The 144,179-nt window shown below is 38.3% G+C and overlaps 1 protein-coding gene across 3 annotated transcripts; it reads left to right on the top strand.

Annotated features, from left to right (window-relative positions):
- The first annotated feature begins 43,332 nt into the window (after positions 1-43,332).
- AHR (aryl hydrocarbon receptor) lies at positions 43,333-107,719 on the top strand. 3 transcript variants are annotated; one of them, NM_001302361.1, is given in 11 exon segments: positions 43,805-43,860; positions 51,617-51,804; positions 83,107-83,222; positions 87,021-87,110; positions 88,887-89,010; positions 93,925-94,055; positions 94,961-95,163; positions 96,863-96,972; positions 98,450-98,591; positions 99,396-100,665; positions 104,631-104,847. In NM_001302361.1, coding segments are annotated over 11 exon segments (2,586 nt in total). In that variant the 3' UTR covers positions 104,787-104,847.
- The last annotated feature ends 36,460 nt before the right edge of the window (positions 107,720-144,179 follow it).

Genomic DNA, 144,179 nt, shown 5'->3' with positions numbered 1-144,179 from the left:
AATATATTCCACAGACACTTCTGTAGCAAAAGTTCATATGCTGTGTCAGAAATTTTGTTGTAGATAGTGCTGACAGGGTCTATAAGAGAAAAGGAGAATGTGTATGGAGGCTAAATGGAATTAATAAAATGGACTAAGCTATTTCTTTCACATTAAAAATTAAATCTAACTCATCTCAAAATGCCTTTTGGGCTATTGGATATAGATCTCCTGACAGCTGCAGGTGTAGTCACAGCAGTATTAGAAAAATAGAGATTTTTTCTTCCAAAGTTCAAGACCTGAGCACTGCCTAAAAAGGGAGACATGCCTTCGAGCATTGAACTTTTGATATTTTTCTGACTTTAATGCATACCAACACTTGGAGTTCAAAGCATGGATTTAGTAACCCAAGGAAGAAAAAAAAATTGATTGCAACTGTGATTACATAACAATGCACAGTACAACATAACTTTTACCTGGGAAACCTTGAAAATGCCTGCCTGTTCTGTTTTTCTTTTCCTTTTGGGGTGAAAATGAAGCAGGGAGAGAAAAAGAAATGACTCACAGTTGTCTGAAGCATTTCAAAGATAGCAAACATTTCTGATACATGTAAAAGTGGAGATCTGTAGCACGTACCAACATGAATGCCTTCAACAACATTATGTGCTTCCAAGCTGAGATAGATGGGTACCCACCTCCAGCCAGCAATCCAGACAAACAGCTGTCCATTTCATATGGGCCCCTATAGTGGTGATCCGTGCAAGGCTAAAGCCAGAGGTATTTTCTGACTGGGTGGCAGGTTGGAACTCTGACTATTTTAGGAAACTTTCAAGGCTGCCCTAAGTTTTAGTCAACACCAACTCTGCTAAGATTGCAGCTGTACAGCTACTTTCACCCAGCCACAGTGCAAGCTGCTGGATTTGTTTTGTCTTTGCTTTCACCAGATCACTGTTCAGGCAGATGGAATCCCTGATCTAGCTCCTGGAGCAGCCACCTGGAAACTAGAGCTGGCACAGGGAAGGGCATCAGCCCTTCTCTTTTTAGTGGTGGTGCAGACTGTTGTTGAATTGACAAGGTTGCATAAGTAGAAACTAAAAGTAACTGTTCCTGCAAACAAAGACTTGAGAAGATGCTGAGGACCAGTGATAGACCCCTTCTTTCAAGAAAAAAGTCAGATGAAGGGCTGCTATGTCTGACTGCAGGCGTCAGGTATTTCTATAGAAAATAAAAGAATATATACTAAAATTTTAATATTCTGTAGCCAGCCTGACCACCAAAAAAATTAGGCATAGAGAAGGCTATTACAAGATATTGATGGCACCTTAATATCAATCACATGCTTAACATCTCTTAAACATATGAGCAGCTTACAGCTCTGAGACAAATATCATGTCATTAACGTTGTATCTATAAATTGTCCTTAACTCAGAAAATTTTCCTTAGCTCAGACTGCAAGAAATATATTCCTTTGTATTTTTAAATTGAGCTTACAATACCTGATGCTTAGAAAGTGGAATAAAACATAAGGTATTCTTTCTAGCCGTAACTGAAGGAAAGTTTCACAACAGAGGTGTGCTATTTGGCCTCCCTTCTGGGCATAAAAATAATATTGAGAAGACTCTGAAGAGTGCAGTCTATTCTCCCAGAAGTACTAGACCCAGTATTATCCTTTTTCCTATGTGTGCAAATCTGTCCTTTGGAAGAAACAATGAGAAAAGTCTACAAGTAACCTGAGATCAAATTGAGTCCTTATCTATGTAAGAAATTTTCTCAGGTCCTGGATCACAGTCAAGTCCTGGTATCGCTGAAGTCAATAGAAGTTTTATTGAGGATTTCAGGTGAACTAGGTAAAACTTATAATTTTCTTAAGAAACAGTTACCATCTAAAATATGCTTAACATTTGACACAGGGGAGCTTCAAGGGAACTTGAACATGAAGGAAACAGGGCTTGGCTTCCAGCAGGACCACTGACTCTGCTGGCCACATTTGCAGTTATAATTAGGTTCTTTTTTGCTTGTTTGGCAATGTAACAGGTCTTTGAAGACTATATTTCCTCCCTGCATTTCTCTGCAAATCACTAAAGACACGGGGCTCTACTCCAACCTTGCCTCCAAGTCTCTCACATAAGGCCATTGCTGGTGTGCCACGCACTCTCCTTCTCTGGTTGTCAGCACCCACCTAGCAGAGCCCCTAAGGTCCCAGACATGGCAGGCAAAAGCTGGCTGAGAGCCACTGGCTCTCCATTCTTTATACGGGTTCTTTTAATCTACTGTGGGGCTGCACAAATAACCTCTCTTTGCCTTGGTTTCCTCACAAATTAAAGGGTTATGCTAATGTGTGCCATGGGAAGATGAGTTGTGGGGTGGAGTTGTTGATGTTGTGATGCTACGTATCAGCACCGTAGAAGAGGACTCAGGCTTCAGTCATTGGCCCTTACCTAGTCAACTATGCATTGTAGTGAAAAAGACAGTTAAAAAAATATTTTCTGGCCCCTGAAAGAGAGTATATTGCACCCTGAAGAATATAACCTGATCTTCTAACTAATTCTCACACTGTGGAGAGTCTAACAACAAAAGTTAAACTTAAAATAATTTTTTCTTGTTTATTATCTACATAGTCTTGCTTATTATCTTATTATCTATATACCTATTATTATTTATTATTCTTGTTTATTATGCTTTTTATCTCGAGTGGATTTAAACTCCAAAAAAAGATAGGAGATTCATATTTTCTCAGATGAAAAACACTAATGCAAAAGCAGGCATTTAAACATCTTGCTGAAATCTCTTCCTAGCTATTTATGTGTATACATAGGTATAAACATTGATATGATTTCAAGCACAGTTTATTCACACTTTATGGGAAGACAGAAATAAGTATTCCTGGTCTTCACATGGCCCTCATATTTGTATTTTCATATATTTAACAGTTACAAATGGGTACAGCTCTTTATTAAATACAATTAGCTTTTCTAAATACCTGTATGTTTAGGTATATTTACTTTTCATGTTGCAAAAATATATTGCACAATATGGTATGAAAAAGAAAATATATAAAATGGGATTATACTCCATCTCCATACTTCCTGTACTACAGAATTATTCTTTCTGCAGGTACTAGGCTTTGGTAGTAATTTAGGAAACTTCTAATATTTAAGTCTTGAGGAATGAGACAAACTATAAACAGAAAGTTAAAAAAATATTTTCCCAGTTATTTTCTAATTGTTTTTGACAAATTAAACTAAAACATTGTAATCTTAATGAATTCCTAGAACATGTTATTCATTATTGTTTTGAACCATAGCAGGGCGTTTGCCTCACTGTATGTTCTCATTAAGTTCCTAACTTATTACAGCCCTGATGTTAAATGAACAGTCTACATAATTTCAAATAGCTGGAACAACGAGAGCTAAGTCTTTGCTTAGAATTAAGAATATAAGTGCTTTGCTGGATCAAAGCCACCATGTTTAACACTGAATCTGGTTTGCCAAGACTTCTTTCTGCCAAAATGCAACTTAGTAAATACCAAAAAGATTTGGTTTGGCAAAGAGAAATTTAAAAAGGGTTTAGAGGCAGAAGACTTTCTTGTGAAAGTATGCTACAGAGGATAGGTTAGCTGGGGGTTTAGGCTTTACTCTGTTGGTAGAAGGCACAGGTTTAAATTACTTTTCTGATTAGCTTGAAGCAAAGATTTTGTCTCAGCTCACTCTGAATTGAAAAAAAGCATGGACTTTCAGTGTGGAATTTCTAAACTCCAGGTTTGGAACAAGTGCCCTTTCCAGTAGGGTGAGGAACTTTCTCTCCCTCCCACGCTTTCCTTAAATTCATTCTGTGCTGATACAAAATGAGACTTCAAGACCCATTCTTTGTGTGTGTGACAAGGAAATGCTCCCAGCACAGATCTGTCCAGTAATTTGCAAAGGCCAGCCCTCATTGAGAACAGGATCTCTAATCAGCAAACCACATGAGAAACCTTACAATAATATGATACAGTAAATACTTATAATACTATGGTAAGTAAAATAAACTTATTTTATGGTTTATTAAGAAACTGTTTTTCTTCAACCTTTCTTTTTCTTCTAAAGTGATAGACAGAGACCTGTCTGAAGAAGGTGAAGGAGATCACTGAGTGATTCCACAGGTCAGTCTAAAGTGTACGTGGGTCTTTCTAAAGATTTTTAAAATCATTTCAGCCAAACTGATATTAAAGTCAACATGTATAGGACCAGTCTGAAATATCTTTATCATAGCAGGCCATAAAATCTTCAGCAAAATATTTTGTTTGGAGATCATTTGTTTGAGCCTAAAAACTTTCAGTTAAAGTACTTTGGATACTACTTCAGGTCTCTACCATCAAAGCAGACACATCTGGTGACAAGACAGACAGTTTCACTATTAGAGAATAAGATAAGGGAAATTTGCAGTTCATTGCTAATGCTGAAAATGATTGATTTAATCTATTTTGGATGTAAAATACATTAGAAATACAAAACAAGAACAGGCAGAACTTTTTTTACAAACCAGAAAACCATTTTCAAGTGCCTCCACTCTTGACCCATTTCTTTTTGAAATGATTTTGACAGTCAAGAAAATATTTCAGTAAAAAATCAAACATCCCCCTTTACACAATTCAAGATTCAGGGTGTACTATATTTCGAATCACTTAGCAGAACAAATTTAACAGTTTTGCAGGAGACATCGGAAGTTGCAGATCATATCATTCTTTTCAGATGGGATTTCTGGCTGGCCACTGATAGCTCTAAAACACAGAACTTAAGATGATATTAAGAAAACCTATTTTACACAGTTAATTTTTTACAAGAAGTTGGCATTTAACAGTCATAAACAGCAGCAAAGCAATACTGTGGCTTGACACTGTTTTGGTTGTAACGATGATGTGGTAGGAAGTGGGTGTCAAGTTCCCTTGGCAACAAATGGAGGATAAATGACACACTCTGAATCACCAATGAATCATTAACAGAGTTCTGCTTCTGATTTTTGGCTTTTATTTCCAGATTCTAAAATTGTGATAGTTTTAAGACAATGGATGAAGGTGAACACTTCACAGCGTTCACAGTTGTGTGGTAATGGTCAAATTATTATTAGACCTCCTAACACCATGAAAACAGGAAGCTTTAGCAACCAGCAATTGTTGTTTTTTTAAGCTAATGTCATTTAGAATTAAAGAGTGTCCAAGTTCCTTGCAGAACAACAGAGAGGATGAGGGTGGAATTATGAACTCTCAGTGGCCAACAGCAGAACCGCTAAGTTCACTCACAAAGTTTACAAGAACTCACCCCCTGTAAGCACATGCTGCACTACATACTGTGCTGGAAATGAACTACAGTATGATTTACTGTGAATAAATATATGGAAATTGATTACCAATCAAAATAAAGTGGTAACATATGCTAATTTGAGCAACTGGGAGCTCCTTCAAACTTAAGGCATGATGCCACAAGTGAAAGTAAGAAATAGCAAGCTGTTAAAGGGAACAAGGTTATCTACTACGTGTGTATGTGCATGTGTACAAAAGTTAATTATCTGCATGTATAGACATTATCATCAGTATTAGTGTTGAAATTGTTTTAAACAGAAGTTGCAAAAGAGCAATACCAGAGTTCAGACTGTCACTTTTGAATAGGTTTAATTACATAAATTAAAACTTTTACTATAAAGATACACATATTGTTTATTCTGCATTGATTCTTAATTCCTATGGGAGTTCATTCATTAGGACCTGGACCGGCTGAAGGTCTAGGCTCTGGTGCTTTGACACACCAGTTGGAATTGGACAGCGACCAGATCCACCCTGTAAGAAGCTTCACCCTCTGCTGGTTTTGTCCACTCAGTACTATATGACAAACTGCACTCATTGATTAGGCAGGACCAGAAAGAAAGTTTTAGTACAGCAAATGAAGACATTTGTCTTGCAGGTTTTCTATCTGAACATGTGAATATTTACAGCAACATTTAGATATCTATTGCCAAAAACTGTATTGACTGTAGTTCATTTTCTGTTATTATGTGATTGCATTGAATTATTAATAGTCTAGTAATATAATCTATGCAGGCCTCTGTGATGGTTGTCATGTACATTACAACACTCCTGAGTTTATAGAGTAGTTGAGTTACAACAAACAAATGATGCTGGTAGGAAAATGTTTTAGGATTATCTAAGGCTATGACAAAGTGACAGTGTAATGCCTATGATAAAAGTGTGCTTTATAGACTAACAACATTGTATGGTCTGTATTAACATTTGCATTTCTACTGAGAGACATTTCCGCAGATGAGAAGCACCATGCTGCATGTCGGACTGATTTATCTTTTTTATCATCTAAGCTCTAATAACACCTTTGTGAAATGTTTAACTCTGGTTAAAAGAAAATTAAGAAATTCAAATCTGGTTCTGGCTGCCATCCCAGGGCATGGTAAAGAGTAAGTTTAAATTAGTGCATAGGCTATTATCTTGGGAACACTACCACCACTACTTTTCTTGACTGAATTTTCTGGTGCCTGTTTTAAATTAAAGCAGCACGTTCAGCTGTGAAAGATCTTGTTGGGTCATTGCATATCCTTTTCTTTCTAAGTTGAATTGAATCATAAAAGTTTGCTTCTGGCAAAAGCTTTCAAAGCAAGGACACAATGTTCTTAACTATTACTCTCCTTCTGTCTTATGAAATCGTACATACCTTCTGCCAACTTGGAAATCAATGTTTTTAAGAAATGAGAGGTTAGTGATGTCTTTACTGGAGCTAAGTAGCTTCTTCTTCCATACCTATTAGATTGAATGGTGGTGAATTAATCTCTTTGCAGTTCCAGAAGTGAAAATTGAAGCTAAAAGCTTCCAAAAATTTCTCCCATTTGTAAATGTGTACTTGAATGTTGAGGTTGTGCAGTCAAAAGCACAATGGAATCCACATCATGCCAATTTGTGCTGTTGTCAGTAGTAATTAATAAATCTTAACATAAGAACATGGTAAAATAGCCGCCCAATTAGACCAAGATTGACTCTGACCTTGACTTCAAGCAAGGTTTTTGTCTACTCTGATTTTTGTAGTATCAGACTTCAGAATAAAGCCTCCATAATCAGGAGGAAAGCTGAAGCCCATAATTCTCTATTGATAAAACCCCAGGCATCTCTGTGCTTGAAATTACTGGACATAACTGCAGTTGTGTTGACTCAAAGGTTGAGCGACGAAGGCTCACTATAGTCAGCTATGTTTTCGCTGATTCCTGACATACACCACCAGCTACTCAGCATAGCTTCATGTACATCATGGGCTTCAGCCATCCTGGAGGTTACACCAATACAGCTTTTTGTGGACTGCTGAGCTTAGTTCTCCCAAATGCAGGTAATTCCTCCATGTTCTACAGTTACCTACTAAATCTGCACAGAGTGGGACCCTGATAAAAAAGTGAATGCCTCTTTATGCTTCAGCCTCCATCTCTATTTCTGTCAGTAGCAGTATCCTAGGTGCTAATTTTGCCAAAGTATTTAAGGTCTAAGAACTGTTACACATTGGCTGAGTCACATTAGAAAAGTTAGACTTTTCAAAAGAAAACTAGGCCAGTTGGCCCATGAAGAGGTTGATGAGTCTAACATTTTTATATTTCCTTATACCCTCAGTAAAAGAGCTAGATATCTATCTAAAATTAACTGGAGAAAATTTCATAAATTGCCTGTGCATCCAAAAAGATGGAAATATCTATGATAGATGGACTGGATTTTCCTCTCCTGGTCTCCAGATATGTCTCCCTCTGACTATTGATTGTACAGGAAATGAAGGGCCTGTTCTGGTGGACTCCCCTTTCCTGAGGCAAGTTAAATAAAACTGGCAAGGCAGCACTAAAATGAGACTCTTGACTTAGGAGACTGATTCACCCTAAAAATTTTTGCTGAAGCTGCACGCAATTGGTGGGAGTGATTGGCACCACCTATCTCACCATGTTGGTAGCCCATCTGGACAAAGTCAGGGAGCACATGGTTGCCCCACTCTCTACCAAAGTAAAGTTTCACTGACTCTGGATCAATGGTGAGAAAAATTCTGTAAGTTTTGATGAACAAACCCAAACATACGTATTCAGCATTTACATGTTTTCAAATATAGTAAGTGCTTATACTGACATTTAAATTTCACACGTACAAAGTTTCTGCTTTTACAGACTACTCTGATCCATCTCTAAAACAGACATAGTCTTTCCTTTGTGATATTATGCAATATTTTTTTCTCTTTTTTTTGGCTTCTACTTCCTTAGTTAAGGAGCAAAATAAAAAGTATACCTTGGGAGTTTAGGAAGTTATTAAGAAGAGAAACTTATTCAGAAAAGGAACTTCTTGTTTCTCATAGATGCTAGACTCAGACAGAAAATGTCTCTTTTCTGTCTCTTCGGGTTTTTTTTCAGTTATACCATACGCTTTGGTTATTTGACTCGTTATATTCCACTACAGAAATCATAACTGAACATTGTCCTTTTGTTTATCTTTTTCAAAGTCCTATGTTGGAAATATGCAGCGTTTTCCAGACAGATGCTTTTATTTTACAGTTGCAACCTCTACAGTTTCACCTAGCCAGCTTCATCTTAGTATTTTAACAGTGTCACAGGTGGAGATAATTTGCTATGACTTCAAGGTTATTATTCTTTCTCTTTGCAGATGAGAGATAACAGATAATCTATTATTGTCCCTGAGGGAAAATTATTTTCTCTTGTACTAGCAATGAGTCAGCAACATGTTATGATGTATGCGATCATCTCACTGCATGAATTTTCAGGCAACTATACCCAGGGTGTTACCTTGTTTGCTATGCATTATGTGTTATTGAAATGTTGCATTCAGGGAATCCTTCTGGGTTGGAACAACAACATAAATAAAATAGTATGAGAAAACAAAAAAGAACAGCTTCTATGCACAACAGGAAAATTGTAATTCATTTTACCCAGGCTCTGTCATATCTTTACCTTCTGAATTTGTTTTTTTGTAGGTACATCTGCTGTGTGTTTGACTTCCATCACTTATTTTATATTCCTGATACCTGGAACCACCTCCGTTCAGAAGGGTCTCATGGAGGCAAGCACAGCCCTGTACCCAGCATCGCCAGTGAGCGATCCAGTGCAGAGGACGCTCCAGCCCTGGGCCATTGAGATCTATGAGGTCCCCTTCCTCTCCATACTTGAAACCTTAGGGAAAATCACAAAGGAGTGTGTAACAGATTGCCCAACTTTCAGATGTATCCATTAAAACCAAATCAGGTGCTTTGCCATTCAGATAATGCTCCTGGATTTGGCCACAATTACCCTGTCCTGTAATGACAGGATCTTGACTGTTTTTGTGTCAGATTCATTTTACACTTTGATTCTTACCCTCTGCCATTCAACATCTTTCCATACTCTATTTTTCCATTTACTTCAGTCCTTTCTAGCCAATAAGGAAACTAATGTGAAAGTGCTGCCTTCACACAGCTTAAATATATAATTATCTTACCACTTCATCTACCATGGGTCTTCCCTTTCTATTTGCTTAATAAGCTTTACAGGAAACCTATGTCTCTATTTGTATAGATGCTAGACAGAATGATGCAGGGCTTTGTTCTTTATTGGCCCTCAGGCACTGCCAAATAGTGTCACAATATAAGTTCTTAAATTAAGAAGTACACTTTGACGACAGAGAAACTCACCTGCAGAAGAGTGACTTTCTTCTTTCTGCTTTCTAATTTCCTCCCAGATCAACAAACACACTTTTAAACTAAGGTTCTTCATTTCTTCAGATTCAGTTCTTCATCTGAAACCCTGGAGTTACATGTTTCACAGGCTGATCCTTAAACCCTCATTTTGAAGCTGTTTTACTTTGCCCAGTTCATGACCAGATGAGAGTCAGGCACACAGTGTAATTAAACCAGCATGTCAAAGTACTGCACAGCAGCAAAGCCAAAGCATGTCTTTGTAGGAGAGCCTTTAGCCTGTGACATGCATAAAGGAAAGCAACCTGGTATAATTCTGTCAATGTTATACCGTACTTGCGAGTATTTACTCTCATCTTTTAAATGCTTGATGATAGTAGATTCTGATCTTTTTTTGGGGTGAAGGCTGTTTTAGATTACTCATGTAATAAACCAAAGCAGGGGTCATCTGCCTTGTCTTCATTTTTTAACGTTATTCACTGAAGAAAGAAGACAAATATGTTTAGCCAATACTTTCCGAAGTATGCTTATGTTTTGAAAAGTTGTGAATGTAATAAATCAATCCAGATGTCTGACACAACTGTATCTCACATACCTGCCATAGGATTTATCAGGGAAATAGCTAATAAGGGTTAGTTTTGTATAGTAAATGTAGCCTTTGAATGACACTTACCGCAACAGTACACTGAGCCTTTGAAAAACTGTAGGGCATGCTGGCAGCTGTGGAAGATTAGGGTGTAAGAAGAGTCTGGGGAAGAAGACATGGCTAGAAGAAGAGCCGTGGGAAGGGGTGGAGGTGCTCTCTGAGCAGTCACCTGTTGGTTATACCATGCAGATGTTATGTTGCCTGCCATGCTAGAATGAAAAGAAATGCCAGAGAGAAAAAAGAAAAGAGGTGGAATGGCATTTCCTTCAATCCTGTGAAACAGAATAATCACAGTTATTTAGGCCATGCTTTACTCTGAGTTATTTCAATGTGAACAGAATTACCTGCATTGACTGGTTGTCTCTGGAGTGAAAGAGCACAAAAGCAAAAAAAAGGCGGGCAGCGGCAGGGCCCTGCTGGTGCCTGCACTGAGCTGCCAGTGGGAACATCCTGGCCTTCACCAGGAGCTTCCCTGAAAGTCTCAGGCTGGTTTGCATAGTGAAACAGTAAATTTTAGTTTCTTCTAATTTTCCCTTTACCTACCGGTTGAGTTATACCTCAGGTTCCCTTCTGAGACATGAAAGAAAGCAGAGGAACTGGAAAGATTTTTCTTAAGTCAGAGGGGTTTGGGGTTTTTTTTGGGGGGAGATTAAGTTAAAACAATGTCACCTCTTACTGAGAGACTGTCATTGACAACAATTTATTCTTTTTTTCTTTTTCCCCCTGAGGCACTGTGCACTTGTGTCCCTTGGATACATTTGTAAAGCTTGTTGTCTTTTGTTATCAGTTCCCATTCTTTATATTTCCCCTTCAGGGAAGAAACTTCTCTTCAAGTGAATAGTCAGTCTTAAAACAACAGAAACGAAAGCAGGTGGACTACTTATTTTAGATAAAAGGATATATTCCTGAAAGTAATTTGGTTTGTCTGTTTCTGTTGCTCCTGTCAGGACCTATTTACTTAACCTGCAGGAGTAATCTGACTTTAGTTATTTACACACTTTGGGCTGAAATTCTATGAAAAAAACCAAAAGTACAGATGTGCATACTACAACTTGCACCTCAAACTTTGTCATAGGCTCAGTAAAGCAGTCTGTGGATGTGTTCAGCTCTCAAGAAGTAAATGTTTATCTCTTTGAAGACAAATGTTTCAAATTTTCTTCCTAAATTAGGAAGAACATATTTACAAAATAGCTAGTTAAAACTAAATATACTCATAAAGCTTCCTTTTAAGGAGGAAGATTGATTACTTTTATTCTGGAAGATTGTAAAGATATGATTGTTATTTTGGGGTTCTTATTCCTGAGCAAAATAAACAATTTTGCAATTTTTTTACCTTCAGTGGAAACATTCTCCTTTAATGTAAAATACAGACTCTTACTTTTTCATGGCATTACCTTAAATATATGACCTGATGAATAACTTCTTCCAAATAGTATTTGTGTCACCGAGAAACACATTTCTGTGATGTTTTCTTTAGTCGTGTGTGCACAGGACTTCCTCTGTGCGCAGAATCTCCTGCTTCTCATCATTCTGGAGTCTCTGCAGACAAATTACCTGTGTTTCAACTTTCTGCTAGAGGGGGAGAAAAAGATTACTAGAGGAAAAAAAGGCTTAGTAAGAGTGCTTGTGTAATAGAGTTGGAATGTGAGACAAAGATAACAATTTCAGGAAGAAAGACTTTTAAAAGGGCAGAATGGAAAAGGAAGATGAGAAGATAAGTTATGCTTTCTTTTACATTTACCTTTCAACTTTCTCCCCTACTTTATAAAATTCTTTAGGCTTTATTTAGTAAAATGTACCATTTATTAAAAGTGCATTTATTAAATGTATTATTGTTTCTGTTAACCTTCTGATGGATGAGCAAGTCTTATGGAAGAATTTTAATTTGGCTGGAGAAGAAGGAAGAGAACATATTAATCTGGTTTTCCTTTCTTTGGCAGTGTTAGGAAGTAATGCTCAAATAAATTAGAGAAGCATGAAAATATGGCATAGGATCTAGTTTGTCTTCCTTGATACAAATAGGACTAGCCTATCAGACACGATTATATAAGGAATTTCATAATAAAGTAGACCAGAATCTGCCCAAAAGATCTGGAAACTTTAATTTTATTTCATCCATTTCAGGGACTGGCAGATCTTGAATATGATAGGCTAAAAGTTGCATAACATTTCAGAATTTTCAGATATCCCCCCCACCCCAACATTTTCAGCATTTCAAAACATTTGCTTACGGTGGCTCTCCTGGAGAGAGACAGACACCAATCTCCTTGGCGTACCTGGGGGTGGAAAGCTGCTTCATCAAAGTCTTGGAGGAAAATCTGAGAAGTTTGATATGCTCAAGTGCATGGTTAGGTTTGATGGAGGTTTATACTGCCATAGGAAGTGGGTAGTATCACATGCTTCAAACTGGAGAGAATTGAACCTGAGGTCCAGTATCTGTGTCCCAACCACAAGGCTGAGTAGTAGCCTGAGTGAGATGCTGCTCTGGCAGCTGAAGTTGATTCATCTGTGCTGCTAAGAATGGAGGTGTCATGGGGTAAAAGGAAAGCAGGTAAAAGAGAGCCTAGTCTAGCGGTTGGAGTACCCTGCTAAGGGACACAACTAAAATGTTATGCCCAGATTATGTATGCATTTATATTAGATAATCACTGAATAAAATCAAAACCAGTCCTGCAAGTAGGGACTACAACCCCAGCCTTTTGCTGAAGCTACATCTGAAATAAACATATGAATTAGACAGAATGATTTCCATCACTGTTGGTTTCTTTACACCGTGTTATTTGAAATGTTAAACAAATGCTAGAAACATATGTAAATATACATATAAATATGCATGTACATAAAAGTATTAATCTTCTAACCAGCATCACCTGCTAAACCATTAAGTCTTCACTGGATACAATCTAATCACTCTGTACTTTACATTGCTGTGACTACTCCAATTTTTCTTGATAAAACACTTGCCAGAAACCTGTGGTTTGCTTATATCTCAGAGCAATATTGCTAGTTGCTTGTATTATTTGGTGATGTTTCATTTTGACTGTCAGATTCCAGGATCCCCTACTTTTGTGATTCATTTTTACTAAAAGAAATCATCACATCCCCTTCAAAGTTGCTTAAAATCACTTGCCTGAATTATTAAGAAATGCAGTTCCACAAGATCACACAACCTCCCAAATTCTCTTTCTTCAAATATTATCTCCTGAAGTTCCTTTAATGCCGTTTCCAGAAAATGACTCATGATTCTTTATTAATTGTGAAAGATGTTAACTTAATGACTCCACTAAAAATGTGTTTTTCTCTTCTCACCATAGCTTGAAGGAAATATCATTGCCAAGGCACTATCTCTAACACTGATCTCGTACTAGTAGTGTACATGTAACTTTTTCATGATTGATTCTTTAAAGCCCGGCCAAATGGTTTTTTATTTAACATTTTAATGCAGACCTGATTTCCTTTTCAATAGACTAAATCTTTAATTGCATGAATAATTGTAGACATTTAGGGTTAAATATTCATTTCATTAAAAATGAGGACAAAAACTCTCTGACTGTAGGGTGGCCAGCATTTTGCTCTGTTCGTGCATAAGTTTATTGGTGATATGGCACAGTGGGCTTTTCATTATTAGTCTTTTTTGCACTGTAATAATCTGAATAACACTAAATTGGAAGTAACCCACTTTTGATGGATAGGTTATCCCAGTGTCAGGAAGTAACTGGGAATATTCCAGTGTTAGCTTCAGAAACATTCTCCTGGTATTATCAGGGGCATGTCTGGAGAAAAATCTTATGTTTGTATAGAGATGGTAAGTGGAACAGTTCATATTCTTAGTTATGTTGTGCCCTCTGGCAAGCCTGCCAGGACAGTGCTGTGCTTGTTTTATGAAGAGAAACCTCCTCCACATTCCAGCTTGAGCGTATCTATTGTTTTCAGACATAAACAGATGTGTTCCTTACCTAAGGGAAACTCTTAAAAACATGGAAGTAAAACAGAAGAAATTGATGTGAAACCACAACAGTATTTGACCTGTCTGCATGCATTAATAATACCAACTTTAGCTGAAGGCAGAGGTCTGTTGCATTCAGTTTTATTTATTTGCTTAGTTTCTGCCCTGCAGTATGTAAGAACAATAAAGGATGTAAGTATTAACTTCATGTTTTTAATTTTAATTAGGATTTTGTTAAATACATACATGCTTATTATGTCATTCCTAATCATTAAATGGAGGTTAATTCAGATTTGCTTAACAAGAGCTGGGGAAAGGAGGGTAAACACATTCTTTGTTCTGCCAAACCACCCTGTATTCCACAGGCCAAAATCTCAAAACTTGTGATGTGATCAAACTATAGATCTAGAACAGAGCTTTTCCTAATAATTCTTGGAGTGTGAATGGATTTTATGTGCATGCATCTCTGCTGATTGCTAACAAAAAATGTGTATTTGTCAATGCTGGGATTTTTTTACTTCTATACATTTATTTTCTGCAGCATGCCGATCTGTCTTTTCTAACCTTAAACCAATGTCTGTAGGATGTTCAGACATGTGTTAGACTTTAGATGTCTGTGGGAGGCAAAATGACAACCCACAAGTGGGTCAGGGTTAGAACTCCTTCACGAAGACAAGGCACAGTGAACTTGTGTGGCTACTGGGTGTGCACCTTCTCCCTTGAGTGCTGTGTCTCTTCTCCTCTCCCTTATCACTCATCTATGCCACAGTTACAACACAGACTGTATGATGAAATAAAAAAATGCTATATTGAGCAACTACTAGTAGTACTGAGAAAAAGTACTTTGTTTTGGAGAAGGACAGTAGGATGAGCATATCAGCAAAGGGGAAGAAAGGGAAATGTTGAACACAATGCAAGTGCAAAAGAAGGGGAGAAATGTTGGAGTGAGATGCAGTAACCCCAGCATAACACTGTCCTGGAGCCAGCTCTAGGCACGCTGGGAAAACAACACGTCACAGCACAGCGCTGGCCGATCCAGCACACCATGCTGTGCTGATGCTGGTGCTGCCTTCACTGTCTCTGTTGTATTGCAGAGCAGAGACAGCTGGCCTGGGTTAGATAGCTCCCTGCAAGGTTACATCCATTTGCAGAATTAGCAGCTTGGGTGTAACAAGCCTATTGAAAAGCAAAGATGCCCAGAAACTCAGACTTTTTATTTATTATTTTTTAATTCTCAGATACCAGCTGGTCAGAATAGCAGCTGGTTGTGACTTCCCGGTCCTTGAATGATGACACTGTAGTGCTACAAGAAGACTAAGAATCTAGAAATCGGTATAGCAAAAGTGATGGAAGGATTCAAGAAATGAAAATTTATTTTTAAATCTTGTAAATTCCAAAGTATTCAATTTTAAAATTTAAGTGCAAGTAACATGTCAGTTCCATAAAACTCAGTGAAACATAAATGAAAATGTGAGACTAAATATAAACTAGAACTACCTGCAAAAAAAGGAAAATTAATGGTTCAAAACCCTTTTACTCAGAGACAGAAGAATTTAATCAGTCTCATTCATAGGTAAAATGTAAAGTTTAATTTGTTCATAGAACAAACTAGATTTCCTGTAGAAATTCTTAAGAATTATTGTTATCATGATAGACTGCTATCTTTGTTCCTTATTTGTTATTTCTGAATATGCATCATATTAAAACTTTGGTTTCCATGCTACTGCAGTGTGATTCATATCTTGTGGTTAAAAGGACTGGCTTTTGTTTCCAAAATTTCTGCTGTGAGAAAACATCTGCTGAAATGTAGATAGTTTGTGGTGAATGGATGAAGTATGTGTTCTTTATAACCTCCTCCAGTAAGAATAGACATCACGAGACATGTGACAACTGTTCACACACTTGCAATCGAGCTGGCACACCACCCACTCATTCTATGATCAAACATTTTTTCTGTTTAGAAAGAAAGGTTTCATGTGACATTTGCACGTGTATGATTTACATAATTTCCAGGTTGTAGACATATACATTACTCTTGTTGCAGGATAGACTATTTCTATCACTTAAAAGTATATAATCAAAATCATTATTCCATAAAATATAATCATTTGTATTACAAAGAGTAAAGTTTCCTTACAATACCAAGAAACTTGTTCAACTGGAAATCCAGCTTTAAGTCCTAAGAGCACAGGGTTTTTCTCATTCACTTGTAGTTTATTGGGCTGTAATGGGAACTATCTAACATGCTACAACATGAGTACTCCTTGACAGGAGCTACCTATTGCTGGTGGCATCTCCCAAGCTTCCAAACAGAGTTCATATGTCTAGACCAGAAATCCACACTTTTGCGTCCCTACACTTCTCTACCCCCTTTCTCAACTGAGGGCAACTCCCAGGAATAGAAGATCCCCAACCTTTCTGCTCCATGCTCCATGATGTCTACCAAATAGCCACCTTACCCTCCTCAATACTTGATGGCTTGGGCAATTCTCTTAGATAAGAAATGTAGCCTCTTTCTCACCGAATTGGAGCCCCACCTCATATTTCCAATCTCAAAGCAGCCCAGGCCTGCACCAGCATCCTGAGTGAGAAGTACAGGACCACCTGCAGATTGCCTAGAAGTGCACCCATACTAGCTGCAGAGAGGCAGAAACAGCTGTTCCTCGCTCTGCACATACATAGAAATGAATCATTTCCTTTGCAACCAGTAACATTAGTACCGCAGGTCAACACTGCTCCTGGAGAAACGGTGTTACTATTTGCACTACAGAGTGGTGGGTACTGATGAGCTTCCTGGAATTCCTCTGTGGCCGAGACAATGATGTCATTGTTTATTGTAACATGGAAGGGAATTGGAGTTCCACAAAGTTTTGGTGTGAGAATTTTCACATAAAAAACCCCTAACATTTTATGATGGACAGGCAAACTTATGAGCATTTTGAAATTCAGGCTGTCTTAATTGGATCACTGTATACTTGTATATCTACAAGAACTGCAAAATGTTTGTATTTAATGCAGACATGGGAAATGAAGTTACTAATAAACTGTTGTCTAGCATTTTTTATGATGAAGAATTTTAAAAAAGATGAAATGTAGTGCCTTTTTTTTTGTCACAGTATTGGGTATCATCAGCTGCTCAAATAGCTTCTATTACTTTCTCAGTTAAGGGCTTTGCCAGACTTTTGGATGAATTAGAAATATCTTCAAATTTTTTTATTCTCTACTTCAGTCCTAATTTTGAGTTACCAGAAAAATTTTGCCTGACAATTGCTATCACATAAGACTCGGCTACGTTTCATTCCTGTTTTCAGTGCATGAACAGTGCAGTACACCGCTGACAGGCCTAGAGATAGAACGACCTCTCCAATGCTCTTTTTAGCTGTCATGTCAGCAGGCAAATGTGGACAAACATGATAGAATGAGCTATCCTTTCACCTACAAAAAGTACAAGCACCGTGTATGAACTTGCACTGCTCCTTGTGCTGGTTTGGGGGTTAAATCACAACTCACCTGTTTTACAGAGGAAGATGAGCCTCCAGCTTTCACCGTGGTCAAGAGGTACTGCTGGTGTGCTCTCACCCTGCTAGAAATCCTGATTGCAGTGGTGCTGAAAAGGGTTGTTACTCTGACAAAGAGAAAACTAGAAACTCATTACAGGATGCCAGTGTGACTATAATACTTCTTACGAATAGATTTCTTCTTCTACATACACATACACTCTTTGGGGGTGTACATTGCTTCCTTTAAATTATTGATACTTTATTTTAACGGCATAGATATAAACAGATTGCCTGGCTATCACATGGGAGGGTAGAAAGCACAATGAATTGCTTTAAGATTACAATTTATTCCAATGAAACCTGAGTGCTGTGGTTTTGCTGATCTGTTTAACTGCATTAGGGAAAGCACCACATAGCAGGCTGGTAATGAAGGGAGGGAGAGGTTTGCTTCTCTTAAGTGGTTACAGTATACAAAAATCAGTCAGAGTTTTCTGGTATTATATACCTTCATTGACGGTAGCTATTTAAGCTGTTAAATAGCTATTAAGCTATTTAGTTTACTTATTTAATCAAAAGGCATACAATGAAGAAAGAATGTGCTTCTTGCACAGTAAAAGTGAAAAGACAGATGGGAGGGGAAAGTGAAAATTTATATTTAAAGACCATTATTTCACCACCACAAATTCTTCATTAGAAAACCATCTGGCAGATGATTAGACATTTCCTAACCATCTTTAAGGGTAAAATACCTCTCTGCAACCTTGAACAAAGACGATAACAAGCTCAGCTATTTACAGGAGATTGTGGTAGTCCCAGTCAGCAACAGCCAGCACTGTATAAATCCACCCTTCTGCTGTGTCTACACATTTTCTAAGTTTAAACAATACAAAGGCAGATCTTTGTGAAATCCATCCTTGTATTTAAGTGGCTCCCTTCAAATTCTTCACGTGATCTAGCCTGAGTGAGTTCCTAGAAGAAAATAGTGTGTAGCTCCTAGCACAGTTCCAAATTTCCCTGTGTATAAGTATTCCTCAGTAGTCACTAAGGCTAGCATTTCATCTGCTTTGTTAGGTATCCCAAGCAACTCCACCACAATTGTCAAGAACAGAGGGATAATGCTGCAACGCCTGCAACCGACTTCATTCTAGATAACTAAGTAGTCACCCAGTCAATGTACATACATAATTTCATACTTAGCCTTCCCTCTTTCCTGTTTCTTCAGCCTCACTCATTTAACAGAAATTTCACAGCTCTTCTTCACAACACCCCCTCAAACCTCAGAGGCACATGCCGTATAAAATACAATTGAAAAGAAATTCTTCCCCAGTATCAGGAAAAAGTTACAATTTTTTCACAAGGAAAGAGAGGCAAATAGTGGCTGAAAATAGCCCTTTACTCATATTTAACTAAGTTTTAAAAATAATGTTACACATAGGGTTAACACATAGTCTGCTTACTTGTCCACAGGAAAGCTCAACATCATTTCTTGATTATTAAAATTAAACTGCAAGCTGCATTCTAGATTTTAGAAAGTACAGGAAATAAAATACGTACTCATATATCCTGGCTGGTTCTTTAAAACATGTAAAAATGTAATCCCACAGCTAAGTAGTTAATGTAACAGATGTCTTATCTCCTCCTAGACTGATTTTTTTTTTTCTTTGGCTGCTTCTTACCACTGAAAAGCAGAAATATATATTATGTTTGGTAAGCAACGTGGTATTCAAAGACTGATGTATTCAGCTATGATCCTGAGATAGATTATTTCATCAGTGATTACAGCTTTCCCAGTGGTGGTGTGCCATGATTTTTGCTGACTATTTTTCTTTGGATTTCTTTCTTTTCTACAGTTTGAAATGGAGCTCACTTTCACACCATTTGAAAGAGTATCATATATGTTTTCTTGATAACAGCCAGCACTGAAAGAACGCTTTTGGTCTGAGATGTTTGAAGAAAGCAGTCATGGAGTGAAGTGGGTGTTTCCCTGTTCTCTGACATTTTAATAGGCTGAGGTAAACTTTACAGTCATATATGCCTGTTACCTCAGTGGGATTGCTCTTGTATGGAAGTGATCAGATGCTGTTAAGAGGGAGGCTCCCTTGGATAGGGAACTGGCAGTCTGATCAGCATAACGTATGCTGTCTCTATATGCAACTGTGACCTCATGCAAAGCCCTTTACGGAACTTATGGCATTGGTGACATTTTGAGAAGTCATGTTTCCTTGATTGTCTCTCATTTTCATACATTTGACTGCTAACAGTCTAGCTGTTCGTTTTCAAAAGGGTTGGGGTTTTTTTTTTTGGTTGTTTTTTTTTTTTTGGTAGACGTGGGGGAAGTCGTGAAGGAAAATGATTCATTTATTTGCTCTGTGTGGGTGTGTGAGCCTATGGATTTAAAAAGCCACAGGAGTACAGAAAGATATAGTGGGAGGAGAAATTGCACTGAAGATTTTGTCAGCTTCAGAAGCAACGGGTGTAGTTTCAGATCTATATTTCTCTACTTGGCTGTATCAGTGAGAACTCAGTATTAGAATGAAAACATGATTTTTCAGTCGCGGTTGGATTTCCGTCATTTTATCTGATTAACAAATATAGTAACGTCTTGTCTATCAAGTGGTTTAACATCTCTGTGGTATAAATGTCAAGAAATGGCACAAATTTTCTCTTCTGGGCTGTTATATCTGAGTGTTTAATTCTGCCAAAATGGGTAAGGGTACAAGCCCTGTCTAAACTAGATGGACAAACGTATCAGGAGAGTAAGCCTTAAAGTGTTGCTAGGCTGCTTTCGTCTGAAATATACTCAGGCAAATGCATGCTGTGCAATGGCAGGGGCTGTATAAAAGCAAAAGGTGGGGGGGTGTAGGGTGTCAGTCACCCTTTTAAAGACTTTTTAGAGCCTAGCAAGAATGCCCAATTGAAATGCCAACACCAAAACAAAAATGCTTTGCTGCAGTATAGCAGACATTGGTGTCAACATGGCAGCACTGAATGCAAATCTACCTTGAAAGACTAATGTTTTCTGCTCACTATACATCCCCTCAAGTATAAATTTTAAGTTAACAATAATAACTACCCTCCCCCCCTCCCCCCTCCCCTGGCAGCACATTTTTTTTAAACATAGCTTTAAAGAAGGAAATTTTAGAGACAAATACTGCTCTTTCTTGCCAAGTCTGACTAGACTAGGAGTAATAGGAGCAATTCCTGACCCCTGGCTCTGTCAAGGGAAGAATTACCTCAGTACTGAGAGGCATCTGTAATGAACTTCTCTCTCATGAAACCAATGAAGTCCCCAGCAGAGGGAGCTTGCCTGGGTGCTAGGGGAGATAAACCAGGTTTCCGGGCTATGAAGGATTCTGGCTGCAGGAAACATCTCAAACATCAGCTAATGGTAGTTTCTCCTCTTTGTGAGGTGTAAACAGCCTCTTAACTTTCACTGGGGACCATGTAGCTTTTTGTGCAAGCTAAATCTGACATCTTGAAATTAGCAAAAAGCTCTACCCTCTGAATCCTTTGAGCTGGCTCTTACACTGTAATGTCCCAAGGCAAAATTCATTATTTCCTTGCCACTAGTAAATGTTTACATTTCAAAGATGGCTTGGAGCCCTTCTACTTGTAGAGAAGCTGTAGATTTGTAGAATGGCCGAAGAAGACTGTCTCCCCACACTTGCCTTCCGTTTTGATTTTTATATTTCTTGTATATGTGAAGCCACCAACTTCTAGTCTGACAAAAGAGAAATACCACCTTCTCTTTTTGTCAAATAGGTGGACTTCTGCGAAGGCCATTAATGCCTATTCAGAACAAACATGCAGGAGAATGTTAACGTGCTAATGTTCAGTGCCTGCTGATGAATGTAGTAGATCTTTCCATGAGAAGCTGACCAGACAAAGAAAACATGAGTGATCATTTGGTTAAAAGGCTAACACTAAAATCAGAGGCTAAGCTGAACTAAAAACTGTAAGGCAAGAGGGTAGAGAACTTCCTTTTGCTAAAGGAAGCTAAAGGATCTTTAGCTCCTTTTGCTAAAGGAGCCTTGCAGACTCATTTGGTAGGCCATACTTACATGTGCATCACCGTGTACAGTGTGGCAGGGGAAGAAATCCAAAACCAGTGTGACCCCAGGATTTAGAAAAGGGAATTGTGGGCCTAGACTGGTGCCCCAGGTCAAAGGTTCTATAACAGAGATACAGGAGCTCACAGTTAATAGTAGGTCAGGCTCTGTAAATTTTCAGTGCCTGCAATTAAGGAAAGTATAAGGTCATGTTTTCAATTTATTATTTCTTCCTTGCATTCTGGCATTGTTGATGATACTTAAGTAATGGTTCTTAGAATAATTTACTCATCATGCTCAGATTTGGCTCAAGACTTCTTTTGTATTTGTATACATTTAGAGTCATCCATGTCTAGAGTTTGTCAATTACAGCTTTTGAATCTGTTCTCAGCATTGCAGAGATCCTTTTATTTAAAATAACAGTAAGAACATAATAAACGAAGAGAGGAAAATAATAAAACACAACTGCCTTTAAGCTGATCCACATAATATTATATTGGGTACCCTATCAAAATAAAAAAACACTTAGAAAAGAGTGATTCTTTTATGGCAGTGAAAACCAAATGCATTCAACTTCTTATTGGAAAGATTAATCAAATTGCATTATGTTGCTGCCTTAACCCCATTAGGGCTAAAGAACATCAGTTTATTCACAGCCTTCCTTCACCTAACGCTAGACAAAGCCCTGTATTAAATCATTATTCAGATTTCCTTTAATACTGTAGATCCCAGTTCCATGTTTCTCACTTGCGCTGAAAATATCTCATTTTAAGAACTGCAAGGTTAACATTCGCATTTCTAGCAAATTAGAAATATTTTTTTTTCTACTTGTCATGTAATTAATAATGTATCAATAATCTCAGCTGTTGTCTTTACTAAGAGGGATGAGGTTTTAGGTTATCTGCACATGAAGGCTTTGGAAAATGATATTTAGTTCTGTTCAGTCATATTCCTAGCAATGCCTCTTTTGTGGTTCACCCTTTTCCCAGGACCCTCATATTTTAGATTCTCCATATCATTATCAACACAGAATCTTTCTCAGTCCCCAGAGGCTTGGTTTTAAGCTACTTGTTTCCACTTTGTTTCAAATCTTTGCCCACAATATCTTTCCGTGCCATACAGAGCAGGTATTTATCATATGCCAGATGCATAAAGTGCTGTTCAGTTGGCGCCTTTCCTCAGAATTACTAATTTCTATGCCAAACTAATATCTAATTTTGGACTTCATAACTGCTGATTGTGCTGTTTCCTCAGGGCAGTTGTTACTGGAAACAGTCCCAGACATCAGTGACTACTGTCACAAAACTTTTGAAAAAGTCTCGATGTATTCTTTCTCATGTATTTTTCCTGGAAATTTTAAGGGTGAGCAACCAAACCTCAGCAGCAGTAGGTAATTGTGGAACCCAGAACTTGCTGCAGAGCAGAAGTGTCACTTTCATAATCTATGAGAGCTACATTTCAACAGTTGCTTTTACATCCTAAGTAACGTTCTTTTAGCACTTTTTTCCCAGACATTATTTAAACATATATGACGATGTAGGTATATTCTATGGGAATTAATTTTGCATGCCTACCCTATTAGAGCTCTTGGCATTTTTTCTCAGAGGATGAAGACATGCATAAAACTACATCACAGTTGCAGAGTTGCTCCATAGTTGAGGTGTCTTACAGCTGATGGTTTGAAGGCTACCCCAAGTTTTGTGAGTTATAGAACTGAAATATATGAAGATAGGACTGTTTAGTGTAAAATGCCATACGGTATTGAGTCTAGAAGACAAGCTTTATAGTGCAGGAAGACATACCAGTAGTGTTACACTGTGGTTGTATACACCTATTACAATGCTGCCTTCAATTATATGAACACATGCTATCTTATTCCATAGCACTCTATGTTTATTTGACCTCCCAAGAATTACCTAAAAAGGAAGATTTAAGGTTTCTCAAACTACTGTAAATCCTAGAATTTTTACTTTTTTGCTTCACAGTAAGCTAAATTTTATTAGATTTTTGAATGTAATAACAGTAGATATGACAAGTGTCTTGGGTAGTTTACAAAACTCTTTCAAGCAGCATGTTAATAACGCTTATCCTTTTTCTAGGACTTGTCTTCACCCTTATTCTTCTTTAGGCCTAACAAAAGCCTCTTTTTCTAACTACTTTTTCTAACTACCTCATACCCTATAGCAGATGTTTTGCTGATCCTTTTCTCAGAGAAAGAAGAGAGCATAAAAGCAACTACTCCCCAGGAGCAAAATCTGATCCCTTTAAGGGCTTACTTTAAGCCTCCCGTCTGAAGGATTTTGTGGGAAAGCACCTGAGTGGAGTGAACACTTCTGATTTGCAGGGAGCTGCTTTCTCTGGGGAAGTGATGATTACAGCAAGATGCTGGGGAGCCAGTCATCCCTCCCACTGTTCCAGTCACAGGAACAACACAGAAGCACAAAGTAAAGGCCATAATGTTGTGTTCGACAATACTTACGTAGTGAAAAGCATACACAAAAGCCCCATAGGTGGCTTACATACACACCTGTGTTGGGTAAATCATTGAATAACCCTTAAAATAAGGATGAAGGTACAGGTTGTCAAAACAACCATTGTTCATTTTCCTTTCTGCATTTCAATTAATTTTACAGGAGATACTCTTCCTGTATTAGATATCTTTTAGAATATCTCAGATACCTTATTTTTTTATCTGCTACAACCTCTGTCTGGTGACTATACCATATATTAGCATAGGGTTGGGTTCTTTAATCTATAATCAGCCCTTCCTGTTTCTAACTACTACGATCAAATAAAGTTCCTTTAGTTTATACGCTGGACATTCTGCTTTAGGGCCTAGCTTCCTCGATGCTAATGAGTTGGTTACAGCTGTCTGGTCTTCTCACTGCCAGCCCAAGAGATTAACTACATTCAATCATTTTGAACACAGATGAGGAGAAAGACAATTGAGTTTCTCCTTTGTATTGTTTCTTGCCAAAACACATAATGCTTTGGGTGGTGGTTAAAGAAATAATGTTGTCTGACACATTCCCTTGCATGACAGACAAGTTAAATGACACACTAATCGAGACATTACATCTGCTGAAGAAACTCCTGAGAGTCTTCTGAAATCCATCCCCATTTAGGAAGTATAAATCCAAATGTGGGTGTTGGGGTTTTAAATTATTTTTCTTTTTTTCCCAAAGGTAAATGAACATATGATCATTTTTCCTGAGCGGAGGCGCTGCCCTCATTCAGAGCTTTGGAAGGGTCTCCTGCAAAGCAAAAAGGTTAACATTTTAGATTCTCAAAACTATAATGAAGATCCTTAAATACAGATAGGCCTTAGCCATCATTTTTTGGTTTGCATACCAGCTTCTTTGGAGCAAGTGTTTAGGTTAGGGTCAGTAGACATAAAGGGATTTTCATATCTGGATTTGAATGCATGCAGATCCTGAGAGTGTTTGAATAGCAGGTTTGGATCTCAGTCTTCAACCTACTTCCATCTTTCTAAATAGCTGTTTCATGTTGCTGCACTGAAAAAAAAGGCCTTCTTGAACCACTTAAGCTATAGGAGATATCTTCCCAAAGTTAGGAAAAGACTATGACTGTAATTTAAAAGTGTATTCCTCACTTTTTATTTTGTACACACAAGCCACAGATATTTGTTGAATTTCTAGTGGAACTAGTGGACTGGAACATCTTTGTTATTGTTGTTACCATTTTTATTATGTTTATTATTATGTTTATTTTATTTATTTATATTTATTTATTATTATATATTTTATATATATTATATATTATATATATTATTTATTTATTATTTTTATTATTATGTTTATTTATTTTTATTATGTTTATTATTTATGTTAAAGTGAAAAGGAAGTAAACCTGAACTGAGTGGATTTGTCAGCACTGCCAGTGTGTTTCTGTGTGGATTCTGTGTGAAAAGAGACAAAGAAATTCTGAGAATAAAGAAGTCTGACAAGGTCCGGGAAACACTTTACCTCACTATTCTTCCTCTTTTTATTTTATTTTTTTTTTAAGCTTTGCTTGGTTTTCCTTGCTTTGGTAAAAATAATAAAATGAGCAAATGTATCAAGTTGAATGAAGGAATGACTATAGTCACATTTTTTTTTCTTTTTTTCACTCTCCCTTGTAAAGCAGTTAAGAGAACTGAAGTCTTACAACAATTAGCAGCATTTGTTTGACATTACAGTATCTTTAGATGAAATACAGAAGAATTATGATGGATACTAACATGGGACAGGCAAAATTTTCCCTTTGAAGAAGAGGTAATTCCACAGCATGGTGGAAGCCTTTGCTTCTTTTGCTTTAATCCCCAAGAAAGCTGACACCCTTACTTATGGCATTACCCTTTCACCCTCCCATTGGCCTTGGGACTATATTCTGGTTCATGCCTTCATTCACTATCTTCCCAACTGTCTAATGCAAAGAGGGATCCATCTCCCTACTGCTCTGCCTGGAACAACCTGTATGCTCAATATTTTCCCTGTATGTTAGACTTAGTGTCCAGTTGCTGTAAAGGGGTTAAAAAGAGAGACAACTGCAATCTTCTTTGGAGGTAGGAAGTGGTTGAACTTGGTCACCCTGCCTAGTCAACTCAAAAGGCCTGCATAGGTTTCTTCTCTTGTGAACTGTGAAGCTCCAGAAGTTTTCCCCCAGATAGGAGGCAGTAGGATTCAAATGTATTTTTCACATGTATTTTTCAAATGTTAGTTCAACAAGTTTTATAACCATGAAAACTATACAAATGGGTTTTGCTTTTCTGCAGAATAATTAGCACACACATGCACAAAACTATACAATTACATCATGACACAAAATCCTGAAATGTTCTGGTCTGTTCACAAGTGTGGTATTTTCTGTTGCATAAGACAAAGAAAGCAGTTTAAAAAAAAAAAAGAAAAAGAAAGCAAATACTGAAGAAGGTGCACCAGAATACAAAATACACCTTCATTTCCAATAATCCAACATACTATGGCTACCTAGCATTGGCAGCAAATTTTGTTATTGATATTTGAAATAGTCCTGCTGGAACTGATCTTTTATAGTAGGAGAGAAGATGGGACTCTCAATTTAAGGAATTTTAAGAAAATCTTTTAGAAAAAGGAATCCAGAATCAAAGATATTGTGAATATATCTTAATAATAGTAGTTATACTCCGAAATAAATGGCCAATTTAACCATATGTTTTCATGTAAATATTGATGGTTAAACAAAATTTAAAAAATATATTTAAACTTATAAGATCTTTGTATCTTTTAAATAAAAGGCTGGCTGCTTTTTCACAGGATATTTGTCAATACACTCAGAAGTCACCTTGGGTTTAAAGAAAGATAAACCGACCTACTGGTATTTTGACTTTTTATACAGACACAGTCTTCAGCATTACAATAAAAGGTATCTATGAGGTGTCTTCCTTCCCCCACCTCCCTCTCAGAAAGCTGAGAAATTTTCACAGGTGGGAAAAGAGGACGGAACTGTTTGAGGGTTTTTATTTTCAAGTCATTGATAATATTTTAATTAAAATATTTCTGAAGCTGCATCTGAGCATTTAGTATGTGTAGGGTGCCGTACATACTCTGCTATACTGTGGAGTCTTGCAAAAGGGAAAAAATGCATCTATCCTTTGTAAATATATTTTTAGTGCCTGGAAAGTTCTCTTGCACAAACAGTTCTGTGTCATGCCATGTGCTGACACCTTTGAAATCTTGCTTGAAGTAATTTAAAGCTTTGTCTAAATTGGGGTATTTGTACATGATGGTTTGTACAATGACGAATTATTCTTCGCATGTACAGGGCTCCATACAGTTGTTAGATTTAGCACTGCTATATGAAGCATTAAGCTTATTATGCCCAAAAGAATTAAATTATGCTGAGGCAACTCAATTAGTTGTGTCCAAAGGAAGACACAATTGCAACAGGCTAAAAGCTTGACGTGAACATTGTTAACAGCAGTACATCATAATTAAAGAAAAATATTTGCTTAAGTATTTTCATTAAATCTATTATCCCATTTATTTCGTCTATTTGCTGTTCTTGTTAAAATGTTATTTGACTTCCAGATGATTCAAAGCATGAAAGTTGATTGAGCTTTCTAACCTTATTTCACTGTTTAGACATACTTCACACATCTTATGTTAATGATCTATATCAGAAATTCTGGATTTGTTGGATTTCTTTCAGAATGTTAAATTATAGGCATCTCTAATTTAAATTTTCTTGAAACATCCAGGTCTGTGTATGAATTGTGATACAAAAATTAAATAGCACAAACTCAGTTCAGTCTGGCAAGCTTAGACCAGCCATGAAGGGAATCTGGCTGATATTTCATTAGCATTATTTTTAGCTGAAGCAAATGGAAAACCTAGGTGCATTGTGGTGAAATGCCAAATGCCTAAGGAGAGAGAAGACTATTGAAGCAGTGAGGCAACACACCGGGCAGATCAATTGATTCCAGCAGAAGCAGGTTATTCAAAATGAGCCCCTTGCCCTCAGAAGCAGGTGGTGATGCAGTGACGGCAAGTGATCTCCTGGGCAGTCTTCACAGCACAGCTATTTTCAGCAAAATATAATTTGGTAAGCATTTCCATCTCAGCCCAATTTAGCATATTTATTCTTTCATAAGTTTTAATTCCTCTTAAGATGAAGAGGGGTCATAAGGATTGCTGCATGATCAGAATAACCTCTTTTCTACTTCATTGCCTCCAAGATTTAGATCAGTTCTGCTTGGTTTTGGAAACAGTTTGTGTGCTTCTTCCATCATACTCTTTCCATTTTATTGACATGATACTATATTTGTTTATTACAATCTATTACTTAATTTATTTATATTAATATTGAATGGCCCATTGCCACCATACAGACTGATTCTGTGAGGATTACATACCACCACTATGTTTTAAGACTTTTCTCTCTCTTTATTTTTGTAAATTTTTTTTGTAACTAGCTAGTTGTACCATAGATATAACATTGATTTACACTGATATTACTAATAATAATCTCTTTCCTTCTTCACAAACTGAGGTGAACAAAAACCTGTTAGTAGTAGGGCTTTTTGCAGTATTTATCCTGAAATCTCAGTGTCACCAGAACTTTACCTTAAGACTAAGGCTATGTGGATTTATGCATCTTAGCTCACTCCTATGGAAGTTTTTAAATGCTTGCTACGGTGGTTGGTAGGGTTGGTGTGGATTTCATACTGTGGTTGCCCTCTGAAGTTGCTTGCAACAACCCCTAAAATCCCATGCTTTCTCACTGCCTCTGTTGAGCTCGAAACACCTGATTCCTGGAGGCCCTGTGGGGAGAACTGAGAGAGGAGGCTGATGTTATTTCCTTCCAAAGTGAAAATATGGAATGAAAGCGAACAGGCATGACTTAAGAGTTTTGCTTAGTCAGGGTTTGTGCCATATATTTATGGTTCAGGAACTATTTATTAATTATTTAAATTAGTGTTGTTATTATCCATATGCTTGCTTGCGGCATAACCACTTAACAGCAACAATTCCTTAAAAAACATTTCCCTGGGAACTCTACTCCTGCTTTGCAATGTTTTTCACCCTGTAACAATAGCTCTTCAGGAGCAATTTGGCAACAGGGCATCAATATATTGCTACTGGGTTTTGGTTTTGGTTTTGTTATTACCTGTATTATGTGTTAATTGAGTTATTTGTATTTGTAATATGGTATGTTTAGGAATGTAAGGTATTCTGTATCTGTTAGATTTCAGGCAGGATGTTCAGTTTAATTCTGATTTTCCAAAACTCAACTTCTGAGGATAATTCAAATCTATGTATTGATTATTATGCAGAATATAAACTAATGTCTACTTATTTCAGCTTGATCACTTCAAATAGAATAGGTAACACATGGAAAGTGTGCCTGAGAGTCCATTCAAAATCTGAGCCTGAATTGTGTTGGATTCATTGTGCATAGAACTGTATAAACCCAGAGCAAAAACAAAATTTGCATCCATTTTGCATAGGGCTGGATCTAAGAAGTTTATTTATTATGTGTATGAGATTGACTTATTTCAACAAACTCACTGAGCACTAATCCTTTGTTTCAACTAATATTAAAAAAAAAAAAAAAAAAGGTTGCAGTGCTTTTTAAACTGTTCCCTCCAAAGGTTGGAAACCTTAACCCAGGCCTAAATGAAGGAATTTTCTTTTGGAGAAGAAACTTGGAGATGAGGAAGTGTTCATTTTTCTAGCAAGTCTGAATTATTGCTGTTTCAGTTCAACCCTCTAGAGATTGTTTTTTCTGATTCTCTCCCCCCTTTTTCCCCTCTAGAAAAAAAAATGAGTCTACATTATTAGAATAGGTCTCAGTTTACACACTATACCTGTAATTTTCCATTGTGTTTACAAGTCAGTATTACAGATATCTTCTAATTTCAGCCTCTGTATTTGTTTACTAACACAGTAAGAGTCACTGTAGGTAAAATTGCATGTAAGAATTGCCATGAGAACTATTAAAAAATAAAAGCATTTAGTTTAATTTCACCTAATATAATTTTCCATATATTTAATTTAGACACCTTAAGCGTAAGAAAGCAATTAAAGAGGATATTTCTACTCTCGGATTTTTTGCTTGTTTTGCTCTTGTTGCTTGTTTTCCCCATGCCTTCAAAATAACCATAGTTGTGTGTGGTTTCATGAATGTGTCTTTGTGCAGTGTACAGCTGCAGAAGAAACAACACACATTCTGGTGAAGGGTGGTGGAGGTACTGTTAATGACTAATGTGTTTAGCTTTGTATTGTTGCCTGCCTGCTCAAGAGCTAACAGTTAGATTAAAAAAAAAAAAGGCAAAAAAGGAAGAGTTAAAAAAGTGAGAAAGAAAGGTAATATAATGGTACTGGTATAACCTTCCTGTACCTCTTCAAAGTTATTAAAAAAAGGACTTGCACATTGGGTACATTGGGATAAGAGTGCTTGGGGGGAATACAACTTAGATAAATTGGTAATCCTCAGACTGGGGGAAACGAAACAGGAGGAAGTTTGAAAAGTAAGGAGAAGCTATCAAAAATGTGCCATTGATATCTGTTCAAAACAACTGGCGATTTTTTGTTTCTTTTCTTTTCAGTGGTGGGATTTGCCCACAAAGAGGATTTATTTATTTACGACTTTTCCTAAAGGCTTTTTACCTTGCAAAAAGTAATATAAATTACTCTGTTTCTAAAGCTCTCTGTTAGCACAAACATGCCATGACAAGTTCCCCCAAGGAAAGTCCTGTAGGGTCCAAATCCCAGCTGAAATTCCTGAGTGAGCCATGCTGAATGTTTGAGACTGTTACCCAATTGCTGGTCAGAGTGACTGGATTGCAGAATACCGACTTGAAAGGTACAAAAGCCTGAGGATCTGTACCTCTGGCAGTACAGGTGGCTGCTCATCAAACCAGAGCACCACTTGGGGGCGGGGTGGGGGGGGGCGGCGCACGTTCTGAATCCTATCACTCCTTAGAAAAGTATGAAATTGCAAAAGTACTCATCACTGGCTAGCTTCTGCTAACTTTGTATTTAGTAATATCTATTCCTAGATTGCTTTTATACTACCTAGCTGGAGTAGTTTGTAATTGATCCTGCAGTTCACCTACTCTGGTGCACAGCACACACTAACTTTCCTTCCTATTAGTGGTTCTTCTTCCAGTGTAAACTGCAGTATGGGAAATAAGGAAAGAGGATTAGAGAAAATGATACTCAATTGCAGCTCACCTCATCCTGCCATAGGATGCAACAAGAACCTGCACCCAGGCTCAGGAACTAACAGCACCTGCAGTTTGGATGAACCATTCATTTCAACAGAAGCCCTTGCAAAGCAGCATGCTGCTCAGAGTTGATTAGAAGAACCACTTCTTTTAAACTGGAGTCATTTCTGGGTATGGGATAGACAGGATATTAGATAACCCACATGGAAGCCATAGTTTTCTAGAAATTAATATGCTTTTTCTTCCTGTATCACCAGTGAAATAGTTTCAGTTATAGGAGAGAACAGGATAGTGTCACCAACTTGCTGTCCTAATTATTTTCTTGAACAACAAGCTTGAAAAGCACTGATTTGTTTCCATCTGTGTGCCTCTGTACATCTGTACATCTGTTAAGCTAAATAGATTGAAGGGATTGGGAAGTACTGCCAGACTAAACACTGTGATTTCCATGCTTTTTATAGATGGAAAAGACCTAGCTACTCAAGAATAATGTTTTATTTCATAAAGAAGACACAGGTGAGTTAGAATATGGAGCATTGTTCAAAGCTTATTCTGTAAGTTATGTCATTCTTATCAAGCATTTCTGAAAACACGTAGTATTTCTGCTGTTTGGATACATGCAAGTATATTATCAGTGTGAAAGAGGCTCAATTAAATGAGCACAAGATATCAAATATAACCAACATTGGCTGTTCTTATGCAGCATGAATGCCAATAATCTCCATTAAATGCCTAGTATTAATAAGAGTAATTCAACCATCAAAAAGTTATCATATTCTTTCCTTTCCTTCCCCCATGACACGCTGTAGATTAAACCAGAATTGTTTATTTGTAGAAAATTCTGCTTTAAGTCTGCATATAGCTTGATGTTAGAAATTACTGTTTTTCTGACTGTATGTTAGGCATATATAAATCCTTGTAGGATAGTTTGATGCAGAGATATATACCTATATATAGATATACATATAAAATGCAGCTTGCAGTGCTTATGGACTGCCGTTGTAATAAACTTGGAGAGGATCACAACAGGTTGTTCTAGCACCACAAACCTAAGCTGTCTACAACATCATAATCAAGTTTAATATCATTAATCATGTCTGCATGAAATTACATTATGGTAGCAACTATTCAGCTGCTTATGGGTAGACTGTATGTAGATGCTGAAGGAGCAAACTCAGCAAAGTCAGAGCATCAATAACTATAGCAGGAATAGAATGGCACAAACATACCTGAAATTCTTGTACTTAAGTTATTTTCATCTACTAAAAGCAGTTCAGGTGACCCACAGCCATGATTTTAAGGTAACCATATTCCTAACCATCAGGAACCAAACCGGCAGTTTTCTTTATTCTGCTCTGCTGACAATACAAAAATTTGAGATGAAGGGCAAAAAAACCACTGAGCTGTGTTTCTTCCATCTGTGTAGCTACAAAGGGAAGAAAAACAAGGGGAAAACATACACAAGGTAACTACCAGGTTCTGCCCTGATCAAGATAACTGCCTCATTGTGCCCATTATAAATGTTGTCATGACTTTAGGTCAAACTTTGGCCTTAAACAATGGAGACCATGAAATACATATTTGCTACATATTGAGAATGTTATGGGAATGACCTAAATATTTTATACAAGGGTAGCAATTCATCTTGAACAAACATTATCTAGCCATAACATTCTGGAACATGGACTGCTGAAACAATTCTGGCTGGGGAGAGGTTCCTACAGGAAGACTAATATCCCAAAGTAAATTTGTTTTCAGGTCTCCTTTTAGAAAGGCTTTCTTTTTTCAGCTTACTGCAGAAGGACTGTGTGGTGGGGGTTTCCCTGTGTATGCCCTTCCCTGAAGGCTTCACTGAGGAAGAATTATTGTAAATTCACAAGACACTCTGTGGACCCAAAAGGCTACCAGAAGACTCTATGGGAACAAGATTACGGTTATTCCCATAACTTTCCCTTTCTTCATCCATTTTTTGGACTGGCTGATTCTAGAACTCGGGTGTAAAAGACAACATCTACCTAGGAAATTAAGTAGAGCCTAGATGTTGGCAATGACGCAGATACTGCAGCTCAGACATACATACACTGTTAAATTTGTATAATTCCTTGTAGACTCTCTGCCACTGTAACTACTGCCATGAAAAACTCTAAGAAAGGTCTTTTTAATGTAACAACATATTAATCATTAGGTCCTACAGACACTTTCCTAAATGAACAATTAGGAAATAATAGATTTCTGGTTCTATGAGTGGAACTCTGTGATTTTCTCTTCTGTTTCTTTTTTCCAGTTTTTTTTTTTTTTAATGTCTTCTTCTTTTTGGTCATAAGTTTCTCCTTAGCCATTGCCAGTTTTCTTTTCAATAACCACCTCTTTTAACTATTGGCTTTAACTATTGGCTTATTGTTATTTCCAGATTTCCTTCTCTCCTGTGTTTATTCTCTTTCCTTTTCATCAGTTTTATCTTCCTGTTCAATTCTGGTTACATTTCTAGGAATGTACTGTATGAATCCCACTTTTAGAGAGTAACACTTTAAAAGGTCTGTGACTCTGATAAAATGCCACAAGATTTCTTTATTAGTAAACATCTTAAGATTGTATAGAGGTGCTTAATTACTTTTAACAGGTAATGAACGTAGAATTGCACCAAGAACAACGTGGTGTTCTCTTATTACTTAGCATGCACAAGACTATTTGCAGATTTTCTGATCTGATGGAATTAGGGAACTGGATGAAACACAGACTCAATTCACTGTCTATTGTTGTAGCTATTTATATGTTCAGTAGGGACTCCTGATTCTTTTACAGTCGAGGTAACAACAAGATCAGAAATTATATCTTCCATCTTTGACAACATGCTTAAAATGAATTATACCGGTCTTGGACCATTATGTAGACCACAGGCCACCTTAAGCCAAGCCTGAATGTCATCTGAAAGGTTCTGATAGACCAACTTGCAGCTGTTTGCTTCTTTCCTAACATGGATGAGACCACCTCACCCGATTTCTGTGCTTATAGTTTGGTTTCTTTTTAAGTCCCACTCTACTTCAAAATAATATCATGTGTTCCTTGAAAGGATTATCAGCTACTTTTGAAGGACTGTCTATCATATTGCCCATTACTAGAGAAACCTCCCCCATAATTTTGTAATCTGAAAGAGCCCAGATCCAAATTTACCAAGTGGAGAGTCAGGCAATTCTCATAAGAGAAATCCTGGATGAAAAATTCATTCTTGCTGGAGTCTTGCTGTCGCTAGGATATCTCTTTTAGTAAGCTTTCCTTATGAAAGAAGTTGCAAACTGGCTCCAGATATAGACCCTCAGAAAGAAACCAGCAATATTTTATATGTTTGAAATGAGGAACTTTTAATCTCTGGCAGATAGACTAGATAGCTCCATTGAATATTTAGGCGAAATTATAAGCTTCTAAAGCTTCCTGGTATCTTGGTGATGCAATCTATTGTAGCTATAGGCACGCAGTATGAATATTTTTGTGAGACACAGAAGAAACAGTTCTGAACACTATTGTGCTGAGATCACTGGAATTGCTAAGAGCACTGATGGTTGTAAAAACTGCCACTGTGCAGGTTTTGAAGCTGTTTTTATCTACTGTTTTCTGCAAGATTAAAGACATACATTAAAAATAAGCACTTCTTTTTAAAAGATCTTTTATTGCAAAAAAAGCCCATGATAGCTTTCTTTCCACTTCAATATTTTAGTTGCCAGGGACATTGCAAAGTTGCATGTATAATATAGGATACAAATTACAAACAAGGCAACCTCCTTTAAACAGAACAGCTCTTTTCACTGGACAGATTGTTTTCTAGTTAGTTTCTAGATAGTTTCAGCATCACAATTGATATTAGTGTAAACAGAAAAATATTTAAAGAGCGTTCTGAACTGCAAAAGAACACTCTAGACGTTCGTCTGGTTTTTTGTAAGTCTACAATATACAAACATTTAAGGGCAAGCTTCTGCATAGCTGAGATTGTTAAAACCTTACTTTTTAGGCAGTGCCTGAGACTCTACATTGAAGCTGATATTACATAGATAGTTGTGAAAATTAACAGGTAAGTCACTATCATTGAGGAGCTAAACATTTATCCTGCATGCAGGGCAGATTGTTTAGAAGGTTTTCAGAAGACTCATTGCTAGCAAGTGTTAAATACTACAAGCTACTCTGTGGCCCAGACTGAATTCAGAGAACTGGAGATAATGGGTCTATAAAGATGATATGTAGCCAGCAACAACTGTGGCTTGCTTAGGAACACATGTAAACACAGTCTGGTTACGACACTTAACAGGATAAATGCAGAAAAAAAAAAAAGAAAGGATAAACCAAACTATATATATCAAATGGTTTGTGGCAGTTTGCAGTACATGCATGTTCTCCCGTAATGCTGAGAAGAAATAACATACCATGTCTACTATTTGTAGTATAAAAGTTTTCCATAGCAAAGATACTTGCTTCTGTTACCCTTTCTCCAATATTATAGTTTGCTCTAGGTAATGTGGTAGCTCTCTGGATACAGGCTGGCTTTAATTCTCCAGGGATAGTTTTTTCCCTACTTTCCTGCCCTAACAGACTTACTGTCCTCTTTCCTTTCTTCGCTTGTGTGTCTCAGTCACAGCTGAAATCAAAGAAAATTTATTGTTGGAAAGATGGAAAGTTGTAATCACTCTGGATGGGAAAAGATGTTACAGGTCTAAATTACAAAACCTACAAAATTACCATTGCTCATTGAGAAACAGTGTCTAGGAGTAAGCCCTGGGCAGGGGGCTGTAGTCTTCTTGTGACAGAAGGCTGTAAGTGATGGGTAGGGCAATTAGCTGTCAGGCATGACACAGGTACAGCTCACTCTGCGTTTGAGAACTAAGGACTCAATACTGACTGTATTTTGTATCCAGCCAATGAAAACAGTTTGAATGGAACTAGCACGTACCACATTTTTGTTCTCAGGCAGGCCGTTTCCTGAGTAGGTATTAAAATCACTACATTTGGACTTTCTCATTTCTTTGTTCTTGTTTATTATTAATTACTCAGTAGGTTCATGGAAATCTCTCTGTGTGAATTACAGATTTTGTGTTGGTTTTGGCTTTGGCCTTTGGCATTCAGACATCTGTGTATCTGTTTGCTATTTTTTCATATTATTCTCTACGTATGCCTACTAGATTTGATAGGAAGAGAGATAATACAACTGCCATTAATAAAATAGCTGTATCTTGTCTCAGCCACAGAAAGGTTTTCTAAGGCTAAATTAAAATTCATTACAATTTGCTATATTTATTAAAATTAGCTCAGGTTTGTTGGTACAGAAATTAAACTCTGGCTTGGCAACTGCATTGTCACTTCTAATTTAGAGAATTTTCTTTTACTCACTAGTCTTACTTTGTGTATACCCTTTCCTCTTAATGAGAGCAGAAAGAGAATTTGCAGCTTACTGAGCTAGCCATGATAACTGTAAGCTTGTTTCAGGCCCTCTCAAACCACAGGTTTTGCTAATATTATAAGCCAATTTAGCAACAAAGCCTTGTTAACAAGTATAGTTCAATAGTATTTTTAAAGCAGAAGTAAAATGATCAGCTCTTTAGGTATTTGCTCTGCATATAACAGCACAGACAGTCTTGGTGCAGCAAGATCATATGTTGTTGCAGCTGGATCATATGCTGCCCACATTTGCTGACTGACATGGTGATTTACTGTTGTGACCAAAACTTTCCTGCTTCTGCATACTAATAATTGTAGGCTGTTTGTTTCATTTATGTCCAAAAGCATTGGAAATATATTCCAAGGTTATATCTGTACTAGTAAATTTAGCAAGTGCCATGGAACTTCCTGGACATTAAAACTCAATCATCGGTAGTTTTAAATGGTTAGAATCGTCCTTTATACACCGTTTTGGCATGTTCCCACATCGTTCCCAGGGGCAGTCCAGGGGTTAGCACAGGCCCGTGGCTATCTCCAGTTGGCATGCAGCCACCTTAGTTTGAAAACCAAGAAAATATAATAGTATGGGTCTGATACGTTGTATGCAGGTGAGCCTTGGTGGAAGGGAAGGATCCTGGGAACAGAAGGTATTTGTTGATCCTGAGAGACTGACTGTCAGAAACACTGTACAATGCCTGCAGAACCAGATGTCTAAAAAGCATAAATGGCTAAAAGCAGAAACCTTTAAATGCATTTGTAGTTACAGACATAATTCTTTGTATATTGACATAACACACATAAACTTCGACAAGGAAAGAAAGGAGAAAGAACGAGTTGCAGTCGGTCATACAGGTGTCTAACTGCTGCTGCCTTGGTTAAGAGGTTCTACCAGGGCCTCCTGACTTGCCCTTGGGAGGGGATGACTTGTTACCACTGATTACTTTATGGCTTTCAGTACTTGACTGGGAGTGGATTATGCAGGATTAAAATAATGAGTGGCTCTACTTTTCAAGACAAAAACGTGAAACTCATTGTGAATCATAATGTAAAGACTATATTAGCCATGCAACATAATTTACTTTCAATGTTTGTGGGGGAAGAGGGCTGCTGAATGTTTTAGGCAGGCAAGGTTAATTAAGTTGCTTGCTATATCTGTATAGCTCTTCAGAAGCTTTTTGGTTTAGACTAAAATAAGAGAGTTCTCTTTAAATGAGAGTAAGTTTCTGCATAAACTCTTATGCTCATTTCTGTATATGAGAGAAAACCTGGGAATAGTAAGCAATGTATTGATTTTTATACTTGCTCTATAACGATATTGTTCCTCTACTCCTACACTTGCAGGCAAAACATGTTTTTCATTTTACATATCATAGGATCTGAGCAGAATCATGATCCTGCCTCACAGATGAAGTTTATTAATTTCTCAGATTTTCTCAAAGTGGAAAAATCTTGAACACTCTCTCTAAATGCGGTTTTGTCTACTCAGGATTTTTTTTCTGACCCTTGTCAGAACAATTAAGACTATAGATTTCATTGGATGAGTGCAATTCAATGAATTTAAAATAGTTAAAATAGCTTTATTAACAAAGACCTTTCAGCACTAACCATTATGTGCGGATCATAGTCTACTTGCCCAAACATTAATTATGTTTCAAATTTTTCATCCTTTATGTGGCTCTTCAACTCCTGCAAATACTCAGTAGAAAACTGGGTGCAATTTTAAACACTGGCATGCCAGAAGCTCCTGCAATGGTAGTGGGAGTGGGGAGCCAGATGTGGGGACAGGAGAAGAGAAAAAGAATGTGATGGTTCTGTCGTATATTGACAAAAATATAAGTAGCAGGGGAAAAATGTTTCTTGTTAATCTAATTCTCGTTAAAACTTCACATAGTTCAACTGGTACCTGCAAATGAGGCTTCTGTAAGAAAAGCTATCCTAAATCAGTGTACTATTAGTCCCATTACTGAGCTTCTTTTTCCTATGTATAATTATTTCTCTTTAAGTTTTAAAAAGGTGGGGCAGAATTTCCCTTTATATTCCTGGTTCCTCACAGTAAAATGTTTGTGTGACCTTCCTAGCCACTAGAGAATCACTGTATAGGCTATTAACTGACTCTAGTTCAGCTTCCCTAGATTATTATTTCCCTGATTTGTGTACGAAGAGAATAATCTGAGTTACTATATTCTTTCTTAACAGAACAAAAACACCTAAATTGGCAGTAGTTCTGTATAACCCCAAAATCTGAAACGCATAAATCACAATTTGACATCACAATCCTCTTTCCTGATCTCCAGGGAGGCAGAAAAGAAATGACAGATAACCAAACCAGACCAGATTTCTTCTGTGTTATTTGCACTGGAGACAGCTAGAACAAGTAAGCACACAGAATTAAGTTGAGGGAAGTAAAATTTTGGCCATGGACAGAAAGAGTAGGATAAAGGCTAGAAATGAGTCAGAGATGACCCTAAGATAACAAGCAGTGTTTATAATTCTTATAAATTCCTGCCAAATGACAAGATTTTTGTTGGTCTCGTGATGATCCTGTGAAATTCCAGCCCACTCAGGGATTTCTGTCTGTTTAGTAGAAGTCCCCTCTTCTGAACAGCTCCCACCTCGTGAAATGAGTGAGGGGACAGGAGACAGAGCTGACGAGGGGACTGCGCAGGGCAGGAGAAGCAGAAATTGGGCAGAACGGATGTGTGGAGCAAAAGAATATCACTCATGTTGGAGTCAGGGCAGCAGATGTGACTGCTGACAAGCGAGAGCTCTGGAAGTTTCAGAGGATGATAATCACAAAGCGTACTGGATACAGAAGAATGTATTCATTAATATGGCACCTCATATGTGCAGGGGGTAGGGAAAGGCACGGTTCACTAGATGTACAAACACTTTTTTCTTAAGTTTTCATCATGGGATGGCATCACGATTCATGACTTCAAAGGCAGAAATGCTGGATTTGAGCAATGAGGAGAAAAGTGATCGCTAGTGGTTTGGGAGGATTTATTAAGGGAAGATGTGATCTTTAGTTTAGACCCAATAAGCCAGCTGGGTACTAGCCTATAGATAAAATGAGAAGAGACTAGTTAGGGCTGTACAATACACTTGAAAGTGATCAGCATAGGATTTAAATGCCTTCAATTGTCCACATGACATCAGCCACAGCCATCTTTTGCAAGGCCAAACATGTTGTTAAACCTGACAAAATACTACTTTGAAAAAGAATAATAATAAAAAGAAAGCCCAACAAAAAACTTATGCTGTAAAGAAGGCTCTAAGATTGCTGAAACACAGTTGTATAGTTTTTGTTTGTTTTACTCTGAATATGAAGCAAGATCTCTGCTGTACTGAAAATATCAAATAGAAAACACTGAGACAATGGATTAGGCAAAGAGATGGCAAGAACATCAGGAGAGGACAGATTTGCAAAAGCTGCAGATAATGTGGTATATAATTTTTTAGGTAACTGTGTCTAAAAGGCCCCAGTGGCACATAAGAAAATTCCCCATGTGTTCTGTGACTCTGGGTGCTGAACATCTGAAATCTCATATTTGTTGTCAGATAGATGGCTGACCCATAGGAGTGGATTTCCAATAGCGGGCAGTGGATGGCAAATGTACAAAAGATGTTGTTTCTGCCTAGCAGCATGAGCTTTCCTTACTCTCTATTTCCAGATTAGGGAGTTGAAGAGTAACCCCAGTACCTCACTGACACCATGCAAGTTCCTACGGCCCCAGAAGGGAACTGGGAGATGAAGTCCATCACGGGAAGCTAAAACCTACTTCCTTCTTCATGTAGCCCCCGGTAGATTTGGAACTGGCAGGTGAGCACCCAGTATAAGCCTGGGTGTCTCTGACAGTATCTAAGTAGCACAGAAGGTCAAGAAACAGTTGAGATCTTGAGGTCCAGTGAAGAATAAGAAGTTGCTAGAGAATTTGTTCAGTCTCAGTGAGGAAGTAAAAGATAGACTGGAAGCAATTAAATTAAAAATTAGAAGGAGACTTAAACAATGCCTGTAAGCTTTCAACACAAAGATAATGTAGCTGAAGAGAACAATGAAAGCAGAGCAGCAATTTGTGTTGTGTATGGAGTGGTCGCAGCACACTTGTGTTGACAGAGGAAGAAACCAGTGAGCAGGGAGAGCCTAGGGGTGAAAAGAGTAGTGAAAGGAACTGGGAAGTTTAGGTTGGAAGAAGCTGAGTGCTTGGATAGATGGGTGGGTAAGGAGTGAAGAAAACACATTCATTTCCAGTTAGAGTCCTAAAATCAAAAGACGAAAGGGGCTGGAGAAGAGAAGGAAGTAAGACATGGTGTACAGTATTGCTTACCTTTTTTCCAGGATGCCGGCAAGATCTTGTGAAGAGGGAAGAGAGAGTGAAGAGTAAAGGGACTGAGGAGAGACAGAAGGTAGTTAATAGTCAACGTCCTCTGCAAAGGTGTTTGGCCAGGAATGTGTCAGGAATGTGACTGCAAGGCACTGATCTCGTAAGGAGTATGGTTCTTTTACCCTATTTTTCTCAAAAAGTTTGATTGCTGAAGACATATTTTTCAAAACACCATTTGATCAACACCTGGCATACTAACAAGCCCACTAGCATCGTTAAAGCTTAGTCAAATTAATTTTATCTGCATATTGTGGCTTCAGTGTATTTCGCATGTGGGATAGCTTCCCAGGCAATTAAACCTTAGAAATTAAGCCGGTAAACAAGCGCGCGTTATACTGTCTAATTCCAGCTGCGAGGGCCCGAGGAGGAGGAGGCGGAGGAGGAGGAGGATGGAGGGGGGGAGCGGCGGAGGAGGCCTGGGCGGCGGGACGCAGCGGACGACAGAGAGCGGCCCCGGCCCCGGGGGAAGGCGCTGTGCTGCGGGGCAGGCGCCGCTCCCAACCGCTTGGCTGGGGCCGGGCTTTGCACAATCCCAGGGTTTTGCCGTGCGGGAATACCTGGGCCACGGCTAATCACCTCCGTCGGCAGAGCGGAGCAGAAACGCTGGCACAACCGGGGCTTCGGTAACCAGCGAGGGAAGGTGCGAGCTCGTAGCCGCTGGCGCAGTGCTCGCAGCGAGGCCAGCCCCGGCGGACGGGCAGACGGTCACCAGCACCACGGACACTGCCTCAGCCTCCCGGCTGCGTGGCGGGGGCGGCTGCGGGGGGCCGGGGCGGCGACGCCGGGGCTGAGCCCGCGGCTGCGGTCGCTGTGCGGCGGCCGGGCTCAGCCGTCCCCCGCGGGACGCGGGTGGGGTTGGGGGGGGGGAGCGAGGGGAGCGCTTCCCAGCTCCCGTCTCCGCCGTGACCGCGAACAAGTTGTGTTTACACAGGGAGACTCCCAGGCTCCCAAGTTTAGCTTCGAGATAAAATTTATTGCGGTTATTCTGGGGGAAGAGCTCTGCTGCTGCTCCTGCGAAAGGAAACAGAGGAAGAAAATGGGCGGGAGGAGCGGCGGCGGGTCAGAAAGGCACCGGGGCTCTTCTTGGATGGTTTTATTTGTCAGCAGTTTGGCAGCACCTCTTACTTTTCGCGATGCTGCTCCTTTCCTTCAAAATATGTGTTTATCTTAAAATGTCAGTGCAATAACTCAGGGGTTTTATCCCCGAATGAGACACGAACCGCCTCCTCGTCCCGTAAGCCCCGTCGGTCCTCGCCGCGCCGAGCGAGGGGCAACCTCGCCCCCGGTGCCTTTCCTTCCTCGGTATCCTGCTGTCCCTGTCCTCGGCGGAGCCCGGTGCATTTCCTCTCCCACCCGCCCCCGGCGAGGACTCCTACCCAGGGCTCCCCCACCCCTCGTTTGGGCTGTCGCTTGTCATTTCTGGTGTCTTTGCTGGGCGACCTGCGGCCGCGACGGTTTCAGCCCGAGGGAGGCGGGAAGCAGAGGAGGCGACAGGGACGGGGGTGGGTGACAGACACAGGGCTTGTCTTGCCACCGAGTTAGTGCCATTTTTATTTCAAAACTGAACGCTGGGATTTGTATATCCCCCCCCCCCCCGCCCCCCGGTTATGTTTTGTTACTGGGGCTACCTGGGCGCTTGGAGCTCACCTTCCTTCTCACTTGCCGCGGAAGCAGTCCGCGCACCCCTCCCCAGCCACCACAGGAGGTTTTCCCTCGGGGTTTCTCGGGGATTTTCCCTCTCCCATCCCATCTCCATCCCCGAGCCCCTCCGTCGCGGCCCCCCCCCCGGGGCCGCCGGCGCCCCCCGCGGTGCCGCGCCGGCCCTCCCTCTCCTCGCCTGACCTTCCCAACATGGCGGCACGGCCGCCCCCTCCTCCCTCCGCCCCGCCGCCGCCAGAGGCCTCCTCGGCGAGGGCGCGGCGGCGGCGGCTGTCAGCCGGGCGGGGCGGGACGGGGCCGGGGGACCGCGGCGGCGGCGGCGGCGGCGGCGGCGGCGGGAGGAGCGGGCGCGGGGCTGGGCCGGGCGGGGCGGGGCGGCGCGGCCCGGCCCGGCGCCGTGCACACTGACAGGCGCTCGGCCAGCAGACGGCGGCCGCGCCGGGGTGCAGAGGCCGCCGCAGAGGGAGCTCGGACGGGGGACGGCGTCGCGCCGGCGGGGCGAGCGGCGCTGGAAAGCCCCGGCCGCCCCCACACCTGTGCCCTCCGGGGGCGGTGAGTGGGTGTAGCCGCCGCCGCCGCCGATCACCTGGGATCCCCGCCCTGTAGCGCCTCCGCCTCCCCTCCGCGCCCGGCCGGGGAAGGCGCCACCGCCGCTGCGAGCGAGCGAGCGAGCGCGAGCGCTGCGGGCGGGCAGCAGGGCCGGGCCCGTGGGCGAGGCGAGGGGCTGCGGCGCCGGTGGGGCTCCCCCCGCTCCCGACAGCCGGGGCGAGGCGGGCAGGAGGGCGGCGGCCCCCGGAGCCCGCGGCGCGGGGCGCTGGAACCGCGGCAGGATGAACCCCAATGTCACCTACGCGAGTCGCAAGCGGCGGAAACCTGTGCAGAAAATGTGAGCGGCCCCGCGGGGCGGGAGGGAGGGAGGGAGGGAGAGGGACCGGCCGGCGTCCCGGCACCGCGCCGCGGAGGCCCGGCGGGGCGGCCGGTGGCGCGGCAGGGAGAGGTGGTGCCGGAGGGGGTTTCTTGGTTTTAGCTTTTTTTTTTTGTTGGAAAAAAGAAAAAAAAAAAAAAAAGGAGAGCCGGGGCGCGGAGGGCCGGCTCGGTGGAAGGAGGGAGCGGTGCCGGCAGCGCGGCGCGGCCGGCTGACCTAGATTGGGAGGCGGGTGAGGTGAGGGCGCGCTCCCCGCGCCGGAGCCGGTCCCGCCGCCGGTGGGCGGGTGGGTCCTGCCGCGGTGGCCCCGCACCGCCCCGCACGCTGCCGGGCGCCCAGGTGTCCCTGCCGGGTCGGAGCCGGGAAAGGCTCGGCCGCTTCCCATCGTTTATGGCTATTTTTAGCCTCCCTGGCAGGATCGAAGCAGCTTTAACCCTCCGGTATTACATTAGATGTTTTTATTTGCTCAGCTCCAAACAAACCGAAGTGCTGCAGACCGGTCGGAAGAGGCGGAAAAAAAAAAAAAAGTCTGGCTGTATAGTGTCTTTTTGTGTATTAATTTATCTTTTTGAAACTCTGGGAACAGCTTAATACCTGAGTAATTTCACATTATGCACCTGCTGTAGGTTTGACTCCCAGGCTTTGCATGTTCCGCTAAAAGACTGCTCTCATGAGGGTGATTTTTCAGGCTAGAGGAGATTGCTTAGCTTGCACTTTCAACTGGAAATCAAGAATCTATAGGTCATAAAAAGTAGCAAAGCTAAACCACTGAGTTGCAGGAAAAATAAGCTAACTGTGATGCAAAGCTCAAAAAATCCCCCGAGTATTTCTGCGGGGTACTGCTGTAGATGTAAAATAACTGCTGAAACTACAAAAGCATTAAAGGAGAGAATGACGAACGTTTAATGAAATTCTATTGTGAATGATATGGTTTTAGATTTATAGCAGACAATTGTCTTGGGGGCAGGGGAATTAGCTTGAGTGCTTGTTTCCTTACGGTTGGAGCTGTTAGAATGAATGCATGTACATGGCTGGGTTTTCACCCTACAAATTAACACAGGAAGTCTGAAAATGCATTTTTTTTTTAAAAATAAAATTCCCATGCTAGAAGATGCATTCAGTATGAAGATAGCAGTGTTTGCTTTTTTTGACCATTTGTTTCCAAACAAAAATGTAGAGGTTCTGAATTAAACTCAGATCTGCATTTTTAAGAAATAAATGAGTGGGGGGTTTTGTGAAGGAATAAAAGGATATTGGTGGTGTTTGTAGACTATTAGTTGCTAAAGGTAAATCTTAAGTTCTGATTGTGAAAGGGCGAGGTGTGCTGCCTTGCTAGTAAGATGGCTCAACGTCTGGCTTACTATTAAATTCTGGTTAGTCTCAGTTAAAGGATGTGAAACTTTCTCTTTTATGTTACTGTAGTATCTGTTTAAGTAACTCTTTTCCATGTATCTCCTTTTCATGTAAGTTGTCTGAGCTTCTCTGTTCAGTTGAACTTGGAGCCTTTTTATTACTAATGGAAATAATTTATCTATTGAGGGACTTTGTCCTTTAGGACCAAAGGGAAAAGTAAGGTGTTTTTTTTTTTTTATTAAAAGTACTCAAAATAGTTTGCTCACCCATAAATAGGAGCGGAGCCTGATTATTAACCCACCTTGCTTGGGTTACTAGAAATTATTTGAATGCAAGATGACTTTATCTTTCATGTATCACTTATTTGTTTGTTTTCTCCTCATAATGGCTATGCTCGTTGGTTGCTTATTCTGTTAGACCAACCTTACAGAACATTGCTTGTGGGTCCGAGGGCTCTGATTTATCACATAACTAATTACAGACTGTATCTTTAGGCCAAAAAAAAAGTGAGAGAAGCAATAGGCTTTTGTAACTGATTGGGAGACAGAGGGAAGGTGTACTTGCTGCTGGTTAATAAAGATTTTAAACTTTATGAACAGTTCCAGTGTTGTGCTTTCTTGTCCTGTGGTTTGACGGTACTCTGATTTTAATATCTTTGAAGTTGATATTTCCTCCCCCCAGTAGAATTCACAGCTCTTCAAAGACTGGGGGGAAGGTGATACATATAGACTGTTGGGACTACTTATAGAAGAGATTGTTTCTGTAGTTTTCTTCTGTTCTATTTGCCATATATGTAACTCTGAATGGAGCATGATAATGGTAACCTGTGGCAATAGGCAGCTAGTTTATGGACACAGAAGAAGCTGTGCATTTTCATCCACGGCAACTATGGCATTACATGAAGTAGAAGAAATACTTCTTGCTTCAGGTGCAAATAGCTCATTAAAGCCATGGTAGTAACTCAAAACCAGTTTAAGAAACTTCCCCATTCGCACCCCCGCCCCTTACCCCCAACTCCCTGTTTTTACTATGTGCCATGTAAAGAACTGAACTTGAGAGGAAATTTCAGGCTATTGCCTGACGGTGCCGAGTGTTGAAATGTGCTTGTTTGATTCAGGAGGGAATTACAGTATCACAGCTGAAAAAGAAAAGCAATCGTTGGGGAACTTAAAAGGCAACTGTTCCTGCAGTTCATCTTTTTTTTTCTTGTCATCTGAAAAAAAACACAACCTTCTAAACCATGTGCGCTCTAATTGCATGTAACATGCTACAGAAATCACTTTCTTAAAACAGAGGAGCCTTTAAATTTCCTCCTCATTTAATGTTTGAACACTGTGAGTCCCCCTGGTGGCAGCACGTATGTGGGGTGTTTCACTCCCCGCTGAAACTTGGGGAGCAATGCGTGGCCCCTGCTTTTTCTTGCTTTTTGAAGTCTTGAATTTATTTTCTCTAGTGGTTAACTGAACTGCTGAATTAATATACTGACATTACAGTAGGAAGGATAAAATGCAAATTTTATGGGAGTGGGGTTTACTATAGATTTATTCCAACATTAGGTGAGGGATATTATATAAATGCAGCTCCACCTTGTAGTTGTTATCTTTTTCTGCCTACTAGCTCTGGTTTTCCCAGTTTTTCTTTTTTTTTTCACAGTGTTTGTATAGGAATTGTTTAGCATAACTGCATAAATGTTACAGACAAAGAACAGAGTGAGGGTGTCTAAATGTTTCATACTATGGAGGCACGAAAAGCATAATGGCATGTTTCTTTAGCAGACTAAGTAGAAAATTATGATATGGTTTTGTTCTGTGTTAGCTTAAATGCATTTATGATATTGAATACTCCAGAGAAAAATGTTTGACTGGTTGATCCTTAGTTGTAGAGTAGACATAGTAATTTCAGAAAGCAGTGCAGAGATATTTTATTTTAATAAGTGAAACTATTTATGTATTCTTTCAAGAAAAACAAACAAGAAGTGCCAGAACAAGCTTTCAGAATGGAAGTTCATCAGAAGAGAAAAATAATCAGTAAAAGATTCCTTTGTGTAAAGCTGTATCTGCTACAACCAGCAATTTGCACCTCTTACTTGAAATGGAGGCAATAAAGCTTTTATCATATGTAGAATAAATTTAGTATATACACATGATAACCTTGCCAGTCTTGGGGTACCTGTATGTTACATGTAGGCTGCTACTTAAAATTCACTGGTTTTAAGGTTTGTGGGGTTTTTTTTTGTTGGTTGGTTTTTGGTCAGTGCTTCTTGCAAATGTAACTTTTTAGAAGGACAATCTGCAGCAAGTGGGGACAGACAAATGTAGATAACATGGTCAGTAGACAGGAATGTACTTTTAATTTTTTTTTCTTTCCAAATAGCCTTGTCTTGTCATTCTAACCGGTAATGAAATATTTTAAAACTGAGTGTGAAACTTTAATTCTTGGTTGGAGTTCTGGCTGTCTCTATTGCTTTGGTGTCCTTTGTACACCAAAACAACCTGAGCAAGCTAAAAATCTGTTTACTACTGGAGGACAAACAGTTGCCCAGCATCAGACAAGTAGCATGTTGCTATTGAGGTTTTTTTTTTAGTAAAAAACCACTTCATCCCTTTAGTGGCTTAAATCTTTGCTGGTTTCATTGTCTGCTGAAGGAGCCACTGGAAAGGGTCTCTTGCCCCTTCAAGATAGGTTGGCAACAAGTCTTGATCAAAGAGGTCGATAGTCTGTCATATCTGTGGCTTCCAAAGTAATTGTCAGCTGAATTTTCATTAATTGTAAATTTTGTGTGGGAAATAAGAGTAAATGCCTAGAAGTATTTTTCAGTTGCTAAAGTAATTAGAGACTCTTGGCAGATGTCCCCTATTGTAACACTTTCTTAGTGGTAACTGATACATTTCATATACCTGACCTACACTGAACTAAGTAATATACATAAGAATAGCGTGTTACTGTACTATTAAATATGAGATGAAAATGTATGTAGTTGAAAAGATTAAATCCATTAGCTAGTTGACATGTATATTCTTTCTTACGTACTTTTTTCCTAAGCAATAAGACAGTTTTGATGAACTTCTAATTAGTTTTTTATAACAGAATTAGTTTTTTAACATTAACAAAAACATAAGTTTTTTAACATGTGCTGCTCTTGCACATTCTTTTATTTCCTACCTTCATTTCACACTTCAGCCTTGTTAATAAGGTATCATGCTTTTCAGTGCTTGGTTGTTGTGTTTTTTTCCTCTTTTCAAAGTTTTTATTATATTATGAATAAAAATTGTGTTTTCATTTTCTCAAAGAACTGCTTCAATTTCCCTTTAAAAATACAAATTAGTGTGTAAGTATAAAAACTTATTTTGGCCTTTTGATAATAATTAAGACCCAGGTACTTATGCTTACCATGTATGCCTTCAGTCATTAACACTGTGATTATTAAAAAAAAAAAAAGCATGTGTAATGAAAACTTCTGATTAAGTAGTCTCTAGCAGACCTGTGAAAATAGTAGTCAGCTAGTGTTATGACGGCAAATCCTTTAGAATTGTTAAAACAAGAATTAAGACTGCTTGCTTGTCTTGCAGCTGTTGGATGATAAGGATTATAGCTCAATTCGGAGGCACTGAGTGTACAGAGACCTCTGGCCTTTAATTAGAGAATTCAAATTTCCTGTGAAAGGTAAAAGATCAAGAACTGAAAGATTAGTTTACAATCCATTCCTTCCTTTAGTCTTTTTTTCTTTTAAATGAAACACATGCATGGATTTAATCCTGACACAGCACGTAATTTTCCGCAAAGATAATTTTCTGCAACGCAACTAGGGCTGTCTTTAGTGTCAAGGGTTTACATAAGTGGATGGAAAATGGTTTAGCTTGCTACTTATGCCCCCAGCATTTCCGTCCTTATTTTCTTCGTCACTGAAGGATCCATTTTTATACAATGGATTTCAGTTGGGTGACAAAGGTGAATGTTAGGGAAAATCAGTGTTTGATTTGGAGTGAGAGAACATGGTAAGATTTATGCTGTAAATACCCAGTAACTTAATATTCAGAAATGTTGTATATTATATGCAGAAAAACCTTATGCTTTGAACTAGATAGAAGAAAGAGAAATCATTGATTTTGCTTTACTTTCTAATTAGGTCTAACTAACCACTTGACGAGATAACTGCGCAATTGCATATAATTCCAACTTGTCAAATTGCTTATAGAAGTTTTAAGCAAAGCACAGGACAGTTGTGAAAATAGAGAAGGCTGGTATTTAGTGCTGATATATTTGGAAAAAGATTGTTTTGAATGGTTTCCAAGGGGACCTTCATTTTTCGAAAGCAGTCCTGTTTGATTTGATAGTAGTGAGCTGTTCACTGATTCATATACAACTGTTATCTTGCTTAAAGTTTGGAATTTGTTATTCTGTCTCTACATTTATGGCAGTTTAATACATAAAAAATATTTATGAAGTAACAATGTTACTGGTAATGTTTGGTGATTTTTAACTTTATTTTGTTAGAGTTATATTTAAATTGTGTTAATCATATGGCTGTACGAGTGAATATTTTGCCAGAATAAGAGAATGTGAAGAAAGCTTTACTAAATTATTTTAAGTGTAATATCCATTTGGGGATATGATGAGCTGCAGATCTCAAAGTCAAGGTTTGTGACCAAAGCACACATCTAATGAAATATTTAGTTTGTCATCCATTGCAGTTGATGATGAATGTATGGGTTTTTTTTTCCAAGAGGCCATTTTTGTATTTTTTGATTCATCTGTTTTCCCCACTTTTCCAACATTTTTAGGATAAAGCTGCACTAGAACTGTGTCCTAGACACAAGACCCTGCAGCAAGCTTAACTTTATCTAGGGAGTAAGTAGTTGCTGCTGTGTGTGAACATTTTGTAGTGTGGCATCTTCAAGTCCCAGGCTGCACATAAGGAGCGTGCCGCCTTTAATGTGCAAAAGGGCAGCCATAGCACTAGAGAACAGGCAGCCCGACTTAAGTGCAAGTTTTTGATAAGCAACAATTGAATAAACAATGCCTGTAAAAAGGAGGGCTTGAGTTTAAACTAACGAGAAGTGTAATTGAAACATAAAGTAAAAACAAGCTAAAAATAGGAATGTCCACTCTATTGCTACTTATTTGACTGGAAATACAAGATTAAATTATTTTTCAGTACAGTTTACTTTTAGCAGTGGCAAAAATATCTATTGGAGCTTTTACAGTTTCTCATCGTAAAATTGATATAAGGATGAAGCTTGGAAGCAGACTAAATGAAATATTTAAGAAATTAACTGCTGAAAGTCTTTATGCTCAGTATTTTCATGAGTGATACATCTTGCCAAACCAACATTTGTATGAGAGCAGCACAAACTGGTAACTGCTGCAGATTTCAAGTAGAACTGCAATACTGGAAAAGTGAGAGTGAATCACTCTTTAATTAGAAAACTGTTTAATAAATATCATAACATCTACTATGGTTTGTGCAGATAGATTATTTGGTTTCATTATTGGCTTGTAATGACTAATTATAATCCAAATGAGTAGGGGCTTAAACCTCTTCCGACTTCTGCATATGTGGGAAGGTGTGAGTATCCAAGTATCTGGAATTGGAGCTCAGGATGAGTATGAATGGAAAATAGCAAGTTTACAAAAACTTTATTTCTTAACAGAAAGCTTTAAGGTACAAAGGTATGCCTTCATCATGCTGTACTCAAATGCACTGCCTTCACCTGAGAGGTGACTTAAAGGATGAGCTCGATAGTGTTTGCTACAAAGATTTTTACCTGCTGACAGAGCTGCATCTCTTGTTTTCTTGTGCAGTTTTGAATGCTTCATTGTCTAGCAAGTTAAGAAAACTTCTGTTGCATTCAGTTGGCAATAGCCTGTTCCAAACATTGACAAAAATTAAGGACACCTGTGAAAACTGTAATTGAAGTGAAAAAGTGTACTATCAAATGCATTTGTACACCGATAATACTAAAAGTTTTTTAATGATTTCTAATATGAACATTTGGAAGAATTCAAGTGACATTTGAGTGAAAGTGTAGGAAGCTTTTTATAAAAGAAAAAACAAACGCCAAATCTCATAGGCTTCAAATGTTCATGACATGTTCCAAATATCTATTGTAGCTCTATCTGCTTCATTTAACAGGGTCTGTGTGTTGGGGCTGGGGGTGGAGTGGGTGTTAAACCATCTTAGACTGATTTTTTTTTTTTTCCAATGGGAAACAGAAGTCACTTGGGAAAAACATTTTGCATGTTAAAGTTTAAAAGACAATTTGTAATGTTAGGTTTGACAAATATTTACCTTCATTTTGGGAAGGAACTGACATTTATGTTGTGCATTGTTTTGTTTTTTGTTTTTTTTTTTTTTTTGCCACAGAGTAAAGCCATCCCCAGCTGAAGGAGTCAAGTCCAATCCATCCAAGAGGCACAGGGACCGCTTGAATGCAGAGTTGGACCGCTTGGCTAGCCTTCTGCCTTTCCCTCAAGATGTTATCGCCAAATTGGATAAGCTGTCTGTTCTTAGGCTTAGCGTCAGTTACCTGAGAGCCAAAAGTTTTTTTGATGGTAAGGGTTGGGAATTTATTTGGTTTTAGACTTCTTGTAAAATTCTTTTCATACTCTATGTTGATTTCAGCTGTTTAAGTACTTAAAACCATTAATCTATCTGTGTTTTAATGGAGCATCTAGTGTGTGGGTATATACAATGTAACTGTATAAAGTAAGCTTTCCAGTTTCTTCAAAACCAAATGTAACTACTTACTTTTCACTTAAATCACCAATCTTTAAAAGCTTTGGATTTGGAAGTAATATTGCCCATAATGAGTCTTCCAGTCCTTTTCCTTAGACTTTCAAAGATACTGAAGAGATTTTTTTTCCCCCCTCTGAAAATCGCCTTCATAAAACCGTTACTGTTCAAAACATGTCATATGAGTTCCCATCAGCTGTATGTTTTGCTTAATGATGCATAAAGAAAGACTTTGTTTTGATATAGAATAATTGCTAGCACCGTTCCTATAGTTTATTGCAAAGGTGACTTGTAAAGAAATAGAGGCAAAGTCTTTCCTGTGTCAAAGCCCTGGTTAATGCAGGGCATGAGGCATTAAAATGACAGCTAAGGTTCTCCAGTTGTGTGGGCAGGTTTTCCCTGGTCCGAGTCCTGGCAAGGGTAATACAGCAGCACTCAGAGTAGTAATCAGGCCACAAGCACGTGTTCTCTTGCACCATCTCAGAGTTGGCCAAGGAGTCCTACCCCTCTCCTTCACTACCAGTTGTTCTGTAGGATGAGATGCAATGGCTGGCTTCATGCCAGTTTCTTCAAAGGGAGAAACAGTTTGGTCCTTTTCATTGCTGGAATAAAGCAGGGAGCTTGTATTTAAGAAAGTGTCCTCTTTTTATCGGTCAGTGAAGTTTTGCAATATTATACTGAAGATGGAATTGTGTTGATCAGCTGTAGCTAAGGAATCTTGCTTGCAATGAAATTGATATTAAATTGCAAGTGGTTTTTTTTACTAAGTTTTTTTTTGCCATTAAAATAACCTTGGTCATCATCAGTTTAAGATTTAGTGTTTCAGCCCCTTGATAGTGACTCCATACCATGGGTGGAAGGACTGAAGAAACCTAACTGCTTGAAGATAGTTCCACTTTTTCCTGCAGAATACAGAACATTTATTTTCATTTATTGTGTCTAGTGGCTTCAGCTGACTGATGCTCATAAATTTGTATCCTGTGTTTTATTCCTTGAAGAATATATGCAGGTGTGTTGATTTCTGTGCTTGTTCAGGACAATTCTAGTATGGAATCTACTCAAAGCTAGAGTTGGTCAAATATTTCTACAGTGCTTTTTCAAATGAAAAGATTTGCTCCCGTGTAGTGAGGGAGTACTCTTGGCACATCAGTTTCATCAAAGTCATTGTGAGACATCATCTCAGATTGAATTCTGTGAAAGAAATTGGCTTGTCTGTGCTCTCTTGGAGAACTGTACAGAAAGTTCTGGTCTCAATGAAACTTTTTTTTAATTATGTATTCTGAAGCAAATACAAGATTGCAAGTTTTTTGCCTTACTTGGTATGGAGTGATAATAGCAAATCTTAATTTCTCATGTAATGGAAGTCCTTGATTTTTGTTCCCCACACCACCCCCATCACCCCCAATATGCATTTGAAGGTCCTGGAATAAAGAGTTTTAAGGCTATGATTTGTGTATAGGAAAAAAAAAAAAATAATTAATGGCTTTAGGTGTAAAGACAGCCATAATCACTTCAACCCAAAATTTACATCAGTTGCTTGTTTTGAATTTCAACATGAAGGTAGCTTTCAGCTGTTTAGAGTGATGATGAATTAGATGTGCATTAGTGGCAGAGAAGTTATATTTGCATTTCAGGTTGCAGTTTAACTGCTGTGGATCCAGAACTGAAGCAAATGTAACCTGTGTTTTCAACTCAGTAGCATAACATTAGGACAGTATCCACATCAGACAAACATGCAGCTAATGCTACCTTACTGGACCATAGCTGTAGATTATAGGGTATTTAGTTGTGTTAGAATGAATTAAGTAGTAGAATTTTGATTTGCTTTGTAGGAAAGGACTTTTCAAGCAACAAATAAGTGCATATACTAGGTGCATTATAGCAGAATATTTTTCCTGTAGTCTCCAGAAAATTAAAAAGCCTGGTAGATGTGAAAAGGTAAGTAATTTGATGTTGCTTAACTTCTTGCAAGACATTTTGAACAGTGTAAGATGAAGCAAGTTTAATTTATCCCTTCAGATAGAATAGCTTCAGAGGAAGCAGTCCTAACCTTTTCTAGCAGAAAAAGGCTTTTTGCTACTTCTTTTCAGGCCGTTGAACTGTAGGACTGCAAATCAGGTTAATAATCAGTATTTATCTGAAGGTGTTCAAAGGCTGGCATCAATGACTAAAGTGAAGATAAACGAGACTAGCCAACCTATAACTGTGATAGATCCAGTATTGAAAATAAATAAAACCTTTTATAGTATTTTAATGTAGTTAAACATGTGCAGAAAATCCTATAGAATAAATCTGACAAATACAAGAGTGAGCACTGATTGTCACCTTGAGTGCCTAGACTGAGCCAACAGGTCCAATTTATTAACGCAGCATGCTGAAGTAAAGGGAAACGCTAAATGAATAACAGGATGCAAATGGGGGGTGTGTAAATTCCTGCGGAAAGTAAAATATAAACGTGTAATCATATGATCTTGCTTGAAAGGAAACCCAAGTTTTTGCTGTAACAATAGATATTTTTTCAAAGAAAACACTTGCATTTTTCCAAGTTTAAATAATCCAGAGTGAATGTCTGTTTTCTGAAGGCGGAAGTCTTGGGGGGGAGGGAAGAACTGTTTTGTGAAAGACATCTCAAGAAGTTACATCAATTTGAGTAAAGTACCTCACTTAGACGACTACAAGGTTTTTTGCTGATACTTCAAAAGCTAAGTGTGTGTGTGTATATATATACACAAAAAAATTTAAAAACGCAAACAAAACACATATTCCCCTGCCCCCAGTCATTAAGATGGTACAGAATTGTCTCCAGAGCTAGATAGATGAGGTTTTTCCATAGTGTCGACAAACGTGGTAGACTTCTCTATTCTTACCATATTTCAGGTTGTAGGAAACAGGTGTACATTTTTCCCCCCCCGCTTACACAACCTCAAAACACCTTTCTTCTGTTGGTGACTGTATTCTGTTAAGGACTTGCTTTTGCTTGTTGTAGTTTGTTAGTGTAGTAGTTGTGCTACTAAGTGATCCATCTGTATCACTACCCTTTAGACATACTAGTTCTGTGTGGTCATGTTAGTCTCAAGTCCACATGGTGTCAGAAAGCTTTCTGTACCCCCATGTCAAGCACTCTGGTATGCTTTTATATGTAGGAATTTGACCTTGTAGTCAAGAAGGAAATTTCAGTAGTGGCTTAAAATGTCTCAAGTCTGTTTCTTTATAAAGTCAAAGTTGCGTGGTAGGTCAAAGATAAGAAGTGATTTAAGGTGGTGTCTCTTCTCAGCTGTGTGGTGCTACCTGCCTGTACTGAAGTGGATTAGCAGTCCTCAAAGTCAAGCAGGATGGCTTAAATCACCACTGGAGTATTTATATTGTGCGTGTAAGATACTTTCAGAAAGTGGCTTAAGGCAAGCTTTTTATTTTTAAGAGACCAGAATAAATCAGGCAGGTGTCTGCTGACACTCAGTAAAGAAAGACTTTATCTGTTGTCCTGGTAACATTTCTCTCCGTTTTGATGCTAAGTGCCCATGCATATGGGCATTCAGCGGTGAAAAATATAAAGTGGAATATAGGACAACAGCTCTTTGTGTGGGTGCAGGTTAGTGTGAGTTCAGCATCTGGAGCACAACTGGACAATCATTTAGGCATAGGCTGTGTTCCCCATGCATACTATATGAAAAAGTCCTTTTGCCTCTAGCTTTGGTCCTTATATAATGAATTGATAATCATTTAAATACTTTACAGCAGTAAGGAACATTTACAATGAGTCTTCTCAGGGTTTTGGTGAAGCAGTTAGATTAAAGGGATAAAAGTAGAGTTCATATGATTGATCACTTTTTTTAATGTTAGGGGTATAATTTTTCTTTTTAAAGGTATACTGAGAATTAAGGAGAGAAGATTGCAGAATCTAAAATGAAGTAGCTGTGCTATGTGTGTGTATCGATACATTAGAAACAAAATTTAAGAAGTTGCTTATTAATTATCCTTTCATCCATTTCACTAAGAATTCTTGTGGTTTAAAGTATGTGGTTTTTTCCATCTTGCTTATTGGACAGTGTTCTGCAATTAGAGAAGAAAGTTTCTGCTCAAAATTAGTTTGGAATTGGTTTCTTATGTTGTATGCAAGTGATTCTGGCAAGCACAGCAATAACAAAATAACGAAGAATTCTTTCCAGTAAGTTTGCATTGCCTAATTTTACTTTGTAATATAGTTAACACACATTCCTTGGCATAACATAGCTTAAATTTGCAATACAGCCATTGTCATCACATAAAATATATTCTTTGATATAATGTATTTTTCCCTTGATGCCCGTTGTTCTATCATACTGTATATTGGAGAGAACAGGCTGCCTGTGGCTCTTCCTGTGGAGCCTACAGCTTAAGGTAAACTGTACAGATGGGAAAGACTGGCAGAGTGGGAGGCAATGTATTTTATTCTGTCACATTGAGAAGGGCTGCAACGTATCTGCAGTCTAGCAGGTACAGATAGCCTTTCTGCCAAGTGTTAGGTGGTGGTCTGAAAAAGAAACCTGAAAGTACAAAACAGCTGATTAAAACTCAACCTGTTAAGGCCAGGATAATACAGCAGACCTGGCCTGACTTGCTTTTATTTCAGACTGTTACTATATTTACCTGCCTTGTGTGTCTAATGTAGCTTTCCTCATGTATTTTTTGAAAGTGTGTGACTTCCCTTTCATGTTACCCTCTTTCCCTGCTCCTCCTGCTGCATACATAGACACTCCTGACTCCCACATCCGGAAAAGGTAGAGCCCTCCAAGGTAGAGGAGCAGCATCAGGCTGCACTTACTGCTTTCAAGTGTTTATGTTGATGGTATATAGGAATTTATTGTTGCCAGCAGTTTCTGGTGGGCTTGACTAGTCTTACTCGATTCATGACTCCGTCTTGAGCCATTTCTGTACTCCCAAGGTAGAAAACACCCCATAGTTTGAGAGAAATTGTTTCTGGCTTTTGTAGGATGCTATCTGATTTTGATGTGAAGTTAAATGGAGAATCCACCACATCTCTTGGTGATTCTTCTAGCAGATATATCATCCTGTTAAATATTGTTCAGATTTAAATTTGCTTGGTTGCCAGCCTTGGAAGTTATGTTGTTCTCTGTCTAATTAGCTTTTCTGTATTCAGTATTTCTACCATGCATGTGAATTCATTTTCACATTTTTGAATGAGCGACTTTGAATCTTATCTGAGTTGGGGGGGGAATTGGAAACAGAAAAACCCAAAACCCAAACAAACCAACTATGTTTCCTTTTGTACTGTCTTCCCCCCTGGCCCCAGTCCAAAATTATTACAAAATGTGAACCTTGGAATTGTATGGTTATTTCAGTATCAGACTATCATACCATTCAAGTGATTTCCTAATCCATGCTTGTTTTTCCACACTGTTTGTCTTCCCCCGCCTTAAATATTTCCGCCCCCCCCCCCCGCCCCAGTCCCCCAAGATTCATCCTGAGCATTTGTGGCTGTCTGTTACAGGCTACTTTAGCTTGTATTTTACATAACAGAACGTAAGTAAGGTTAAGCTTTGAAGTCCTAAATTCTGATCCTCAAAAACGATGATTAGAGCCGTGTAGCTGTGACGTCACCTTAAATATCAAAATGTTTGTTTTCATTGTTACATGCTCATTCTTAGCTTGGTCAGAAACACTTTGTTTTTAGGAATGCTGTGTCACTAGCTATGTCATGCAGCTAGGCAGCTCTATACCCCTATGGATTGCTCTAATCCACATTTAATATACACCAAACCAAACATCTAAAATTGAAAATTCTGATTATGTCACAACGTAAGAGCTTAATATGTCAATAAATTTGTAGGATAAAGAGGAGAAGCTGGTACAAATCCTGATAGTTAATGTATTCTTTGGATTTTCTTTTCCTGTTGCACTCTAGTATTTCAGTGATTAATCATTGTTAGAACTCCCTTTGCAAGGAAGAGAAATAAAAGGTTATCTCCCCTTCTATGGCCTATATGTATTATTTAATGAAAGGCATATGGAAAGTCAGTGTAGGAGCCTCTTATGTTCTGCAAAGCTGTGGTAAAATTTCTTGAAAACCCTGTCCCAGTATGCAGACCATTTGTCTTTTCTCAATAGCCCTTGTTAATAGGTAGATTAGTTTTAAGCATTACTGTTCTGGGCTTTGCTCTGGATACCCGTTGCAGTGAATGTTCTCTCGTTCATAAAATCGAAGCCTGAATACAATTTCTACGCTAACCATATAAGTGTTCTGGAGATTGATGCTGTTAGTGTTAGTATGACATTCAAACCCAGAAGGGATAGCAAGATAAAAAGACTGGCCTCAGGAAGTACTGCTGCTTCTCTGACACTGTGTATTCCAAATCTTGTAACCTTTGTTAACCTTTTTATTACTTTACTGTAGGACCTAAAGATAATGAGATTTGGAGCTTTTTGTTTTTCTTATGTAAACCGAAGTAACTGTTTCCCCCTCCTCCAAAGACAGTTTGAGGGGAAAAGTATAACTAGAGGAAGTACCAGGTTCTCAACATCTGTCTTCCATGGGCTTCATGATTCATCCATTTGAATTTGTACAAGTACAGTTCACTTGACTACGACCTTAAAAATATGTTCTGGTAACTTAAGTGTGAATATACTTCTAAAGTGTACAAAGGATCTATTAATACTGGAGTAGCTTTTCATGCTGTATGTGCCTTTATGACTCAGCAGTTTTCCTCCTGTGTGTGTTCGTTGATAGGAGAAATGCCCTAGCTTTTCCGGTTTGATTTTATCTGTATTCTGTTAAGGAAATAAGACTTGTATGATTGAGCTCTGTAGATGTTTATGGCTCTAGCCAGTTATAACACTGTTTAATTTTTCCTGAGTAAACAAAACCTAGCTCTTTTAAAACAGTTTCTGCTCCATAAATGCTTTGATAGAGCTCTAACTAGTTAAAGAATGATTGTTTTGTGAATTGTTTTGGAAATCTAGCTAGATAATTAGAAGCTAATTCTAGTTACCAGAGCTTGATTGTTGTAATGGATTAATTGATCATTTATTTTTAAGAGAACCTGAAAAAGGTAAAAGAGAGAACCAATTTCCAAAAGTGCTCTTCAGAGTTTCAGATGATGTATTGATAAATGTTTCCCGGGAAAAGCCTCCCAGGGGTTCCTGCACCTCAGTACAGTGATGGACTGTCTAAGCTGTATATTTTAACAAGGCATTATGTTAATGATAAAACTTACTGTAGTTATTATCGAAACTTAAGTGAAGTAAACTGTAAGAACTAGAATAATCTGAAACTGCCTTAAGAAAATGTAAGTTTGCTGTTTGCCAGCTGTGAACATTAAAGGGGACATACAAATAGGAATTAGTCGCCCTCAGTGGTGCATGCTAAACTCTGTTTTTAATTGAACAGAGATGCTCATTTTTTTCCACTGAATAATTGCCTCTTGAAATCCAACCCATGTGCCTTTTGAATTGCTCAGTACCACACACTTTATGCGTGGCATCGTATAACATCTAATAAGCTGAAAGACATACATACTTGGCCCTTCAAAACAAATTCGAACTTATTGCATAAAGTAGGAATTTACTGGAGCAAGTCCATGGACTGGCTGGTCAAATATTCTGACTCCACTGTCACATCTTCAGCAGTACAATTCTTGTGGGCCAGTATGAGACACTAGCTTTTTGTACTGAAGTGTTTAGTTTCAGTGAATTTATTTTTGCCTCTTGCTGTCTACATCAGCGATACAAACTGAAGGATGATGTCTGTCCTTTGATTTTTTTTTTTTTTTAAATGTACCACATCAATATTTTGCATGTTTGGAGGAAAAGGTGAGGGTAGCCCCCAGTCTCCTCTTTGCTTATACCATTTGTTGTTTGGTGTACTTTTATCAGACAATGATCAGAGAGGTGCCTGGAATAAACAATCGCAGTCTTCCCTTCTTTTCCTCACAACTGCTCTTAATTTTGCTCTGATACTGTCATGCTCTGTATGGTGCTACATGGAGTATCTTACCAGAGACCAGGCTGTTGATTTGATCACTTGAAAGGATATTGAAATACATCTGGTGTCATACAGCACACTGGTACTGAAGGCTTTTGTTAACATGCTTTCTTGACCTGTTTAATGGGAAACTTTGTAGACAGGTAGAGCCTAGCATATATAATTTTGTGTTTTGTAGCTGATCCTTCAGAAGGATAGCAATGCACATATGAATTCCTGGTCATTATGCTAATTGGGTGGCATAAATGCTAATGAGTTATACCTAGTGATGTGGAGGGGAAAAAAGTTGTCTCTTTTCATGCACCCCATCAGCATTTGAAGGTAGAATGCAAAGCTTATGCTCTCCTGCAGGAAGGGTTTGAGCCCTGTGGCTGTAAAAGTTTTCAGGAATTTATCAGCCTGTGTATTTCTGAAGTGTCACCCTTCCCTCTGCTTGACTCAAGCTGTATTAGCTGACTTCAGGCCCTGTGCTGGAACACTTGCAATTACTTATCTTCAGTGTTAGGAGCATCAGCTACCTTGAATCTTTCAGTCTTCCCTTCAGCATGGATGTACTACTCTGAAATGGCTTAGTTAAGTGACAGAGTTCTTCCTCAGCTTTTGCCCCATGAGAATACTAGTCTTATTCATCTGTAAGCTGTGGGCAAATCATGCCTGACAAACCTGACTGCCTTTTATGAGGGATGCCTGGTTTTGTGGACAATGGGAGAGCAGTGGATAATTTTTCCTGTGATTTTAACAAAGTCTTCAGTGTTGACTCTCGTTTTCATATCACCAAGCTAGTGAGTTAGGGTCTCTCCAGAGCATCCCTCGAGTTCTGTCCCAGGCGATCCATTCCTCTACCCCTCTGTGTAGAACAATTGAGGTCTAACTGTGTTGACTTCGATGGCAAACTGTGAAGCGCAGGGGGTGACTAGAGATTTCTGCAAGGGACAAGGAAGGGCTCATCTTTCAGACTGAGAACATGCATCTGGCTTTAACAGGACATGCCCATGGGCCTTGACAGTGAAATGAGCTAAGTCCCATATCCCAAGTAGGGAAAAGACAGTCTTGCGCTAGAAAGGAAATAACCCTCCAAAAGCCCACTTGACTCCCTTGCCGTGCTTCAATCATTGCAGAAAATCTTCTGTTACATTGATAAAAAGTTTTGAGTTGGCATAAAAAGACAACTTAATCTCTTTTGGTGGAATGTATGGTTCTTTCCTTGGTTTAAGTAAGAGATTTCTGTTAGGAAGTGCTTATTCATTAATACCCTTTAAATACCACGGTTGGACTTGGATGGTCGTGTGAAGAAACCTTCCAAACCCACCTCCGTACCCTTTTAATGTAATACTGGCAAAACTCAACATCACATTTTACTGTAAGTGATCAGTAGAATAATTAACTGTCCTGTTTCATAAATGGAATGTAATTGACTGTTTCCTTTTTTCAGTTAAAATCATAGAGAAATTTCCTAAGCAAAAATTCTATGAAGTTGCCATTGAGCCATCAGTTGGGTGAAGCCAAAGTTAAGGCATTGTTTCAGTAAGAAAAAAAAAACAACCAACAAACAGATTTGAGTTAAACATTGAGTACCAGGGCCAAGTTTGAGTCAGATGAGTTCCTATCAGTTTCAGTGGGGTAAGAAACTGACTCCTAGGCTTAGTAATAAAAAATGACTATTGATGCATAAAACTGAGAGAACAGTTATTTCCATAAGGTTTTCTTTTAGTGAAGAGTTTAACCATTTGTTTCAGAATTAGTGACTTAACAAAAAGAAGTATGGTATTAACTATCATTTTCTACTTGGTATTAACCTGTTTTTTCTACAAATCAGAAATATAACAAATGGATGATGATTTTTAAACAACATGTGATGTCTGATTAGCTCTATGCATATAGACTTTCTGCGTGGTTCTAACGTATGGAAAAATTAAGTTTATATGAAAAGAAGACTCTGGTTTAGGAACCAAAGGTCCAAAAAACCAAAAATATCATAGGCAGGTAACTCTGTGCATCTAGGTTCAACTCCCATTAGATCTCATTCCACAAGGAAGGAATTAAATTCACTTTCTTTTTGAGGTGAGGGATGGAAAGTCGAAAAAATGTAGCAAGATTTTTTTCTCCCCTTTTTGTGGCTAAAGCAGTATCATAGGTCTGGTAAGTTACAATTTACAGGCGTGCACCTCTCGCTGACCATTCTTGTAGAAGCAAGGAAGATGTACCCAGACAAACAATTGAGTGGGAAATACCTCAGAAGAAATGTGGGTGTGTCAGGATATGGTTTAGGTGATTCCGCAGGTGACTGTTGTGTCTGTGACAGTTATGGAACAAGAGTTCATTGCCTGTAAGTCTTGAAACCACAAGCAGTATATGGTTTGGTATGTGGTTATTAAGCTTCAAAGACCAAGTGAGAGTTGACAAATTTGAACAACTGCATGTTTCCTGAGATGTAAAGTAAATGATAAAAGCAAAAATAGTTATTCCCTATGTGTGCTTAAAAAAAAAAAAAAAAACAACAAAAAAACTCAAACCAAACACAAAAACAGCCTCCCCACCACCAAAAATACAAAACCCAAAAAACAAAACAAACAAAAAATCCTGAACTAAAATTCTGGCATCAGCTGACTAGTTACAACTGGCTGGCCATAAATACTCTCTACACTAATTGCTGTTCTGTTGCATTATAGCTATGTCATGTTGCTGGATTCAGGGTGGTTCTTTCTCAACCCCAGGTTCTGTGTTAAGTTGAGGAGGACTACTGCTGATGTTTTAGAAGCTTGGAAGTTCCCAGACAGCATATAGATACCATTGACCCTTGCTGACAAAGACATAATAGTTTATTCCTGATCCTAAACTTCATGGTCCTGTAACCTTCTGCCTCTTTCTTGCTTGCAAAAATGGCTGCTTGCCTTTCAACTCCCATATAAATCTCATTCTCCCTTTTACATTCTCCTAATCTGGGAGCCTGATGGGGGTATTCTGAGCAAGAAGCACACACATGCTTGTAGGCTTTAAGGGAATGAGCTTTTATTGCATAGTGGCTGCAACAGCTTCTGATTTCCCCCCCCGCCCTTCTTTTTTTCCTCCCCTTCTACTGCTCAGGAGCAGTGGCTCCTAATGCTTACCACACACGTAAAATAACTTTGAAGTGTCTTGCATAGCACAGTTTGGGAACATCTGCTTTAGGTAGTGAAAGTGTTTGCGTGAACAAAGACTTGAGTCTTCTAAATGCAATGACTGAACTCATTTGTGGAGGTAGGCACATGTTGACTTAATGTGGTGTTTCTGGAGTGATTAATTAGCATGCTGTGAACTAAGTTCAGCATCACGCAGTTACTCACTTAAGGAAAAAACAAATACACAACTTGGTTGTTGGTTTTTCCTTCTACTTAAGAAAACATAGCAGTGTGTTAAGTGCCACTTTGTGGCAAACTAAAGATATGTCCCCCATTTAAGGGAGACTACTGTATAAACATGTAACATTCCACACTTAATAATGCTGTTACTTTTTTTTAAAAAGCCACATTAAAAAGGTTAAGAACATGCAAAAAACCTGAGTTCAGCTGCCCTGTGTATCAGAGTGTGATTTGGTTTTTACTGTGAGCAGTTCGGTGGTATATAATGGTTTTTCAGATCTTTAACAGGGAATTTTTTATTTTATTTATTTTTATCTTTTAACAGCCTTAAGAGAAACACCAGTCTGCTTCAACAAACAATTCAGGGCTTGCTGAGCTGCATTTTTGGGAATGAGTCAAAAGAAAATATCCTCTGAAAGTTGAGGAAAATTTCATACACAATCTGATTAAACTTTAAGTTCCAGGGTTATCTATGTGTTGTTTTAGAACAGGTTTTTATACCTTTATGGTATATATGTTGGGCAAATCTAGTAAAATCTAGTGTCTTCATTCTGAAAAAGTGCTTTTAAAACCAGAAACTGTGTTTCTTCAATGTCATAGCTTCAGCTATGTCGAAGAATGCCATACCTACTTAAATGCTTGTAAAAGAAACTCTGACTCTACATGGGTATGATATTGTAGGGAAAAGAATTAAATTACTCTGGAACTTACCTTTTGCAAAGCATTTTGCTCTCAGCATGCAGTAGGCATTTTTGTATAAGCCAGTAGGGTTGTTAACACCATCTGCCATGTAACTAACTTGATAAACTATCCCTCTTCTTATGTCTCAGAGAGAACTAGAATATTGTGCAAGGTATTGAAAATGGAGCGAGTTCTACATGGAAAAAAACCCTACATGTGGAAAAGAAATCCAGTTTTGGTCATAACTGTTCTGTAGTTGCTAATACAACTTTACTGTCTGGTAGCAGTGAATTTTGTAGATGGTAGGAGCCGTGACTTGAGGAGTGGGATTTAGCCAACAGTCTGGAGATTTGTCAGGGCAAGAAGAGAAAGCACCATAAGAGCTCAGGCACTAAACTCCTGATGCTCATGCTAGTTTTCCATTTTAGTGGGTCTAGTACTAGAATGTTATTTTTCAGACTTGTGACGTTTCTGGTTCCTCAAAAGTCAAGAGATCTGTCAAGAAATTTCTGAGGTTAAATTGCTGATGTTATGAGATTTTTATATTTGAGCTGAATTAGGAAAAGTTTAGCAGAAGACTGTCCACAGGCTTTCCAATTGTGTTTAGTCTGATTTATATATTTTGAAAATGTTTTAAAACAAGTACTTAAATATTTAACTCTCTTCAGCATTCAAGAGCAAAATAGACATTTGCTTCTCTCAAACCATATCAGAAGAAGAGGTTACTAGGCAGTTTCAGTTCACTGTAAGTTATGGTGTTTCTGTTGATGTTTTAACATTTTTGCATTAGTGATACAGAAACACTGCTGGAGAAAATGTTAAAAAAAAAAAAAAGTGGCTAATTGCCTGGGCTTTTGAGTACTATGTTGTGCAAGGACGTTTCCTTCTCAGGCACAACTTCTGCTTGCTTAATTGAAAGTGCTTGCAGTAGTCACAATAAGATTAAAAACCCCAAACCCTGATCTTGTTTTGCTGTACAGGCCAAGTAAAGGTTAACTTCTGTAAACAATGGAAGGCCTTGATTGTAAAGAAAAAAAATTAGTTGTGAGAGTGGGCCTGTGTGTGCAAGCAGGTTACCCTTCACCAAATGGATCTGAGCTGCCTGCTCATAAAATATGATTTGGGGTATTTTCAGAATCAGAAGTTGGGGCAAAAGTTCGAAGTTATGAATACGTGAAATGGATGTTTTATTTTTGACCTCCAGCAAATGCTTTTCCAGTAAAATATAGAGGAAAAAAAAATGGGGGGGGTGGGGTGGAATTGGAGCCAAGACTGGATAAAAGCAGAGGGCACCTACAAAATCATTAGGATGCTTGGTCAGAGAATTAAATAAGACAGACACCTGGTAAAAGAGAGAGAAAGCTGTAAAATCTGTGTATACAAATGAGAAGTTTAAAAGCGTAGTTAGACTAAGAAAGAAGAACATTTTCCTTTAAGCATAAGGAAGCCTAGAAAAAGATGGAATGGTGGAATATTGTACTAATTGTTATAAACTATATAGGAAAAAGTAATTCAAGCAAAGAGCTGGATTACTAATAATGCAGAAGAAATGTAGTGAGTCTTACACTGCCACTTCTAACTTAGAAGGAGAAAGTATTAGAGATACTAATGACAGAAGAGGACGTGCCTGAGCTGGCAAACTTTTAGAAATAATGACATCAGGCTCTACCTGTTATGCGTGCAAGAACACTGAAGGAACCTTACAAGCTTTTTTTCTCGCAGGATTTGAATCTGTCTGAATTAGACCAAAACAGAAGAATGTGGCAAAAAACTTTCCCAAAAGTTGGGAAACATGGCTGTGTTTGAGAGGAACCTTAGCAAGCAGTTTTATTCCACACCTCCCAGCTTCAAATTACTTCGCTGCCGTTTTATGTCACCTGCAACGTCCATTCCAGTCTATATGTTTAGTGCAAAGGAGGTGTGTTTCTTGTGCTACTGTTTTGCTTGTGTTTCCATTCATCAGTTCAAGTAGCAGTGCTAAGGAGCAGCTCGTGTTCTGAAATGCTTCTCATCTCTGGAACAGTATGGCTCAAATGAGTCATTACATCTATATACAAAGACATGATTTTGGGAGGGCTATTTTGTAGTTAGTTTTAATTCTGTCTTTTAATGGAGAGGGAGACCGAAGTGCAAGAGTGGGAGCAGATTATCTGATGTCTTTCTGTGCCTTCCTCTAACTGAGGTCTCATACCTGACTGTTAGTGACTAACCTGGTGATAAACAGCTAAGACTCTCTCATTTTTAGCCCCTCACCTTATTTTCCCAGTTTAAGCTTGTAAGTGTCCTAGGAAGGAATATAGCCATGTTCATTTTTGCCTCTTCTCTCCCAGGAAGCCCATATGCAAATTTATTTATAGTCTCTTGGAGAGGACTTGTCTGATTAAGGGACATAAATGGCAATGAACAGGAAGGGAAGGTAGAAAGGGGCAGATTCAGATGATAAACTATCAGATGGTTAGAACTGTTCAGAAAACACTTCTGCTTTAAATCTGTCTCAGAGAAAATGGCCTTTGCAGAATCTTTCAATGATGTTCAAAATCATGTGCTGCTTGAAACTTTATGGGATCTTACGTGTGTGAAGTCGTATGGGAAAAGGTCTGTCTCCCTTCTGATTTGGTAATGGTTCCCAAGTCTACGGTTGCTCTCTTTCGTAAAGTGGGTCACATTCCTTTCAGGATGAAAAACATGGAAATTGACATTGTATATAAATATTTTCATACTTGAGGTATCTTTCAAGTATTGTGAAGATTTTTTGGCTGCATTAGCCAACCCTATACCCACAGCTGTAATAAAGTAAATGTCAGATTAGAGCCATATTAAATTAAATGGAAGGTTCAGGAGACTTTTGGAGGAATTGCCTTGATTTATCTTTTTTTTTCATTCCCCTTCTTTAGCAAGCTATAGCAGTGAGAATACAACTATTTCAGACATTTTCAAATTTTCTAACGTAATGTTTCATGATGGCACTCTGTGCACAGCTATGTGCTTCTTACAGGCATCATTCTAGGGCTCCATGATCTTTCCCTGCAGGTAATTCCTGTCTTCCTATAGGTGTTTACTGACTTTATATGTCACAGCTGGATTCTCTCCTTTCTGTTCACCTTCTCTGATGGAAGAACCCAGTAGGTGCTATTAGGACACTTCTTAAGCATCAAGAATTTGAACGCCACATTCAAGGGACTTTTAAAATACAAATCATACTATTAAATGTTCATAGGCATACTTCAGACATATATATATATGGAAGGTTCTCTGGGAAGATACGCAGTCAGGATTATCACTTTTAGTGTGACCACTGTGATATGACACAGGAGGATTTATTCTCCCTTAATTAGATACTTAATGCTTAACAGAGGGTGTAGTTCATTTGGCAGCATCTGTGAGATGTTAGGGAATCAGTTCCTTATTTTAATAGCTTTATATTTTTGTTTGTGATTTCATCATTACAATCAGTAGGAACCAAAGCACTAAAACATTTCACTAAATGCTACTTTTTGTCAAAAATCAACCTAGGAAATAAAAAAATCCATATTATGGGATATTCACTATATTGTAGTTGTATATTAAAGCCACAAACTGAATTATTTTCCTCTCAAGAAATCGATAATAGCCTTAACCAATTTACACTTGAATGATACTTGTGTCATTTCTGGTAACGCAAAAATTAATCTCAACCTGGTAAATTGTTAGCTGATGCAGTAAATTTGATTATAACATTGCTACAGCATTGTCTTTTCCACGTACTTCTCTGAAAATAAATGCTGCCGTCTCCTTTCTGAATGTGATAATGGACTGTGTGTTTCTTGAATTGAAAGATGAGTTGTCACCCACTTAAAGGCTCTGGATAAGGAAGTTACATGCGTAAGGTAAACGGGGCAGAGAGGTGCAAAAAATAAATAGTTGTATAAAAGCTGATTATTTTTTAATTTTTTGCCATACAACAATGAAAGCTGTAATCAGCTCTGATACTCATTTGATTCTTAGTTTTATGAGCAGGATGAATTTTTTATAGCAGATGCTTTTGCTGTTTTGCTTGCAGAATGAGTTGCTTTCACGGAACAGGTTGGATGTCTAGTATTTTGTCACTTGAATTTATTCTGCAAAGCTGGCAGCTGTATATTTATGTGTGCATAGTTGGTGTAATATTGCTAAATGTTTGGAACAAAATAGCAGACTTTTTTTTTTGGCGCTAGTATCTAAGGATGAAAATGGCATTTGGTACATAAAAGCAGAAAGTTGTAACTTACTACAGTACTAACTAGACTAAACACCCATAGTTACTTTCTGAAGAAATACATTACTGAGCTCCATCTAGTTTGTTTATAATTCACCCTTAAATTATGCCAGTTATGTCTGAGGAGAGAGGCAAGTATCAGTAGTTTTCACAACTTTTCATGCATGAAGAGTGGGAAAACAAATCTGATATCATAGACACTGCTTTTTTTTTAATGACTTCTTTTGTTGCTAAAGCTAGAAGTAGGCTAGGAAAGTTCATAGCAATATGATAACTTTTTGATTGCCCCAGAAAGCCAGGCTGTCCTGAAGGAGGAATGCCTGGAAATTTCTTGTCTGTCTTATGAGACCGCACAGGATCAGTTCCATCTCAGAGGTTCTGGATGTGCTGTGTGCAAAACAGGCCATGTCTATCCCACCTGTTGTTTTAGCTTTGTACAGGTCTGTACCTTCCTCTGCTCACATATTGTATTCATCACTAGTAATATGGCTTTTTAATTCCCTTTTGCACTTGAACTTTTGTTTTTAAACATGCCTGAGACACCAGTCAGAAGTTATGCTTTTAGCAGGGTGAATTTTTTGTTTCTCCCAAGTAGTTAATACATATAGGTACCACAAAACTGGAGACAGTACAGGCTCATTTCACTTTTCCTAATTGGTAAAATAACATAAATCACTAACGTTTCCATCAGCCTTGCACAGCCTAGTTGGTTTATTGGAATATGTTTGGGTCAGAGAGAATTAAGAGCTGTTTGTGGAATAATAACATTTGTAGGGAAAATATATTAGTGGTCATCTGCTCTCTTTGATGATAAATGTGATGTTGGATTCAGTGACACAATATTTGGCCATCACATTTGCAAATATTTTATATTTGCAAAGAGGCTTACAAAATTGGGAGGTTGCAGCTGATTTTATTAAATACATTCTATTAAACTTTATTTGGGCTTCTGGCTCACCGTAGCAGTTGAGCTCTGCAGCAGTGGCTGAAGCTGGGTGACTGTGAGCATTGAGTTGCTGCAGTCTGCTACTCACCATATTAAGGAAGCGCTATTGTTTTTGTTTTACATGAGCACCATGTGCTGTGAACTATCACAGTTTAAAGGCAAATATGTCTGCTGCTGAAGTTACCCAAGTTGTAAAGCTAGTAATGTCTACTTTCAGGTGGGAAGGCAAGCTGGGGGTAGTGTTTAATGGGTGGGTATCTTACCTTCATAGATGAAACCCTTCTGCTCTTTGAACTGTTGAATTTGTTTCCATCTTATTACTTGTGTTTTGCTATAGGAATGAGGATTATTCAACTTCACAGTCATTAGGAATGCAGATATCTGAAACTGAACTGCAGAATTAATAAATTATATCCAAAATTTGTTTGTAAGTGCTATCAAATGCTTCTAAGTAGTTTTCATCTCTGTTGGAGAAATAGAAACATTCTTCTGTTTCCTTTTATGAACTTACGTGATGTATTAAATGTAAAGGTAGAATTAATTCCTTAAACTATGATTGTCAGTTACAGAAATGGTGACGTGCAAGGCAGTAAGGGAGATGCATATAGCTTTTGCCAAAAATTCTCATGTTGCTGTTCCTTCTCTTGTACCATAAGCTCAGGGTGATGGTACGAAGCTGTGCCTTGAATCAGTCGGTACTCATTTCTACAAAATACTTCATAGCAGTTGTATATTTGAAAAAAAATTATCATCAGAATATGATGTAGTTTACAACCACTAATTAAAAGAGTCTTGATAAGTTCAGAATCCTCTTGCACAAAGGCCTGGGAGGCAGGACAGAAGTGGGGTTCCTAGCAGTAACGGTCACCTTCTGAATCCCGGGCAGAGCTCCCTGCCATCTTGTAATCTGTCCTCTATGTTTCCCTCACTAACATATTAATTATATTAATATGTTATTAATTAATATATTTGTTATTAATTAATATATTAACTAATAATAGTTTCTCATTCTGTGTTATCAAAGCTAATCTTTAATTAGATGGATTAATTTTAGAACTAAAGCAAATGCCTTAAATACAGGAGTGAAACTTAGTTTCTATTAAAAGATTAAACAGAGGTGGTGAATAGTTGCAACTGCACTAGGCTGTTTTATATAAAAATATATCTTATTAATGACAGCTGTCAAAGGAATATCTTTATAAATGTTGTTAATAATTCAAAAGGCCTAGTAAAATGAATGGAGTTGATTGAGTGAAATAGCCAAGAGTACTTAAAAGTATTTTTGCACAGTTTTCTCTCATATTTTAAACTGTTAAGTTAAATGCTTATATTTCCAGAATTACATGTTTTTTCTCTGGTGAACATAGTGAACAGAAATAGTTAATATAAATCTCTTTACCTAAGAATCAGTCGTGCAAAGATAACTTGACACATATTCTGGGGAGGAACTGCTCAACTACCAGAAGTGCTTTTGCTTTTCTTCCTGGCTAAATCCCAAATATTCTAAGCATATGGAACAATTTAGCAGAATATACATAATTACCAAACAGATCTGTCTTTGCCACCTTGAACATTATTTCTTGTGGCAGGGTAAGTGAAACCTCATGTTTAGATTTCATTTCATTTGATCTTCTGCTGTATTGGCAGCAGATTAAAAAAAAAATGTGACAGATGCCACCATTAAAATATGAGTTGATTTGTGCTTACTTTAGTATGAATCTGAATATACTTGATAAAGGCATGGCACAAACTTCAGTCTGAAATTTTGAAGCAAAGAAACCAAAGTACATTTATCTTGGGAAGAACCTGAAAAATTTATGTAACTGTAAAAACAAGTTTAATATCATGCAGGTGTTCACAAGCAAATGTGCGCACATTATTACATTCATTATAAATAAAGCTGCCATCAAATTTTGGCTCTAAGCTTGTTTCTGTGTCTTTTCTATGTGGAGGCCAAAATCAGTGAATGCTAATTCTCCATTGCAGTGTCCGCTTTGTGGGCAGATATCCCTACTGACGTTGTAGCCTGACAAATAAAACAAACGAAAAATAAACCCAACACCCCACAAACATTTTTACATCATAAGAAATGTGCTGACAAGATTAATTCAGTACACTCCCTACTAAATGACTTATGATTTCTCTTAATTATCTCACTTGATCTAAAGTCCTTTCAAAACTGAGTTTTTTTGACTAGGTGAAGCATCCATCCCATAAGAGAGCGTAATAGCCCTTTCAGCAGGGACTGGATCAGGGACTGATCCTGTACTTTGTGGTCAGTGCGTTTCATGTATCAGGTCCTTTTTATGGATCTGGCCTTTTGGAGTTGACTTGTACAGTACTCTGGCCTATAGCCATATCAATCTTTATTTCAATTGCCAATGTTAAAACAGTATTTCCTATTGTGTAACTGTTTTCGGAAGTCTGGGACCCAGACAATAACTGTTCAAATGACCTACTAAATTAAGAATGTTTTTCTCTTCAGTAGCTACAGCTAATAAATACCAATGAAAAGTATTTTTATAAACCTGTAGTTGTTCTTGTTTCAGCTTTTCTGGTGGGACTTAAATACAGTGATGGGGAGGACTGTTCATTAAGTTGGACTAGTTGTCTTTTGCTTCTTCCTTCTGAAGATTTTGGTGGAGTCTCCTGAAGAAGTCTTGGAGATGGTATTGGATGGTCAGTTCCCATAACGCATGGTTACTCCATTTGTCAAATTCAGTTTAAAACAACTGAGATTCTCTATAAGGTCTGAGATAAAGATGTCATTCAGTTTGTAAAATCAAGTTATGGTCTTGTGAATGTAATTGGAACAGCTGCAGAGGTGGCCTAGGGAGTGTATATTACAGGAGATGACTGGGTTTGTGGTGTTCAGCGTGGCACAGTGAAGACTAGGGGTTACGGTTTCTGTCAGTGAATATACCAGAAAAAAAGAGGAGGGACTAAGTATTCTTCAGATTTAGCTTGAATTTAATGTGGTGATGTGGTCCCTCTCAAGTCTTAAATTCTTACAGCAGTTACTGACTGAAAATGTTGCTTTGTCTCCTTTAAGATATTACACCTTCCAGCTTAGCCTCCTAACGGCATTTCAGCTGCAGTGAAGGCTGAGTATGCTTCAAAAAGCATTTCAAGAGGAAATGGTAATTACTTACGTACAGAGTTTCAAATGTCCAAGTTTCTTTAGAAATGAGAATATATGGAATTCCTGAACAAGAAAATATGTGTGTGAAATGAAGAGTCAGTGAAATGGGCAGTTCTTTCTGTGTGTCTAGCAAAGTCCCATATTTTCTGTAAAACTGGAACAGAGTTATGTGGAAACGGATGGAAATTCCTTTTAAATTGTGGCATAGAATTGTCAGCTCCAGAGATCAAGATACTGCAACAGCACGCCATGGGTACCTTATCAATTCCATGGCCAGGTAGTGTCACAACTCTAGAAAGGTTCCTTGCGATGTCAGATTCTCACAATAAGTTGTATGCCAAAATAGTTTGAAAACAAACAAAATACCCCTGCAATACAAACAAAAACAAACATAAAACCTCAAACCCCCTCAACCCCTCCCCTCCCCAACAAAATAAACTCTGCAATTAGTTCATCTAAAGAGTGAAATTGTGACGTGGAACTGAAATCTTGTATTAGAAGTCTGAGATACTATCACTCATCTTTTGTTTTTTGTGTGATTGCCCCCCTGGGCATTCTTCTCAAGGCAGGAGCTTTCTTTGTTTATCAGTGGGTCAGTTAATTGATGATGCTTAATAAATACTGTTTGAGTATCTATCTTGATTTATAGGTTCCCCTTCTTAAGTTCCAGTTCCCCTTTTTTGCACCCTTCCTTGCCTTTCTCCTTCCCTCCTCCTTAGGGTTGTAATGAATAAAATAGTTTTCCTTTGCATCACAGTCTAACCCTTAACAACATGATATAATGCATGCTGCTACTAATTCTGCTTTCTGATGCTTGACCAAAAATACAGGCTTCTGTCATGTGTGACTTCCTAAGCAGTCTTTAGTAAAAGTGTCTGCGATGAAATCCAGTCCAACCTTTTCTCCCCTTTTTCTGCTCCCTATATAGAAAGCCATTAAAATATTTACCTTTTTTGTTATATTTAGACTAAAACCATTCATAGGTCTTTAATTCATAAACTTTATAGTTCAGTATAACAAACTAAAGTTGTCAGGAAAGATGATACTGAAATCTTGTGCAGTCATAAGCTTTAATCTAATATGATTTTCATATGAGGCACTAAAATCTCTCCCATTTGGAGAACCTGAACTTCTAAGTCTACTGCGTTTATCCTTGCAGCGCTGCTGGAGTTAGAAATGCTCAATGCTCTTATTCCGGTTTCGTAGTTAAGGAAATGAAGTGTATGGTGCCCGTATGACTTCTACCACATTGCAAGGGAAGATGGTGTCAGAACCACAAAACCATCCATCCTCTCCACTTCTAGGCATATTTTTGGTAAATTCTTCCTTGTCTTCAGCCCCTCTGTCTCTTTTGCCTGCCCACTGTGCACCCTTCCCCAGGTGTACACTGTAGTGTAGCTTATAATCCTGCATTTACTTGAAAAGTATAACAGCGTCTGTTACCATGTGAAGCGTATACCTAAGCCACAGGTGCTGTACTGTTTCTTGCCTTTTTAATTTTTAGATAGTAGTTCTGCTGTCTTAGAACGCTGCCATGACTGAAGCTGTGAGGAAAGACAGGTGTCGGGTTTGGAGACTGTTGCAGTTAAACTGTCATTCTTTTAGGATATTTTGTTATGAAGGTTGTGATGCTTCTCCAAAATAACAGTGGAAACCCAGTGTCTTGTCCAAATTCTGGCTTAGGAAGTTGCTATACATTTATCCTATCAAAAATAAACTCATTAGGTAAGACCTAATTCCTGTCCTGGTTACCTGCTGTTACCTATTTAGCTTTCTGTAGGAGAGAGAGGTTAAGGTTCATTTCTTCTAAGAGGCTTTCTACTGGTATAAAAAGAATACCAGGGAAAGCTGGAGCTTTTTAGTAGAGGCTTTCCCATATTTCAGGTGCTAGAAAGAAAGGATTTATGGTTTTCTTCCTCCTGTTTACTATTTACCCATGCAGTTACGCACTTAGCAGAACAATGGATTGTTGGTACAACAAACTATTAAAATATATCTCCTGGTTTTATTATAAATTAGTTTTATGATTGAAATTGTGGTTCAGTAAACATAACTTTACATGCAGTAAAATGGCAAGTGAATTACTGACTTGTTCATTCACCTTTGTGTAACCTCAAGACACTTTTAAAAGTTGCTGATATGTATTTGTATTAAATTTTTTAGATATACCATTTAATAAAATTATTTAAATGGCAAAAATGACAAATCTGAATAAAATTTTCTTCTGTAGAAGATACATATTCAAATACATACTGTGTTAAAGTATAACATACCAAAACCAGGCTGAAGAAAGGGAATTATTCCAGGATAAAGTGGTTTATCAACAAAAGGTGTACAGAAGGGTTTTGAAACTTTTGAAAGTTTTTTCTCTTTTGTTTGTTGTTAGTGTTGGTAAATTTTACCAAGTCACAATATTAGATATTTTAAAAAACAATATTTTTTTGCAGTAGAACAGTAAACTCATTTACTGTCTCATAAATAATCTTGTGATCCAGAAATGTAATTCCTGGGAAACTCACAACTCCCTTTGAGTCTCGGCCGGTGATATTTGATTGAAGTTTAGATAGAAAAAAAGGTGATATCTCTGCCAAGTTTTAGTCCATCTTGTGATTTATAACTCTGAACATTGGAAACATATCCTTACCATAGACCTGGAAACCAAGTAGCACTGGTCTGAGCTCACAGACATGTCAATTTTGAAAGGGCAAGCAACAGACTTCCTTATGCCAAAAATAGCTTTGTGCTAAATTATTTAAGCATAGTATTTGATCACAGATAAATGGAAAATAGTGGTTTGCAGTTTGGACCTTTTTTGTATAGTGCGGGAAACCCAAGGTAATTTTAAAATTATTGGGTTTTATTGGGTGAACCTGAAATATCGTGCATTCAAAAACCATGGTACTTGGCATTGAGAAGAATGTTGTGTATTGGTTTTATTCCTTACGTATATTTGTTATATATTGATTGCAGTGAAAAGAATATTTTAGGCTCCTGCAGCAGTTCAATTAATGTGTACCACTTATGTGCTTTTCTGTTGTTGCATGTAAAATATGTATGAAGACATGTCTGAAGTGTGAGTACAGCAGGCCCTTGGGAAGTTCTGGAGCTGTACCTTGAGTAAATTCAGTCCAATGCTGACAAAATATTTACTGATTTATTTTTGGTTTGCAAGTCTGTTTTCATCAGTGGCCTGTGAAATGTTCAAGGAGGTTTCTTAATAGAAACTTAATATTGGAAGTTCTTTATCCTGATTATATCAAAAGCATAAACAGTTTTCTTTAATCTAGCAGACAAATACAGCTTTATTGTAGTAGTTGCTTTAGTGGCAAGCCCTAAAGATTCCTAATAGTTTCTACTGAAACTTTTTGTATTAAGGCACTTTTAACCCTCAGAATCATCAACTTATAGAGATGAAAATTTCCTCTTTCTGTTTTCTCTCTAGCCTAAGTATTTTGGGGAAAATTCTTCATTTTTTGCCTTCATTAAAGAAAATTTCTTGTATACTTGAACCTCCTCACAGCTGGGTAGGCTTGTGCTCTCTGCTGTGTCTGATTATATAGCTGATGAGTTCGCATTTTACTTGGGTTTGAATTTGGGTTAAACTAGAAAGTTCTGGATGACTGAAGATCGAGGAGTGCCCAAGCACAGCACTTGCACTGTGTTCCGTGCAGGTCTGTGGAGCCGAGGGACTCTGGTTTGAGTCACTGGAACAAAATCTGCATTGCAAATGAGACACATGCCTGGAAATTCTTGATTTCTAGATATTCGTACACATCAGTAGGTGATCTGTATCTGTACAGCAGTTAAATTATTGACTCTCAAAAGCCCAGGAAGTTTCCAGTACCTGACCACTTACTTTTTACACTTGTTCTCGACTCTTTTTTTTAATTAGTAGAAATAAACTTTTTCAGGCTTTCTTTCTTCTCATCTCACTTGTTAAAACTTGTTCTGGTAAAAGTGTTATTCCTCCTCAGTCTTTTTTTTTTTTCTTCCTTCACCAGCCATAACCTACTAATATTTCTTTGAAAGTGTTCATGGTGGTATGGTTATCCTCTTGTGATAGCTGCTTCATGGTGTTTTTTCTTTCTTGAATCATGAATAATTTATTTGAGGCCAAATCAAGAAATACCTTTCTCCCCCAGCTCATAAGTTATTTCAGCTGCTTTTCCTAAATATGTAATCACGTTAATATCGCTCAACATTAGCGGAAAATACGTTCATGAATCAAAGCACCATGTCCTCTGAGGTCGAAGGTTGGTTGTTACTAATTTTTTAACTTTTGTTTGGCTTTTGTTATGGAAATATCAAAATGTAGGCAGCTCCTGTATATGTTTTATTGGTATTTTTCTTCTTTAGAAGTAAAATATATCCTATAAAAACAACTCCAGTATTGTCATAATTTGGCACATTCAGTCATTCACATGCTTAAGAGGAAAAATGTGTCCTTTGTTACTAGTCACTCCCAAATGCACAATTTCACCCTCATTTTGCTTAAGTTTACAAAATCCAGTTATTCAACTTCCATGACTAGTTTTGTAAATTGTTTTCTGCATATAATGCTCCAGACTGTGGCAGAATAGTGACGTGTTCTTTACATTTTTATTAATGAATTTATATTTGGGTGTTTTGATAGTAATGGAAAATACATGTTGCTATACATCCATACATCCACAGTTTACCACAGTTTACAGTAATCTACAAGCTGTATTGTAAATGGTAATACAGTTTACAAGGAATAATACCCTTAAATTGTTTCCTCCTCAGACATTTAAGAAATAGAAATGCTGCTGCATATCACAGCATTGCGATTTAATTGTTAATAGACGACACAATAATTGGAGGCCAAGATATTGGAATTAGAAAAGGAAAAAATGGAACTCCTCAATATTAAAAACCTGTCAGCATTAAAAACAAGGGTGGGTCAAAAACCGGATCATGTGGAAACTGAGTGCGCAAGAATAAGAGCCCACTGACCAAATAAATGACCAAATTTTTCTAAATTGGTGGAATAATTATAAATTTAATTGGCTTATCAGAATTTCTGTGAACAAAGGCAAATTGTCTTTTTGGGGTGGTTTTTTTTTTTTTAGTACTTTGGTGCTAATACTTGTTCAGCTGTTAGTAGGATATAAATAAACAATATAAAGCTATCTTGAAAATTATTCAGAATTCATAAATGAAGGGATAGGAGATGTAAAACTTCAGTATGCAAAATAGAGTGAAAACTTTTTTCCCCATATGTAACATGTTTTACTTGTTAATGCAGCCTACACAGAAGTCTATCTTACGTTTTTGTGTAACATAACTAAAACTGTAGAGATACAGTTACAATAATTCTGAATTGTATTTTTCTCTTGCATCTCTAAATACAGAGCAATCCTTAGCATGTTTTATTAATGACCTGTGCAGTTTATGCTATCTAGAAGCGTAGCTATTTACAAAATACGCAGTCAATGCATGTTTTTTCTTAAAAAAAAAAAATTAATTGCATGGTTTTTCCTTTGTGATACTTGACTTTCATAAACACTTTTCCCTATACAGTTTCAGAGGTAGCAGGTGTAAAATGTTTCGTATAATCTTAAGTAATGGTGATGGCTAAGGCTGCATATAGGTACACGGATATATACAATATTTTCTCCCACTTAAAATGAATCCTTTGCCAGTATAAACAGTTTAGCATATGTTAATGATTTAGGCAGGAGTTTAATATTAAACTTGGTTTTCTCAGTAGTGCCCTCCTTGTCTTGTTTTAACTGGTGAACTTCGTGTTGGAGGTTAGCATTTGTTGAGTAAGACCACACCCCTCATGAGAACTGTTGTTTTTTAAAGTAATCTAGAACAGACTCTTTGAATTTATAATTGTACTGAAAAGGTTATGAAACAGTCTAAATTGGCTCTGACTACAAACTTTGACCTGTTTGGCTGAATTGTGGGAACTGTGCCAAAATTTGATACAACGCAGTTCTGGGAAGCTCTTTAAGATTAAATTCCAGGACTGCATGACTGATGTGCTAATGATATACTTGTGATATCAGGCAAGTGTTACTTCAATACAGTTTTAGGCCTGAACAGATCATTCACCTAAAAGTAAAACTTATCTCTGGCCTGATTTAAATAATTTGTTGCATCTCAATGTGACTTTAAAACTTGAAGGTTTTGTTTCCAACTGGATCCACTGAGTAATCACAGTTGATGTTAAATGTGTCTTAATTCAGGGACCTGGGCTGGAGAGAGGAAGAATGAGAATTCTGACCTATAAAAGGTTAAAGTGATAGGTCTAATACTGAGGGAAACGCATTTCAAAAGGCCAGTTAGGACCTGGATGTGTTTTTATTCCTACAGCTCCAGCAGCTGCAAAGCATACTGATTTTCTGCATCATAACTAAGAGAATAATTTCTGAGTGTGTCAACAAATAGTTAATGAAATTAATCTATCATGTACTATCAGTTGCTTCAGCATGCTGCCTGTAAATCATGCAGTTTAGGATATGTCCCAAAGCACTTTCTCGTACTGAATGTTATTGCCTGGAAAGAAGGAAAACTGCCTAATACCTGCTCTCCTTAGGTATTGAAAGTAATTTTTCAATAAATACTTACATGGGTATAAAACGAAAGGTGGCGTTTGGCAGTAGTTAGAACTCAGTTGCTTGAATTCTGTTCCAGACCTGAAGTAGTAGTTGTATGTCAGATTTTTTTCCCCAGATATATTGTTAATCTAATAAAGTATACTACATCTCTGTACAAATGTCTCATCACCTGAATCTAACAGTTAGAAGCAGAAATAAGGGTAACATCCGTGTTTACCAGCATCTTGTTATTTAATTTGTCTTTGTAGATGTAATATAAAATTGACTATCTTTTACATTTGCTGGTTTGGGTGCTAAAGCATTTCACAATTGTTAAACAAATATACCAGAAACTATAATGTTCTCTGTCTAGAAAACCTATTAAAGGTCACCATCTAGGTTTGCTGTCTTTTGGATTTAGCTTTTACTTCAAATCAGGAAAGTCCGGGCAATGGCAATGATGCTTGTTGCTGGACACAGGATTAAGTGACAATCATTAACCTACTTGGAAAGCATGTGCTTGCAGCCCAGCCCTCTTGCTGAAATTGTGTAACAGAAAATGTGTGGGGATTTTTTTGTGTGTGTGGTGGTGTTTTGGGGTTTTTTTGGTGTTTTGTTTTTTTTTTTTTACAGCTATAAAGAACTGTGCTTTATTTTTTTTAGCTTTAACATTATGCATGGGAAATTCTAAGAAGTAATTTGATGGTGTCTTTCATGTCTTTTAGTGCATGTATAGAGAATTTTTTTCTATTTACTCTATGGGAATACTCATGTTTTAATTTCCTGTGGCTGAAAATTAAGAGGGGTTAGGCTGATGTGTTGTATTTAATTCAGGGATTCAAAGATTATAAAGCAACGAACTATTGGGATTATTTTGTCTGACTACATGAGTAACAGCCTATGAGAAGAAGCAGAATACATAGTTGATTTTAAACAAGGTGGTGTTGACTGTAATACTACCTTTGGATGAGTTACCCTTTTTAGCTTTAGTTCTTCTTATCATCATCTGTTACTGTATCTCTGGCTGGTATTTCTGAGGCCACAGCGCGGCGCGCCCTGACTAAATCTTTCCAGAATTACTGCTTCACAAGATGGGCCTCCCATACTGTGAGGCCAGTTGTTGCTGGGATCTGGTAGCCTTCAGTTTCACTGTATTGAACCAGACATTGCAAGTTTGCATCCAGGTAGCCAGCGTTGCTCACTGTCAGGGACCTGTGTTGTTTCTGTGAGCCTAAAATCTTACTAGCATTTTTTTTTTTTAATGTTTGCTTGAAGAGTATTGATAAAGAAGTTTAATCGCACAGGGCTGGTAATTACCATACCTGAATTACATTAACATTGCAAAGTTTACAAGTTACATTTATAATTTCTTTAATAAAAGTTTATAATTAGTTTAAATACTGGGGTTTTTAAAATACTACCTTATTTTAAATATTTATTACTAAAAGTTCTGTATCATTCTATTGTCTTGTCTCCCCCACAGGTAATTGAACAAGCTGTTTTTAAAATCTTAACTAAAATTTGGCAAGACTTATTGATCTAAAATATCCATATTCAGTCACTTCTGTTTAGTTCTGTTGGACTAAAAGGACTTTCATCATGAAATGTGAAGATCTCACTTGTTATTCTCAGAAGTATTAAACAAAAATATTTGGTCATCTTTCCTATTTTTTTCTACATTATTACTTATATTTTTCTCACTTCCACCTAACAACAAACCAATTCTGTTGTGAGTTTTATGTGCTTCTAGCCTATTTGACTTCTGATTTTTGTGTAATTGGCCTTTTCTAGTACCAGCTAAACAAAATTTGGGTTTTATTTAATAAATGCAATTTAATTTTTATTAAATCAAGGGAAGACCACAGCTACCTAAGCAACATCTGCACTTCAATTTTGATGCCCCTTTATTAGTTGAGAAGAGGGATGATGAAAATTTTCCTTTCCATAGATGGAATAGTTAGCCTTTGTCCAATTTAGTCTTTAAAAGTGTGTGGGTGCTTTAGAGCTCTCACTTAGTGATGCATCTCCAAAGTCTCAGAACATGAAGTCCCCTGTAGTGCAGTCTCTTCACACTACCTATGGGTGTTGAGGGAGAAACTGCAGTGACTGGGTGGCTACTAGCAGGCCTGTAGTTTATCTGTCAGACCAAGGTAAACTTGGGTTTGTCTTCTTTTTTTTTTAGGAGTTGTTTACACCCAACAATGCATACAGCTGAAACTTCCACTGTATTTTCCATTTTTTTTTACCCCAGATTGATACCGATTTTCCATCTCAATTTATAACAGCTTGATTTCATCCATGTTCTAATTTCTGTAAAAGGTGTAGATTCTAATTCAGCAAAATATGTAACTTCACACGCTTTGAAATTTAGGAGGAATATAGCCATGCTGGTGTGTAGGCTGTGTTTGAGCTATAGAGCTCTGTTACTTGATAATGTAGGGCACAACATCATTCACTGGGCAACCACTGGTAATTCCTCCCCCTCATTTATTATTTGCACGTTATAAAGGAAAAAACCACCTGTATGTAATTGTATATGGTATTTTTCAGAATGGCAAGTATGATTAGGTATCTTGCAACTTCCAAAGCTGAATGTGGGCTTTCTCAATAATCATACAATATAAATTAAAAGGATAATAAGTTTTATTCTACTGCCAGTGGACCTCAGGGTTTTTTTGTGAATGTTCTAGATAACCTTTTAAAATAATGCTTAAGAAAAAAAAAACAACCCATTGCTACATCTTCCACTCCCTTGAATTTAAAATGAAACTGCAATTACAACTCTGTGTGGCCTATTACAGGACTTTTTGACTATCTGGTAGGAAGAGGAGCATTAAGGTTTTAATTTCAAAGCAAAACCTCAGATAAATTCCTGACTGATTAATCAGTTAATGTCTTTTGAGAACATGTTTTTCCTTTGCGGTGCCTTTGAGGGATATTTTAATGAAAACTGTCTGGCTTGAAAGTTGTTAGCTGCAGTGACAGCTTAAAAAAACCTGAAAGGCATAATTTATCTTTCAGTTAGTGTACTTAGTGTAAAATATCATTTTAACCTAGTTGAAAAGTGAGTGAACAGGAGTTCTTCAGGATTCTTGACTAAAGTTCTGAGCAGCTGAAAAATTAAGGTTTCCAGCAGGTTGAAAAACACTTTGGAATTTAGGGTGAATATCTCATTGTTATGAGATAAACTGTTGGTGTTTTAGAGAAGTGCAGTTGCTTCTATAAATTTCCCTTGCTTTGCAGTTTAGAAATTTTGGGGGAGGAGTGGGGAAGTGGTATTTAGCTTTATGGTAAAGGTTTAAGGTACAATTATTCAAGTAATTTTAAGCTGTTTAGGCACTGCAGACCCATTCAGATTAATTTCAGATTTGGAGACTTTTTTTGTCTGTCTTAGAACTACGTGGAAAGTAGACAAATTCTGAGTTAGGTACAATCTTTGAGGATCTAGTTTTACTTGACAGCATCCTGTTAATTAGAAGACACAGTGCTGAGATGGGAGGTAGTAGGTCTTTCAGCTACTTTGTAGCAATTCGGTCTCATTTTTCATCCCTTATTCATTGAGCTGTTTTTTCTTTCAAGTGGATATATTTGTGACCTGAATAATGATGATTCATGGTTATGGTATTTTATCTGAAATGGAAAAGTTTGCTTAATTGTTTAAATGGTTAAAATTTAACTGCGGCAGGAAAAAAAAAAAAAAAGCCTTTTTGTTTGAAATAGCTTTCTTTGTTTTCTTTAGTATGCAATATGCATTTAGGGTTCCTGTGTCTTCCCTTCCTTTCTCTGAAGGGAGCTGTAGGTCCAGATCAAGCTTATATCTGAGGTACCATATTGTGATGTCTGAAATTAGATGGGATAAGAATAAGTGTTGTCTCACCTTAAAGCAGAGTTGTTACCAGGTTATAGGAGGTTGTTGTATGAATACAAACATGTCCTTTATTAACAAGAGTGACAAACTAGCAGTGAACCTTAAAGAGGAGAAGAAAAAAAGGAATAAAATAATGAGAGATGAATCTGATTCCATGAGGAAAATAGTATAGTTTATAAAGGAGATGGACAGCAAATTTGGGGGTTATTTCTAAAGTTAAGAGTCTGACATTAGATTGATTAGATTTCATTAGATTGACTTTATAAACAGTTTTAAAATATAACTCTTACACAAAACAGCACATCATCTTATACACTTCTAGTAAGCCTTTCAAAGATCACTGAATTTCTTTCTTTCTTTTTTTCTAGTTGCATTGAAATCTTCTAACTCTACTAGACCAGAAAGAAATGGCATTCAGGAAAACTGTAGAGCAGGAAAACATGGAGAAGGGATGCAGATCCTGGAAGGAGAGCTCTTATTGCAGGTATGTTTGCAATGGGTGTATTATACAAAGATTTACATTAAAAAAAATTCTATTGTATTTAACATACCAGTTATTCACTGATGAGATTGAAAAAGGAGGTTTTCTTACTGTCTGTCTTTCTTACTCTCTTACTGTTTCTGTCCTCATTTTCTTTAAGTTAGTATTATACAGCTCTTGCACTTTTCTCTGGTGGTGGTAATGACTTTGAAGAGCAGATATTAGAGCACAGGGTCCTCTTAACCTTTTCTGAGTCATTTCTGAGAGTTGTTTTTTTCTCATATCTTTGCATCTATTGTTAATAAAGACATTAATACAAGGAAGCACACTTCATAAAGGTCATATGGGTTAGTAATCTACTGTAAATTTGGTGACTAATTGTCTAAAAAACCAATTGCTCTTTAAAAGACCTTGGGCTTGCTGGAAGATCTTGCTTTCTCACTAGTTTGAAAGAATCCAGGGTTCATAGTATAGATTCAGGGCAAATTTTAAAATACTTCCAACAACTTCTAGCAATGTGAACTACTGGAAAGTATTAATTAAAAATGGTGGGTTTTTAAATTATGCAGTCTGTTTTATAGTCTCTTTTAATGTCCTGGAGGGTTAAAGCATATGGTGTATATAATGATATAATACTAGATCCAGATTAAACTCAAGAAATTACTAATATAAGTATTCCAATGTTATAATTAGTTTCACAAAATCAATTTTACAGTGACCTGCAACTCCATTTGAAATATGTGGATAATCTATCTTGTACACAGGTGTATCTTGTACACTGAAGGATCAGAAGTGGTAAATCATTCGGTCAGTCAGAGCCAATGGTTTGCTTGGAACAAAATTAATTTAACTCTTCAAAGGGTAGAAATGAAAGCAGATCCTAAGAAACCCACAAAATGGTTACTGTAAACTAATGCTAGTAGAAAATTGTCTTCTAACTGACTAAAAAACTAGGACACATATGTAATTTTCTAACCTTAATCAAGTATGACAAAGAACTGTTACAGAGTTACTGGAGGTGAACAGCTTTCTTTTAAATGGAAACTATCTAAAAAGGTACAGTAAATGGTTTATATTGGAGGCATCTATTTGATGTTATTTTTTTACTTCTAAATGGAAGTTATATGATGAAACTGCTATAGCAAATGGCTTTCCAATATGAAAATGAAATGGATGTTATATTTGTTACTGTAAATTCTGACCCCTTGGGAAGGAAATAAACAAACTGAATGTCTTGGTCTGTAAATACTTTCTATTAAAAATAAAAATAATGAGAAAGAATATGCAGATAGAGTTTTCTTAGGGAATGTAAGAAATAAGTGATGAAAGTGGGAATTTTCTAGAAGATACTGAGCCATCAATAAGATACAAAGAGTGGTACCAACCTTTCCTTCTGTGTAAGCTCAGAAGTCTTTTGTGTCGCACAGGTTTCCATAAACCGTAACCATGCTGATGAATATTTCCTTTTTTTTCTCTCTCTGTTTTTTGCAAAGGTGGTATGAATATATACCGTATTGTTTATATTTGGTTTTATTTGTTCATCAGATGTTTTTTCTTGTTTCATAAGAAACAGAAAAGTGTGAGGTCTTAAATTTTCAATGGAGGAACTGTCTTACCAATTCAATATATTGTGGAAATAGAGATCTAATACATAGATATGCCTTCCTTAAAATTTTTTTAAAAATATTTCAATTACTTCAAAGGCTTATTTTAGATCCATAATATAGTATAGCCTAAGTGCATTTATTGTACAAAGTGCAAGCCAAATGTTAGCCTCTAAGAAATTTTTCAAACATCTTAATTATCATCAGTAATGAACAGTTTTGTAAGTGCATTGGTATTAGGAATATTGAGAGTATTTTTGTAGAAGCACAAATTACCTCTAATGCTCCAGAACAATAAACTTACTGAGAAATTTCATTATGCCGTTAAAGATAATAATTTTAGGATTGTAGTTTGCCAAAACCTCTATCAGAATGGATCTCCCATTTTTTGCTATATGCTGGATACCTGCATGTTTTAAGGAACTTCCAGTAACTTGTTTCAGCAGGCTTTTGGGCAAACAACTGGTATTTTACAGAATTTGTGGATTACAAGAGGCATCTGATTTCTGCAGTAAGAATGCTGTTTCAAAATGAACTACATACCAGAGCCACTGTAAAATGTGACTAAATTCCAGGTAGAGGAGCAGTTTGTCACAGACTGGACAAAAAAGAACCTTTCCATGGCTTTGTACAAAACAGCAGATTAACTGATTTTAACATGTGGACCTGAATTAGGCACTGTGCAGCTTGCACAAGTTTTATATCAACCACTTGAGGGGAAACGCCCTGCAGAATAGGTCAGCAGAGGATGCAAGCACCTGCCATTGTGGCATCCTGCTCCCTTGGAATTAGTACGAACTTTGTCAAAACCAGGGGTTTATGTAACTACTCAAGATTTCTTGGGTTGGCTACACTACTTAATTTCACATTATTACTTGGGTTGCTTTGTTTGGTTTTGAATTGTTGTTGTTGTGGTGGTTCTGGTTTTGTTTTTAAAGCTCGTACTGTTTTCAGGTAACGTTCACTAAACTTATATAAGGAGGTTTTACAGACCTCACAACTGTTTATGAGGAAAGATTAAGAAAAGACTACATGTCAAATAGGTGGCTTACAGCATTTTAAGACCAGTCATTTAATCAGATCTTTAACCTTGACTTAATTAGACTGTATTAGTAAAAGAACAAGACAGAGTAAAACCATATATTTGCAAAATATGGAAAAGCAACTACGGTGGTTACCATAGCGTGGGGCTATAGCAGTTAGTGTTTGTATAAGAATGATGCTCTTTCATAATAAAAATATATTATGATGCTGTAAAAGATTAGGATACCCTTCATTTACTTTACATTTTCTATTAGTTACGAAGATTTTGCATAATAAAGAGGTTTAAAAAAAATGTGTTTCGAGTATGCTGGCCAAATTTGACTTTGAATTCAGCTGAGGAAATTAAGTGGCACAATATACTTAATGCAGTCCCTCGAGACAGCCTTTTGTTAAATCTTGACTGAAATCCATAGAAGTACATCGGCACCTTTCAGATGAGCTGCCAAGTCACAAATGTACTGTTTGCTATCACAACAATTGCCATGAACCCTATTGATTGGGAGTTCAGATAAATGCCCTTTGCGTGACTTTGAGTAAGGAGCCGCTTAGTCTGCTGCTTCATGAAGGGGGAAATCTCTTCAAAAACATTGTTTACTTGCAGCAGTCTGCTTGTGCAGAGGTTTTCTATTTTAAGTAAGCTATAAAATGTTTTTTTGGACTATATAGGGGATCTTGATCGCTTGATTTCCTGTCCACTTAGGCCTGTCTGCACTATGAATAGAACAGATTTTGGGAATGGGTTTGTGACACGGCTCCCATTCATGCTGTGGGCAGCTGGGTGTTCTGAAGGCTTGAGCCATGCGATCGTTGTGAACTATGGTTGATATTAGCTAAACCTATAGTTGTTCTTACTGCTGTCCCTTATCTCCTACAATCAAGAGTAAATAAGTCATCAACAGCCTTTGGATTCTCCCCTGAATTTTCCAAAGGAACTTTTTTGTTGTTGTTGTTAGATGCAGTTCTCTTCATTGTGCCCTGGATACTGTAGAGAAATGCAATGAAGAATCCTCCTCCTTGTGCTCTTAGATAATGAAATGGTTTTGCATGCTTTGCATTTTATTGGAAGACTAGGGTATAGGTAGACTTACAGCGCCACGGTAATTATCTGGAGTTTTGTCTCTGAAGCTGACAGATTGGTGTGTTTCCTCCCCAGGCATTAAATGGTTTTGTATTAGTTGTTACAGCCGATGCTCTGGTTTTTTACGTCTCTTCTACTATCCAGGACTACTTGGGGTTCCAACAAGTAAGTTTATTTTTTCCTCTTTTTTTTGCAGAGGCTTAATTTCAGAGTGCATCAGTGTTCTTATTTAGGGTCTGATAGTTTGTGTAATAAAAGTCTCAGTTAGGTACTTTGGGTTGGATTACTTTGAAACTGTATTACTTTTCTATCGGCTTAAATAGCTGAAATGGGACCTCAGGCCAAGCACAACAGGAATATAATTTCCAAAGTTGAGTTAGGCAAGATAGGAAATTTTCACACTTAATTAGTCTTTACTGGAACAACTGTTTGAAATTTATACTGTGGTGTTACCCAGTTTATGATGCTGAGTGAGACGTAATTCAATGGGAAGGTAATTACTTTAATAGAAACCTTTCATACAAAATTAAGTCCATATGCCTTGAGGTTTTAAGTATCAACTGAGTGATTTTAGTATTTTTAGAATTTTAATGTTCTCTTGTTCATATTGACTTTATTTACTTATTTATTTCAAAATGAGCATTTGTTATTTACAGTTTATGTTGCAGATCATTCCTTGGGCTTGCAAGTTAGGTCCTAATGTAGAAAAGACCAAGACCCAGTGGGCACACGATGCCTTCCATAGAGAACTGCTGGGATTAATTTATATTAAGATGCTAGAAGTTTAGTTAGAGTTATCAATTTATATCTTTGGGTACTGGATGATGATAGATTCAGTTGCTGTCTAAAAGTCGGGAGAAACTCTTGCTTGGTCTGCAATTTTAGTGAGCCGATAAGAGATTGGGGAATATTTGTGTAAAAGAAAATATTCCAGACAAAACAGAATTACTATTCCTGGGTTACAGAGTCTTTTGGTGTTGGGGATAGAATGCTTGGAAGACAAATTGGGCATAAAATTTGTATAGCAATGCAGATAACTCAGGGGTATAAAGTGAGTCTTAAAGTTACAAAAAAATTAGCATTTCTGGGAATTTGTTCTGGAAAATACTGATTCTTTTAAGAAATTAATCAAAGCAAAATTTGGGCTAGGCTTCTGCTTTTGCCAGCTCCTCTTAATTTCTTTAGATCTATGTTTTATTTTAAATATTTTTGGTTTATATAATGATTGGTTTTTTGACCCATGTAGAAAATGGGCAATTTAACGCATCTCAGTTGACTGAGGCTTTTCATGAATATTTTTGTTGGTTTTTTTTCCCCTTGATTCCTTTGAACCACTGATCCTGGCTGTTGTAGCTGTGCTGTTTAGATCACATTCCTAACCAGGCAATTGGTGGTGATATGAGAGCTTAATAATTACAGATTTTAATGCATCTTTAAGGAGTGACAAAGCTTTCAGGCAAACAAAACCAATGTTCATAATCTACTTGGCTTAGTTTTGGAAGTTGTTTGGTTCAGGGTGTTTAGCTGCTTTTGTAATCCTGTAGCTCCTACAATGGGTCAGGTCCAAGAAACAGTTGGCAAGTACTTTATTTGCCAGTATGTAAAATTAAATTATTTAAACAAAACCTAAGCATAACAGTTCCAGGCTTGCTTAGATAAAAGCAGGTAAAGAAATACTTGACATAATGTTATTTTTTTCTAAGGTAATATATTTTTATTATTATTTCTCATGTTTGCAGTCATGGGTGTGACTGAATTCTTCTTTGTGCTGCTAAATGTTGTTTCGCAAAACTTTACTATGTGCATGCAGATGTATGTGTTTATCCCTGAGCAAAATGGACTTTGCATGATCCATAGCAGTCCTGTCAACCAGACAATTTATATCATTTTGTCATATAAGTTTCTTATTCTCTTTCCCTCCTTTTTCCTTTTTGTACGTAGTCTGATATTATACACCAGAGTGTATTTGAATTGATCCACACAGAAGACAGACCTGAGTTTCAACGACAGCTACACTGGGCATTAAATCCTGCCCAGTCTGCAGATTCTGGACCAAGTGTACAAGGTAAGAAAGCAGCTGACTTATGCATTTGCCTGTCTTATTAGTTGGGGGTTTTTAAATTTGTGTATGTAAAAAAGTTTAGATTCCTTTACATGAACAAAGGAGGAAATAGCATATTTTAAACTTAATTTAATTTTATGGCTATGTTTAGCCAACAGTGGGAATTACTTTTTTTTTCCAGTTCAGATAAGCACTGCTGTTCATAGCATAGCCCCACTAAATTACTGATTTTGCTTTAAATTGGAAGACTTTCATTTCGAGCATAAAAGACTGAATGTCTCGCTTGTCTGATCAGTAGTCCTGTGGTAAATAGCAGAGCAGGTAATCCTGCATGTTTGTGTTGCAAACTGGGCAGTTGGGAGTGGACAGTTGGGGGTTTTTTGTGACACAAGACACAAAGAAGTTTGGGTTGTCTCTGTTCACCCTCAATTATACGGCTTGTCTTTAATCGCTGAGTGAGGAAGAGATTTCTTTGAAGTAACTACCTCTCTTTTCACCTGCTACTCCTAGTTACAGATCACAACATCAAATTTATTGGCATTGTAAGGCCAGCAGGCAATTGCGTACAGCAGCTTCTTTAAGCTCTTCGGTCTGGTAGACCCGTTCTGTGACTAAGAATGTGTTTGTTACAGTGTTAATATAGGGAATAGTGCATTCCTGTCGTGGAAGAGTTTTACTCTTCCACATCTGCCAGTGTTATATGCAGGCTGCCACACAGAGCAGTACTTCTGTTGACGGTAAAAGGGGAAGAAGAGTAAAGGATTAAATAGATGAGCCTTTAAGACCGAATAGTATCCTTGTTAGACATCAGATTGTCATGTTATTGACTGGTGCTGAAGTGACCTGCTATATTGAGAAACACATTGTTTCCATATTGGAACTGGGATGTGTTGGTACAGATAGTTACGTGTAATTTGGGAAACATATGCCTGCCTGATAGTAATGACATATCTGTTAAGAAAACTGTAATGATCCGTTTTGCACAAGAGTTTAAATATGTAGCTCTGTGTTACTCTAAGTTACTTGGTTATAGTTTTTTTTAATCCAGAAAAGTCCATATTACATTTTAATAAATCTATCACTCATAAAGCAACTTGATTAAAAACCTCTAACAGTTTCCCATTTAATATTTTACAGTACAGAAATGCTATGACTTGATAGAGAAATAAAGAGCAGCAAATGTTATTTATTTGTTTGGCTCCCAGCTCAGTATGTTTCAATTTTTCATTTAGTGGTCAACATTGTTATATCATCTATGGATCAATCTACACAACCCAGTTGAAAACATGCTACAGAACTAGTTAATACTACAATTTGGTATAGCAACCAGCTGCCGGCAGTCAGAAACCAGGTTTTTATGTGGTAGCTTACTGTTTGCTTCAGAATTAAATGGCATCTGCAGCGCTTGAGCAAGTGCATATGAATTTACAAAAGGTTGCGTTTGAAAAGTACAATGCCAGGTTGACTTGGCATCAGGTTTCACTGAATGACAGAAGTGCTGAGCAGGATACAAACAATCATTTGTTTTGTACCTTGTGTTCCTAGCTTACTAGAACCTGCTAATTATTTTGGGGCCTCAAGTAGCATAAAATGTTTGGACATTGAGGCTTTTTAAACTGAATTCAGATTTATAACAAAGGAAAATGCTTCAGTTAGCCTGGATGGGTTGCTTCTCACTCAATACTCTGGTATGCCCCTAGACCACTGGTCTCCTCAGCTGTTTACTGTGCCTCCCAGACAATCCTCTTAGCCCTGTCATATTCCCAGAGAAGTTTGCAAAATTCTGATTTTTTTCAGTCCCAAATATCTGTTTTGCAGCCTCAAGTTTGGGTTAACTTTCAAATTTCGCTTGCTAAGCAACCATATATGGTCTTGAGCTGAAAGAGAAAGAAAAAGGACTTAGTGCACAGCATGCTCTGCACATTGCTCCGTGGTGTCAGTGAGCCTCAATGTGAACTTCATGAGGGATATGGGTTCTACCCTCTATAGTGTTAAGTGGTAATTTTGCTCCAAGGATTGCAGACACTCTGTAAGACTCTTTGCCTTCTGACAGTGAGTCACTTCTCCAAGGTCCTGGCACTAAAACCTCTCTGCCTCCTGTCTACCTGAGAAGTGCAGCAGTATTCCTTTCACAAATGTAGGAGGCTTGGCCTTGAAGCCCATTCCCTCCTGTTTTGAGTTCTGTTTTCCTCCTCTTGCAAGCTACAGACTGTGTTGCTTCTTCCACCAAAGCCTTGTTGACTCTTGGGAGCTGCCTGTTTTACTAGGAAGTTGACAGACACTTGAGGGAACCCAGAAGAGATGCCTGCATTCAAATTCCAGTGCTGTATTTACTAAAAGAATAACACTGAGTTGCTCCATTGGCAGAAATACTGAGGGGCGTGCCTGCCAGTGCCAAGGGTGCCAGCAGAAAGCCTTGCACGGCTTACTGGATACTAGAGCTACACTCCGTAGGCACTCCTCAGCCACAAGAGTTACCTGAGTTGGAGGACTTAATCAGAGCCCTTCGAGGAGCCTCCCACCGATGATTAAAATCTTTCCCTACATCGCCTCCAAGAAGGTGCCCATAGTCTCATTAATCTCCATGAAAGAATTGACTGAATAAACATGCACAAGACCTTTAAGGCACTGTAAACTACCCAGCGCTCTCAGTTCACTCCTGCCTGGCCAGCAGCTCTTCCAGTCAGCTGTTCTTCTGACAGTAACCAACTTCTGATGCCAATTTTCTTTCAGCCTCACTAGCTGGCACCTTTCTCAGTAGTAGTTGGTCTTGCAGGAAAAAAGTTGTGGGAATAGAAAAGGAACACAAATATTGGGATCACCTTGGAAGGGGGGGAAGTATTTTAGTGGCTTCCTTGGTGCTGATACTTGGAAAACATGAATGTTGATATATTCATTGTATATATGTACATATTATGTATATATGTATATATCATATATAACCATTTTGAGGGGGCCTAGAGTAATGTATATGCAGGGATTCTCAAGGATGTTGGAGACTGTTTTTGAAAGATGAGTTGGGATTTGCAAGCTGTTTCTTTGCCCTTCATAATAATTGCTTCTTCTGGGAGCATCTAATTTGTTTCAGCACCTCTTGGAAAAGTACTGCCTCAGAAGTGTTGAAAATTCTCACCGGCAATTTAAAAAAAATCTACAGCAATAGGAAGTAAGGAAGGAAGTTTGCGTTTGTCTGTTGAGAACCAGCCATACAACCAGTGTTGGAACTTGTTATTTTCTAATATCAAAGTTAGGTGGTAACTATCTTGGACTACGAGTATCTGAGTTTTTGTACCTGTGGGATAAGCTCATAATGGTGGCTTTGGCCAATACACAGTTCTGCAGATGGCTGTAATTTCAGATTATCCCTTTTCATACACATGATCAGATAGGGCCCTTTTTCTCCATACCTTAGCGTTTGTTCAGCAAAAATTGACCTTGTATAGCAGTTCTTTTAAGATAAAAAGGTCTCTCCTGATTTATCAAAAAAGCTGGATTACTTGGCATTCTTGTTGGATTTACACGGCCTCAGTTTGCAAGGCCTCTTGGTGAGCCATCAGCAATCTCATTTGACTCTAGTTCAGTCCCTTGAATTAATAGGAGATTAAACTGAACTGGCTTTTGGTCATGATTTGTTTTCCTTTAGCTTTGATTTGCCATTGTAAAAACCACCTAGCCTGTCTGTAAGTTTTTCCAGCTGTCCAAGAGACAGTTATGTTCCAGAGAACATAATGTGGTGTGTGATTAAGTGACATGCTCTCCCTGACTTGATCTCCAAGTCTGTAAGGTCAATATGGATTCTTTCTTAAAATCTGTATTCTTCTTTTGTCCGTACATGGTAATCAGAGTATATGGACTGTTTTTTAAAAAATTGAAGTATTTAGCACTCTAAAAAAGCATTTTACACTTTTTTTCTTAATTATCTGCATAGATGAATTCCTAGGCAATGACCAGTGTTTGGTTTTTTATATGTATTACAAACAAGATCGCTTTGCTAAATTTGCTGTGAGCAGACATGCTCTGGTATCTCTGTATATGTAGTCTCATGTGGAACATATGTATTCTATCAGAAGTTTATTGATTTACCTTCTGTTTTTACTTCATATACCAAATGTTTAAGTCTGTTTTCTAAATGCCACTTAGCATCAAAAGCTTGTTCTGAAGTGGCAGAAGAATATCATGTTGTTATCCTAGATTTTTTGAGTTGTTGGGGGTTTTTGTTTTTTCATTTTTTCCAAAAAACCAAACAAACCCCACAAAACACAAGTGCTCCAGGTTCCTGTGGAGAGGTAACTATCGTGATTTCTTGATCAGCACAGCCCAGAAATATTTTCACTATTTAGTAGGAGTTTGTTTTGCATCCATTAGAGAATTCATCACATTGATTCATTGTGGTAGTTCCCTAAAGATGCTTCTTTTTATTTATTGCTACAGCTTTCACGTGGCTGTCTTGGAAAGTAGCAGTTTCACAGTTTTATACCATCCGCTGAGCTTTTGAATACTCAGTTCCTATAGTTACTATGCCTCTTGCAGATCCTGCCATTGCAGAAATGTGGGTGTGCTCTCTGCTGAGAACTCTGCTCTCTGCAACTGATTCAGAATCTAGTTTGTTTACAAACATAATGAATAAATTAAAAAACCCAACAAATAAAAATGCAAAACACCAAAAAACACCACTTAAAAAAATATTGCGTGCTGCTTTCAAATACCATAGCCTGTAAAACATAATCCCATCAGAAGAACTGATATTTAATCTAGAGTTATAATCAGTATAGGTTCTGAGGATGTTTCCAGTTTACATTGTTCTTGGTCAGGTCATGACCTAATGCTTTGTTTATGAGACGGAAGGTGATTTGTTATAGATAGACTTTACTAGGTGTTCTTCTAAAAATAATTCTTTTAAATAATCCTTTCCTGTAGGAGATAATGGATTTTCACAGCCAGCAACCTATTATAACCCAGACCAACTTCCTCCAGAGAATTCTTCCTTTATGGAAAGGAATTTCATCTGCAGGTTACGATGCCTACTGGATAATTCATCTGGGTTCCTGGTGAGTATGTAGTTATGTAAAAGCCTCCACACATGCTTGCAGGTTGGAAATCTGCATTATGCTTACAATATGTAAAGCAACTTACTCTATGTGTTAAGTCTCCATTGACATCTGAGCTACTTGATTCAAGTACGTTTCAGTTAGTGGCACTGAATGTGTCCTGTTCGACATGTTGTTACAATCAGGTGCAGGTTCTCTCATTTCTCATGGCTCAATTTCCGTAGTGAAATACAAATAAGCATCTGCTTTTGTAAAGTACTGTGTGATCTGCAGATGAAAAAGCATTACAAAGATTATTTTCTGTTGGGTATCTTGAGATGCAATGAGCCATAATAACAGAACCATAGTTTTCCCTTACTTGGGAAAACCTGTGCTTGCTCTTTTTAATACATTTTTTTGTTTGTCAATGCTATGGATTTTAAAAGAATTATGGGTTTATCACCCACTAAGTGACTTCTTACAAATAAAATTGTTTAGATCGGCTTTTGCAATTGTACGTATTTGCATACTTTATACTAAATGACTGACAAAAGCGAGAGAAATATTATGTTAATTGTATGTATGTGTAATGCCATGTTCATTAGAATATTAGAAGATCCAGTTGGTATTTGCTATTACATATTTGTTTGTTTTGGTTTTTTTGTTTGGTTTTTTTTTTTCGTTTTGTTTTTACAAAGCAACCTTCCCATTAGTTCTTTTTCCAGTGAGTTTATTAGTAGATCTTGAAGTGACATGCTCAGGGGTGTAACAACAGTATCCTGTACTTGTTAGCTAACTTTTGTGTATGCCGTGCTACAAAGCTTGTATCTGATGGGTCTCAAATAAATGTGTTTTACATCATAACAGAAATACCTTACTCTTAAATATCTCCAACATATAACAATTACTTTTTTCCTCATCCTAAGGCTATGAATTTTCAAGGACGATTAAAGTTTCTCCATGGACAAAACAAGAAAGGGAAGGATGGTGCTACTTTGTCTCCTCAGCTTGCTCTGTTTGCAGTAGCTACTCCCCTGCAGCCACCATCTATCCTTGAGATACGAACCAAAAACTTCATATTCAGAACTAAACACAAACTGGATTTCACGCCTACTGGCTGTGATGCAAAGTAGGTGTAAATTATTCTGCATAATACTCTGATAATTTGCTGATGAGATAGGTTTCAATTATGTCTTTGAAATGTAAAGCTGGCTACTTTTTCAGTCAATACTGATGATTGTTTAGGAAGTGTCAGGATTTTTCTCTTCAACCTAGCCAGTAAGTAATGAGAAATGGGATTGTCATAGTGTACTTCCTTGAAAGAGCATATTGCTTTCTGTATCTCAATCATTAAAAAATAACCCCTACCCCACCCCACCCCCCAAAAAAACAAACCCCATAACAAGGCCCCCAAAAGACAGAATACTAATGAATTAGCGAAGAAGAAAGTTTAATGTTTAAATCTGGTTGAAATTTGGGGTTAGAACTGATAGAACAAGTGTTTCATTTTGGTCTACATGCATGTTTTCTCCTTCAGCTCAAATAGATGTAAAATAAAACAGAAATGTTATTTACTTCAAAATAAACAAATTAAGTCCTTTTTCATACTATGGTTTTTACCCATTTCCAAAACCATTCTTTTCCCTATATAAAAACTGGAAACACTATTACATTACAAGATCAACATAACGTAACTATGGATCAACATGGCAAGAAGCCCATTAAGATGCTTCTTTACCAAAAGAAAAGCGTCTGGTCTCCTTCCTCCCTTCTCCCCTCCCTTCTATTTTTGACTGATAATGCTTTCAGCCTTGTTTTCAGTGGAATCTCCCATATGGATTTCCATGCTTACTTATAGAATAATGTAGAGTGAAATTACCTGGTATTCTGTCTATTGATAAACCAAAATGGTTTTCTTTAGTTCTATAAACTGATAACGGTAAAAGTTAACAAAATGTTAACACAGACTTTTCTTTCCCCTACATGATTTTTTTTTTCATTATGCATCTCTTGAAGCCTTCGATTTTTGTCACGTTTCACACTTTTGCATACATCGTTCCCCATCCCTACTTTTTCCTTACCCCCCCATCTTTGGATCTCAATTTCTTTGTGCAAAACTCCCTTTCAGTCTCTTTTTGACTATTTCATTCTATCAAGTGTCTCATAGCGCTCACACAAATGCTGTTAAGTTCTTCATCTCCCTGACCTCTAGTAAAGTAACCTTAGCTGCAGGGTCAAACATGACTCTGTTTCCAGTACTCCTCTGCGGTGTATCTTGGAAAGCTTAAATGCAAACCTGGACATCCCAAACCACTCAATAGCAAAAGGGATGTCGTTCTGAGATGTGCCCTGTTCTGAATTTTAAGCTACCAAAAATACTAATTTAGGCAAGAAATTTTAGATAACGAAAGTAAAAGCTCTACTTAATTCTACATGTGAGCACCTATAGGTAAATGCTATGAAATAGGGTGAGGCAGTGTCTTTCATTGCAACAAATGGGAGCTGCCTGCTGTAAGTGAATATGATCAGAAGTATGGAATTAAGAGTTCAGGTGAACTGTAGACATATTCTTTTTTTAAAATGATCTAATAGTTTTGTGAAGCTGTTCCTAGACACTGAAGGCAACTTGGGTGACTAGTAAAAATATTATGATTTGTTAACTGTATTTTTTTGGTTAGAACTGTCATCCTTCCACATACAATTGATATCGCAACAAAACGTAGTTAGCATTTACGAATGAAATGTTCTAGCTATAATTAACTTGCTTGCTATTTGTTCTGTGAGTTTGTTCATCAGCAGTGTTGTAATTTTTTGTTTTTACCTTCCAGAGGAAAGATTGTCCTGGGGTACACTGAAGCAGAGCTCTGTATGAGAGGAACAGGATACCAGTTTGTTCATGCAGCTGATATGCTTTATTGTGCTGAAAATCATGTCCGAAGTAAGCTTCATTCCCTGAGAGAGGCTGAAAAATCAAAGCATGGATTATATTTGTACTGAAAAAATACTAAAGAAAAAAAAGTGTTCATTAACAAAATAAACACTATTTATTTCATTTGATCTTTCCCTCCCTATAAAAATTCATGCTGGACAAAGAAATATTTAGTATTTCTATCTAGACCCTTTTAGGTTATATATTCCAGTCTCTGTCACATCTTGCTCTTCTCACTTCCTTCTCTGTTCAACCCAACTTCTGCTATTTCAACAACTTCCTCTGGGCAAAGGGACTATTTCAAAGATAGCCTTCCTGTTAGGAAGTTAAAGCATTTTCTTTTGATATCAGTGTAAGAATTTTAACAGAAATTAATCTCTGATTTAGCACGGCGGTGTCCTGTACGTTTCTGGTTTTGATTCTTGGCAGCTAGATTTGGTTTAAGTAACAACTTAAGGAGAGAAGTATAATTTTTTGAGCTAAGGAAATAAGTGTCAGCTCTCTGGTATGTAACTATTTAGTGGACTTCTTTATTTACTTTTTTGTTAGCTGTAACATATTTGTCTATGGAAGTTACAGAAACATCTTCAGGATATTTTGGTGCTGCTTCTTTTCTGATGACTTCTCTTGAAAAACTGTTTGTTCATTTGTCCCCTTATATACAATTAAATACCCACCCTTAGTACGTTAGCTCTCAACCTATATTAAGCAGGTTTTCTGTTTCAGGTATGGCTTGGTCGCTGTTGCCTATCAAGGGTTTTATTTGTTTGGTAAGGATTAGAAAGAAAATTTTTCCAGTATAGAATGGGATGAAACTTTGGCTTGAAATTTTGGTTTAAAACTTTGTCTTATAACTGATTTTGCTCCATTTCTGATGCTAAGATAAAGAAAGAAGTCCTGTAGCAAAGATTATTTTTGGTTAGGATTCTTAAACTTTCCTAATGTTTTTGTATTTAATTTTTTCTGTCTAGAAGTGCAGTGTTTTCAGCAATATGCAGCAAAATGTAGTATGTTTATCAAGCATTGCTAGTGAAGTGATAGGAGTGCAAAATAATGGATTTTGAAGTACCTCTGCATTAACAGTCAAAATGTGAAAGAACTGGATTCAGAGCTCATGTGTTTTCTAATTTCTTAAGTAATAGTCACTTTTCAGATGTAAAAGAGACTTGGGCTTTTGTTATTTACATGTTCTAGTTATTGCAGACGTAATGGATGAAACTCCATATAGGATGTTGCCAGACTGTAGTGGGTATCTTACAATTGCTTGCAGTTCTGGCTTTTATTTTAGCAGTAAATTAAAGCAGACATCTTAAAGTGATTGATCATCCCGTTTCACAAGGAATACATCAGTGCCACACAGAAATGGGTAATTGAGGACGAGAGATTTGTAAAATTGCTCTACAAATGGCATTACTTTCATGTCATGCCAGATTTTCCTCTTTTTGTTCATTGGACAGTAAACAGTATGCTTACTCTTTAACTCTAGTGATGAAGACAGGTGAGAGTGGAATGACTGTATTTAGGCTTCTAACCAAAGAAAATCGATGGGCCTGGGTACAGGCAAATGCACGTCTTGTCTACAAAAATGGAAGACCAGATTACATCATTGCCACGCAAAGACCTCTCACGTAAGTCATCATTGCGTAAAGCAGTATACTTCAGAAACTGAAAACTTTTGAGCTTCTTTACATTCAGAAAGGAATTCTTTATTTTTAAATAAACTCCCTTTAAATCCTGAACTCCAGAAAGAAAACCTCTTTCTTGCACACAAACATTGAAAAGAATTATGGTATTTCAATATTTATGTGGCATAGTCCTTTATGTGTAAAACTGTAGACATTTTGATGTGATACAAAGAATAAGAGCGGTGGTACAAGCACCAAGTTATTCCATCCAACCTATTTTTAATTCAGTGTCCCTGTTAGCAAAAACGAAGAAATCCAACTGCAGTTCTGTAGAAGAAGCAACAGATAGCATAAAGAAATTAAGTCCTTTATGGTGCTGAAATAAATTCTACATAACATGGAATTCAGCATTATCATACAGATTAAATAATTTTTGCTAAGGAGTCTGTGAAATGGAGAAAAAGAGATACTTCGGTATTGAAGTATTGCTATGACAAGAAAAAAAGTAATGCATGGAACAAAGCCCACTTATTTTCATTTCTACTCATAATGCACAGACAACGTTGTACGCTATCTAGATTTAATTACAAATGTAATATGTAAAGGTGGTATTACAGTCATAAGCTCCTTATTTTATAATCTGCCTCTTCTTTTAACTCAGCCAAGTTGAGCTGGAATAGCTAGGAATTTGAAAAATACCTACAAATAGAATAGTTCATTTTTTTAAATATTAATTCCAGGGGGCAAAAAGATTACAGCAACTGTTCAGTACTGCAGTATTATGCTATATATCTGATTTCTTTTTAGAGATGAAGAAGGGGCAGAACATCTACGGAAGCGTAACATGAAGTTGCCCTTCATGTTCGCCACTGGTGAGGCTGTGTTATACGAGGTATCTTTCCCTATGTCAAGCCTTATGGATCCCACTCAGCTGAAGAATAAAAGCACGACGGGGAAAGGAGCCAAAGCAACGCTACCAAATGATTCCGTGGATCCAAACTCCCTCCTAGGTGCCATGTTAAGGCAAGATGAGTCTGTGTATCTCTGCCCTCCAGCATCACATAAACTTTCCTTTGAGCGGAACTTCTTTGCAGACAGCAGGGATGAGCTGGGTGGTGGTGGTAGCAGCAGCTGGACGGATGATCTCCTACCTGCTGGAAATCACAACATTCTCAAACGGGAGCTAATGGAGTGTTCCCAGGACAGTACTATTCCACTTCCTGAAGACAGTGCAGCACTCTTCCAAGATAACAAAACCAGCGATTTGTACAGCATCATGAAAAATCTGGGTATTGACTTTGAAGATCTAAAGTGCATTCAGCAGGATGAGGAGTTTTTTAAAACTGAATTATCTGGTATGGATGATATTGGGGACATAGACATAACTGATGAAATCTTGACTTACGTTCAGGATTCCTTAAATAAGTCTGACTTCTTATATTCAGGCTGTAACCAGCAGCAGCCCCTGGTCCAGAATGAAGGTTGCTTGGTACAGCAAGAGTTAGATCCACATCAACTTCATCAGCACCAGAATCAGCTCATGGAGCAGCAGCAGCAGCAGCAGCAGCAGCAGCTCTGTCAAAAGATGAAACACATGCAAGTCAATGGGATGTTCACAAATTGGAGCTCTGGCACCAGCATGCCTCTTAGCTGCTCACAGCAGCAGCCCCAGCAATATGTATTCCCTGGCATGCATGCCACTACATCTGAGTTCTCTTACAAATCAGAAGCAAACTCTTCCCCTTATGCATGTAGGCAAGAGTTTATGCCTTACAAGCAACCCACCGGAATGATGCCACAGCTTTCTAATTTTGCTCAAATGGATTTCCCTGTAGCAGGTTTTGACAGATCAACCTATTCTGCTTCTTCCAACTTGGAGGATTTTCTCAGTTGTTTGCAGCAAGTCCCTGAAAATCATGAGTGTGGGATAAACTCTGAGTCGGTTATGCTAACTCCTCAAACATGCTATGCAGGAGCTGTTTCTATGTACCAGTGCACCCAAGAAGCACAGCCCAGCTGCGTGGATCAAATGCAATATGATCCTATGATGCCAAGTCAACAAACGCTGTTGAACAAGGTAAAGTAAACAGCATTGCTACATTGCTTGCATTTTTAATCATCTTTTTATTGTTCTGGGTGGCTACCAGGATGCAGTGTCTGTCCTAATTGAATCACTGAGTTTGAAACTGATGGCTTAGCAGTGTGTGAATGTCCTTACTTTATTTGTTCATTAGATTGGAGAGAGTTGCATTTGATCAAGTTTTTATGTACACGTATCCACATCCTGGTAGCTCTCTCTGGCGGTATTAAAGTAAGACTGAGTGAACTAGTCTGTTGTACCTACCAGTAATTTTCCCAGTAGGAGCAAAGGAAAAACAGATTGCTCAAAAGCTTGGAATTTACTTATATACCTTTTTTAGAGGTGTGAAATGACATCAGTAATATTGTCTGGCACATTCATTTTCATTAAATATGTTGTAAGGATCAAGAAAAATATCTTGGCTTTAAAATATAAGTGTTATCTGGCTACTCAGATTCGTCAATGATTTTAGGATTGCTTAAAGTATGAGATTATAATATCAGGCAAATAGCATGAAACACTGCATTTCTACATACAATGATACTGAAAAAATATGTTTATATTTTGCTATAAGTGAAAGTCAGCTTGTTCCCCAAGCTGCTGTCTAAATTGTCTGCCGAGGACAAAAGCGCGGGAAAAAGTTATACCCATAGTAGATAAGTTGGACCTTTTTCACATTGTGCTAAGGAGAATGCACAATAAAAGCCATAGAAGATAGGAGTCTGGCTGTAGCACAGACTACAGTCTTAAGCACAGTTCTTCATAGGTAAAATTAACTTAGAAATAAAAAAAAATTATATTTTTAAGGCAGTTCCTGATTCTGAATAACCTTTGTTGAAGTACTTTACATTGTACCATTTATTTCTGTTAATGCTGCTCAAGTACAGAGACATAATTCTTTTTTTTTTTCCTTTTGACCTCATGAGTTAATGTTCTGAAGTACTGATCCTACAAATGCTTATGCATGTGCATAAGCGTTTACAGAATTAAAGTGTTAACTTGCATTTAACCTACACAAGACAGAGGAATGCAAGTAGAACATACGCAGTTTTTCAGTATGCTTAATAAAAATACAAAACATATCCTTTTTAAAACTGTTTTACTAGTAGAAAAAATATCATTACTAGTAGAAAACATATAATTGCAGAGTTACAGAAATTTAGCTAAAATATAGGCAGTCCGGCAAAATGATTGTAGTAGCATAAACTGACTTTGGCAGACTGCAACGCGCAAGCTGTATGTTGCCTGGCTGTGGTCAGTGTTATTAGTCCTTCACAGTGCTTGATAATAGGGTTGCAAAGCAGTTCCAGGGTGATCCGAGTTCACCCTTGTATTATAGAATTGTTCTTTTCACAAAAACTGTACTGGTGTAGTGCATCGGTTTCGAACAGCCAGCACGTAAGCAATTCCATTTCTTTCCTTTTAATGGTTGGTTTCAAATTAATGAATTTTGTAGATTATTTTGTTGTTTGCTGCCTGAATCATTTTTGTTATGCCACTTTTTGTTATTTTCTTGCTTGCCTTCTCATCTACCTGTAGAAAGTTTAATGACTAAGTCAGCATCCCTGAAAGCAATAAATGAACGTCTATTACTTCATACTTACTAGAACGCTATGCCGCAATAATAATAATGTGTTTAGCTTGTTTGTCATAAAAAATGAACAACGGCCACTTTGTGAAAAGTTATCCTTACTTAAGTTGTTCAGAGGCAAATTCATCCCCTCTTGATGTTGTATACCCGTGCTGTGCGGATCTGGATAGCCTTGCATAAGCAGAAGCCTGGTGCAGAGCTGATGTTACCCTTGCTCATATTAGCTCCTGTTTACCTCTAAAGAGAACTGCTGAACATTTGTATAAATGAGCTTAAAAGAGGAGCATGCTTCTTGATGAGATAAGGAAGGATTATTCCCCCAATCCCTTTGGCCAAAGAGTGATCGCAGATAGCTGATAGCTATCTCCAAGTCCTTGCGGGTCCAAAACTTACGTATGCCAACTGAGTGCAGTGCGGGGTGGGGGGAGACGGCTTGTTCCTACAGCAAATAGCATTGACTTTTGCAGCCCCTACCGCTATATACTGATCACACGAAAAAAAACCCAACATCTCTGGTATCAGACTGTATGTAGTTTTGACCTCTAGTCACATTTGCTGATTAACATTTTTATAGATTGAGGGCAAAATAAGGTTCTATGTAAACCAAAGTTGTTATGTTGAGAAACATTTTAATGTAGAAACATTTTTTTTTTTTAACTTAGAAATGTCATTGCTCCAGGGAAAGATAACCCTATATTAATATATGCTTATATTACAGAGATTGTATTTAGTCTTGTATCAGAGGAGTTAAGAACTGTAAAACATGTGAACCCATTGGAATTATAAGTCAGAACTGTAGCTGCTGCACTTGAAGTAATCTTGTAAAATATCACCTCTTCCAAAGCCATGATGGCAAATAATATACATTTCTTTATTGAAAATAGGGAGAATGTATCACTGTTTTATGATAATAAACTTAAGGTTTGATATTATTGCTAACTGGTAACTTCAGTAAGGATGCGACTAAGATAGGATACTACTGTCTGAGCCTACGTTCACACAGCCAAACCAAAGTAGGGCAGTCTTTGTGGGTGGATTTAGCACGCTGACATCCCTATCAGTGGTTGGAGTCTGGAGAGAGGACAGATGCTGCTGTGCAAGCCACAATTGCTATCTTTTCCTTAGCCTTCTAACTCCCATCAATTTCTACATGAAAAGACATGGGGATTAGAAAGCCAGAAGGGTCTACTGTGGTCATCTGCCTCGACCTTCTGCCTAACTTGTAATTACAGTAGGATCATAGCCAGTGTACTCTAAAAGCACTTTCAGCGTTGGAGGACAGAAAGGCCTTAGATAATTTGATTGTTTAAGGTCGGTGTTCCTTTATTAACACCTTGCTAATTACTAGATTCTGTGCTGAGAACTTTCTTAGAAATTTTAATGAGTGTGCTTGTCTCGTTAATGAAGAATATTGAAATAATCTGCTTCTGTCAGAAGTAATCTTAGTTTGTTATTGAGCTGTCTTTAGAAGTATGTCAACTTTGATTAAAAACATAATTCACATGGCTATAATCTTGTTAAAAACTTAGAAGAACTGTGCACAGTTAGTCAAATTTCAGTGTTTGCCTAGAAGGAAAAAAGTTCCCAAAACCCAGCATATTTTGATAGACAAGTGAATGCTTAATATATGTTTTAAGGACAAACCTTGAATGAATATTTACGATGTAAGCTACTCCCGAAGGGATGATGGAAATGTTTAAAATATTTTGTTGTATTTTCTTTGCATGACTGAATGGAGTATTTTGTAGATAAAGTGACTTTTCCATAGCATGACAGGAAGCATTACATCAGATGATTAAAATAATCCTGTGAAAAATTACGTCAAGACTGATGAAAGCCATTCATTGCTCTTACTTGGCATTGTCAGTATGAAGACTGTTTGTCAAAAAAGCCCACCCTATGACAGCTCAGCCTGTGGATTGAATGCAGTACACTTCAGCTTACGAATAGGACTGAAAGTGCATTCCTGGAAGAGCTGTAAAGTCTGGATCCCTTTGCAGACATGAAAATATGTAAATAGGTTGCTTCTAAAATGTAACAGCTGGATGTGGAAGTTAGGAGTGCTCAGTCAGACTGTAATTTCTACAAATGGAAGCTATATAACACTTCAGATAATAATGTTGTTTCTTTACTTAGCCAGAAGTAGGACTCCTACTGATTTCAACATGGGTAAGTTTCACTGATGATTCAGACCTTACTTTAATGCCAATTAACTTCTCATCATTCATCATTAATAAAAAAAAGTTTTAAAGCTATTTGTTATATTTGAAGATGATTTAATCCAATCTGTGTCTTTAGGAGGATTTTTTAAAAACTTATAAATAAATCGGTTTCCCATACTAACCATTTATATTGTCTTTTTTCCTGCCAGTTCCAAAATGGTTTCAATGGAGGAAATGTAAATGAAGCATATCCCTCTCAGTTAGATGTGATCAGTAATGCACAGACTGCCACACATCTTCAGCCTCTTCATCATCCGACAGAACCCAGATCCTTCTCAGATTTGGCATCTAGTGGATTTATGTAATTCAGATCTAGAGCTCCATCTGTGATTTTGTCTGGGTGTCAGGCTGCTCTGAGGAAAAGCTCGATAAGTCTGTCTTTGAGCATCGGACTTTAACAGCCGAATTACATTTTGAGAATATGAGGTTGGTTGCACTATATGCAGGTGGATATGTAATCCAAGACCTGGCTTTTTAGAGCAACAGGTGGAATTAAATAAAACTTCTGACTAAAAGTATGCATGTGCTGTTTTCCATCAGATTGACTGTGTCATTGCAGTATGGATTATATATGTACTATAGACTATGTCATGCTATACAACATAAGATAAGGCAAATGGTTTTGTTGTTTAGAAAATAATTTGGCACTTTACAAATAGCATCAATGGCACAAGGAAGATGATTTCACGTGTGGATTATTTCCAGACTTTATTTTTTAAAAACTATTAAAAAGCTCTGAATTAATGAGAATCAAAAGCACTTAATTTTAATGCATACTAAGCTCTTTAATCACTTATTTTATATTTAAATCCTTTTGTTTTAAGTCTCCATTTCTAGCACTTTAATAGAAGGCTTAATACAAGGATATGATATGCAACTTCAGGTTTTCTATGAAACAGACCCCTTGCATTCCTCCTTTTCTTGTCAACCTTAAGTGCCTCACAATTTAGCTACCTTGTTTCTGATGGGAGCTTATTTTAGCAAAACTCACTATAAATGTCATCCATATTATGTGAACTTTTATCTAACATCTACAGTGCTGTATCTTGTCCCTATCCCCCCCCAAAGATAATTTGTTTAGAGAATTACTTAATTCTTTATCTGTGGATTTGTTACACTATTGTCAGGAGTTATTAATGTTCTGAATTTAGTTCAGCTGAAGAGTTTCAGTTTATTCTATACTGCTTTTCTGCTTTCTTCAGGTAATACAGGGTATGTTAAAAAAACAGATTTTGCTGAGGGGGAGGAGCAGATCCTCAGGATTAGTTTTAGATTATTAATGCTGAAAAACATGTGCCTTATCTTGTGTTAAAATGCTCATAATGTTCTTTAGAAATAATACAAGGCTGCTCTATGCAAATACTTTCATTAAAATGGATATTGAAAAGGATTGCATTTTAAGTAAGGGGGAAAGAAGTATCAATGGCAATTGGTATTGATGTTTACTTTGACTGCAGTTTTCAATGTTCATAGTGGGGAAAGGGTCAGTTTTGGTTTAAACTTTATCACTAGCAAATTGCACTGCAAAGTACAGAGAGGTTATTCTTTCTATGTATGATGATCCATTTGAAAAGCAAATATGAAATTGGGAAAAGAAAAAGGTTGTTAGAGAAATTCTCCTTGTAATAGGCTTTATTTTCAGGAAAAAAAACCACATCAACAAAAACTTTCTGGGTTTTTGTTTTATCTGAGAGGATTGTTAGAATTGCAGACACCAATGTTTGGTGGAAAATAATAATCTACGTGAAAAATACAGAAATGTATATATATTCAAAAATTTTCATACTCTTGTGTGTTGTATAGTTCATATATAATAAAATGTCTTTGTAAAATATTTTAAACCAGTTAATTTTGAAGTGTTACATCATTATATGTTAAGAACAATTTTATTACAGTTTATATATAATATAAAATGGCAATTTAACCAGTTTGTTTAAAACAGGCAAAAGTAAATTGGCTCCCTCCAGACGGTTGTTAATATCGTTTAATACATGGACCATCACTTAAAATTGTAATCCTTTCATAGCTGGAACATGCTTTCTTTGAAGAAGAGCATATTTTCTTCTGTTCTGTGTGATATGATATGCTAGGCCAAACTTCTAATTCAGTTACAACTTTTCAGATTAATAACTTCAACAGTTCTTTTAAGTGAAATTACCATATATGAAAGGGACATTAAGGAAGCAATTACTATTCAGGAACAGCCCATAAAGACATTGTGCGTTGTATTACAAGGTTGCTTTTTTTAACGTTTCAGATTTTGTTTTCAGTACAAGACATCAGTAACAGATTTAATTAATATAATTTGAATTAATTTGTGATTCTGTCATTTTTTCATTGAAGGTCTTGTTTTAAGCCAATATCTGAAACGTCTTCCATATCTAGCTAGTGTATCGTGTTTGCATTTGAACTTGAAAATTAGAAAAATGCTGTAAAACCGGAAGGTTCAAAGGGATAATGTATGTTTTGCATCTTACAGACCAGTATATATCCTGTTTATGAATTTAGTTAAACCAAATACATGTTGTCCTATCACTAAGTGCCAAGGATGCAGTACTACTACTGTGCTGCCCTACTTACTGTAAACAAATTAGTTGTCTATATGCATATCAGCGTATTTTGTGCATTATGTGTACAACATTGACTGTATTAGCGCACTCTTGATCTGCACCAAACTGTACCTACAGTGCACAGATGTTTCTAAATTGGATCTCTGTTAGCCCTTCAGGTCTGTTATAAGAAAGGTTATAACCCAGTGTTAGTCAGTATTACTATCCATTTTTGTACAAGTTTTCTTAGCTTGTTTTTCTTTCCAGTTCTTGTCTCTCCGTTGCTATGCCTGCACATACCATGCAATACACCTCTTGCGTTAAGGTATGGTTTTGTAGCGCTCTTGCTCATCTCCAGTAAAGTTTGTAAGACATAATATATGGTAATAAAGTAATCACTTGAATGTAGCTGAAATGTATGTTCTTTTACTGCAAAAATGTTTTTCAGCAGTATACAAAAAGATATGTTATCATACCGTTACTGATACCGTTTGAGAGCTCGTCATCTAATAGTTTACGAAACTATTGTTATTTGTGTCACTCTGGACTTTGCACTTCTCTGAGTATTAGATGCAGATACAATGTATATAATTTAGTGGTGAACAAATGTGTATTTGTCCATGGAATTAGTATTTTATACTTGCATGATAATGAGTTTATAAATAAACTTTGTAAATAGTAAGCCACAATTAGCAGTTGGAAGGCTTCTATATTCATTGCTTAGTGACAGTAAATCCACAGTTGAACAGTGCTGCAGCAGAAATAGGTTTCTGCATAGGTGCTAATAAAAATAAAATTTTCTGTTTTGAGATTTTGTAGCTGGCCATCGGTAACCTATTTACTGTTTATTGCTATTTCATAAATAGTGATTTTAAGTTAAGAAGACAATTCTTTTAGTTTGTTTCTAATTACTGGCATTACTGTTTCCTGTGTGCCACACTGGCTTTGGATTATAATCTTTTTAAATCAATTGTAATGTTGAATCAAATGTTTCACTGTAGTCACCTATGCAGTTTACCAAATTTACCATAGTTCTTTGGTTTAGTGATATGATGGACAAGAATTTCATTGGTTTCAACTGTGCTATTATCTTGTAATGTATTAAGATACGCCTTATCCAGGATCAGTACTAGGCTATGAACTCTCTGTAGGTCCTGTTGTTTACTATTCTTGCATAGCACAAAAAGACAAGCTGAGGTACAAGAGTAATTCAACAAGGCTGCAAATCTATTAAGTAACATCTGGAAATAATCAAGCAATAATATAAGCAACACAGGCCACCCTTTTTTGTAGTCTATTGCATTTGTGAAAAGTGTACCTTCAAGCTGCATTATCAACTTGTTCCCAGAAGTATAAGACCTCACTGTCCAGTTGTTTTTGAAGGAACTGGACTAAGCCATTTTCTTTATGATTTATAGAATTCCACTTGTATTTCTAGTTCAACATGCAAGTTAATAACCATGGTGGTGCCTAACCTGCAGTAGCCCACTGCATCATAAGCTCAGGCAGTTTGTTGATGGAAGCCATCATCTTGCCTGAGGCCCGGTCAGAGAGGGAGGCTTTCCCAAATAGCTCTTTTGGAGATGGGTTTTCCTAGTGAGGAACCACATTTCCCCACTCTCACGCTTAAACTGAGAGCTGTTTTATTCTCAGGTGATTTTGTTCACCTGAGAACTGGCTTATTAAGTTAGGTTAAAGTTACTATCTAGAATAAGAGCCTGGCTCCACTTTTAATATTTTGATTCTGTCTGTTGATTTAGTTGACAAATTATCTTCCTGCCTTCTTTCCCCTCTGCGTAGGCATCCTTCCCTGCAAGCTGGCACTTCTACTGCTAAATAGGTAACACTAGACCAACACAGCTTTAGACATCTGGAATGCAAGTTGATGTTTAAAATAATAATGAAATTCCACCCATTGTGTAATCTACCTGATCTGAATATTTAATGATTTCCAGCATGGGCCAGTGTCCACGATTGCCCCTTTCATTTATGTTACCTTTGGTGAACAATATTCACTTTGCTTACCAGGGAATCTGAGCCAGCTCTCCAGAAAAACATCCATTCTTCCTCTCAAGCAAGTTCTGGTGGTGCATTGATTTTTTGTGGTGAAACTACGTTTTATAAGTCCTCTTGTCTTTGAAGTTATTCTTCCTGACAGGTGAGGAAGGGCCATAACAGTAAGGCATCGGCAGCTAAGTGCAAAATTTTCAAAGATTCAACCAGAGGTGAAATCGAAGATGTGATCAGTCAGTGGGATAATAAGGTTTCTTCTTTATAAGCGAACCTTTCTAGTCAAGGTCCAGCAGGCAACATTATTAGCATTAAACAAAACTATACACAATTTAGTTTCCTAAGTAGTCAGTCTTAAAGGGAGAGGGAAATGTCCTCAACATTAAAGTTACTGTGGTTTTTATAATTTATGCTGAAGCCAACAGGCTCTTGTCTTCTCATGAGTCCAGCCTGGCTACAAATAAAAGTATAAGCACTATTCAGAAATTATTGACTTCAATTTTTTTACACTGTTTTGAAGGTTGTGTGATCATAACTGGATGTCTAAGACATATGAATAAATTTGAGAAGTTTCAGTATTAAAAAAATTATAAAAACAAAAAAGGAAGACTGAGGGATGTTGAGACTAGTTGGAGTCCTTCGTACTACATATTGAATATTATTATAACAGTTCCTCCTCTATTTACAGAATTATAAGGGAAAAGAAAAAATTTTTTATAAAATAGTTTTCCCCTTTTCACTGGCTATTGCCTTGAAGACTTCCCTCTTAACATGGAAGAGCGGGCATCTGTTGGTTGGTGGTGTGAGACAGGGGAACTTGGCTCCTTGCTAATAAATTTAAGAGCTAAATTTGGAGAAACTACTGAATTTACTTTGTGACACTAGTTGGTGAAATCTTGAGAGGGAAGTGCAGGAAGGGAAAGGATGGTCTCACCCTTAATGTACTTGAAAGATGTCTGAGGGTATTTGTATTCTTTTCTAATTTCTGAATCATCATCCATACTTTTTTAAAGAGCAAAATTTAAATCTTCAAAGTCTCTACTCAGCTGCCAACTACCTTGATTCTTTCATAACCACTCAGATCCTGGCAACACTGAGCTACTTGGCTACCAAGCCCTTGAGAAGTTTCATACCAGGTGTTTCCTGCATATCTGTGGGGCCCAAACCAGTAAGTGGTTTCAGAACATACTGAACAAATTTCTCCAACAGAAAGCAGCCAGAAAGTCCTCTGTCAGAATGAACTAATGGGCAAGCAAAACACACATTAGCTCCCTCCTATACTGCATTTGGAGTTAGGAGGTGAATGAAATCAAGGTCTCGAAAGTGGTTCACAGGATATCCATAAATGAAACAAATTCTTCTCTTAAATTGTTCCACTTGGTACAGATAGTTCATTAATAACTGAGAGGGCGAAAGAGTAAGGTATGTATCCTTTTGTCTAAGAGCTAGGACATTAGCTTAGGACAACTGGATTCTTGAGTAGGAGGTTCTGGGTGCCCAGGGTAGTCTGTGGCCCAGCAATTAGGGTGCTCTTTCTGCTCTTCACCAGCATCTTTTTCATTCTCTTGAGGGGAGAAGTGTCATCAGTTCTGAATAGAGGTTAAAGGTAAACGCCCCAGAACAAAACCCTGGCCTGACCTTCATACTTGGTTTTACATCTACAGTAGATGAAGGATCTCTGTAGCCGAAATATGCTATTGACGGTCTGACCAGAGAGCTTATTCCCTTTGAGTTTAGTTGTCCATGCTGCCATATATGGTTTTTAAAGCAAATATTTTCCAAGTTCTTGTCAACATTATAATCATCAATGTCTCTGAGACCCGTTTCTATGGAAGCTGCAAATTGCCTTTCCAAGTTATAAATGGAACTGTAGAGAAGAGGAGAATGACTTTCTACTGGTAGAGCTTCCACTACAAAGCTAAGAGCTGGTCAGGGCTTTGCAGTAGTGCCAATCATTATAAAAAATAGAACAGCCCTTTGCTTGCAGAAGTCCCTAAATTTACTGGACAAAATGGTATAGCATTTGTGAGTCCATGGTGGGTGGTGGTAGCATTGCTCTGTAATGTGCACGCCTGTGATCATGAAGGCACGTGATCGTGTGCCAAAGAATGTTTTAATTATGCTGGCATCTAATCAAACCTTGAAAAGCTAATAAGAGCCTGCGACACTTCATTCAATATAAAGAAGGATCTGCATTAAACTTCAGACCTAGACTTATAATCAGCACATAAATTTTTATGTGCTTAGCTTTATAGCTCAAGTCTACTTTTGGCCCTTCAATAGTTCTTAATAAAATAAATAAAAGGAAATTCCCAGGCAAAGAAAAGTTTTGCTAACTTAATATTTCAGTTTTAATATTGCTAGGTAAAACAACTGGCAGGAACTTCAGACTGAGGCTATTATTATTAAGCAGCAGAAATATGGAAATGATCAGTTAGAAGAATGTAGATAAACCTAATTAACATGCTTCTAAAGTCATGTTTTTCCCCTCAGATATAACTGTGTGAAGTCACATTCATCAAGGTGATTCCATTCCCTCCTTGTTTTGCAAACATCTAAAACCAGCATTTAAAATGTTCCTTGCTAAAGACAAGAACGAGACAGATTTTCTGATTCAGCTGTGACTTCAAAACTTGTGGAAGCTCAAAGTGCTTTGAAGTCAGCATGCCAGTTGCTCTCTAATGATAAAATTTGGACAAAAGTGAAATGTGGCAAAAGGTCCAGATCTGAGTGGATGCACCACTGAAACAGTATTTTCAGTGCTTTTAGTTATTTTGCAAAGTAGGTTATTTGTGTATTAATGGACATGCTTGCCTACCTACTCTCAGATTTCATATAAACCTTGCACAGAATGTGCTCCAATAGATGCTAAAAGAATAAGACTAATTTAAGCTTATCATTTAGATGCTATAAATGATGGTTTTTGCCTCTGCTGCTTCCCAGTGAAGACAGCTGTGTAGCTTCTGCAGAAAGGGCCAAAGTATAGTACAAGTGTCTGTTCAAATCCCTTTGGTAGGTTGCTCCTATGCGGCAAAGGCAGATAAGCAGTTTAGATAGCAAGAAGGGTTGCTTCATGGCTGGAGAAGTTGCTTGTTTCCTCAGGGAACAAGGTAGCCAGACTCCTGCCACGATGCTGCATAGCAGCTGAAGTTGCTAACAGCACGTGCAAAGGAAGATATGGCTCAGAATTGCTTGTAAAGCTCTTAAACTCTTCATAGGTGCTGCAGGGAGAGCCATACTGCTAAGTGCTGCTCACACCACAGGGTCCAGAGCTGACTCTAAGCTCCTAGATGAGACTTGTCTGAAACAATTGTGGAGAAACTAGTAACTCCCTTTTATGCAATAGCCTCACGGTTCTAGCACAACCCTTCTGCCACAGCTTGACTGGCAGCAGGAAGGACTGCATCCAAATGTAGATCATCTCAACAAACATACCAGCTGAGTTCCTACCCAGGAACTTGGAATGATTAATCTGAATTACTTGATGCTCAAAATGAGCTGACTTCCCTGTTTGCAAACACAGATCGCTCAACAGTTGTTATTTAAGGCGGGGGGGAGGGAAGAAAATTCCAACAAGTTGGGTAAACAGGATGATTTATAACACCTAATGCCTAAAGCAAATACCAAACTATTTTAGAGTCTGTTTTCCTCTGATGTGGCAACTGTTGGGTCAACTCTTGTCCGCTTTGCAATATCACTTAAGTAGCAGCCCTCAATTGATAAAACCTGTTGAGTAACATGACCCAGTTCGAACAGCTGCTAAGTTGCTTGTGTTATCTGCTTTTTGTAGCTTCGCCACACTTCTTTGCTACTGTTCTTTGCTACTTCTTGCTGATGTCCGTGCCTTGCTCTGCCAGTCGCAGTCTTTACTATGGCATGTCGGTGAATGGTTCCTGCTACGGCAACTCAGAGCATGTAACACCGAAAATAACAGAGGCGTTTAACGTATGTGTTTATGTGTGTTAGCTTAAATAGCTTTTCCTACTTTGCAGCATACAGGGAATTTTTGCATATTCCTTTATTCACCTTTAGTGGAGAGATTTTTTGGGTTTTTTTAGGCCTTGGCCGTCAGTCGTACAGCAGAGTTGGCAAGTAGGATACCTGTCCTGGGTCTGTCCCTTCTCATCACTGTTCCTCCTCTGCACACTGGGAACCGGGACCTCGCCCCATTGCCAGACTCAAGGCAATAGTTCAGTGCTCTCATTGCCAGTTGTTTCTGAGTCATGTGTTCCCTCAAAGCAGTCTTTCTCAACTTCTTGGCCCATCAGTTTTCATGCAGCCCTGAGTCAATTCTTTTGCCTGGGAGGAAGCAAGCCACTGCCAGCAGTGAGAGGTAGGTAGCAATTCCCTGGCTAAGATAAACATACCCAGCCAGGTATTACAGCCCACTCATGTTCCCTTGTCACTCCCCACATTAGAGGAATGAACTTCTACATACTTCTTCCACCCATCACCTCTTTGAAGCCTTTTATAACTTCGTAGTTGTAACCCAAAATTTGAGAAACACTACCTTAAAAATAGCATGCAACAAGTGATGAAGGACCTCCTTCCACCCCTCAAGAGCCCGTATTTGACCTTTCCTTTACCATACTATATTTTTAGCAGTATAATTTCAGATAAAATTACCTACACTCAGCTTCTTAAATCATGCATGAAATGCTTTTTTCAGAGCCACATTGACAACTAGCTGCTCAGCTTGCTGGAATTAGAAACCAGATATGTTGTTTTATTTACAGTATAAAATCAGACTGTGGTTTTGGTGTAGATTGCTATAATAAAGAGGAAAGGTCCCTTTGGTGTTCTCTAATTTATGACACACTGTAAAATGTCCAGGCACATTTGCCTAGTAGCAGAAGGAGGAAAAATAGTAACTCTTGGCTGGAGATTAAAAAAGTCTCACCCACCATGAAAGTATTTTGAGATCCTGCACATTTGGGAGCAAATCAGCCACTTATCTCCTTCTGGGATCATGCTCATTTGTAACCACAGTGCAGGCTCTGTGGCTTTTAAGATTTTTTTGTTAGTCTGCCTTAATAAAATCATTCATATCAGATGAATGTCAGTACAGTGCCATTAAGATCACATTAAAGAGAACTTTAGGCTAACATTTTTGGCCTTGCAGGATAAATTGCATCCTGTTCTGATTTTTCTGTTTCTTAATGTCTCAAAGCCTGCTTTTTAGGCACACTAGAAACTAAAAACATTCAAGTGCTGTGAGTTGCAGCTGTATTGTGCTCATTGCCCTGCTCATGTAAAGTCTTGTCATCATTCTGCTGGAGTGTTTCCTGGGGAGCTGCATAAACAAGCTATGACCTATGACTTTCTATGGCTTGTGATCAGACTCTTTAATCTCTGCTTATCAGTCAGGAACCTTCAAATTTGCTATTTCACTGCAAAGCCTTTAGTAGAAGTACATCACCTGATTAACTTCATTCATCTGTATCAGTAAACAAAAAATACTAGTGAATCACAGAATGATGCAAAGACCTCTTACATCATCTCTTTCCTCTCACCAACAGAACAGGATTCCTCGTTGTTGTATAAAAGCTTCATCTGTCTGACTAGGGCAACTGTGGTAAATCCTACTCATTTAAGAGTGTGGCCAGCCTGTACAAGCTCTCCCTGGGAGAAAGATTTCCCTTCATTCATCTTATCTTTTCCTGCTTTTCGTTTCTTCCTACTTGTCTCTTTTTGTAGGTATCTCAGGATACTGCCTCCTACACAGCCCCACAAGAAAAATATATCTTGACTATTACCCTTAGTCATTTTGTAATTGAACAGTATGTATTCAAGGACTAGTATTTCCATACAACATGCACTAAAATAGTTGACAGGAAGAAACCAGTTAAAAGAAATAGACCAATCCAGCAAAAGTGGTAGCTGACCCACTACTATTTTTTCTTGAAAACAAAGTAAGTTCTTCAATAAAAATCCTCAATCCTTTCCCTAATTTTATGGCGTTTCCAAAATTCTTTCATTTTAGCAAGCTCGGAGGGTTTGGGGTTTTTATTTCTTTTTTTTTTTTTTTCCTGAAACTGAATACAGTCCATTATGTTGGTGCTGGACAAAGACATTGGTTGAATAAATTGTTCTTCTTATTAGAGACATACCTACATGGGAAAAATCTCTTGCCTCCTTCTTTATAAAAGGAAATTCCTATGAATGCCGGATTTGTATTGGTTTGGTTTTGCTGAACACTATGTTACAAACTCATGTCACAGAATCACAGAGTGGTAAGGGTTGGAAGGGACCTCTGGAGATCACCTTGTCCAACCCCCCTGCTTGAGCAGGGACACCCAGAGCAGGGGGTACAGGAACGCAACCAGGTGGATTTTGAATGTCTCCAGGGAAAGAGACTCCACACCCTCCCTGGGCAGCCTGTTCCACTGCTCCGTCACCCTCACAGGAAAGAAGTTTTTTCTCATATTGAGGTAGAACTTCCTGTGTTCCAACTTGTGCCCATTGCCCCTTGTCCTGTCACTGGGCACTACTGAAAAGAGCCTAGTCCCATCATCCTGACACCCTCCCTTTAGATATTTATAGGTATTGATGAAATCCCCCCTCAGCCTCCTCTTCTCCAGGCTGAACAAACCCAAGTCTCTCAGCCTTTCCTCATAAGGGAGACGCTCCAGTCCCCTGATCATCTTGGTAGCTCTCTGCTGGACTTGCTCAAGCAGTTCCTTGTCCTTCTTAAACTGGGGGGCCCAAAACTGCACACAGTACTCCAGATGTGGTCTCACTAGGGCAGAGTAGAGGGGGAGGATAAGCTCTCTCGACCTGCTGGCCACACTCCTTTTAATGCGCCCCAGGATACCGTTGGCCTTCTTGGCCACAAGGGCACATTGTGGCTCATGGTCAACTTCTTGTCCACCAGCACTCCCACATCCTTCTCAGCAGAGCTGCTTTCCAGTAGTTCAGCCCCCATCCTGTGCTGGTGCGTGGGGTTGTTCCTCCCCAGGTGCAGGACCTTGCACTTGCTCTTGTTGAATTTCATCAGGAAATTCTCCTGTCCAGTGTTTCTTTCTCCATCACTAAGAATTCTTTTTTTTCTTCATACTGTCAAGTTCCAAGAGGTAACAGTCTGCATTTCCCAAACAATAAACATAAAAATGGAAAACTCTTTGGTCAGAGGAGGATGCAGCAGGGAGCTGTTAGATAAAATTGTGCAAGAAACTAGACCAGAATATTAAGGAAGGTTGGGGGAGTAATAGGAGATCCAGTGACGGTCCCTTGGGGGTTAGTTAGAGGTGCCATTGTGTGGGGCACTCAGACCTAGGCTGAGCTAGCTTGTACTCTGGGAACAATCTATATGACTTAATGGATTTATCCCATCTTTTATTCATTACTCTGCTTAGTCCATGACTGGGGCCATTCATTCTATAGGAAAAACGTGTGCAGAGCCCAAGAGTGGATGCTTGCCTATGTGTTTTTAAAGGGCTCCTAATTGCTCACCAAATTGCTTTTTCTTTTTGGTTTCATGTATTTTTGAAAATCGTACAAAATCTTTAGAAGTGACTCACCCAAATGTTTCAAAATCTGTCCAGAAACATTGGAAAGAGAAGGTGTTTACTCCCTAGCTGATAGCCTTTGTATCTCAGCCTGCAGCAGGTGTTCTCCACTATCATCAGGATGCTCTCATAGCAGCTGAACATGTATCTTCCTTTGCTCATGATATTATTTTATCTCATGGAACTTCACAAACTGTAGAATGAGTTATCTGAGATTCTTTACAAAAATTGCATCTAAATCCTATATTTGCTGCTCTTAAGTATTTCTACAACATTTTGTGGAATCCTTTTTGGCCTTACGGAAAAGCAAACAAGCAAACAGTTAGATTTACCTACTGACTGCCTTTCTTTCCATTCCTGCCTGTGTCCATATCCTAACTATTCTTCCTCACCTGAAAACCCAGTCATAGTCAATCTAGTTCAGTCTGCAAAGTAAGAAAATTAGTTTGTTTAAAGCTGACAGGTGAATTTAGAAGTGGCTTACTGTACTTAGAAACTGTATGCCCCAGGAAAGAGAGCCCTTCTGCCTATCCATGTAGAAAAATAGACCATATTTGTGAAAATAGCTGTACTCTTTGCATGCACCTAAAGCAGTTCTGGCAGTCTCTGGCTCTGAATTTCACCTCTGGGTCTCCTAATTTTGCAGCAATAATAGTTGCTTTCTCTGAAGCTAGAGACGATTGTCATTCATATAAAACACAGAAAAGCTCTTATGCCCATTTTAAAAATGAATATGGATTGAGCTTGGAAAACACTGACTGTTGTGGGGTTTTTCAGCCTTATTTTTCTGATCTACTCTACAACCTTTTTGGCACCAAAGCAGAGAAGATATCACATTAGAACAAAAACAGGGCTCTTTCCACATTTCAGTTCTGCCACTACTTGGTCCATTAGACAGATATTTTTCATAAATGATGATATACTATTTGAAGTGGTTGAGGCAACAAAAAGAATTTTGTACTTTATTTTCTAAACACTTTTTGGAAGATTATCTTTTCCACAGGTGGAGAAATCTGCTTTTGTGTTTTTCCTTCTTTCTGGTTTTTTTTTCCCTCAGCCACTCAGCCTCTCCTCAGCATCTGTGCGGTTGCAAAGAATGTAATCCCTGCCCTTCACTAAGAAATTGAAACCTTTGCTGTATTAGCAATCTACTGACACAGTCTTACTGGTATGCATCTTTTCCTTCTCGCTCAGCGATAATGTCATCATCCATTTTACTCTTAACTCTGAGGAATGAAGAGTGACTATTTGAAATACTTCACTGTTGCAAAGGGAAAGGATCTGTTACCAGATGTAATGCTAGATCTAGCTTTCTTCTGTATTTTACAGAATATCAAGAGCATGACTAAGGTATAAGATCAAGATCAGCCATTTAATTACTCAGGATATACATAGCTAGTGGTTACACAAATAAATCTTGAAATTCTGAACTCGTAAATTCAATCTCCTACCCACATCAGTGAATGACACACTGGAAGATATTCAGGGACCTAAATACAGGCATATGGTGCCATTTTAGCTATAGGCTATCCAAAGTATTTACATAAGCAATATCACAGCTTTTTAGAGCAGCAGCTGGTAGGCCAGAACAGATTACGCTTGTGCCAGGCATATGAATCACTGCCACGTTGTTGAGGAACACTTAGGAGGAAAAAGATTAATAAAGAATTACATCCCTTTTACATTCTGACACAATCGACGTGGATTTGTTTAGCACATTAATAAGCAAAGAGTTTGAATTACCTACCATCTCACAGACCTGAAAGTTAGGAGGGCAAAACTGAGTTTAGTAGCATCTTATCTTTCTAATCCATCACCAGGTCATAGTGCTTTTGTGCCCCTAACTGGTTAATGTTGTACTGATAAAACTTTTCAAAATTTAAAAAAGTTGATTGTATTGCTAAAGCATCTGGAATGGAGAAACAACTTACGTTTCTATCTGCAAAAAAACTGCTAATCTCATCTCACTAAAGAAAATGCAGTGCTTTTGTCCAAATGTGACTGCATGATAGCACATCAGTTCTGGCCTCTGGTGCTCAGCCTTGAATACAAAACCACATTGAGCCAGGTTGCATCCTGCTTGTGAGTGTTCTGTGAGCAAAAGACCTTGGGAATCATCCATTTGCTGCTGCCAGTTGCATCTTGTCTGTTTCCCTCTCTGTGGCAAGGGATAAGAAAGTCGACCAGCAAGCTTTTACAGTGACACGGAGCGGGCTGTTTGCCAGTACCACTGGGTGTTACAGCGATCAGTCCAGGCTGCCTTAGGCAGACACAAAAGCCAGATACAGTGAGCACAGCACTTCAGCTCTGCTGGAACTGCTGGCACTCAGTTCAGTTTTCTATGCTAATTCTTCTTCCTTCAAGTCTCTGGCCTGGTGAGGGAGGAAGAACATTTCTGAAGAGATATTTTTGAAGCAAAGACTTTTAAAACTGATTGTGATCCCTCACGCATATGCTTTGCATGTATCTGGGTAGCATCAGCTAGCTGGAACGGTGCTGGATATTTTTCATAGACAATGTATCCACTTCTCCCATAGAAGTTCTGCCATAACTGCTCCCCTCTTATCTCCTGTTTCTCATTCCGAAGAGTCTCTCTGTTTGCAGATGAGGTAATGGGCCAAAGACAAGCTTGCTGACCAGGCCAAAAATTCTATGGACAGTTCTGCACAGTTTTACAATCTGGATGAGCCATGCCTCAAAAACTCAAAGAACTGCGTGGAAAGGCTTGCCTGGGACATATGCACAATATAAGCCCTCATATTAGCTGTTGTAAGTGAGTAAATCATTCAGACTACCTATCCAAGAGACTTTACTCTAAATAAAAATAAAATATGAGCAGAGAGGTTCCAGATTGTGAACCAAGATTCTGCATCTCCCCCATTAAGTGAATGAGGCTGAGAACTCCTACCACTCACCAAGGTCTGGGCTTATAGGGGAATCAGATACTTTTATCTATAAACACACACACATACATGCTTGTACACACTGGAACAAAATTTCCACTAAAATCAGCTTGCTGGAATAGGTGCAGTAAAAGTCACCAAAAAAAAAAGGAGTATTGTATTTTATAGAGTACTGATCTTTAGAAAACCTTCCTGTCACTTCTTCCGATAAAACCTGCTCCTTTTACAGATTTCCTCCTGTCCAAATGCGTGTATTATCAATAAAAGAGGTATTTATTTTTAAAACATGTGTAATTTACTTGATGCTTTAAATTGCCTTTGAAAAACTTTTGCTTCAAAGAAGTGTATAATAATTATCCCACACCCATCAATAATAACTTCACTTTCTCCAAAAAGCAGTGGTACAGCATTTTTGTTTGGCTTTATGCCAAATGCAGAGGCATTCATTAAGGTTTTACCGCGTTTTTTTAAACACAGTCTGATTTACCTGAAATACCAACAAGATCTTTGCCAGAAATATCATTTACTTGAGGGTTTTTTTTGTACAACACATTTTCCTTGGGGTCCTACACACAGAATGACTGTCCTTTGAAGTCATGCAGCCACTGAACATGCATGCCAGACTCTCAACATCACAGATGTACTCTGACATCTGGGTCCCGATAGATGCTAGGTAGGGCCAGGTCTTCGTACTCCTTCTTTGTGTTTAATGTAGTGATAGCATAATATTTTGCTTTCACCCCCTTGACTCACTTAGCAGTCTTTCCCCATCACTTTGATTAGTTTTGTGAAAGACCTCTCTCCTATTTGAATCCATGTTTATCAGGATTCATTCCATTTATTTGGATTCTGCTGTCAGCTGAGAGACACTGACATGTTGAGGAAGAAAAAAATACATACAATGTCACATCAGGCAAAGTGCTAGAATAATTTCATTCAGTTTCATAGTCTTCTTTTAGGTACCAAAAAGGGAACTAGAAATGTGTGGTCACTGTCGCTGCCTCCTGCAGTGGAAGAAGTGTGCATTGTCCACAAAAAGGAAAAATGAAGGTCTAGGGTATAACATGATCTTTATGGGTTCCTTCCAACTTGAGATATTCTATGATTCTATGATCTCCTCATAGAACTTCATTTTCAGTCCCAGGCCAAAGATAAAATGTAAAGTAGTAAATGTAAATGTAGACTAATTTTGGGTCCTATTACTTATATTTCATTTTTTACTAGACATTTTCTGCTTTTTCTGTCTTCACAAATGTGTCAAAACAAAACTGCTAGAGATGGACCTTTCTTGTCTGAGCTGGGAGAATAAGTGGGCTCCCAGGGAAAAGCTTGCTTGTTTTTCTTTTTCTGCCTTTGCAGGAGCAGATTTCATTCCGAAGTGAGCTGTTCACCTCCCCCTATAGTTATGACTACATCTTGATGGAAATGAGGAACCTGCAGTCCTGGTTGCTCTCTTGTGAAGCACTGAGTCATATAATGGGGCCGACCCAAAGTGCTGGAGATTACCCCAGTGATAAAATGTAACTACTCTCTAGTTCCCCACTTAAATATGAGGCATTTTATTTTAATTAAGGTTACGTGAAAAAAAAATGTTTTCATATTCCCCGTATACAGTCCTCAGCATCTGAGACCATTTTACTGAGTATTCAAAACTTCTTTTGGTTTACACATTCATGGATGAATCAGAATGATCTGTGCCAGCTAGTCTGCATGGTCATAACTTAGTGCTGTCTTGACTCATACGATTGAAAATTGCAACAGAAACAGCAGAGTGAAAGGGTGGGGAGTCAGCAGCAGCTGAAGATGCCTAATTTTAGAATCTACATGTGAGCTTGGTGTCAGTACTTCAATTATTATTGTCAGCAAAGATCTCAACCTACAGTCAGTGAAGTGCGAAGAGGGATTCAGATGTTGGAGTCTGGTCTAGTATGAAGAGAACAGCTCTCCAACGCCAGCTGAGGAGGACTTTTGGGTCACCAGAGCTAGCCCTTCAGCGTTAAAGGAATCTGATCATATCACCCACACACAAAGTTATCAAGCACCATTGAATTTTTCTGGTGGCTAGGACAAATTTTCTAATTACTTGCCTAATCATGGTCAGTCAATGCTTATTTATCCTCCAAAGCAGGGGAATCCAGATCACACAGTGCTAGAACAACAGGACTTAAGGACTTGCTCCTCACATCACGCAGTCACTTAGGTCCAGCTAGTACTGTTTTGACTACTACAGAAGTTTCAGGCTCTGATCTGACAATTTTTCCTGCGTGATCTCCTGCTGTAATACTACTGCCTTGCACTGCACAGAGCAACCACACATTCTTCATCAAAGCAGTGGAAAACTGTGCTGTTGACCGTACTTGCTTTCACCACTTTACCTCATCCTTCAAACTTTCTTTGTGCTGGCCGGTGACCATAACAACCATGTATGTCACTCTATGCTGTAGGTAATGTTTGCACAATGATATAGCTTGTGTAACATTATGCCCATCATCACATCTATTTGGCCTTTTCTGGAAGTTCCAAATAGTTAGATTTGCTTCTGTGTCAAAAACATGTTACTGATTTCTTTTACAAAAACTTGCAAGCACGGTGCTTTTGGGGTTTTTTTGGGTTTCTTTTTTTTTTCCCCTCTGGAAGTCCAGTTCCAGAAAGCAATCTGACATCCACTTTTTCTAAACCCAGCTATTTGTAAAGCCTAGCAAATGTTTCCTGCCTTAATCTATTCTTGAAAATCTGAAGTTCTGCTAAATTTTTCTTTCATGTTGTAAGAAATAACTTTCTTTAAAAAAAAATAAAATGAAGGCACAGGACATGTCCTGCAGCTTTCATCTTGCAGAAGGTCAATATCTTTTCCCAATATAATACAGTATCTCTTCAATAGGAACTAAGTGAAAGTTTTGAATCAATTTCTTCAGTGACAGCTGAAGATAGCCAACTGTCAAAATGGAGACTAAAATAAATAGAAGATGACTAAGACTGTTCTGAAACATGATCTCAAAGTGCATTTTAACAGTTATTCTATTCTATTCTCTTTGTTTTCATACCTTGAAATATTATACGAGTTGTTATATTCTTAAAGAAGTTATTTGAAGAATGGTTCACAGTCCATTTATTGTTTTTCTGTACAGAGATGTGATGAAATCAATGTACTCTGCACCACAGGCATAATATAAAGCAGATGGTTTTTCCTCAAGCAATGAGTACATTAAAATCCAAACTATAATACAATGTATATAGTGCTTCTAGATTAAAGCTCTTGCATGCCAGATTTGTAGCTTTGATTCTCTCTGATTTTAGTGCTTAGTAGGACTTATTCCAGTGATTCTTCCCTTGGGCCAAAATGAATCAGCTTTTATCTAGGATGATCATACATTGGCTAAGCCCTGAAGCTTTTCTTTTAATAAACATGTAACTTTAACCTACCATTACATGTACATAAAACATTACAAATCAAGCTTGCACACAACATTATAGCCAAAACAGAATCCATTAGAGTTCAAAATGGGGTTCATTTGCAAAATGAACACTTCTAATGTGTGTCCTTTTAATTTCTCTGATTGCCTTCTAGTCAGCTTTCTTATAATCAAATTCATCTTGCCCAAGCTTAAGCTTGTTTGTGGGCATCATAGAAAGGAGTCTTCAGGCTCCTGCCTTCAGACTGAAAAGTCTTCATAAAGTTGCAATTTCTCACTAGAAAGTGACATTGTCATGTGTGCAAAGTGGCACTCTGATTTTCTCGTCTTCCTTGGTAGAATGAACAGCAACTTTCAAAAACTGTTTCTGTATCTATTTGGCTTATTTTCTTAAACCTCTGTTTTTCAAGACTTTCAGGGCTTGCTCATGCTAGAAAAGGTTAAATTTCCTGAATCTGGAATTTTTATTTTCTTTTCCCAACTCTCCAGAATATGTTTTGTACTTTGAAAATAGTCAAGAAGATCCTCTTGTCCAACATATTCTTTTACCACTGTTCAAGACCAAAAGCAAAACCCTGTCTCTAAGGTTCCTGCGTGTGATACTTGCAAGAGCCATATCAGTTACAGAGTTAACTTCATATGCTCGCCTCTTTTTGGTCCTCAGTGCACATGATGTGACAGGAGCATAAAAGCAAGAGGACAAGTTGCCAGTCTGCTCTAGAACATTTTTGTTTTCCCAGCACATGGGAAATTCCTGCAGGGTCATATTCAGGCTGTAATTGGAGGGTGCAAGATCATAAACAATCCTTGCCACCAGTGATGTTTTTAGTGATTCTTAGCATCCTGGGATCCCTGGGAATATGGGTGGTTTTGACTGGGAGGATATTTACAGAATCTGAAGCTAGAGAGAATAAATGCATATCAGGCAGGCAGTCCAACCTGCTGTCCAAAAATTTAACTGATTAGTTCCAGGACAATTAGAAAATAATTTCCTCTCACCCTGAATTTTGTTTACATATCTATCTAGACTACTCAAAGAGGCAGGAAGAGTCTGACCTGAGGATATCTCTGTAGTGTTAACTATATGCTCTAGTTTCACAAATTTAGCTCATTAACTCAGCTATTGCTTGAGCAGTCCTACAGAGAAGCTCTCAGTAGCAGGAATAATATCTAGACAGGGCTAAGCGATTCAAAATTAGGTGAAAAAATTGTTCTAGGTAGTCTACTGTGTTGAAGGCTATATTTTACTCAGGCAAGGGTCCTACACCTGTTTACACAAGGACGTGCACTGCTTCTGCTCCCTCACCAGCCATTCCTCAATTTGCCACCAGTTTTGTAGATCTAATTAGATTCACTACAGGGTGTAATTTCCACAACTAGAACATCAGCTCCTCAACAAGACTACCTCAAGCACCAAGTAACATAGTAAAAGAGAAATACTATCATTCGTACAAATAAATTAGAGGGGGTTTCCCTCCCACCTTTTTCTCCTACATGCAAAGCAGAGACCCACTTGTCATTTCCCATAAGTGTTGCAGCTCTGAGGTTTGTATTGACTCAGAGCAAAGTCACACTAATAAAGAAAGAAGGCAAAGCTTTCTCTCTAAATTTAATGCAGAATTTTTCCTGACTGGTTCAAATTCAGAAACAAGCAGTATAAGGTTCTCACTGAGTGTTAATATAACTCACTTATAAAAAACCAACCAACCAACAGAAATAGTGCAGAAGGTGAAGATAAAGCTGTGTCTTCCTACACTCTCTGGTTTCATGTTAAGATCTTTCAGCATGTGACTTACAGTACATTTCCTGCAGCCTCTAAAGATGCTCAGCAGGTCTGTAGCAGGTCTCAACAGGTCAAATAAAACAGAATAGTTTTTTGAAACAATTTGTATATTTTATGTGCTAATTTAGTAGGGGTGACTTTAATGCCGTCTGTTCTTCAGATATTCCCACAGCAAGCATTCCCAAACCTGTCCTCCAGGGGAATATTTCTAAGGGTGAGAAGTAAACGCACAGTCCCAAATGCTAAACGCCTGCTCAGCGTGCTGCAAAGCTCCTGATGACAGTGAGAGATTTACTGGCCCATGGAACTGAAACTGCTGCTTCATTTCACTTAGAAAACAGGCTCCAGAAGATCTTTATCAAGGACAATAAAAACTTTTGGTTACTGCTGACCTGGGCTACTTCAAGCCAGCTATAGAAAGATGAAAGACACTGTCTTGCAGTACTTATCTACTGAAACCTTCCAGTCTTTTTTAGCTCTGGATTGAAATACGATCAGTTTTAATCACCATATTGTTAGAACTTGTTCACTCTGCCACAATTAGTGCAATGAGAATTCATCTGCACAGCAAATTGTTTGATCAGTATTTCATTTTAAATGGGTGATATAAAATAACTGCAGTGCAGAAACTCCCATTTTTTTATTGAAGAACTCATTGTTCTCCATGAGATTAACTATGACTCTCACATATTTTTGCCAACATTTTCTTCTCTGGTTGAAGCAGTGGTTTTTTGTGAACGGTAGGAATTCTATTAACCTACATTGAGCATTTGGCTTCAAAGGAGTAATAACAAGTAGGATGAATGACTGACATCTGCCTGCACTACTAAATGTCATGTCTAATGCTATTTTAACTAGAAAAGTATTATCTGCCTAGTGTATGGAATTCACTCCTCCACAGAAAGACGATTGGCTTTTTTTCTTTTTAATTAGAACTCAAGTGGAATAAAATTTAGGATTATGTATTCAGATCTTGTTTGGGGCTTTCTGTGCCATGTACAGTTCATTTCCAACCAATTCAGAAATATGACTTTGGGACAAAATTATCTGTTTAGTATAAGCCCATACTAGAAAATGATAGAAAAGAAATGTTTCTTCTACTTTTGAAAATTACAACAGCTGTTTAAATCAGTTCAATCCTTCTTCCCACAAAGGAATGATTTTTTTAAGAAGTACAGCACGGAAAACATGCTTGTTACAGAGGTTACATTTGAGAACATGATGGTATGATTACCTGTAAGTGGTAGGGCATGGTCCTTCTCTCACTTGTACTGGAAAAAATCAAAGGTAATGGCTGTGTAATCAAGGATATTATAGAGAGAAATAAAGCTCAAGTTATATTAGCCAATGTTATGTTCTATGTATGTATGTATATATACAAGTATAAAGATATTTGTGTAGTCTCCATTGTCATTGTGCTGAAAAACGTTCACTGAGGTAATTTCATCCTACCATGCAGGCAATGTAATGATTCTGTGGGACAGTAATGGTTCCATTTGGAAATATGCTGTGGTGAATGCCAAGTTCATTTACTTTTTGCATAAATTTACTTTTCATTGTTTTACTATGTAGTTAAACATCTATTTGAATTACAGTACAGCTTTGTTATGGTGGCTTCTATATTCAGGGAAAACAAGGATAAATAAAACTCAAAATAAAATAAAACCATATGCCAAGTATGAATGCTTTGAACCTTTGCAACAACAGAGGAAGTGAAATGTGAATTCTTTCCCGTGAAAACATTTGGGGAAAGTATGAAATCTGGGAACTGGCTAGGTTCTGCACCCTGATTGTTTACCACAGCAAACACATAATTGCACCAGGTTACACAATACGCTGTCGCGCATTACCTGCGGTCCCTTCACAGAGAAGACTTTCAGGAAGGAAACACTTAAGAAAGAAAAAAAAATTAAAAAATCTCTGCAGTTCCCACATAAAATCAGCCCTTTACTTTTGGAAACTAGTGCCTGCTCCACAGCTCTGGCAAAGAGCAGCAGTTGTCACGGGGACTGGGAGATCATAGAGGGATCTTGACTGTACCTTTAGAGAAAATAGGGCGATATTTGGGGAATAATCTGAGGCAGATCAGCCGCATGGCTGGAGCCGGGAAAGGCCCTGGGGAGGAAGACTGGGAGGAAAAGCCACGTTTGGACATGGTCCTTGCAGGAAGGACTGAGACCTGCCGGGGTGGGCCCAGGGCTGCGAGTCAGAAAAGGAGTTTAAGTTTAGGCGCCAGATGAAGGGATGGAGTCAACAGGAGATGAAATAAAGACATATAAGCAGACAGAGAAGCAAAGACCCATTTCAGAAGGGAAGAGATGATTCTGTGCACTGGTTAATGCACTCTAAGTGGGCCAGATGCAACCAGACCCTGGATTCAAGCTAGGTGTCTCGAGCAGAATTTGGGTGGTGAATGCAAAATTGAGACACTAAATACCACTGCACAGCTGCCACATAAGCCTGCAGGCACCTAAACACCAGAGACGCTTTCCTCTTTCACTGCAGTCCCCCGGTGCCAGGGCTCACATCTCAGCACATTCCCAGAACGGGCCCATTTCTGACAGGGCCGAGCAGCTGGGAGCTGGGGAACCAGGCATTCCTTTGCCTAAATCCCTGAAGGGGCATGATCGGAGAGGCATTTGCAAAGCACGCTGAATGCACCTGTGACTACCACTTTCCTTTAAACACTACCACAAGTGGAGGGGTCCCTTTGAAACATTTGGGGGAGTTAAAGCACTTGCCTGGGCTGCAGACGAGCACTTTGTTTCCCCAGTGGCTATCTCCAGATTCTGGGAACCCAGTATAGACCTATGCTTACCTTTCCTAGCTGGGCCAGCGGGCAGGCTGTGGTCCTTGGAAGAGGTGTTGGAGGTATGTTTGCATTGTAGGAGTATGTGGGCCCCACCTGGACTAGTATCTGGTACAGATCTGGGAGAACCACATGGCTGCACCACAGCAGAGACAGAGAGGAGGATGTTCTTGCAAAAGAGGGGGTGAAACAGGCCAGCAGCATGGCCTGCAAGTGCTGCTGCAATGCTAGCGTCTCTCCAGGCTGCCAACCATGCTGGCTCCCATTGCCAGGTGTCTGCTGGCCCCCATGCACTGCCAGGGAGGCCCAACGTCAGAGCATAGCTGTGTTGGCAGGGGCAGACCTTGGCAACGAAGGCAAAGGTGCGGTTATGAGCCCTACCTGTTATTATGTCCCACGCAAGCCAACTCCTATTGCTATTTATTTTTGCAGTAAAAGCACCAAATAAACCTGACGGGCATTCAACATGTTGTTGATTTATAGCTTCACCCTCTAAGACTCATCTCCTTTTTTATCTCTTCTTTATTCATTTTACTCCCCTCAGTGGCATACCATAGATGAGAACACACTAATATTTATTACACCCACATATCTTTATTATATGTCAATGCACGGCTAGAGTAACAGAAGGCAGTAACAAAGGAATAGTATTATAACAACCACTGCATGTACAGTCACTGTGATAGCTGCTTGATTATGTTATTAGTACATGCTTTACTTAATCACATATAAAATTCAGTTTGCATTCCCCATGTGTTGTAGTCTTTAAGACCTGTGTCCTCATGCAAAACGTTGATACCTCAAGCTCTGAATTTCTGGCCATGTCTCCACCACACTTGGACCAGGCTTTCTTTGTGGTCCAATTCCTCTCCATGTACTGTGTGCCTGCAGATGTGACCCCAGGCATACCTGGAGCCCAAAATCCGGAGTGCCTGCCCAGACATGCTTGGGGGTGAGTGAGTTTCCAGGCACAGCCAGGCAAGCTGCCTGCAAGACATGGCTGTGGCAGGAGGAGGCTGGCATCTGGGCACCACTCAGCCTCTGCTCACTCTTATTACTATCTTGGAGATAGTATTTTTCCACTAGAAAAGTATTTCCCCACTTCCTCTCAACTCACATGTTGGACTGTGCAAAATGGGAACTCATTCTCTTTGACAAGCAGTTTAATAAGTTAGTCATTTATTTCCTTGTACTTTCACCGGTCTTTTGTCCTGAGATAAAGTGAACAAAGAACTTTTTTATCCCTTTTAAAAGCTGTCGTTATTTCTTGCTCAAACTACTGTTCCACAGAGAGTGATAAACAAATAAGAAGGAAAGAGGATGAAACAGGCACTGAGATGGGCTTAAATGGCAGCTCACCATTTTATTTGTAAAGGGGAAGAAACACAGAAATCTGTGAAACATTCCTCAAACTATATTTATGTATCCCAATTTAGGGATTACCAGGGATATGCTGGGAAATTAAGAGGCCTAGCCATGGAGGCCTGACAGAGTTCATACCTCTGCTCTAACCTTTGGACTGAACCATCTTATTTTTCCCCTAGTAATCCTTGAACCTCACCACACTTGCATTCATTTTGAGCAAAATAGACAGGGAGCCTCCCCATCACCACCCAGCACACTGAGTGCAAGATAAATTCAGATTTAAAGACAAGAGAGGTAATTAGAACACAGCTGTAAGAGATTAAAGTACTGATGAGAGCACCATATACCATCCATTAACGCCCCAGTGGTAACCCTGTCCAGGTCTCCAGGCAAAGCAGGACTCTGGTACAACTCTGATGGCCCCAGTGTCCATATGTGTAAAGCTACTCAACAGCCTTCCCAACCCCAAGTAAGTGTTAAGCTCCAGCTCCATCCTGACTTATGCCTCATCATATCTCTCTGTATATTTATTGTCCTGAAAAAATAACCTAAGCCATGTGCCACGGACATTGTGATCCTTCATCAGTATAAAACCTGGTTTTGTTGTTGCTATTCCAATCCCATCAGAATCAGCCCCCACCACACACCCCTCATGCATTTCCCCTTGAATTCTTTTGCTCTATTCACCTCTCTCTCCATTTACTGCTTCTGTATGTGTCTTGGCATTGAACACTACACACAATAAAAAAAGGCTGTGGAATTTAATTCTCTTTTATTTATTCAATAAATCTCAGAAAGGGGTATCTTTTTATAAATAGGAAGCCTTCTTTAAGGAAAGGTAAGTGGAATACAGATTTAGTTATTAAGTAAGGAATCAAAACCTGTAATAATAATGCATAAAAAACAACAGCTTCTAGGGTGGTATAATACAGTATTATTAATTTTATTATGGTATAATACATAACTATCCTGATATCATAGGAATTACTCAAATTAAACCAGCTGAGAGCCTACCTACACTTTTTAAGGGGCTTTAAAATGGTACATAGAAGTCTGACTATATGAGATGTCTGTAATCCATTGACAAAACAAAAATACAGTGAAAGTGTATGCCTGTAAGAAACACTGTACACACTCTGCGGACAGCTTCCAAACCACAATATCTTAGCAGCTTTCATTTTCCAAAACAAAAAGCAATAAACTATATAATGCACTGCTACTCTGCCAAAATAGTTTTAACAATTATGGTTAGATAAGCACAAACACATCCAAAATGAATAAAGCCTGTTGGGTTTTTTGTTGTTGTTGTTGTTGTTTTTTGGTGTATATGCTTTAGAACAACCATATTCTTTTTTCTTATCCACAGGGTAGAAGAATTACTAACACTACAGTACACCACAAGTAGGGTTTAAGGCCAAAAACTTAGTCTATTGTATTGCAACTAAACTAGTTCTGTTTTGGCTATTAGGTTTTTGTTTTGTGTGTTCTTTTCATCTCAAGAAAAATAATAGGGCTAGCCAGCTGCTCATTTGAGGCATGTCAATGATTTATTACTTGTTTTTAAAGTAAATGGAAAAAGAGAGGTGTCAGTTCAATTAGAAACATAATCTGAAGTGAGAGTGTGTATGTTAATAATTTTTTTTTGTGCCAAGCTTGGTCTAAAAATGTGTCTAAGACATTGGTGGTGCCTATTAGTTCTTTCAATCAGTAACACAGACCAGGCCAGTTCATTAGATGCTACTGCTAGCAATCTGTGTCAAGGGAAAATACACTGTGATGGTTGGCACAGCAATCTGGCCTGAGCTGACACATATAAAGTAACCAGAGACAACCTGACTGTGGCATTTATTCCCAGTTCTGCGTTTGCACTCTGGACATAATGACATTGATGTGTCTGAGGATTTCTGATCATCGCCTGTGACTGAGTGGAGATGGGCACTCTGCTTGTCCTCATCTGGTGAATGTTATATTAATAATTTCTTTGTGACCTGGACCAGAACTTCAGGTTAACACTCTGTAATTAATAGTTACAGCTAAAAAAGTTCCCTTTTTTTGGGAGAGTGTGAGTTGAATAATCCCATAAGTTTACATATGACATCCTATTAAACCTCACCAATGAAATTAATGCAATAAGCAATGTACTGCACAGCTTGTCCGTGTCAAAAATTATTGTACTATACAGCAATGGAAACTCTTAGCTCACGCTGCTGTCTCCCGCCACCAAACTTATTTTCCCACCAAAGACATTTTTCCCCTTTACTTTACATCACCATGTTTGACTGAAATGTTGCCTGACCTTGAGCTTCACCAATTTCTTCTTGGCTATCCAGGATTCGGGTAAGCAACTGGAAGAACTGCTTAGTGCTTTTAATCTTATTCATCCATGGGCACTGCTAGTAATCACCAAGTCCAAATACTGACACCTAATTGACTTTACAGCTCCCAGTGCCCTGGCCAGCACAGTTGAGGAGAATGGTGTTTTAGAGCTATGAATAGCATCACAAACTGGCGTGCAGAACTCTGCTGTACACAGTAACATGCAAAGTCAAAAAACCACAGATTGATTTTCAAAAACTGGTTAAAATTAACATTAAGAAACACCTTTTTTTTTTGTTTTCTATACCCAAAATAGAGGAATGCACAGTGCCATGCTTTCAACTGAAAGCAAGACTTTAAGGGGAAGCTTGTAGAATCAGCAAGGGCATGTCAAATATAAAGACATAAAAAGATGAGGAAAATAAGAAAAAAAAAATACTGTTTCTACATGCTTCATATGATGACATTTCAAAGACAAAAGCAAAACCAGTATAATATTGCCTTTTCAGAAAGATGGTGATGCTGATTTGCTGAATAGGCAAGAGAACTCCAAATTTCTGAAGCACAGAAAAATTAATGACTTACCACAGACAGATATGACTCCACAGAGGCTCCACCTTCTCTTTTTGGTAGTGGACAATATACTATATACAAACAAAACCAAATGGACATAAAGTTCTTGAAAACAATGCAAACAAATATAGACAGCATCTTCTTGTTCCTAAGTTTATCCTAAGGCTCCAGGTGACAAAAACAGGTAAACATTTGTTTCAGGAGGATTAAAATCCTGAATTCTGCTCAGGCATCAACTTGCACCATGTTTCTATTGAAAGCAGAACAAAGTCAGAGAGAGGTCACAGTCACTGCTTATTTATTTACTTGTATATTTTTGGAGGTAAGGAGGAGGATGGGAAAAGCATTGTGAAAAAAAGTAGCAAAGAATAATGCATACAAAAGAAGCAAATGGTTAGCTAACTCAACATTAAAAGGAATACAGTTGGGTTTAGAGAAAGACTGTAAAGACAGCATGGGCCAGAGGAATTTTTTCTGTTCCTGAAGTTTATGGGATTTCTTGTTTGAGCTCTGAATCTTCCCATGGATTGCTGGCAGTCATTTTTCTGCAATTAGCTGTGCTTTGCTCCTCTTCACATCTGGTACAGTTTCTCATTCCCCACTCAAGAGTGTCAATGTTTCTAGCCTTTCTGATGGGTCAGGACTTCATTTCTGCTGCATCCCACCTAAATGAGTAGGACTTCAGAGAGCCCAATGGCTCTCATGGAGTTCAACTGGGGTGGGGAGATAAACAGATGGGCAGCAGACAACTAGGAGGAGTTTGCTACACAGATCAAAGTACTAAAAAGTGACATCATTAACTCCAAATTATTATGGCCTTTTGGTATGAAAGAGGTAGGCTTTAATAAGTATTTAAGGCACCATTTTGCAAAAGGTTTAAGTGTACGTTTAACTTAAAGTGCTGATGTCTTGCTTGGATCAATAGGATTTGAGTGTATGTCTTGGCATATGCATCGTGTGGTGTGCTGTGAATATTTTGCAAATGTTGATGGTTCTGTGCCTATAGAAAGGCTAGTATAGCAAAAAGTATGCTCCAGCTATACAGAGTATGGGTATCCTTGAAAGTTTCTCATTTGAGATTTGTTTTCACAGATAGAGACATCAAACATAATCAAGCTTAGATATAACAACACATGATAAAACTGCGCAAATGGAAATGGAACATGATTTCTAATAAATAGTGTGCTTTTGGAAAAGGTCTTTTTACTGTGTGAGAAGTGCCATATGGCAGTTTTATATATTCCTACAAATCATCATTTCCTAGACGCAGTCATTGACTAAAAGTCTATAGAGAAGATATTTTTTCCATGCATTCAGAGATGAAATATTTTCCTTGTGCAAACTTATGGGCACCATAATGTCTTCACTTGCTGGCAAATATATCATGAAGGCTCTGTGACCAGCTAACAGTAATCCTGCTGAAGAGGAACAACTGGATGACACACAGATGATCTGACCCCAGGTTAAGGAAGCACTTTGCAGACAGACATTCCTGTGCAAAAGTAGCATAGGCCATCCATACCAGATAGGTTTGAGGTGATGGGGGCATGCCTTAAGCAAAATTCCAGAAGTAACTACTTCACATGTATAAAGTATTTTTCTATGTTGTCTTGTGACTGATGCATCTCCAACCACTGCAACTTCTGCCCACTCCCTACCCCCACAAATCCCTCTTCCTCAAACGCTTTCAGCCATACACCAGCTCTGACCTTATCACAGTTTATACCCCTGTACCATAGTCTTACTTATCTGTGTCTTCAAGCGCCTCTTGCGATGCCACAGTGCAAGAACAAGCTCACCGTCTGTTTCTGTGGGCAGGCTATGGCAGAGGAACTTGCTCAGAGGAGGACTGGATGGGACAGACTAAATAATCCTGGAGCATTCAAACGCACAGGGCCTATGCAGCCGTTTAAACTGGTTGAGGTTTAGGCCAGCTTTGTGTCAGCATTTCATTTTTTTTTCACCGAACAGATGCTTGTTTTATGTTGTATCTTCCATATTCTCTCAGTATCGAGCATTTCGCAATTAACTCCATCCATGACAAATAAAACCTGACAGGATTCAGTGCATGGGAGACAGATGTAAATGAGCAGCATTGCTGTGACCAGCTGTATCTGGCTGAACCTCAGCAGCAAGCTGCCTGTCAAACTCTGCCATTAAAAAAAAAAACAACCCTCACATCTTGTGACCCAGTGTGTGTGTGTTGCAGAGGCCTGTGCTAGAATAGCAATCATGCTAAACGGGGAAGGAGAGAGCCTGTGATGGAGCAGCTGCTGCAACTCAGCGCAGCTTCATTTAGCTTTCCCCCTCCCACAGCAAATGCTAAATCTGCCCCACTAAAGAGGAGTTCAAACCATGAAGATATTGCCCACAGAAGAGGATTATAAAGCCCTGTAATGAGCCTGGAATGAAATTAAAAATAGCCTGTGAAATGAATGTGCTTTTCTTAGTCTGCTTTGGGAAGTTTCGTGAAGGAGGTTTTGCTTCTCAAAGCAGTACATGTAATCTCTCATGGATAGATCCCAACTTGTCTGCTGTGTAACAAATGTAGATGGCTGTTCAAAAGGAATGCGGTCGCCTTGTCTGGGGTCTTTTTTTGTGGTGCCGGAGCAAGAGAGCGTGTGTGTGCATGTGAGTATGTGTGTAGGAAAAGGAGGGCTCAGCCAGTCGATCAGATTTCATTAGGTTTCTAACTGCCAGCTTTAGGCTAGTGGTTTTGGAATATTACTTGGGATCATTTCAAGTATTTTCAGCTTTGAAAAGCAAGTTGTTGTAGTTTCTAATTAAAAGAGAGGAAAAAAAGACCCCTTTGTCAGTTAATAAATAATGGTCATTGACACTTCAGTTCAAAAAAACAGGAAACTCTGGAGCTTTCCTTTCTCCCATCTCAGCTAAGGGCTCCTGGCAAGAGGCGGTGTCCCCAGCAGAGGACCACCTGCAGCTCGGGAGCAGCCAAGTTCTCAAGCTGAGATAGGGAAATTTTATACATGACCATGATGTCCACTTCCACTCCAGGCCATCTTGAGACCAGATGCATCTCGACTTTCAAGATACAGAAGTGGAGGGTGCCAGATTTACAGTATAAAACACCTTCTTTTAGCATTACTCAGTCTGTGGGATCCCTGGCTGCTTATTTTATCGCTCGTAACATTAGAAAAGAATATGGATCCTGCCAAGTTTAGTAGTCTCATGTAAAGCACTAACAAATAACCTTAGATGGTAAATTCCCTGGGAGCTCTCTTATGCCTGCAAAGTGCCTTGCACACCTCTGCTGAGTATGTATAATATAGTCTCAAGGCTAGGGAGAAGATATGCTTAAAATTTCTTTTAGTTCTTGCCTCATTCGTGTCACTTTTTCCATCATATTGTGAATCATGCTATCCATCCACTGATGCCAATAAGAAGGATGGATTTTCAAGTATGTCTAAGCACAGACTCCCTTGCTGTGTGGCAACATAGTTGGTATGGGTACATTTTTAAGGGTGCCTACCACAATTTTATTCCCAAAAGTTTGGCAGCTATGTAGATCCAAATGCTGCTGAGGGGTGTTAAGTCAAGTGAGATAAATTGCCCCATAGATGTTCTTATCTCTTTCTAGTGCCTGCAGAAGGAGCCTAGGCAACCAGCTTGTACACAGTGACAGTTACTTACATGCCTAAAGTCATATGAGATTAATCCAGCCCCTCCCCCTAAGTTACTATGGAAAATTCTTACCCTTGCCTAATAGCATAAAAATTATTTAATGTAGCTATTTTAGGATCTTCAGAAAGTTTGGAAAAGAATAACCCCTTCCTATTGTCTCCAGATACATGAACTTTGAGATCCTACATACTTGACACTACAAAACAGAAACTACAGATACAATTCATCCTTGATTTGATCAAGGGAATAGGAAGTTGATAGGACTTGGATCTGTCATTTTAGTGCTATGTATTGTGCTAGAACTCACTATATATAAGTGTCTGGAAGTTTTATGTATAGAGATCTGCAGAGACTATAGGTGAAATTAAAACCTAGCACTAATATTAACCATGGCTAGAGAGAGCACCACTCACTGGTTTTCCTCCAGCTCATGTGAGTGTGAGCATGGCCAGGAACAGCCAAGCTGAGGCTTGTACCTCAATACGATAAAGGTGCGTTAGTAAAAATTTCTCTGGTCTTTCAGACACTTTTCTTCTCTATTCTTTTTCTGTGATAATAATCAAAAATATTTTGGAAGGGTCCCTTCATAGGTTTTACATCAGCTTTTCCTGTGACCACCTCAAAAGCAACTCTAGGAGGTATATATGGAAACAATAAAGACCTACTGTTTTTTATGGAAGTATAATGCCATCCAAATAAAATCCACCATCTATGGAAACTTTCATTAAAAACATAACTCTGAAAGACTCAGTGCTAGTAATTCAACAAAAAGATCCCTTGTTTTCTAAATGTGAGAGTCGTGTAATGTCAGGGTTATCACAGAAAAAAAGAGCTATTCACAAACACATCAGAGAGAAGCCTGAATGTGAAGATAATGAAGGACAGATGTTATCACAAGGAAGACGTTGAGCTTAAGGGGTTTTTTGTGACGGAGGCTCAAGAATAGGTGTTTTATGCATCATATGCCATTGCAAAGATACATTTTTAAAATTATTATTATATTCAGTAATATGCCTGTACTGTACAGGGAACACAGAACTTGGGCAACATCAGCTACTGACAATGTGATAAACTGTTCCTGCTCTTTTTCCTCTGCCTGAACATCTTTCAGCTCCCTGTGCCCAAATCTCCAGCAGTCCGAGAGCACGTTAGCAGCAGTTTGGAGAGGGGCGAGCAAGTCTTCTTGCCTGGTTGACAAGGGGAAGAAAGGAGGTTTCAGGGTGCTCTGTGGGTAAAGGGTAACCTTGGGGGTACTTGTTGCACACAACTGCCAGGGGAATCACAGGCTTACCTATGAGGAGAAAATTAGTACTACTGACAGAATTTAATCCCAGCTCTAAAGGGTTACAAATGTGAGCGGAAGAGGCTCTGGCGACTCCTAGGAGAGCTGAAAAGTAATTTTACAGGAACGCAAACCCTCATGCACACCTGGTGTCTGTCCACGGTGGTTAAACTACTCTTTCATATCTTCCACACATGGAAAATTAAGCCAAATTTATCAGAATTATCTTAGTGAATGTACAAAAATATGATTCCTGAATAAGTGGCCAATAGAAAACTTGGAAGAGCCTATAAAGGATTAAATGCCCTTTGAGAAATATTCTTATTAATAAGGTAATGAGGTAATATTAATTCAACAAAGGGGCAACAGCATAAATGGTAAAGTTCTATCATGGGTAAGGATTTGGCTGTAAATCAAGAAGAAATAGTCAGCTTTCATCATGGAAAATGATTACTAATGTCTATTTTTAACGAGCTGAGAAAAAGCTACAGTGTAAAAAATTAGATGTCCCAGTGTAATTTAGATCAGAATGAAACTCCTGGAACTATCAAACTGAGGATCAAAGATGGCTTGCATTCATTTTAGATTACTAACTTGTTTATTTTTTCTGATGTTTTCAATTAAGTTATTGAAGGAAAAGTTTTCATTTTAGTTGCATTCAGTAACAGAATGCCCACTGTGCTTTTAATTGAAGAATTAGTTTGGGCCTCATAAACCGTTATCTTTGGTGCTTTTCAGTGCCCAGACCTGCTAAAAACACAGCTGCTACATATCATCTGCTGATTTTTTTTTAAACTGGTGGGGAACTCTGTGAAAGGGTCTTTAAAACATTTAGCAGGGTTTTAGATAACTAAGTTACAGAGCATGGCTATCATGTAAGCACTCACTGCTTACATGATAAGTACACTGGGTTTGATAGGTAATACCTTGTACCTACTGTAAATTGCTTGTTCTTGCAGATTGCCGAGTAATCCGGAAAGAATTCTATAGTCACTCTACATTAACAGAAAACAGGAGAGGTTGCAATGTGTACATTCCTTCTCTGATAATGCAGGCATAACAAAAAAAATTGAGTAGGTGTGCCACAGACCTGTTTGTTTCTCACAATACAGGCTAGTTGTTGCAAAGCAAAGACATCAGACATACTAACATGGAGAGCAGCCCTGGAGTAGTACGGCAAGTTTAGACAGGTACAGATAATAGCAAAACATATTTACTGCATTTCAGGTGCACTAGCTGAAAGCTTAGTGTTGACACTACCCAGTCCTTTTAATGGCTGTTACAGAATAGGGCTGAAATATATTTTGGCCTAAACAAGGTATTTCAATTTTAATAGTTGGAGTTTTATCTGTGGCTTTTTTTTAGCATATGTTCTTTTATCAGTTCATTTGTTTAACTTGTGTGTGGTACTTTATCAAACACTAATCTTTTTTGCATAAATAATTTCTCTTAGTTTTTCTGGTTATATAAGCAAAATTCTTAAATTTGCCTATGGAAGAGAAACATGATTTATTTAAGGAGAATGAATCATTGTTAGCTTTATTCACTGAAGATGTACAGTTATCATCTTGAAAATTTCCAAGCTGGTCTCTCAGAAAGATTAGGTGTACGCCACTATTGATTCTTAATTTATTAACTAGAAAATGTTAGTTTCATGTATCCCTTGACAATAATCTTCCTGTGATATATTTACATATCATAAACCAAACATAGAACAGGAAGGAAAATTAAAAAGCCTGTGCAATGTAAACACAGACGAAATCCAATAAGAAGCTCAGCTGCAAAAGATAATTCAATTAATTGCTTGCTTACAATTTACTCCATCCCAGAACATTTTTACGCTTTGAAGGATGACTGACAATTGTATTCAAAGAAAGAAATTTCTTCACTTATATTTGCAGCATGCACGCAAAACGAAACATTCACGGGCATTTGTCGTGGATGTGCTCACAGCTGTGCCATGAACAGCACGCTGCCTTTGCCAGCTCTTATTTTGCTTGTGATCACCATAAAAGATGCAAGGCATCACGCTGCCATAACTGATGGGTCAGCAAAGTATTTTGAGAATAGCTTAGCTGCCCTGGTTCAAGTGTACTGCTGGTTTTCTGCTGTACTATGGTGAGCAGATTTACTGGGGCAAGACACATTCCTCTCTCTCTTCAAATAAAAGGAATGAGCAACAGCAAATGGAGCAGGGAGGTGATGTCCTAACAGAGTTTACCTGGGGTGAGCTGAAGCTTCTGCTTGGTACACAGTCTGGGAGACCACACTTTCTTATGGGAATGTGGAGGGATGGAAAAGAGAGAAAAATGTGGGTAATAATTCTGAGGAACCCAAGCTATTTTCATTAGCGTTTGTCAAGTACAAGAAGTTTTGGAAGCCTAACTTCACACTATTTCTTAAAACCAGGCCTTCTAAAGGGAAAATATTGCAAGTGTACCAGTGTGATATTGGTTAGATATACTATTGCTAACAATTACCCAATACCTCCAATCTTGGCCAAGGGTTTCTATTTGTCCAGAAAAAGACTGGCAGTACCCATAGCTTTTGCTTCAGGCTCAGCCTTTCAGGTTATTTTCCATGTTTTTCATCTTTCTAAATGCAGTTATTTTATAAGGTTCCCTGATCTCATTTTTTGCATGTTTCCTGCTTGGTTTTTGCACAATCACCTGATGCTGTGGGGCTGGGCTCTGCCCCAGGTGCTGTCAGAGAGAGGGGTGGGCTGTGCCCCACCTGGTGCCCCCCCTCCCCAGTCCTGGGGCTCCAAGCACTTTCCCCCTCTGGGTGCTCTACCCCACTGAGGAGGCAGCATTACCCCTGCTGTCCCTGCAACACCCAAAGAACCACTAGAGCCATCATCCTGCCTTATGTCTAGCACGAGCCCGTATGGGAGAATTGAGCTGCACTTGCACAAATGAGCAAACATCAACAATCAAATTAGTGCTTAAAAAAGGGAAGAGAGGAAGGATGTCATTGTAGCTGAAATAAAACCATCTATTCCTTATGTTCAAGTCTTCCTTACATTTGATTTAGGGCAAGGCTTTGAAATAAAATTGCATTCCTCCCAAGAGACCTTCCTTACACTTAGACAGTAGAATAAGCTGAGCAAAGTCTTAGTCTGTTTGTTGATGATGATCCACTTTACACCATTAGTAGCTGTATGAGCAGAGGCTGGTATCTAAATTTAGTCGTTTTAACACTGTCCAAACTCAATGAATATTTAAGTATTTTTTACACAGTGGGACAAGAGAGACTGAGAGGATATCAGAACTGAATATGTCTACCTTTGCAGTGGTCAGAAGATCTGGGTTTAAATCCCATGCACAGATAAAGCAGAGGAAAGATCTGTATTTGGATGTCCCCATCCTGCCTAAGCCCTCTCAATATTGAGACCTCAGTGATGAAGGGCAGCGGAAGACATGGGCTTTATTTCATCAAGATTTTATGCCCAGTGTTTTGCTTGAAAAGTATCATATAGGCTCCATAAAGCAGTTAAGAGAGAAGACATACTAACATTTCTGCAACCTGCTAGGAATTGGTCAATAGTTACACACTTAGGTGTTTTATGATATCAGGATTTAGACAGAAACATGCAAGAATTTACACCCTGAAGATTTTAAGCATCAAAGGTAAGTCAGGAAGGAGTATGAGCTGAATGGACAGAAAGGCATCTTTAATCAATCTCTCTAAACTTTCCTAGCTTGAATTTGTAATGGAAGAAAGAGATCTTGATTTGCAGTCACTTGCTCTAGTGAGAAATCTACACTGAAACAAAAATCCATTTAACCTCTGGCAAGAACTGTTGTGGTTTTCAAGGAAGAGAAAAATTCTCAGCAGGTTTATAGAAAGGCTGGATCTCGTCATTCGAATTCTTTGGCTGCCATATGTTAAAACAATACACACAGAGCCTATCTTGAAAAAACAAAATATTGAAAGCCACATAATTCAGAAGTTACAAAATGGTAGACCTAAGGGCTGTCTTTGTGACCATAACCCAGCTGTTTTGTGTATATGCATTAAGGTAGGATCCCAGATCATCTTTGCCTTGTCCAATACTCAGCAGGTATTTTAGAATTTGTTTTCTCTTTATGTTTAGTGTGTGGTCCCTAGACATATTTACTGCAAACTGTTTAAATGCTAGTCAACACAGAATTAGGTTTTTTTCCGTGATCCTCAGGACCATAGTGACTATGTGGGATAGCATCTGTATACTTCCCAGCTCAGTGGAAGCTGGGAGCACGCAGCAGGCTCTGGCATTGTCTCCACGTCTCAACTGACAGGGTATTGGAGGACCTGGACTTCTTCAGTAGAGCTGTTTTATCACCATCCTGTACACTTAACAAGTCAGCAGGCCTTGGAAGCAATTAAACTAGTTAGTTAAAATCCCTGTTTTCATATATGTGGTGGGGTGGGGGTGGAGCAGTTGTTAAGATTAGTTATTTACATGCTTCAGTTGGCAGCTTTAATAACAGTCACAGCTCAGTAATTTTCCAGCTTGCTTGTCTTTCAGGACAAAACTTTGAGATGTAGCTGGTCCAGGACGATGCCTTCTTTTAGCTACTTGAGGATCCCTTTGGGACAATTTTCAACATTAAGGTCCCTCAAAGGAAGTGGTCTCCATGTCTTCACATTAATACTAATGCTTTCACAGTTGGCTGTTCTGTGGTGCTGCCAATAGCAATGGGGAGACTCTCTTACATGATCGTTTTGTAGCTGCCACTTATAGCACCTTCCCTCAGCTTCAGCAAATAAATTTTTGCCATCATACAAAATACTCATCAGGCCACAGTTTAAGATCCCAGCACAGATGGATTTTCTTGTCTTCTCATGCTGCTGCGGATCAGCCACACCCATTCCAGCTATTTGATTCTTGTGAAATACTTTTGTGATCCTTGAGCACATGATGAATTGAGCTCTATGGTTTCTTTTGTTTCTGATAAATCTTTTCATGTTTGCCCAAAGTACCAGACACATCCTATAAATTTTCCTCAGTACTTTCCTTGACACATGATGAGTGGACTTCAAAAGGCAAAAAGATTTTGCATCTTTAAGCACCAATCCAAAGTAGAGATGCTCTGAAGACCCTACAGTTTCTTCTGAAAAACCTTTCTGAAGGCATTTGGTTTTACAAAGCTTAAAAAAAGAGTAGTTAAATTGTATGGTGTGTATTATTTGAAAACAGAAGCCTGTCACTTCTTCTTTAGTGTTCACTCAAAAAGGCATGAAAAGAGTTGTTTCCTCAGGGTAGCTAAGCTCAGAGTGCAGCTGGAGTTCCCTCCTCTGCCTGTGGATTTTGGTATCTCCTCTGTTCCTCTTTTTAATACATGGGCAAACTTAAGACAAGGACATAGTGAATATTGCCTCGGAATTTACCTTACCTTGTGAAGTCATGGTGTAGTCTGAAGAAGGGATGGCAGCATGGCTTAACCGGAAGTGGTTTCTCATGGTATTTCTGGATGTCTTCTGGCCTGAACTCAGGAACCACAGAGTTGTGTAGAAGTTATTAGCACAGGGTTGGATGGTTCGGCATTATTTTCTTCAGGTCAAGGGTTCCATCTATTCAACTTTTCCTGTGGAAAACCTCACAGCGGTGATTCACAGAATATAAAGTGAAGGTACAGATTAAAAGAAAAAGCATGTGAACTGTCTGTTATGTACCTGGGATCTCCTCTGCCACTGGAATTGATGCTTTTGTCATGAAAATGGTGGTCAAACTCACATGGGAAGAACATCAGACCCCTGCTTTTATGCAAGGAGGAAGTCAGGTACAGTTACAGGATATAAGAACTGCCTGTTGCCTGACAGATCTCAGCTCTGCACTTCCTGATGTAGACTGTAGATTCTTGGTGCACATTTTGGTTTCAAATTCTTATAAATTCCCTCTTCTGTGTCCTACAATATATCAGACAGACCAGCCTAAAGTACTGGCAATTGCAGCCAGTTGGTTCCTGCATCTGACTGAAGGGGCTCTGTTGGCTGAATCCCTTCTTCCATCCTCTCATCAAAGCCCTGAGCACTTGGAGGAGGTTTGCCACCCTTACAGACACTCTTTCCTGAGAGCTGCTGAGAAGTGAAAGAATATCTGCTGCAGGTCTGGGCTTACAGACCTTATTGGTTAAGGGGATTGATTCTCTGTGTTCACCATAAATCACTCATAAGTGCTGCAAATTACTGGCAATTAAAGCTGGAGTCCTGTGTATTCTAACTTCTTGCTATGAGGATCTAATAAAAAATGAAGCCATGTTTCCTTGCAAATATACGGGGAATGCAAAACTGAGCCATAATTTGGGACTGAAATAATTGTGTATCTTTTACAACAATTTTGGGAAGTTGAGTTTAATCTGGAATTGTCCCCATAGTAATTCACATTATTTCTCTAAGTGACTTGAGTGACCTTTTTGTGGCAACACTCACGTTGCTATGGCAAGGTTTGTATTAATATTAAAAGGTGCTGTCAGATAGCATGCCTCCACTGAGACATACAAATACTTGAAGGTGGGAAATCTGCCAAGATATTCTACACAGTTAGGAAAAGGAATGTATAGTTAATCATTGTTTTGCTCAGAAGGAAGCCACGAGAGATTTGTACCTTATGTCTGCACCACCCTTCAAGCATCAGAACAGAGCAAGGCCCAAAACTGCACAGCATTGTTTGCAAATATTAGAAAAACTTTTGAAAATACAAATGACTTGACAGGAATTTTTCATAATAACAGGTATCTATGTTTATCTACAAAGCAAAACAAAGCTCAGAAAGATATATTTTCCAATCTCAATTACACCTAAGAAGCTTCACTTACTTCACTGGTTTTGTAGAACATTTAGAAATGTATCAAAAGCCTATGAAAGGAGAAAATAGGAAAAAAAATTGTTTATAATTATTCTAGAAGGTCCTTTGCAATGTTTGAGGATCAAATACTGCTTTCTTAACTCTCTAGGATCCCACATTTAGGAAGAAATATTTTTCAGTATTACTGCTCTTTTATCTGACCACGTTCTATACCCTCATTTCTTTAGGTTTACATGGATGCCTGCCAGTATATGTGGTTGATCTATGGATACATTTCATATAAGTTCCATAAGCAATAAAGGGTTAAACAAATGCCAGATTCAGTTAATTGTTTTTGAGAGCCACAAAACCTGATTTTGAATTTGGCCTGGAGGCATAACTCTGGGTATTGCTCAGACCAGTGATGTGATGGATGGCAAACACTTCTGTATTTACAGTGGCACAGTGCCCAGCCTTTATAACTGTCTGCTTCCTCCTCTTCACAGCCCATGAGGTCTTCAGTTATTTTTCAAAATTACAGTCCTCAGATGATACCAGAATGCCAGACTATAGCTGAGACATACATGTCTCCAGCATACCCTTTTATTTTATGGGAAATGTCAGTCTCTAGATAATGACCCCCAATAAGCTCTAATTAGCAGAAAGCCTCATTATATCCCTAATAACAGAGTGGTCAATTGTAAATCAGTAGATGAGGTCATTATTTTCAGTCAGACTCTTCCGTCAAACACCAAAACTTCATAGCTAAGAAAGCA

This window comes from Phalacrocorax carbo, chromosome 2 (assembly GCF_963921805.1).
Source record: "Phalacrocorax carbo chromosome 2, bPhaCar2.1, whole genome shotgun sequence".
Classification (NCBI taxonomy): domain Eukaryota; kingdom Metazoa; phylum Chordata; class Aves; order Suliformes; family Phalacrocoracidae; genus Phalacrocorax; species Phalacrocorax carbo.
Note: the sequence above shows the minus strand (reverse complement) of the source record. Positions and strands in the feature narration are given on the sequence as shown.

What these genes read in the sequence shown, in the direction of transcription:
- AHR (XM_064441721.1), top strand. Translation starts at nt 43,815, where the DNA reads ATGTCACCTACGCGAGTCGCAAGCGGCGGAAACCTGTGCAGAAAAT. An exon ending in AAGGAGAGCTCTTATTGCAG is followed by an intron (nt 83,223 to 87,020) that starts GTATGTTTGCAA and finishes TTTCCTCCCCAG; the next exon opens with GCATTAAATGGTTTTGTATT. An exon ending in ACTACTTGGGGTTCCAACAA is followed by an intron (nt 87,111 to 88,886) that starts GTAAGTTTATTT and finishes TTTTGTACGTAG; the next exon opens with TCTGATATTATACACCAGAG.